The sequence below is a fragment of the Vulpes lagopus genome, chromosome 5, assembly GCF_018345385.1.
Source record: "Vulpes lagopus strain Blue_001 chromosome 5, ASM1834538v1, whole genome shotgun sequence".
NCBI lineage: Eukaryota > Metazoa > Chordata > Mammalia > Carnivora > Canidae > Vulpes > Vulpes lagopus.
Genome location: NC_054828.1, coordinates 127691763 through 127835478, shown reverse-complemented (window position 1 = coordinate 127835478; position 143716 = coordinate 127691763). Strand labels below are relative to the sequence as shown.

Sequence of the window (143716 nt, the reverse complement as noted above, 5' to 3'; positions counted from 1 at the left end):
TCAGGGTTTTTTAAAAAGCCATCAGTTACCGGTTTTCTCGTGATCTCTACGGGATCCAATAACATTCCGTATCCTTCCCCGACGGTCAAAATCCACCCGTAAACGGTTACGCACGTCGGTGCTTAGCTCTGGATGCCGCGTGCTTCTGTGTCAGCTCCACATTCTCCACCTTTCTTTAGACTCGGGATCCTCACTCTGCCAACATCTCCCAATACACGTGGCCCTTCCCATTGACGCTTTCCCTCTGATTTAGGGTCCACTGGAGCCACGGATTTCTTCTTTTAAGAGGAGAGTCCCTGGAGCACCAGGGGGGGGGGCTCAGCGGGTCGAGCCTCCACCTCTGGGTTTCAGCCCAGGTCATGATCTCGGGGTCGTGGGACAGAGCCCCACCGCGGGCGCCGTGCTCAGTGAGGAGTCTGCTCGAGATGCTCCCTCTCCCTCTCCCTCTGCTCCTATCACCCTCCCCTAAAACAAATGAATCTTTAGAAAAATAAAATGAGAATCAGTGAACAGACTCTGATGCGGAGAATTTTCATGACAGCCACCCTTTCGGGTGCATCCTTGTGCACTGGTCCACGACCTCCACATGGTAGGTGGCGGGTACGGGGTGCAGAGGATGAATGATGCCCTGTTCTCCTGGCTCTTGCAGAAGGAGAACATTCCACAGGTATGGGCACAACACAGAGAACCAGAACAAGTTGGCAGGAGAGAGAATGAGTGCGTGAAGGCCATCTTCCCCATCAGCCTCTGTGATGCCGGAACCCCAGCCAGAATCTTCCCCGCCACCCCTCGGGATGAGTCAGGCGCCCCCTCAAAACCCCTGCACCCGCAGGTCCGCCGCTGTCATCCATCCCTGACACCCAGATCCTGCAAACTCCAGCGCACGGTCGAGACACTAAAACAAAACCAAAAAACCTTTTGCAGTTTTCAAGCTCCTCTTTATGACCTAAAAAGCAAAATCTTTCTGGAGCACAACAAGCCACTTCAGCTGGGAAAAAAAAAAAAAAAAAACACCAAACTTTAAAAGGCGAGGAATCCAGTGTATGTTCTGTGTCACGTGAACGCCAAATACCGAGAAACCATCCCGGGACGGGGCCGGCCCAAACCAGCTGCTTCAAAGAGCCTGTTCTTTAACTGAAGGCTTAACACCATGACCCTGGAGACGCTGAGGGGAAACAGGCAGGCAGCTCCCACCCGCCTTCCGGGGAGGAGGCCCCGGCCGGCCCCCTGCACCACAGTCCCATTCGTAGACAGAGGCCCCGGGTCCTCCTGAAACAGCCACACTTTCATGCCACTTACAAAGCAGAAGCGTAGCCGCTAAAGGTTCGCTCAGCTTAAAAATCTGGAATAAACGGTACCTTTCCTCCCGAATAAATAAAGCTGATAGGGTGTGTTGAGCTGTTTCCCTCTTGGCCGGAGGTTTGTTTCCAGCAGAGGAGGACGGGGGGGGGGGGGGGGGGGGGTGCGTGGGCAGGGCCAGGACGGTCAGGCCCGGACCCCATCAGGGGAGGATGCACCGCGTCTCCGACAAAACAGCAAGGGCTGCGTCTCCTAGCCCTTTGCCTGCAGAGCATAGAGGAAAGAAGACCGTAAAGACACCTGAGGATGCAAATGGTGTGAAATAAAGAGAAAACGCAGCATGTCATCACCGTCCAAACACAAAGGTCACTTCAATTTGTTTTGTTTTGTTTTTAAATGTGTCATTTGCTCTCTCGAGGACTGTGGGGTTTACATTCAAAAGTCAACGAACTGATTTCCTGTGATTATAAGGGATCGTGTTTTTTGGTGGGACATGAATGAGCCTGAGTGGTTGCTTCCCGTAGCTTCAATGTCCCCAAACACCAGGACTTTCCTTACACCGTCAGGTGTGGCTACTTCTCCTCACTATATGGTTAGAGCAACCACCGGGGGGGGGGGGGGGGGGTGGATCGTATGTAAAAATGTGGGTCCTGAAGGCACATTTTCCTCCTCTGCTAAGAAGCTGGGGGTCTGGGGAGCTTAAAGCACAACCCCAGGATTGCCCAGGAATCTCAACACACAGAAACCCTGGCCTTATTCCTCATCCCACCCCCAGGTTCTAAGGAAACAGGTAGGGGTGGGCGAGTCTACAAACCCATGTATTCCGGATGCTTCCAGATCATTCTAGCCGGGTCTTCCCTGGCAGTGCTTTCAAGAACAAAATACAGCAAGGCCCAGTTACCTCCTGCGTGACCTGCGATGGCTGAGCAGATATGGAAATGGGGCCCGTGGGCTCTCGCTCTCCTGTACTCGAGAATGATTTTTCCTCGCTATTGGAGCAAAAGCAGCGGCGACAGCATGTCCACGACCCTGATCCCCCCACTTCGTGGCTCTGTGGCCTCTGCCATGTGGCTCAACCTCTCTGAGTAGCGTTGAAACGGAGCTCGTGTACCTGAAGCCGCTCCCTTAGGCCGCAGTTAGAATTTTAGGTACGCGAGGTCCCTAGGAGGGGGCCTGGAGCCCAGCGGGTGCTCGGAGAACACCTAGGGACGGACAGGCGGACGGGCGGGTGGAGGCCCGGCTCTCCTCCGGCCGTGCTCCCCCCGCTGGCGGCCCAGGCCGAGGTCAGGCCTGATTGCTCCCAGGCCCCCTCCTTCTTTCCTTCTTTAAAACCAACTTTGTTTTATTACTGACACGCTTTCATCAGGTCGTTTGCGTGTTCATTAACTCATGTAAACATTAATAAAAGAAGCAAGAAAAACACCTTCCTACGTGTTTGCTCTTGTTCTCTTCCAGGTACAAACAGCAGGAACACACAGTAGGCGACCCCAGCCGCCCTGCAACCCTGCGGAGGACACCCCGACACCAGACCCCTCGTTCCCCTCCTGCCCCCGCAGCCCTGCCTTCTGCAGAATGCCCGGGACCGGCCTTGGGGGAGGCAATGCCCTCTGCCTGCCGACGGCCGCTGCGATGGAGCCGGGCCGGGGGCCTCCAAACCAGCGTGCTTTCTCCCCGCCGCCACCCCGCGCGATGCCCGGTCTCCCTGCGGCGACTGCGGCCACCGGACTGAGCTCCAGCGTGGCCCTTCTCAGCCTGGGCGACTTTGCTCCCCAGGGGACACTTGTCTGCCGACATCGGTTGTCATGGCCCCGGGGGCGGCAGGGCAGGGGACGCCCCGCTCAGCAGGGCCCCACGGCAAGACCCGGCAGCCCGAGGGCCGCAGTAGCAAGCCGGGGGACCCACCGGGGCTGCGGGCCACCTGCAGGCCCGACCCCTAGCAGCCACCCAAGGGCTTGTCCCCGGGCATCTCTGTGCCCTCCCTCCTCTTCAGGCTTGGCATGGATGGGCCCAGGCAGCCTGGAAGCCCACGGCCCGCGGGGCAGAGCCATGAGGATGGGGGCCTGGGTCCCTGGAGTGGCCCCCTTGGAGCGCAGCGGCCTGGCCACCACTGACGCCCACTCTGGCCTGGGAGAGGCCACTCTCAGCATGCCCATGCTGCTGCATGTCACACCACATATGGAGAACAGAACTTCTAGCGTGTGGAGGTGAGGACACGTGTCTGGGCCCATTTGCTGCAGCCATGGCATTGCCTTAGGACCCCTGCTTCGCGACGTCCCCCAGCGGTGCACTAGGACCAGCGGCATCACCCAGGGACATCACCCATGCACCACCTGGGAGGGGGGCCTCGGGGTGCATCTCCCTGGAAATCAGTGTATAACTGGCACACGGAGCTCGCGTGTGCAGGGAGGCGGGCGTGCCTGAGGACCTGTGCAAGCCTGTGAGGGAATTTTGAAATGGTGACTCTGGACTAAGCCCTCTAATGGTCACGTCTGGCCACTCTAGTCCCGAAGGACCTCAAATTAGAGGTATTTATGCTCCGCATTCTGCAAGTCTAGTTAGCAATGTTTTATTTTTTGCAGATTAGATCTGTCATGAGGAGTGGCTGGTGCCATTACAATGATCATTTATAAAAACACAAGGGTGTCTGCTACAAAAGCATTATTTTTTATCTGAAGGTTCCCTTCCAACAGGTGCCGGGCATTTCTCGGGCAGGCCTACCTACCGCGCACCCCGGGTATTCAGTGGGCCCCGCTCTCAGTGTTCAAAATGTCATTTAGAGGGAGGCGCCGTGCAGTGGCGGCTTCGAAGGGGAGAGACGGAATCAGGAGGGCCAGGCGCGTCCCTGGTCCCTCACCACCCGCAGGGCCACCCGGCACACACTCGGGGCGGCCGCACACGGGGTGTGCTCCGGGAGGTCCCGTCTTCAGCCTTCGGTACCTCCCTCCCGCCCCGACGGACAGCAGGACCTCTTCCCCACGACGGCCACCACCAGAGCCGGGAAGCCCACCAGAGGAGGGGCGGGGATGGCATCGTTAAGAATATCTTATTTCAAAATGGCATGTGTCAGACGATAACAAAATATCCATGGTAAATGTTTTCTAAAAAGCAAGCATCTTTCCCCGAAATAATTAAACGGACCTGATACCCCTTCAGAGAGCCTTGGGAAGGAACTCAGCGCCAAGATTAGACGTGGGGGGGAGACGGGCGTGGGGCCAGGCCGGCGCCCCCGCTCCTGGCTGTGGGGACGGGCTCATGGCAGGGAAGCAGGGACAGCCAGAGGGCCTCCGAGGGGCAGCAGGATCAGGCCCGAGGCGCCCTGAGAGAGCTCCAGGATGTGGACTGTGACCATGACACACAGGCCAGGGCCTGGGGGTGGGGGGGCATCTCAGCAGTTTGGAGGCCCTGGCTCTCAGCCGAACTCACCCTCACCCCCACCCTGGGGTCCAGGTCTGTGAACTAAGAGCCCTGCGAACAGCCCCAGTGCCATGCCCAACACCCAGACCTGCTCCCCGCCCCAGGCCCCTCACCTGTCCCTCCTCCAAAAGCCTTCCCCGGGCCCGTGCAGTTTGACAGCGATGGGCAAAGCACCCTGAGCTCCAGTCCCAACTCCCAGGTGACCCCTGGGCCCTGTGGCTATGGGCTCGCCTCTGTACTCAGTTACTTCATCTGCAAAGTGGGAGTCATGCTCCCTGCCTTACTGGTCAATGTGGAGTCACAGGGTAGCATCAGTGGAGTGCGCTGTGTGGTGCAAAGGCAAGGTGCTGCTCAGAAATGATGCCATTTTATTTTATTAATTTTTTTAAAGTTTTTTTTTTTAATTTGAGACAGCATACAGAGCAGGAGAGAGGGGCAGGGGCAGAGGGAGAAGCAGACTCCCTGCTGAGTAAGTAGCCCCATGTGGGACTCGATCCTGGGACCCTGAGGTCATGACCTGAGCCGAAGGCAGACACTTCACAGATCGAGCCTCCCAGGTGCCCAAAATGATGCCATTTTAAAGGTGATTGAGGAGCATTTGTGCTGGCTCACTCTTCATACAGCCGCGGACAGACTTCAGCTCCCGGCCTCGGGCTTTGCAGCAGGAACCCCCCAGGTTCTAAGTCAGTCTGGGCTGCAGCCTGAGACTCTGCATTTCTCAGCATGCCCATGCTGCTGGGTGTCACGCCACGTTTAGAGGAGTACAGATCAGGGTTCAAGTGCTCTGTCCAGCCTGCCAGTGGATTTACGCCTCAGCACACACACAGGTGGGGGAGGGCCAGGCCCCCTGGGCTCCCGGCGACCCACCTGGGGCCACACTGCAACTGAAGGCACATGGACTCACGGGGCATAAAGAAATAAAGGGCTGGGTTGAAACCACCCCCTGGAAGCCAAGGGCCCAGGCTCAGGAGGGGAGAGTGCAGGAGCCCTCAGAGCCCTCCGCTCACCTTCAGCGTCCTCTGGGTGCTCCCCTCACACACACACATACACACACACACACACACACACACACACACCAGCAGCAACAGCAGCAGCAACCAGACCAACTAAAAGAGCTTTGCAGCTAGCGAGCATTTTGCTCTTCTGCATTTCTCCTCCCTGGGAATATGGGCTCATCACTTCAAAGCAGGACTTAATGAATTGTAATTACACCAACCCACTCCTGACTCCTTTCTCAGGATCAGAAATGGCCACACTGGGATAGTGTCATGGGGGGAAGATGGAAGCTTTTGGGCAGCTGCCAATGGCGACTGCCTACGGGGCGCCCAGCCCCCTTCTCGGTCCATGCCAGCGGTGTCTTCTGAAGGGGAAATGGTGTCCCAGGGGGTCCCTAGAAATTAGATCAACAAGACGGTGGGACAAAGAGACTGCCCCAACCTGGGAAGCATAACCCCTCCACACTCAAAGTCTTCATGTTGTATGAAGAAAAAAATGTCAAAATCTCCTTAAAATCTTGGTGATGAGGCGTGATACCTCTGAGATGCTTGTATGATACAGTTTCTGGAATATCTGGAGGCACTGATTCTTACTCCCACCCTAGGGAAGCTGTGTAGCCTACTTCCAGACACCCTCCTCCACCACTCAGCTCTCCCATCCTCCCCAGGGCCCTAGAGGCACTTGGACCATTTATCCTACTTGGTTTGGGTTCAAAACATATAGTTATCTTATATGGCTATGAAGTCTGTACCCTCAAGAAAAGTTAGTAGGGATTCTGATTGGCTAAGAAAAAGACCCACACTGGGGCGCCCGGGTGGCTCAGTTGGGTAAGCATTCGACTCTTGATTTTTGGCTCAGGTCATGATCTAAGGGTCTTAGGGTCAAGGGACCGAGTTCCATGTTGGTCTCTGTGCATAGTAAGGAGTCTGCTTGAGATTTTCTCTCTCTCCCTTTGCCCCTCCTTCCACTCACACACTCTCTCTCTCTCCAACAAATAAATCTTTATTAATTAATTAGTTAATTAATTAATTAATTAAAAAGACCCACACTATAACCTGAGTATATACTGGACATCAAGATGTCAACTGAAACATCATTCATTTCTTTTACAATTAATGCACTCTTGTTGGGGATCCCTGGGTGGCGCAGCGGTTTGGCGCTTGTCTTTGGCCCAGGGCGCGATCCTGGAGACCCGGGATCGAGTCCCACATCAGGCTCCCGGTGCATGGAGCCTGCTTCTCCCTCTGCCTGTGTCTCTGCCTCTCTCTCTCTCTCTGTGACTATCATAAATAAATAAAAATTAAAAAAATAAAATAAAAAAAATAAAAAATAAAAAAAGATTAAAAAAAATGCACTCTTGTTGGATGTGGGATATGCTATTTTGTGCATTATAGATAATTTGTTGAAAAACTTTTGGGGGAAAGAAAACCCCAAATAATGATAAGTGATCACAATTAGATGATATGCATAATATGCAAAATTATACTTAGAAACTAAATATGTAAAATAATGCTTAGAAACTCTGATCCCACTCCCCCACCACCACTGGCCCATTTTCCCTTTTGGTGGCCATTTAGTTATCAATGTAATAAACCACTTCAAACATTAGTGGCTTCCAATGACAACTTCTCTCATAATCTTATTGCTTGGGTTCCTGTGAACAGTCTAGACCCCTTGGAATCTCTTCATGGGGAATCTCTTTTTTTTTTTTTTAATCCATCTAACTCTTTATTTTGTAATAATTATGGATTCACAGGAAGTTGCAGCAAGTCCCATGTACGCTTTGCTCAGTTTCCCCCAGTGGTAAGCTCTTCTGTCACTACATTACTTCAAACCTGACATACTGACAATGGCACAATACAGCTAACTCGACTACAGACCTCACTCACTTTCACTAGATTTCACATGCATTCATCTGTGGGTGTGTGTAGGTTTATGGAGTTTTAGCCCAGGTAATGTGATCAATACCATAATCAAGATTCAGAACTGTTCCATCAGCACAAAGGAACTCCCTGTTATCCCTTTATAGTCACACATAGCCCATACCCCCTCCAGTCCCTATCCCTGGCAATCATTAATCTATTCTTTATTTCTATAATCCTGTCATTTAAGAATGCAACCATATAGTATGGGACCTTTTGAGACTGGCTCTTTCATTCATCATGATACCCTTAGGGTCCACCCAAGTTGTGTGAATCAAAGTCATCTGTTTCTCTTCATTGCAGAGTAGTATTCCACGGTACAGATGTTTGGTTTGATCACTCACTCGATTGCAAGACATCTGGGTTATTTCCAGTGTTTAACTATTACAAATAAATAGTTATTTATTTGTATACAAGAATATTTGTGTACAAATTTTATGTTTGTGTACAAATTTTATGCTAAGAATATTTGTGTACAAATTTTATGTTTGTGTACAAATTTTATGCTAAGAATATTTGTGTACAAATTTTAGCTAAGAATATTTGTGTACAAATTTTATGTTTAGGCAGTTAATGATTGGGGTGGGGTCAGCTCAGTATTTTTCTGAGTCACCAAAAAAGTCTCTCAATGATCAATTACAAACCTGCTCCCAAAATGTGAGGGGGGGGGAGAGAAAAAGAAAATCTCAATCAAGAAATGGAAGATTAAAAAAAAAAAAGAATGAAATTGAAATTTTAGAGCTGAAAAATACAACAAGCAAAGCAAAAGACCTCATTGGATGAGCTCAAAAGTGAAATGGAGTGGACAGAAGAAAGAATCAATACACCTGAAAATAGAACAATAGAAACTACCCAATCTGAACAACAGAAAGTAGACTTCCAAAAAAAAGATAAAAGGCATAGTGTCGTAGACCCTGGAGGGACTATGGGCAAAGATCTGAAGTTCGTGTCGCCAGGATCGCAGGAGAGAAGAAGGTGGTGCTGAAAAGATATGTCAAGAAATAATAGCTGAACTTTTTCCAAATTTGGCAAAAGATTTAAACCTACAGGTTCAAGAAACTGAGAGAACCCCAAACTGGAAAAACCTCCATGCCAAGCTACATCATAAGTACACTTCTGGAAGCTAAGGACAAAAGAAACAAGCAGAGACAAGCACCACCTTTTTTACGGAAGAAAAAGCCATTTGAATGACAGCAGATTTCTCATCAGAAACCATAGCAGCCAGAAAGAAGTGGCACAACATGTCAAAAGCCACAAACAACAACAACAAAAAAACCTGTCAACCCAGAAGTTTAGAGTCAACAAAAATATTCTTCAGGAATCAAAGGACAAGCAAGACCTTCTCGATGCAGGAAATCGAAGAGAACTTGTCATCCACGGACTTACCCTAAAAGAATGTCTAAAGGACACTCTTGAAACACAAAATAACCATAAAAGAAAGAATATTGGAACATTAAGAAGGAAGAAAGAATAAAGCTAATAATACTAATAATAATGTCGGTAAATATAACAGACTTTCTCGTCTTCTTGAGTTTTCTAAAAGCAAACGGAGCAGTCCTCAACAGGTCTGAGATGACTCATTCCTACCTAGTGCGCCAACTGCCCCAACTGCAGGGTTGATTTGAGAGGCCAGTGGCTTGCCAGAAGCTTCTCGGAAAGTGGTTCCTTCCCCACCTGCACCAGCCTCTCCTTAGGATGCTTGCTCAAAAGGCCGCTGTGGTCTCTAGGCTGCTCACCACACCCCCGAATCAGAATTCCGAGAGGTGGGCTCCAGGACTTTGCGTGTAAAAGTGATTCCCACAGACACTAAGGTTTGCAAAGTCGTCAGATCGTCTGTTAACCCAGGGTCAGGCCCAGCCGCTGGGAGTCCCCTTCTGAGGAAGGTGAGAACCAAGTGCTTGGCTGTGGGCACTCCAGGCTGGCAGCACCGGAAAAAAATTTAGGGTAAAAAAGTAATCAGTACCGGCCCTGGGGCTAAGGTCACACACTTGTGCACTGTCACAGGGTCATGTCCTAGGGATTTGGGCCCACGTAGGATCTGTCATTCATCTGTGCCTCAGTTTCTTCCTCTGTAAAACCGGGACAGCATCTGCCTCTCCTGACTCATGGGGTCAAGATGAAGAGCAAAATAGGTGAGCTGTGCAGGCCTTGTAAATTATTAGTTATTCTTACCCAATGTGAATGTTTAACCTCCTCTTAAAGAGGGCCATTGTGTGTCCTTTTTTTCTTTGAAATGGAATGTCGGGGTTCTTCAGGCTCCAGGAAAAGGCAGGCACGGTCACACCAAATGTACCACTTAATTCCCCCGTCTTTCCTTAGGGTCCCGCGCTGATGGCCAACCTCAGCCGCCTGGTGCTGGGATGATGGCAGGACCCCCACGGGCTGAGGACCAGCACCCAGGGGGGCTGCTCCTCCGGGGGCCTGGGGGTCCCCAGCACTCACCTCGCAGTGGACACAGCCCTAGGTCTGTCCCCTCCCGCAGCCGGAGGCACTTGGTGACAGGTGACAGGTGCGTGCTGGGGGGTGGAGAGAAGGCTTGCAAAACCTTCGCTGGATTTCTCTCCAGCCAGAAAGAGGAGGTCCATTGCCCTTTCAGGGGGGAGGGTGTCAGAAGCAGAATCTGGGAGTGAAAGCCTCAAGGAGGGGGGTGGGGACAGGAGGGTGAGCTATTTTATAGACAGAAGTTTCTCCCCCAGGCACCCGGAGAGGGCAGAGATTGGAATCCCCGCAGCTGGCGCCGCCTGGGTGCCACCAGGGCCTCGGGGGGCCGGACGGCACCCGCCCCCCCACCCCCCGGGCGGCGGGGACCCCGGGGCGCACGTGGCCGCGGCCAGCAGGGCGTGGGGAGCGCGCCAGGTGTTTCTGGTTAGGGACGCGCCAGCCGGCCGGGGTGTTGCTTTGGGTGGCTCGTCACAAGGTGAAGATGCCGCTGATTCGGGAGCGGGCGGCCCGGTTCCCACGGACGCCGCTGCGCTCGGGCGCGGAGGGCGCGCGGCGGGCGGGGGGGGGGACCCCGGTGACCCGAGCTCCCCGCGGGGCGCGGACCCCCGAGCGTGCGCAGACTCGCCGACGCCAGCCCCGCGCCCGCCAGCCCCCGGCCGCCCGGGATTGTTCTCGGAGACCTTATCTGCTGCTCCAGTGCATTTTCTCTTTTAATTTGGTGACCGGAACAGAAGTCCCAGGACGGTCCTTCGCGGCATTTGCAACTAAATATTTGCTGTGCTGGTAGCTAAATTAGGCCCCTCCGCCAACTTCCAAACTCTGCTGCTTTTTTTCTTTTTTTTTTTTGAAAGGTGACCCCCCTGTAAGGAGGGCAGACAGACGGTGGAAAGCAATTGGATTCAGCGCGCTGTTGTTCCCCGTGCGCTGGGGGATCCCCGGGCAAACAGGACCGCGCGCCGGGATCCTGGAAGGAGTTGGGGCCGCGATCCCGGGATCCTGGCGCGCTGGGGTGGTCGTGGAAGGCGCAGGGCTTTGCTCAGGCGATGCATTAGCTGTGGGCGACCAGAAGCAGAAGAGGCTGGGCAGGTCTTCGAAAAATACGCAAAGGGTTGAAAAATAAACGTCGCCCTGTGTGCTTTTTGTGGCTTTCCTTACTTTCTTCCTCTCCGGTTGTCCCTCGTCTAAGACTGTTTTTAAACCCAAATTCGGTTATCTGGTTTCAGGGTAAGGGCTCCCTCTTGCCAAGGTATTAAACAAACAAGTAAAGCAAAAACTTGAATCCTTATGTAATCCAGATGCTGTTTTCCTCGAAAACCACAACAAAACTCTGCTAAGCCAGATAACAGGATCCCAACAGTCGTGCCCCCACCCCACCCCACCCCACCCCACCCCGCTTTTAGGGCCAGAGGAGGACATCCCCCGTTCAGCTCCCCTCCAGCACCGGCGATGAATGACGGCTAACACTCTGGCCTGCAGATGAGCACCCTTGAGGGGCCCGGATGCCCTAAACCGTCCCGGAATGTCGGCATCTGGCTCTTAAAATGGAACTTTCCCTAGAGATAGAGCCGGGGCCCAGCCGCCGCCTGCAGGCTCCTGGCCCCTCGGTGCTCGGAGCTCGAGTCCCGGGCGGGCGGCGCGCGGAGGCTGGGGCCGAGGAGCCCGCTGCCCGCCCCCACCCCCACCCCCACCTCCACCCCCGCCCCCACCTCCATCCCCGCCCCCACCCCCACCTCCACCCCCACCTCCACCTCCCGCGGGCCCGGGGCTGGGCGAGCTGTGCTGGGAAGCTCGCCGGGCCGGGCCACCTCCGAGGGCTCTGCGGGGCGAGGCAGGGCCGCAGTGGGGCGCAGTGGGGCGCAGTGGGGCGGGCCCTGCAGGGCGCCCTTAGCGCAGCCTGCGCCCTCCCCGCGAGGACCCCAAGGCAGGCCCAAGGCTCGCCGTCCGCTAAGACCGTCCCCGTCTCCCGGTCCCGGTCCCTCCCTCGCGCCGGCCCCACCCTGAACGCCTCGGCTGCAAAAACAAATAAAATAAAGCAAAAAAAACAAAAAAACAAAAAACAACAACCCTGGCTTCGGCGGCCTCCAAGGCGCGTTATGCCTCTTTCGGCAAAGGGAAGAGTTCTCCTTCCTCCCTCTCCCGGCTTTTTTTTTTTTTTTTTCCTTTCCTTTTTTCTTCTATTTTTTTTTTCTTTCTTTTTTTCTTCTTTTTTTTTTTTTCTCAATTCTTCTTCCCGACTCCCACCCCCCCCCCCCCCCCCCCCCCCCCGCCTTTCCTGTTCCTCCCGGTCCTCTTTCCTTCCCCCAGATCGCTCGAAACTTAAGACGCGCGGCGGCTGCAGGTGCGCGCGGGCCGCGGCCGGGATCCGGGCGGGCCGGGGACGGCCGGGCCTCGCAGGCATTGATCAGCTGGGCGCGCGCGCTGAGTGACGGCGCCGTTGCCATGGCAGCCGCCTGAGCGGCGCCGCGAGGACAAGGCTGCAGGGCGGCGTGAATGGGCGGCGTCACGCGCCTGGCGCCAGAGAGTCTGCTCCGGGGCTCCGGCTCCGGCCCCGCCGCGGCCTGGCCCGCGCGCCGCCGCCGCCGCCGCCGCCGCCGCCAATTCATCACCTGTCAGGGACCGCTCGGGGGGTCACGGGCGGCACGGACACAGCTGTGAGAACAAAACCGGGGGGAAGAAAGGCGAGCGCGCCCAATCGCGCCAGATGTGCGGGGAGGACCCGGAGCGCCCCCGCCCCCCCCCCCGTGCAGGCTCCTCCCGCCCCCCCCCCCCCCCCCCCCGTGCATCACGCGGGGTGGCCGCGGCGGCCCGGAGCTGCTGCTGATTCCAGCCCCGGGGCTGGCGGGCGGAGCTGGGGGGGGGGGGCTGCACGCGCTGCAGCCGCCGGGCCGGGCCGAGCGTGCAAGCCCTGGACCCCGCGGAGGGGAACTTCCAGGGCAGGTGGGTGGCGGGACCTGGGGGCGCCCCGGTGAGTCAGCCCCGGAGCCCCCCCCACCACCACCACCACCTCCACGGAAGCCCTTCACACCTCCCCGCGCCCGCGCATCTTGCAGGTCCGGGGCGCTCTCTGCAGCTGGGACCCTTTGAACTTGGGAGGCCTCGCAGGCGAACCCACAGAGACAGGCTTCCCGGCGCCCGTACCCCCGCCCCGAACACGCCCCGGCTCCGAGTGCTTGCTCTAGGAGAACCTCCCTCGAAAGGTGACTCGCATCCATCGGGCTTGCGGATGGAGGATGGAGACCGACGCACGCACGAGGCCATCGGGCCTCCTTCCCCTCCTCGTGGTCACTAACTTCTGCGTCCTCAACCCCCCCCCCCCCCCAACGTGATCTTTAACTGAAGGCAGAACCGGGTAGCGTGCCCGCCCGTCGAGGTCTGCACGGGCCCACTGGGCTCCGCCAGGGAAGGAAAGCACAAAACTTCCACCCTGCGAAGCGGTTTTACCGCCTCAGGGAGCACACACGACCACGGGGGGCTCAACCTCGCCGGGGGGCCCCCCAAGGAACACGCCGCTCATTACGAACCAGCCCCGAGCCTGGCTGCTGGGATAATGAGGCTGGCACGGATGTTAACATACGGTGTCCTTGGAAAAAGCTAGGAATGCGTCAGTATCGCAGGGCTGCAATGTCCAAGAATCACAAGTAATAATTTGAGAATCCCAAAGATGTTTGTTTACGTTGGCTATTATTGTAAAATAGTCAAAGTATAACATCATGAACCAAAATAGTGTCAAAACAAAATCTGTTCCACTGTGGCACGTATGTGACAGAAACACATGCACAGAGTACATCAAAAAGCTCGAACTGTGGGGGACTCGGTATTAAATCATTTCCAGAGTTAATATCGGAGGAGGGAGGTGGTTAATCGAACACTCAGGCGCAGAGCTGCAGGCAGCTTCTGCAGGGCCAGGCCCTCAGCAGACTCCTCTGCTGGTCAGGAAACCATCCACCTCGTCCTCCGAGGCAGAGGGGTGGCTTTCTCACAGTGACATCCGCCTCCGCACTCCCCGGCGCCTCCCCCAAGGGGAGCCCTGGGTCGCGGCCCGTGTCAGAGACAGGCCCGCCCGCAGGCTCAGAAACTCATCAGGAATCCGAGCACAGAACGCAGGTTCCCCATCATTCAGCTTTGCTTTTTCTCCTCTTCTGCCCCCTTCCTGTTTCTTAAACTGCCGGGAAGGTGACGACTGAGACAACAAGTAAACAAGATGCTGACAAATACCCCCATGGCCCCCGGATTTTCTAGATTGTTGTATTCTGGGGGGGGGGGGGGCGCCTGGAGTGTTCAAAGCACAACTAATTTGCTGTTAAGTCTTCAGCTAAACTAGCATTCTGCGTGCGTTCGCTGAAAAGTGTGTAGGTAAGTGGCTGCAAACTTCAGACTGCCCGAATAATTTCTTAAAACATCTTACAGAGGGAAGACAAGGGGGAAAAAAATCAACAAAACGTGAAACTGCGTCCAGTAATAGGATCGAACACATTTCCAGCCGCATACACGACAGCTTTTCTTTTCTTTTTTCTTTTCTTTTCTTTTTTTTAAGAGTGCTTAGATGTCGGTCAACGGCTAGGGCCGCCTACCTTTCACAAAACTTTAAAATTACTGTGAAGTGCTGGAATGTGACCCCAGAAATCAGGATTTGTGCATAATTAATCACATTACTTCGCCGCCCACCCGGCGAGGCTCAGACCCGCGGCCTCTCAAGGGCAGTGTATGTAAATCCAGCCTCAGGATGCAAATTTCCCTAATGATTTCCGATTAATAGGATCCTTCTGATAGCCAAGGGAACCCTGGAAGCGTCCTGTCCTGCCTTCTCGGAGCTCCTCGGCGCTCAGCACGGTTTCCAAGAAGTACTGGTTCTACCGACTTTGCTGGGGGGGGGGGGGGGGGTGCGCGATCCCACAACAAACCTGTCGCTGAGCGCGCGCGTGGGTGTTGGGGGTTTTGTGCTGTCCTGACGTCGCTTGGCCTGATCTTAAGAGCCCGGACTCTACGCACGTCTCTCCTGTCGATGGCAAACTCGCGTGCGTTTTTACTTTCTCCCGAAATGCTGTCTGGTGACACCCCGCGGGTGGCGGGGGGACCGTGACTTGCCCTGCGCCGTGCAGAACCCGGCCGCGTGGCGGTGGTGCTAGGGCCGCGGAGCCCGCTCCGGGGGCGCCCTAGGGCGAGGGGCTCACCACGGGGAATCAGAATGCAGATGCACATGTGGGCTCCTGGGGTCCCCCCCGCCGCCGGCCGCCGGCCCGCCCCCCCTCTCCCCCTCTCCCCCTCCCCTCCCCTCCCCCTCCCCGGCCCTCCGCTCCCCTCCCGCCCCGCGCTTACTGTACTCTATTTACCACCCCAGCTGGGCTCGCGCCCGCCCCGCCCACTCCGCGGGGATTGGCTGCGAACGCGGAAGGGCTGAGCGCCCGCCCCGCGCCCGCGCCCGCCAATCGGATCGCCCGCGCGGCCTGATGGACGCGCCGCCCTCCGCCAATGGGGACGCGGGGAAGCCGGATCGTGGGCCCCCGGCGAGGCCCTATAAAAGCCGCCCCGCCGGGCTCCCGGCTTCATTCTGAGCCGAGCCCGGTGCCGAGCGCAGGAAGCTCCGCAGGCGGCGGCGGCCTGAGCTCCGAGGCAGCCCGCTCCCTCCCGGTCTCTCCGTGCCCCCGCGCGGTCAGCATGAAAGCCTTCAGTCCAGTGCGGTCCGTGAGGAAAAACAGCCTTTCGGACCACGGCCTGGGCATCTCCCGGAGCAAAACCCCGGTGGACGACCCGATGAGCCTGCTGTACAACATGAACGACTGCTACTCCAAGCTCAAGGAGCTGGTGCCCAGCATCCCCCAGAACAAGAAGGTGAGCAAGATGGAAATCCTGCAGCACGTCATCGACTACATCTTGGACCTGCAGATCGCCCTGGACTCGCACCCCACGATCGTCAGCCTGCACCACCAGCGACCTGGGCAGAGCCAGGCGTCCCGGACGCCGCTGACCACCCTCAACACGGACATCAGCATCCTGTCCTTGCAGGTGAGACCTGGCCCCCCCGCCCCGAGCAGGCCCGTGGTCCAGACCGCCGCAGTCCCAGTCCGGGACTTCCAGATGAGCTAATTAACTTTTAGGGCGGAAAAAAAAAAAGAAAGAAAGAAAAAGATCTGCTATAGATTGAGTCGTGCGTGAAATTGCTGATAAGTTCTGACACGTTAATGCATCTGCCTTTGATTCTGAATTGCAGCACAAACGTGTTGAACGAAAGTTGCTGTTTTAAGTTGCTGCTCAAAAAAAGAAAGAGAAAAAAAAAAAAGAAGGGCGGGGGGGGGCCGTTTCTCCTTAAGATGGTCTCACATCGCCTTTTATCCCCCTTTCTCTCGCAGGCTTCTGAATTCCCTTCTGAGTTAATGTCAAATGACAGCAAAGCGCTCTGTGGCTGAATAAATGGTGAGTGTTTTGCTCGTGCCTCCCCTTGGTAAACTGCCTCTTGGAGTGTGTGTGTGTGTTCGTGTGTGTTTGTGGCTGCGGGGACTTGTGTATCTGCAAAATTTGGGGGTTTAGTCGAGGACTGTGTACTTAGTTGTGTTGCCCGTAGTACATTGTCTGGGTACCCTCCGAAGGAAGGGGCTCCCAGCTCTGGCTCCTCGAGATCACAGAGCATTCCTTCTCCTTTAAAAAAGAAAAAATACCAGCCGCTTACTACGAAGGTGGCAGAGGGAAATGTGCGTCGGCTTGCTGTGCCACACGTTATGCCCTGGCTCTCCCCTGCTGCTGCTCCGGTACTACGAGGTACTAACCTCCGTCTAATTAATCTTATCACGGCAAATTCCGTAGAGCTCCTCCTTCCCCAACGCCGTAGCCCTCCCAGGTTCGCCGGGCCAAGCGCCCCAGCCCCTGTGATGTGGGATCCGACTTCCCTATCTGTTCACTAAAGGGCTGTTTTCAATCAAATAATTGTTACAAGAAGCAGACTGGCGCCTGTGAGCAGTGCTGTTGGAGATCCAAATAGGAGATTGCGTTGGGAAGTTTTTCCCTGGAGTCTCTGCTATTTTAATGTTTAATTTTCGCTGTCGAGGCCGAGTGTGTGTGTTGCATCTGGACGCCAGGGTTTGCCCAATCTTTGAGTGTTTGGTGGTTAAATGTTCAAACTGCGGCTTCCTCCCGGCGCCAGTCTGCCCGCCTCTGCCCTTAGGTTCCATTCTCCTAAAACATGCCTCTCCCCCAATCTTTTGCAGGTGTTCGTGACTTTTCTTTTTCTTTGCACAACAACAACGAATCCACAGGATCTTTTAAGGCGCTGAACTTCTTATTTTTCGACCATTTCACAAGGAGAACAACAAGTTGAATGGACCTTTTTAAAAGAAAAAAAAAATGGAAGGAAAACTAAGAATGATCATCTTCCCCAGGGTGTTCTCTGACCTGGACTGTGATATTAGTTATTTATGAAAAAGACTTTTAAATGCCCTTTCTGCAGTTGGAAGGTTTTCTTTATATACTATTCCCACCATGGGGAGCGAAAAACGTTAAAATCACAAGGAATTTCCCAATTTAAGCAGACTTTGCCTTTTTTCAAAGGTGGAGCGTGAATACCAGAAGGATCCAGTATTCAGTTACTTAAATGAAGTCTTTTGGTCAGAAATTACCTTTTTGACGCAAGCCTACTGAATGCTGTGTATATATTTATATATAAATATATATATATATTGAGTGAAACCTTGTGAACTCTTTAATTAGAGTTTTCTTGTATAGTGGCAGAGATGTGTATTTCTGCATACAAAGTGTAATGATGTACTTATTCATGCTAAACTTTTTATAAAAGTTTAGTTGTAAACTTAACCCTTTTATACAAAATAAATCGTGTGTTTATTGAATGGTGATTGCCTGCTTTATTTCAGAGGACCAGTGCTTTGATTTTTATTCTGCTATGTTATAACTGAACCCAAATAAATACAAGTTCAAATTTATGTAGACTGTATAAGATCATAATAAACATGTCTGAAGTCAATACCTGAATCCTGGATGGTTTTTAAGATCTCTTTCTCTCTCGCCTCCCTTAATTTAACCCTTTCTGCATCCCTTGACCACCTCCTCAGCCTTAGAACTTGTATGCAGGCAAACTGCTTATCAGATGCATGGTCGGTGGCTCGCACTTGGGGGCAAAGGGCTGCTGCTAGCGTTTCGGGAGGGCTGGCCGGGCTGGGAGGGCTGTAAACAGAAGTTTCTCTTAAGTCCTGCAGGGAAATACTAGTTCTGTGCCTTGGGAGGGGGGGCTGAGCTTTAAACCAAGAAACTGCTGTGGCAGTGACTCCTAAGTCATCCAAAATAACTGCAGAGTCTGGAAGGACTACTTGGCCTGAGCAGGTGCTGAGACCCTTTTGGAGTGTATGACACTGCTTGTCAACCAGAAGGAGTATGTCCTCCACGGTTGGGGACAGGATTTCAAAGACGCAGGGCAAGGGCCGAAGAGACCCCTGGGTGTTCCCGAGTGCTCCGCGGGGATTACAGCTGTGCTGTGGGCCTGAGCCGGCCGGTACCTCCTCCACCTGTAGCTCACCGGAGAGGGCTTGGGCGGAGCCCACTTTCCAAGACAGGTGGCTGTGAAGTCGCCCTTCACCCTTGACTGCACCCCGAGGGACTGCCCAGGGAAGGAACGAGGGAGGGAGAGGGGGCAGGCCTTTCAGGTCTCAGCGCGCTCTCCACTGTGGCCCTCACCTGGCCACCTGGCGGCTGTGGGACCCGCTTCCAGACGCGCCCTGAACGTGTGCAGTATCCCCAACCGGGAAGACCCCTTCCTTGGGTGGGTGGGAGGTTCTGGAAGGCTGGTCCGAGGTGGACGGGAACCCGAGAAGGAAGGTGGGGAGGACGGGCGGGTGGGGATGGGCGACTCACCTGGGGCCACTTTCTCAGGCCCAGCCCAGCAGGTGTTTGGGTGGCGCCACCTCGTCTGCCCCGGCGGCGGTGGCGCTTCCGGCCCTGACACGGAATCCGTCGCGGGGAGCGGGGAGCGGGGAGCGGGGAGCGGGGAGCGCGGGGCCAGGTGCGGCCCGGTGAGCACGTGCTGGGTCCGGGCCGTCGTTGTTGTTGATAATCATACCACCGGGGACGCCGCTGTGGCCGCCGCACCTGGGCGGGGCGGGTCATCCCGGGGCAGGCCGCCTTCAAACCTGCCCGCTAGGTCGGGCCACCTGCCGCGTGTCCCCGGCGGCGCGCAGGGATGGGGGAGGGGAAGCGAGGACGGGCCCTGCCCCTCCCCCCGTCCCTTCCGACGCCCGCAGGCTCTGCTCGCCCCGCCGCGGCCCGACCCCGACGGGGGCCTCCTGCAGGGGCTCGCGGGGTCCCGGGGGAGGCCGTGCGCGCGGGGCGGGGCGGGCCCTTGGTGCACCTGCGCGGCCTCGGGAGCGGGCCCCGGCGGCGCGGACGGCGACCCGGGGCAGCGGCGGGGCGAGCAGCGGACTCGGCGGCGGGGCTCGCGGCGCTTGGGCTCGGCCGGTGGAGGCCGGGCGCCACCTGCTGGGCGCCGCGAGGACGGCAGCCCTGGAGCCGGGTCCTGGGGCGCGGGCCCCGAGGGGCGGGCCGCGGAGCCTCGGCCGGGGACAGCCCCTGGAGAGGCACTGTTCGTGCAAGGTTGCCTCTCTGGCTTGTGTAAGTGGTTTCCACGCGTGGATCTTATTCCCTCTCCGCTACTTCAGAGCTCAGACGGGGGCCCCTTTCGCAAACTAGCGTCTACTACCGATGGATTTGTTTTTTATCAAAGTGCCAGACATGATGACCCCCAGGCCCAGAGAGATGATAACTGGGTGGTGGAGGAAAACGAATTGTGAAGTCAAATGAAAGCCAAAGAGTTTTCCCTTCTCTTTTCCTTAAGTTTTTCTTTTTTTTTTTGCAATTTTATTTTTCCTGAAATGGCTTAATAACATTAACCAGGACCTCCAGTGCTGCAGTAAAGGAATAGGGGGTGAGAGAAGGGGCAACCTTGTCTTCTTTTTTTTAATTGTATTTATTTATTCATGACAGATACACACACACACACACACACAGATGCAGAGGGAGAGGCAGGTTCCATTCAGGGAGCCCAGTGTAGGACTCGATCCCAGGACCCTGGGATCACCATCTGAGCCTAAGGCAGATGCTCAACTACTGAGCCTCCCAGGCGTCCCAGCATCTTTGTCTTATCTGAGATCTTTTTTTTTCTTTTTTAAGATTTTATTTATTCATTCATGAGAGAGGGAGGCAGAGACACAGGCAGAGGGAGAAGCAGGCTCCATGCAGGGAGCCCAACGCAGGACTTGATCCTGGGTCCCCAGGCACATCCAGGCCGAAGGCAGGTGCCAAGCCGCTCAGCCACGCAGGGATCCCCTTATTCGAGATCTTAATATGTCAGACTTTCTCCATTATGCATGACCTGCCTCTGGGATTTTGTTGTAATATATAGTCTTAATCAATTTTAGGAAGAACCCTTTGTTAGGTGTTTTTTGCTTTGGGGAGATTTTGAATCGCAATTTGGGAGCAAATTTGGTAAAATATGTTTATTCTATTCATTGATACTGTTTTTCTCTAGTGTATTACACTGACTTCTGGTGTGAACGAGCCTTGCAATTCTGTAATAAGTCCCAAGTAAGTATGAACATGAGGTATGATCACTTTGTATAGATACTGTTGGATTCTTTTTTTTTTTTTTTTTTTTTGATACTGTTGGATTCTATTAGCTAATATTTTACTTGGAATTTTTGAGAATAAAATAGAGCCTGTGGTTTCTTTTCTTGTACTATTCTTATCTGGTTTTGGAATCTAATGTCACGTGAACCTCAAACAATTAATGTGCAGGTCAGTTTACATTTAATTTTAGTTCTCAAAGCCATGGATAAATCCTCGAAGGTAGGCAAACATGTGGTCTCTCCATTCTACAGAACTTGGACTCACAGACATGAAGAGAGTGACCAAGGGCACACCACAGTCAGTAGACAGACTGGGCCCAGTGTTTCACTTGAATGGTGAAGGGGCTTCTGAGGACAAAGATGTAGAAGTTAACAGGAAAGAGCATTCTTGGCCATAAGACCCTGTTTCGTGAGCTTTTGTTGTGGTTCAAGGATAATTACTTATGGGGCTTTCCACATTGTGAGTGGCAGCTCCAGGACCATCCAAATCCCTGTGGCCTGGCTCACCACATACCCTTCCAATTTCCGACACCCTCTGCTGCTGGAAAGGTGCCTCCGGGTCCCGAGCATCTTTCTGGGTGATGGTTCTGCTAAGGTTTTGAATGTCTGTTTCCTCATAAAGATCATCTGAGACAGAGACAGAATTGTCAAGAAGCCTAACAGGTATTTTGTTCAGTGCCCAGTGCTGACGTAGGCACTTAGAGGAGCACCCTCCACAGGTGCCCAGGGCGTTGAGGGCAGGGGGTGCGTCTAGGGAGGACACACGCAGAGCGAGCTGAACATCAGAACCTGATTGGGGGGGGGCACCTCCTGAGGGAAGCTGCCAAAACCAGCATGGCGGCATGGAGCCAACAGGGAACTGGAGAGAAGGCTTCACTCCCATGTGAAGCAGGACGTTGGAAGTGAGACACCTCTCTCTCTCTCTCTCTCTCTCTCTCTCTCAGGCCTGCAATCTAAGTTAAAGTGTAGACCAAAGAGAAAATTATCCCTCATCCAGGACCATCATGGGGAAGCCCATATGTCCACAGGAGCTCCAGAGGGGAAAGAAACATCTCCCTTGAAAATTCACAGCCACAGGTCTGCCCTCCTGGGGAATGGAGACAGAAATATATACTGCCCCATTCATTTGAGAAATTCTAATCATTGAGAAATTCGAATGCTGATAAATTAACATAAAAATCATTCCTGGTGAGTGATACCCCTAGGGTGTTTGGCAGGAGCAAATGCAAAACTTCTCCAGAGTGAGAAGCCCTCAATACCGACCACACGAAATTGTCATATTCAATGGCTTGCTGCAAGTAGGTTTACAATAAAAAATTTTAGAACCTACTGAAAACCAATTTCCAAGTGAAAGAAAGAATCAGCAGATACAATGAAGAAAAAGATTAGAAACCAAAGAGCTGTAGGCTCTAAGGTAAGGGTAACTAAAATGATGTGAGAAAAGAAATCAAAGAACTAATTAAAAACAAGAAAATCACAAGGTACAGTCACTGAAATTGAAAACTCAATGGAAGGTTCAAACCCAGATTAAAAACTACTGGAGCATTTCTAGATGCTAACAATAAACAGTCTGAAAATGAAATTAAGGAAAAAATTTCAGGGGCACCTGGCTGACTTAGTTGGTGGGGTAGAGGATGTGACTTGATCTCAGGGTAGTGAGTTCAATCCCCACATTAGGGGGTGGAGCCGACTTTTACAAAAGTAAAAATAAGAAAATTATTCCATTTAAAACAACATCACAATGCATAAAATGCTTATGAATTGATTTAGCCAAGTAAGTGAAAGACTTGTACACTGAAAACTGCAAAATGTTGCAGAAAGAAATTGAAGAATACATAAATAAACAGAAAAACCTCCCATGTTCATGAACTGGAGATTTTAATACTTTTAAAATTGCAATCCTACCCAGGGTAATGTACAGATTCAGTGCAATCCTTGTGAAAATCCCAATGACGTTTTCTGCAGAAATAGAAAAATTCATCCTAAAATTTATATGGAATCTAAGGGACCCTGAATAGCAAAAATGATCTTGAAAAAGAAGAACAAAGTTGGAGAACTCACAGTTCCTGGCTTCAAAGCTTACTATAAAGCTATGGCAATCAAAGCAGTGTGGTACTAGTATAAGGACAAACATATTGACCAATGGAATAGACTAGAGAACCCAGAAATAAACCCTCACATATGTGGTCTAATGATTTTCAACAAGGATGCCAAGACCATTCAATAGAGAAGGGGCAGTCTTTTCAACAAACTGGAGATCCACATGCAAAAGAACGAAGTCAGACCCTTCTCTAACACCATATACAAAAATTAACTCAAAATGCATCCAAGACCTACACATAATGGCTAAAACTATAAAAGTCTTAGAAGAAAACATATGGCATAAGCTTCACGACATCGGAATTGGCAATGATTTCTTGGATATGACACCAAAGGCACAGGCAACAAAAATAAAAATAGACAAGTTGGACTCCGTGAAAATTTACAACTGTGCCTCACTGGACACCATCAAAAGGGTAGAAAGGCAAGCCACAGAATGCAAGAAAGTCTTTGCAAATCGTAGATCTGATAAGGGATTAATAGCCAGCATATGTGGAGGGCTCCTGAAACTCAGCAACAAAAAACCAAACAACCCAATTTAAAAATAGACAAAGGACTTGAATAAATATTTCTCCAAAGAAGATATGTGAACAGCCAATAAAACATGAAAGACGATCAGCATCACCAATCATTAGAGAAATACAAATCCAAACCATAACGACATTTCTACTATCAAAAAACAAATCAGAAAATAACAAGCGAACAAGCATTAGGAGGATGAGGAGCAGTTGGTACTCTTGTGCACTGTTAGTGAAAATGTAAAATAATATAACCGCGATGGAAAACAGTATGGCATTGCCTCAAAAAGATTAAAAAATAGAATTATCATGTGTCCCAGCAACACCACCTCTGGCTATAGATCCAAAAGAATTGAGGCAGTGTCCCAAAGAGATATTTTATGTCCATATTCATGGTAGCATCGTTCACAATAGCTAAAACATGGAAGCAACCCGTGTGTCCATCAACAGATGAGTGGATAAGCCACATGTGGTATACACATACAATGAAATATTACCCTTAAGAAGGAAGGAAATTCCAACATCTGCTATAAGATGAACCTTGACAACATGATGCTAAGTGAAACAAGTCAGTTATAGAAAAACAAGTGCCATGTGATTCCATGTATATGTGGTCCTTAGAGTGTCAAAATCACAGAATCGGAAAGTACAGACGTGGGTGCCAGGGGAAGGGGTATAAAGTTTCAGTTTTACAAGATGAAAGAGTTCTGGAGAGGGACGGTGGTGATGGTTGCACAACAGCATGAATGTACTTAATACCATTGAATCATACACTTTGAAATGATTAAGGTGGTAAATTTTTATGTTACGTGTATTTTGCCACAGGAAAAAGAAATTTTAAGCTGCTAGAGAGAGAATTAATGAACTGGGAGATGCATCTGGGGAGATAACCCAAAATACAGCACAGAGAGATAAAGATAACACAGAGATCAACTAAAGGTAGGACACAGAAGATGGAACGGGAAAGTCCAACACATAAGGCAGACTTTACTGACAACAAGTAAAGTTGTGACAACAGAGGGGAGGGCGCGACAGCAAACGGGCAACTTGAACATTAGACACGTCTAATTATCAGACAAGCCTCCAGTCAAGCTAACGTGCCACACATACGTATGTCCTAAAAATCGAAAAGAACATGTCCAACCACACGAGAGAAAGGTTTCACAGGTAAAGTAACACGATGGCCTTTACATACACAAGTAGGTGGTCCATTTCATTCATAGCAAGATAAGTATAAATGGAAACTATACCAGATACCAGTTCTCACCGAGCAGATGGACAGAAGACTAAAAGTGACCATACATTCTGTTGACCAGACCTGGGCGGGGACCAGACCTAGGGGGCGGAATCTTGTCCATCATTCATGATAAAATGGAACGACCCCTTGCAGAGGAATTGGACACCAGCTAGCAAAATCATGTATGCATTTACTCTTTCACCCAGCTGTCCCAACCAAGGAATCTATCCCAAATTCACCCTTGCAAAATACGAAATAATCTGTGCTCCCAGTTAATAGATTTGGCATTATTTTTAATAACAAATGATTGGAAACAACTTAAATGTCCATCAGTAGGAGCTGGAAATCTATAGTACCTCCATGATGCTGCACTGTGAAGAGGAAGAGCTCTTCTCTATACACTGATGTGAGCTTTCCAGGGTATGATGTTGAGTGGAGAGAGCATAGTGCAGGGCAGTGTGTGTAACAGGCTAACTTCTGTGTCAGAGGGAAGGTATAGGGACACCTGGGTGGCTCAGTCGGTTAAGCATCCGACTCTTGATTTCGGCTCAGGGAGTGATCTCAGGGTCTTGAGATCAAGCCCCATGTCAGGCTCTGTGCTGAACATGGAGCCTGCTTGGGATTCCCTCTCTCCCTCTCCCTCTGCCCCTCCTTCCCTGTCCATACTCTTTCTCTCTCTCTCTCTCTCTCTCTCTAAAAAGAAGAAGAAGGAGAAGGAGAAGAATATCCACATAAAGATTCATATCTGTTTATATTTATAGAGAAATAAAATGGGAGGATAAACCAAAAACAAATTGAAATGTTATTTTTTAAAAAGATTTTATTTATTTATTCATGAAAGACACACAGAGAAAGAGAGAGAGAGAGCGAGAGAAAGAGAGAGAGGCAGAGACACAGGCAGAGGGAGAAGCAGGCTCCATGCAGGGAGCCCGAGGTGGGACTCCATCCCAGGACTCCAGGATCATGCCCTGGGCCAAAGGCAGGCGCTAAACCACTGAGCCACCCAGGGATTCCCTGAAATGGTTATTGATGGAGGAGGGATAGAACAAGGGAGAAATGTGATGTCTCCTAATATATAGTTTTGACTATAATGTATTTTTTTAATTAAAAAAGCAATATATAAAAAAAATAAAAATAAATAAAAATAAAGCAATATATAAAAATTTTAAAATAATGGAACACATGAATCTAATTGTATCTCAGGTTGGTGATGTACCCATACCAAGCAAAGAATTATACCAGCTGACTGTAGAACACAATAGTTTTACTCGACGTGCCCAGTGGAGCTGTTCTAAGGATGACAAGATCTGCAAAGAAATCAGTCATAAAGTTTATTTAGTTGTCATATTGTCAGTAATAATCTTGATACTGTTATTTCTAAACAGATAAATAGACATTATAAGGTAAGCAAGGAAATAATTATGCTTAATGGTATCAGGGACCAAGATTTTCAGGGTAAGATAAATTAGTTACAAGTAAAAGTTAACAAAGAAAAAGCCCAAAAATCTCTGAACTGTAATTATCTATTGAAACTCACTTTTTCTCTTAAAATTTTTTTTTAATGTTCCACTGCAAATGCCAAGAAGCAATGATGACTTGGCAGTAATAAGCACCCCCTTCCACTAGTTTGTGTTCTCCAGTACCATCAACCCCCAGACACAAGCAGGGTCTTTGGAGAAATGGCTGATTCCCAGTCTAGGACAGGAAGTACAAATAAAAACAAAAAAGAGGAGACAGAAATAAAATAAAACTTTTTGGGTCCCAGGGTAGGCTTCCAGAGCACCGACCATTTAAAAAATTGATAATTAGAGGGAAATAAAAGGTAATTGTCCTGAGGCACCTGGGTAGCTCAGTCAGTTAAGTGTCCAACTCTTGACTTCAACTCAGGTCATAACCTCAGAGTCATAAGATCGAGCCACATGTCAGGCTCATTCTCTGGGCATGGAGCCTGGTTAGGATTCTCTCTCTTTCTCTCTCTCTTTCTCTCTCTCTCTCTCTCTCTCTCTCTCAGTAAAAAAATAAAATAAAGTGTTTGTCCTGCCTTCCCAGTATGAGCTGTATGTCAGATAGCCAGAAGAGAAAGACAAAATTAGCAAACCACCATTCTGTAGTCCCTAACATCACAATGAATGAAAAGACTGCAATGTGTGATAACGAACGTGGCTGCTGAGGCAGGCAGTGGTGATTGATGTTTAGCAAAATCATTATGTGAAAGATTGATGGGGGACTTTATAGTGACATGATCAGGCTGTTGATAAGGAAATGCTTACTTGAACCTCTGAGTCAGTCACTACAAATCCAGACAAAGGACCGTGAGATGCGCCCTGGCGTGCTACCATCAGAAGTACACAGCATCCCTCATGAAATATTTTTAGGAAAACTTTTTTTTTCAATGACCCAGTTTGAAATAACATAAAGCCTCTAGATCTAACTTCTTGCCTGTGGGAAACAGGGGAGAGCAGGTGAAATGGGAAACTGTCAGAAGTCCAGGATGGAGGCTTCCTCAGAACAACTGACCCAGCTTTGTGAACACATGGGTGGCATTAAAGTCGGGCGCCTGGGGAGGAGGGGGGTGGGGGTCGGGGAAAGCTACCCTTGACTACAACTTGAGAAATATAACAGTCAAGTGCCATGAATGGGTCTTGTTCAGCTTCCCAAACTCTAAGCAGGCAATTGTTTTAGACAGTGGGAGACATCTGAACGAACACTAGGCATCAGAATTAGTTGTTGATATGATGTTACCTAGGAGCATGGCCCTGCCTTTTAAGATGCATCCTGAAGTATTTACAGGCGAGGTGACATGACATCTGAGAATTGATCTAAAATACTCCAGAAAAAAGGAAAAGAGAGCAAGTCAGATGAGACAAGCACAGCAGAACGCTGCTAGTGTCACAGCTGAGTGACGGGCACAGGACTGCACTCTGTATTTGGAAACTCTCACGATTGGTATGTTAGAGAGACGTTCTTTTCTCCAAAGGCTCTGGCCTCCTCCCATGTTGCTTGGCATCCTGGTTCCCTCCGTCCAGGTTTACCTTGACCTGTAGCATGGCTGGACTCTCCTTCCTCACCTGGCTCAGCTGCCTTTGCCCCCGCTGAGAGGAGACACCGCTCTGTGTGCCCAGGGATGTCTGTCATGCGTCCCACCAGCAGGCAGCAAAGAAAATCTCTACGAGGAGGCCCAGAAATGTCTTCCTGTTCTGTCTCCTCCCCACTGCCGTGAGCAGAGGAGAGCAGTCTGTATTTCCATATATATGACTGATTATATGGAGTAAGCTTCCACCTAGAGATAATGCCATAAGACGTATTTTACACAGGCTTCTAAATGAGTTCCATTGGTTCTGGAAGAAAGTTCTTAAAAACTCACACATTCCTTCAAACTTTCATGTCTCAAAAAATCCTCCAGAAGCACTGCAAGCAAGGAACAAGGAAAGGCCATACTTAATGTTCTAATTTTATCAGAATTTGCCAAAGCCTACCAGGGGAAAAAAAATATATTCCAAAAATGCTAACTGAAACGTTAATCCCCTAAAGTAAAATATTTAAAGGAGAAAAAAAATCTCAAACTTAAATTTCACCCATGCTGGTTGAGTCAATCCAAATTAAAAATTTCTTGACTGGGAAAGACATTTCTGAACAAGTTTGTCAAGCCCTGGTTTTGCGGCTGACGATGACTCCTGAGAATCATCCCAAAACACATATGTACCCTATGATCCCTGCAAACTCCATTTGATGAAGAAGCAATTGCAAATCACATGGGGACAAGGGATACACAGAAGGACGTGTCCTACTAATTCTCCCCCGTGTTCTACTGTCTATGAGAACAAACACTCCATCCTCGTAAGCTGCTCTTGCTAAAACATGGAGACACTTCTCAGAGATCAATCTCCTATGTGTCGAAGGGGTCACATCTGTTAATCTACTTATTCTACAAACATTTATCAGATGCCATTGACGTACCAGACATTGTTTAGGCACTGCAGACACAGCAAACCAAACAGACAAGGGTCCCTGCCCTTGGGGAGCCCGAGTTCCAGCAGTGAGACAGAGGTCATGTATAGGTAAATTCTATCATACGTGAGGGTGGCAAGTGCTATGAAGAAAAATAAGTAAGGAAAGTCCAGAGGGGCTGCAAGGTGAGCCAGGGATTGAGTTACTGTCTCTGGGCTCCAAGTCCACCCCCCCACCCCCACCACTCTGTGATTTGGACACTCTGCAGAAGGGTGGCCTCTGGGTTAGGATGGCCAGTCTGGGCGAGGGAGGGCAACTGCAGGCCTGAGGCAGCAGGACTGGAGCTGCTGCTGGGACTCCCAGGAGCCACACCCAACACCCCTGCACCCAGCCTCCCTGCAGCAGCACCTGGACCCTCTTGGTGGCTTCTCAACACCCAGAGGGAGAGACAGCTGTCCCAACCCCTCTCCTAGATTCCAGCACCAGCCAGCAGCATCTGCTCCTCCTGGGATCTGGGGCCCAGGGCACCTTCCTGTGCCTCAAAGACCCCCACACCAGTGAGTGGCATCCCCTCTTCAGAGCTTCTGACAGTTGATAATTCCAGCCTCCCACTTTGTGTCCTCAGCCCAAGGGTGGAAATGCGCCCTGCAGTAACCACCTCTGTGAGACCTGAGAGTTCTTTTTTCGCCTTTTCAGTTACCTAGTTAGTACCTGATACCTAGTTAATAGTTTTATTCTCTCTGCTGAAGTTTGGGCCTGGACCTTGACCAGTACACTGGACTCTTCAACCCTGTGTCCTCTCCTGTATGACGTGAAATACGCGGTGCTCAGAGGAGGGACACCACAGGCTCGCCAGTCTTGGATTTAAGTCTTGGACTTAAAATAGAATTTTAGTCATGTATTAGTTCTGTATTGCTGCAAAACAGGGTACCCCCAAAATTCAGTTTCTTAAGATAAATATTTATTACCTTGTACAGCTTCGGAGGGTCAGGAATCAGGTGTGGCTTACTTGGGTGGTTCTGGCTCAAGGCTTCACCATGCTGGGGGATCAGCTTCAGACTCACGTGGTTGAGGTAAGTCTCTGTTCCTCACTGGCTGTTTTGGCCAAAGGTCTTTCAGTTCTTTAACACATGGGCTTCTCCATAGGGCTGCTCCCGACATGGCAGCCAGCTTCCCCCAGAGTGAGACAGAGGGAATGTCAGAAGTGACGTACCACCACAGTGGGTCACACAGACCAACTCTGGCACAATGGGAGGGACGACGAGGGTGTACGATGTAGGGTGGGGGTGCCAGGAGTGGGCGATTCCTGATGCCATCTTGGAAGTTGGCTACACAGGCTCTTTTTACTAGAAGCTTTGGACTTTGGGGTGAGATGGGATCAGAGCCAGCCTAGGTATCCCGAATCCTGTGCTGCTGGTAAAAATCAAGGGACTTTTGGACCTGGGCAGGAGCTATAATCCATGGGTCCTACAAGTGGGAAATGGCTAACTCCATACTGCAGGCACCATTTTAGAAGCTCTTTGGAAACATTTGGTGGAAATGGCAGGGATAATTTTGGCTGTGTGACTCCTCCAGGCGTATCTTGCTTTGTCACTAAAACTCTCAATTTAGGAATTATGCTGGCATTTTCTCCAGCTGCTGAGATGTCTAGATGTCAATGGTTTCTATGTGTCTTCTTTAGTTATAGCCAATATATTTCAAACTTATTAACCAGACGACAATTAAGTTGGCTTTTAAAACCCAAGGAGAAATAGCATATTAAGTAACCACGCATCGTAGAACTTCATAACTGACTAGATCATTTTCCTTTTCCCAAATATTTCTCCCAGTTGATTAAATACCTGGTCATAAATAGAACCTTTAACTGAGGAGAATCACATTTCCACTTCCACAGTGACGAGGATCATCGTGGCAAATCTGAGAGATGAGATACATAGACCTAAACTCATACTGTTAAATGTCTTGGGCTTGAAATGATTCTTCTACACATACATGGAATGGCAAGGTGTAACAGCCCAGGATAAAATCCAAGAGTCCTTCCCTCTGCTTGCCCTGCCCAGCTGGAATATATATGCAGCCTGTCTTGTAGGAAATATTTTAATTACCGGAAATAACACACACAATCGATAGTGTTCTTGGGTCCCACCATAGCAAGTGACACCCTTCAAGTAGTTAAGTAGATAAAAAGATCGAAGTTCTGGAAATGTTGAAAGTGGCTCTTGGGCCATTTCCACACATTTATACATAGGACGGTGGTAGCTCTGGTGTAGCATCTACAGAGATAAAGATAGGAGACTTGAATCCTAAATGTTATGTTGATATGCAATCTGAAAATAGTATATATTGAAGATTTTTTATACGCTTCCACATTTTCTGTGTAAGGCCTTTACATTCTTAGTTATAGGCAAAGGCCCAAGTTCTCTGAGATTCCATAGCCAAATCATCAGTGAAATAGAAGGAAAGGGGGGGAAAAAAAAAGAAACAAACCTTTTGCTGGAAGCCATATGCAAGAGAGAGATGGTGACAGTGTCTGAAAAGAAAGCCATTTCTATTTTTTACATCTTTTTCCACTATAGTAAGGGTGTAAATTTTAACTGACATTTTCCAACTAAGTGAAAATCATCCTGGGGGGACAAGTGGACACCCTTGCACACCAAATGTACGTGGAAGGCTTCAGTGATGAGGGAACGTCTCCTACTTGGTTTCAAATATTTTCAGCCAAACCTGTTCCCTGCCCCAGGCTAACCTGGTGGAAGCCTCGTGGAGCACAGAGCTGATGTCAGGCCCACGGGAGAGCAGTGGGCAGCGAGCGCTTCAGCCTCCTACCGCCAGGCCCTGACCAGCTGTCAGCACCAGCAGAAGCAAGGTGACGGATCCTTTCAGCTCCAGCGTGCTATCTGGAATCCTCCTGCCCTGGAAGTAGATCGGTCCTCTGCGATCAGGCTGGGATGCGGCCAGCATACAGCAGAGCTATTTGTCCACCTGTCTTCTGCCTTGATGGTATCACAGCAGAGTATTCGCCTTCCTGACCTGCACAGCAATCTGTGGTAGTTTTTTGTATTTTCCAGAAAGGCTGCAAAAATATTTCTGATCCCACATGCTCTTCTAGAACCTTGCCACTCCAAAAGCATGGGGTGGAGTCTGTCTCCTGCCCTGGAACCTGGGCTGGCCGTTGTGAATGCAATGGAAGGGATGCTCTGTGAATTCCAAGGCTAGCTCATAAAAGCTCATACAACTTGCCCTGGTCTTCTGTCACCCTCTCTCTCTTTTTCTCTCCCTCAGACTCAGGACATTCACCCTTGGTATGTAGCTGTCATTTTGTGAGGAAGCCCAAGATGCAGAGAGAGACCACGTGTAGGTGTTGCCAGCAACAGCTGCTATCTCGGCTGACACTACACCTGTCACCCACTAGACACATGGAGTGAGAAAACCTTTGAGAGGCCTCCAGACACTCCCACCATCTGACCACAACTGCACGCAAGACCCTGAGTGAGAACACCTGGCGAAGCCCAGTCAACCCCAGAACTGTAAGAAAAATTATATATATATATATATATATATATATATATATATATATACACATATATATACACATATATATATATAACATAGCATAGCATAGAGTCGTTGTTTATGCCATCCAGTTTGGGGTGATTTCCTACACAGCAATTGGTAACCTGCACATGAGCTGAAAAAATAAGACATTATGCTGTTTAAGAAGGGTAAGCTTGGGGCCCCTGGTAGCTCAGTCGGTTAAGGGTCTAACTCTTGGTTTCAGCTCAGGTCATGATACTGAGGTCGTGAGATCAGGCCTTCTGTTGGGCTCTGAGCTCTGTGAAAAGTCTGCTAAAGTTTCTCCCTCCTTCTCCCTTCACCCTCCCTATGCTTGTGCATGCACACTCTCTCTCTCAAATAAGTAAATAAATCTTTTTTTTTAAAAAAAGGATAATCTTAAAATATCTTGTTCATGTAATCTCCTGAAAGGACTTTGAAAAACCATGTATCTGCCCACACCTTTTTAAGTTGCTTTCTACAATTTTTGTTATACCTTTAAATGGCTGCAAAATAAAATTTCACACAAAATCATTACATCATTCTCTTAAGTACATCCACTAGAATATCCACACAATTTGATAGCTATGATCACCCATGTTTAAAATACAAGAACCTGGACAGCCCACGTGGCTCAGTGGTTTAGTGTTGTCTTTGGCCCAGGGTGTGACCCTGTAGACCCGGAATCGAGTCCCACATCAGGCTCCCTGCGTGGAGCCTGCTTCTCCCTCTGCCTGTCTCTCTCTCTCTCTCTCTCTCTCTCTCTGTATCTTCTATGAATAAATTAATAAAATCTTTAAAAATAATAAAATAATAAAATACAAGAACCTCAGGCACCTGGGTAGCTCAGTCGGGTAAGTGTCTGCCCTGGGATCAGGCCATGATCTCAGGGTCCTGGGATCGAGCCCCGCGTTGAGCTCCCTGTTCAGCAGGGAGTCTGCTTCTCCTTCTCCCCCTCCCCCAATTCATGCTCTCTCTCTTTCTCTCTCTCTCAAATAAATAAATAAAATATTTAAAAAATGAAATACAAGAACCATTTCTCCTTTTGGAGTCAGAAATTTCACGTTGTTCCTTTTTTTCCTTGACCTGGTGTTACTAGTCCGAGTCTCTCACAAAGTTTCATTCTGCGTTTGCATTTGAAAATCATTTCTCATCCTACTGTGCCTTTCTGCAAAAAGAATATATGCGTGCATGTACATATCGAAATTATAAGTGTTTTTGTTTCCAGTTATCACAAAACATTCCTCAATGCTTAAAAATTTTTATACACATTAAGATAATATTTTACAGAAAATAACATGAGTAAAAACTGTTTTTCAGTTATTTTAAGTATCCACGGATGAATATTACTATTGTATAGAATGAGCCACAGTTCAACATGAATTTTAATCCCTGTTTGTATTTGTATAGATTTAAGTGCCAAGAAATCTCACTCACATAAAGAAGTAGATGGAGTTGGAAGCAGTTTTGATAGAGCAATGTCATTGATTCTTTCAACCTCGTCCAAGTCACATGCTAAAAATTGCACAGCAATTCAGTCTCAAAGTTTATTTTTAGTGTTCTATACCATGACAACTCGGTCACATCCAGCTTCCATTTTATTGGTGGCAAAGAACTGGAAATCACTTGGCTTGAACTTTTCCTGGGGAAACGTTCTGGAGACTGACAGGAGGAGGAGAGGGCTTTAGAGGGCGATGGGAACGTCAGCCAGCCTTCAGTTCCTCTAGGAGGTGGAACCCTCTAGGGGGTTCCACATTTCACCTCTGCCTCTAGGGGGTGACCCTGGGCTTCCTGGGCCATGCGGGCCTCGCCAACTCTCTTCTCTGCAGGGGCCCCCTGGCAAACATGGGTTACAGTGTGTGTCTCTGCTTTCCAGACTCCTTGTCCTTGTGGGTCGACATGTCTGGATGGAGAGGAAAGAGCTGCATGTGATCCTTCTCCCCCATTCTTAACTGGTACCGAAGTCACTACTTAACAGAAAGTGGAGTTCTTAGACTTACCCACACAAATGTCTTTATACTCTAGAGCCTTGGGTGGAAATCATTTACACAGGAACAGCATGATTTTTTGAACATGCTTAGTGACATATTTTCTATATTGAAATTTCTGGAAGTCATTTGGAGGAAATGCCTCAATTAAGCAAGGCTCATTACAGGATGTTCTATGGAATACTGTCCTACACCAGGCTCAAGGGAAACAGAGTTTGGGGTAGGATTTGATTGGAAGAGATCGCACACCATTCTATCTCCTTGGAGTTTTGAAACATACATTGAAAGTTTTATTAAATTCTTTAATAACAAAGAAACCCATTTGACTGGATTTTCTAAGCCCATCGGACCACAAATCCAAACTGTCCTCACATAACCAGTCTTCCCCAAACGTCCGAGGTAAAGGCTAAAGTCCGTGACAAATTTGGTGACAGATTTTGATTAGAAATTGTTCAGCTGGGTCCTGGTGTGGAGAAGCCAAAAGACCCCACTCAACCCTTCACTTTGCAAGGCATCCTGTGGCTCTTCAGCATGTGTGCATGACGGGATCGATGGGCTTTTGACCTCCAGTTTGAACCATCCCACAGATGGCAGAGAGACAATGCAATGTGCTCTTTATTTGTGATTTTGACATGTGTGCTTTGGGGGATACTGGGAATGTTGTAATTTTCCAGAGCAAACTTTGACATTTTGTTTCTGGGTCACAGAGAAAGCACCACCTCTCATCACCAATTACTGTTTTCCTCAAATCCATGCTATTTTTGTCCAGTTTCCTTTGAAATACCAGAACAAATGCTAAGCCTTTGGTTTTTCCTCTTGTCATTCAAATGAATGGTACAGATTTTTTTTTTTTTGGGGGGGGGAAGTCTTACCTTGGGTTCAAGTTGTCCTTCAGAACACGAGTGGCTCTCAAAAGCCAACTCTTCTCCCAGCACCTGTCTCGTTGCTAGAATCACAGGTCTTACTTCTTTCATGACAGTGTCGCCAACTGTTTACTTGGATGATCATCGATATCATCTGTACCTTGTTTAATTTTCAGGGTCACACTCTCGCTTTTGATATCATTTGTGTCCAATCAAATCTCCTTTTATGTATTTACAGTTTACATGAGAAACTGACTTCACATGGTCATTGATGCTCTTCACTCCAGCTAATGGTCATTTCTTTTTAGGCCAGTGCGACGTAATGCAGTCCTCTGTTAAGGCTGCTAGAACAAGATCAGTTTAAACAATGTTGAGATTAATGCTGTTGCAAGTTGAAACAAGTTGTGACATGCTGGGAAACACTCTGAGTCCGATTTTTTAATTTACAAATGAAGGGTGTTAGACTCAAATCTTTTCAGGTCTCTTTGGAGAACTTTATGCTTCTGTATGTTGCTAAGCTTAGGACTCTTCTATTTCCTTAAGTAATATGATAGCATTCTTAATCACCTATCATTCATTAAATTCATCTAAAATGCTTGAGATCCAATTACTTTTCAATTTACTGCAACTCCTTCAGCAAAAAATTCTGTTTACTCGCTACACACCAAGTTCCAGTTTGACTCTCGTCCCCATACCTTGCATGTGTGGTGGCTGCATGCATAAGGGCACAAATAACACTCCCTGGGCTTGTGAAAAGTTTCTAAGCAAGCTTTAAGGGAAATCCCAGACAACTGCATTTCAATAGGATATCGTGCCAAGAACATACAGCACCGAGCACATGAGGAAGAGAAGAGCCCACACCTGAGCATGGATGAAGTGAGGATAAACCCACAAAATAAGGATCCTCTGTGAATTTAGTTTTCTGAAGATCTTTGTAATACTCAGGAAAATCTAGGTAAGAGGGCAACTTTACCTTAGAAATCAATTTGCACAGGAGTAAATTGGGGCCATAACTTATTTGAAGAGTCTTGAGCATCCCTGGAAGGTCACTATAATTGGATACCTGGCGTGGCCAGAGAGGCATCACCACTGTTCAGCAGGAAATGATGAACGCCGTGATTTGGGGGCTCTGTCAATATTTGTGTGCAGTCAATGAAGAAGGGAAGAAGTGGAAGGCAAGTGACGGTGGGGGCTAGTTTCAAGGTGAAGACACCCTAAAGGGACAATTCTGGAGAAACATTACAGAGGACAGCTAAGAGCTTGGTTATAGATGGGACGAGAGGCTGGGAGAGACAGGAGGCAAAGATAACTCGCTTTCTGAACCTGACTAAGGACATCATTATGGCACCAATGACCAGGAGGAAAACACAGAAGGGAGAGTTGGTTTGGGGGAACAGTTTTGAGGTCAGTGTTAGACCAGGACAGGAGATGACTGCCCACATCCAGGTGGTGTCCCGCCGGTGCTGGAGGAAGGGGAGGTCTGGAGTTCTGGGGATTTCTGCACACATACACGATTTCCTGGCCATACCCATCGCAAGGCCAATGCCTTGGGTCACAGTTATTTTTTTCCTTACATCATTCCAAAATGAAAGGTCCCAATTTTGGTCTGTTTCCAAACAGCAATTTCTTGTGCTGTCACTCACTGTTGACACTTGCTCCCAGCTCCAAATACCTTTGTTATGATGGTCACAGCACTCTAGACACAGATGTACCCAAGGGAGGTTCAGAGATCTAATAAACCTAGGAGAGTCTCTTCTGTTTGCACTATTCTCCTGATTACAAAAATGCATGTTTCTTCTAGAAATAACTCAAACCCAGAAGTTTGTACATAAAAAGCCCAAACTCTTGCACCTGTATACCAGGAGACATGTGAAACACATTTGTACAAACACTGTGATAAAAATGGGAAACAACCCAATATCCAATAAGGTAAATAGGGAAGTTATAAATATTTATGTCATAGAATACTATTCTTTAATGACGATTAACGACTCATAACTATGTACAGCAGTACGGCTAAATCTCAGTGTTCAATGAAAAGGGCACGTCAAGGGTAAATACAAAGTATGATTTTATTTATATGAGATCAAAATAGTCACACATAAGCAAATCACATACATAAATACTATGAGTGATATTATTTGTATGAGATCAAAAGCGGACAAAATTGTTCTAGGAGAGAGACACAAGTGGTAACATCATAAAGCTAAGCAAGGAGAGGATAGTTCAAGCAAGGGAATGGTACTTTTGGGGTACTTCCAGAAGAGACACACACAAGGCGTCTAAGATATTGGCAGTTTCTATTTCTTAACCTTTCTGTGGTTACATTGATATTTGCTTTATTATTGTGGCACAATAAGAAAAAATATATATATATAATAAAATATATGTATATATTTGATCTTTGACCCAGGTTCCTGACAGAGCTCCTGAATCCCCTGGAATTTCCTGGGGTGGAGGCACAACTTGCCTTAGATGACTCTCGGTGGGTTCCTGGATGGCTTCAGGATGCAGCCCATCGCCACAAAGACCCAGCCATGATTAGAAGCGTGAAACTTTCAGCCCCATCCCCCATCCTCCAGGGAGGCACAAGGGGATACTTCTGGAAGATTCAGTGGCTGCTTTGAAGTTTGAATAGTGCCTCCAGGTCCCGGAGGGAAGATCACCTTGTTTCCAGTGATAAGGGACCACCTGCAAGAGGGCTCCTGATGGGTGTGCGGGTCCAGGGTGAGCCGCTAATTCTTGACCTAACGCTAAGGCTGAGTCTGGCTGGAGCCCACACGCTGCGACCTGGCCTTCCCTGTTCTCTGCCAGGCCTATCACTCAAGCCCTGCCACTCAGTTCTGGGTTCCTTCACCAGTGATGGATTGGCCAGCCAACCCCTAATTCAGTGATGGGCTCAATCAAAGCAGCTATCTGGCAAGGTGAAATTTTATTTTTTCAAAAAAGATTTTATTTATTTATTTATTTATTTATTTATTTATTTATTTATTTATTCAAGCAAGCAAGCAAGCAAGCAAGCAAGCAAGCAAGCACACAAGCAAGAAGGGAGGTGTAGAGGGAAAGGGAGAAAGAGACTCCCAGCTGAGCAGGGAGCCCAGCACAGGACTCGATCCCAGGACCCTGGGATCATGACCTGAGCCAAAGGCAGACGTTTAACCTACGGAGCCACCCAGGTACCCAAGGTGAAATTTTAATACACATACATTGCATACACATGCAAGCGCGCACACACACACAACCAGTTTCGACATTTCAACTTGGTCATTTATACCAAATGAATAGAGTTCAGTTCAGGAGATCCTGTCAATGAGGACAACGTAGCCAGACAGGGGACTCATTCTGAGATACTCGAGGATTTGCAGGTGTGGGATGACCTGATGGACTCCTTCACTGCCAGGCATCAAAGCTGCTGAGTTCCGGGGAACAGCACCGAGGCAGCATGTGAGAGCTCCTATGGGAAACCTGAGAATCATTCAGCTGAGTGTGAGGACTCGGATGGGTTTACTGCTCTCCACTAACATTTTCTCTGACAAGGGAATATGGAAAACGGAAGCATTGCAGACCCGTGCAGCGCCCGGGGAGGGGTACTGGGGGAAGAGAGGTAGGCAATGTGGTGTTTCATGGGAAAATCAGGAAATCTGGAGGCAGAAAACCCAGGTTGGTGCTTTTGTTCTGTTTACTTGCTGGATGATCCTGGGGGTGGGGGTTCGGGGATGGGATGGGCCTCCAACCCTAGAATCTTCAGGTTTCTCAAAAACAAAGATAATACTATTAACGCCAGCGTTTTAGGGAACAGTTATAAATATATAATGCATGTAAATTTATGCAAAAGTTACAACTTCCTGCATTGCAGTCTCTGCATCCATAAGGTAGAGATGATAACAGGATCTACTTTATCGGTGGGTTAGAATGTAATGTTAGCCCATGTGAACTGCTTACAACAGTATCTGGCTCAAGTAAGCACTCACATTATTAGGCAGACAATTATATAAAGCTGGGCTGTCCCCTGACCACCATCTCAATGCACTGCCTACTCACTATTATTGATGTATCTATTAGCTTCCTGCCATTGTGACTAGTTGTTCTGAAATACAAAGAGTCCAGCTTTGCCTATTTTCCTTTCTTATCTTCTTAGGAGGCAGTGACCAGAGTCACTTAAAAAAAAAAAACTCTACTGCAGTAATGATTTTTAAATAGACATATATTACTTATCTATTAACATTTATTAAGCATTAATTCTGGTAAATAATAGGATTTAAATTAAAAACACATATAGTGGTATTTAGGATTATAATCTAACATAGTATGTTGATAATAGACATAAAGAAGAACAAGTGTATGAAAGCCATATAACAAGTCTGCAAATAAAATAAATATTTTCAACATAATGCGCAAACTTTAATGTAATGGTCTAATCCATGAATAATAATAATAATAATAATAATAATAATAATAATACTTTTAAAGAAGTCAATAAATTTTTAACCAAAAATCCAACATTGTTCCAAAATAATTGGAACAAAGATGTTTGATGTTAAACAATTTTTTCTCTATAAACGTTATTTACATGGCTATAGATTTTTTCTAGGTCTTTATCCTTCTAAAACAAAACAGCTTTTTGAGAGACCCCGAACTCTATTTTAAAACAAAGAGACAATGATGATACAGCAAATAAAGCTAAAATTAAAATCTATCTCAGAATATGTAAGAATTGACTCAGCCCTAATGAGCTAAAGAACAATAAAGATAAACGTAGCACGAAGAGGGGACATTCTGGAGACACACTGCCTGGGCTTGATTCATGGCTTCAGCACTTAGTAACTGTGTGACCTTGGGAAATCACTTAACCTCTCTGTCACTCAGTTTCTCGTTTGCAAATTGAGAATAATAGTAATTACTTCATGAAGTTATTGTGAAGATTAAATTGGTTAATACATGTAGAGTTCTTAGAATATTGTCAGGTGCATGTGTGTTCAATAAACGTAAGCTATTTTTATTACAATAAATGCCTAACAATATTTTAAATATCCAAAATGAATACAGGATGAGTAATAATGGAGGACACAAATATTCAGCACAAGATGTTGATTTTTGGAGGTCAGTTAGATACACATCATCACTAGCTCATTTGCTCTGGCTAAAGGTGCAATCCAGCGTGACCATGCCGTATAGTGAAGTCATATCGTGCTTTATCAACTCTAACAGGCCTCCATCAACTGTAGGGTATATCCTTACTTTCGGAAACATTAAGGGAAAATGCTGCCATTAATGATGTCGGTCGTCAAGACATTTCGGAAAAGTCAAGATGTGACAAAACGTGCATCTTTGAACCCACAAAATACTGGTAGGAAAAAACTTTCAAGCGGTCAATGGAGCAGATTGCTGAAGAGTTCATTTGAAAACAAAACTGTGGACCTGAAGTCTAATTTCCCACTGACTTCTGAGGGTGGGAGCACTATTTCTGGGACAGGGATGGTCGCTAGCAGGGGGCTTAGCTTCTCTGGGAAGCAGCATTCCCCCCGCAGCAGCACACGGACCCATCTCTCACCATGGGAAAAGCAACTCAGAGAGTCACTGTGGGCCCTGTTCTAGGAGCAAGAGATTGCAGAGAATGGATTCTGGACTGAGAGTCTTTGGAGAGAAGAGCACTCTAGAGGAGTTGTGAAACTTCATTCTTTTCCCATTCGTCACACTGCTTAGATCTCCCTGCAATCGGTCCCTGTCAGAAATCTGTTAGGTTTCTCCAGTGTCCAGAAGGAACTGGCTTATTGAAAACCAACCTGCCCTAAAAGCCTTCTTCTAGGTTAGGTGTTATGATTTTAACGGACTTCCCTACCAGAAGGAAAAACTGCATACAAAGGAAAATTTAATAGAAATGTCCACAAAAAGAAGGAACTATTAAAGTTGAAAACAAAATGAGCCGCAATGTTTCATCTGCCACAGATCATTCACGTCAAGTATCTAAGTAGGAAAGGCTCCTACATGCTCACTAAAACGTTTGCTCTTCCTTCAGGGCAAGCGCTTCTCCTCACATCCCAGCCTCCCCTGCAGGGCATGCGGTTCACCTCACATCCCAGCCTCCCCTGCAAGGCATGCAGTTCACCCAGCATCCCAGCCTCCCCTGCAGGGCATGCAGTTCACCCAGCATCCCAGCCTCCCCTGCAGCCCGGTGCTGCGTCATGACTCAGGGAGGCCCCTGGCAGGGGTGTACACCACCTCCAGTCCTGGACCATGTGCACTGGACTCTGTGCGGTCCTCCACCCTCTCTGCTTCCCTCTGTGTCCACGCACGGCAGGAGATGGCCCAGAGGACTCGGAAGCCTTGGAGACTGGTGAAGCCACATATGGAGGAGCATGGGTCCCTGAGTCTTTATGTCAACTTAGAGGACAGTGAACTGTCACAGGAACAAGAAATAAACTTTAACTGTATTAAGTCAATGAGATCAGGGGGTTGTTAGCCTACCTTATTCAGAAATTCTCAAACAACATGCACTGGCCCACTCATCTGTAATAGTCAGTATAGAATCCCCAAATAACATGCTCAGTCTTGCTCAAACTGAGAGTGAGCAACGTGAGAGACAGAAATGGCAGAGAGCAATGAGGGGTGCTCAGTGAGAATAATAATGCTACTGAAAGAAAGGCTGAAAGACTGAGCTATAGATAGAGTAAACCTACATACCAGGTTCTCTGAGATGGCCCTGGTATTAAATGTTCTCATTATAATGATTTATCCTCCGGGGGCTCTGAGAAATCATGCTCATGCCAGGTTATTTATTTTCAACTCCCTAAAGTAAGATGGATTTATGGTGAAGCATTTTGATTTGACTCCACAATTACATTAACTGCTGAGATGGGCACCTCCACAAAGTACTAACCCAAGGGCTTAAAGGGCATGAGGATTACAAACACACCCACGTGGAACCCACAGCCCTGGCACTCTTTTAAGTGGTGGGGCTCCTCGGGATGGGCTGTGGGTCCTCCTCCCCAAGAGTTCTTGACAAAGCCAGGTGTATGACAGACCCCCACGGCCACAAACAGGACAGTGGACAGGGCCCGAACAGCAAGCAGGGCAGGTACAAGGTGATGGGGAGCCCTGGGGGCCCGTAGGGCACTATACAGCACAAAGCCACCATGTTAAGGCTTTCCAACTCTGCATTTTTAAGACACATTGTAGGATTTGTGGGCAGATCCTCCAGGTTTACCGTAACCTTTATTCACTCACTGGACAAGGACTGACTGGATGTCCACTGGCTATCTGAAATCCCAGATTTAGTCTAAAAGCCGTCTTGAGGTACTGTCCTGTTGTTCTGCTCTAAGGAACGCTTTATAGTAAAATAGGATGAATATATGAGGTAAAAAAAAAAACACTTAAGACAAAAAAAAGAGCAAAAAGAAGTGAGGTTAAAGGCAGAGGAAGAAAAGCACAAAGAGCTCAGAAAGAAAGAGTTTTTTTTTTTTTTTAAATACAAGGAGTTTAATGCGCATTAACTGTAACAATACATAGTGTATGAATTCTCAGAATCAACTAAAGACGTGCAAGTGCCAGGAGCTATAATTTTGAAAATAACAATCTAACTTTGTATTAGCTACTTGACCAAGAAGATGCTAGAAGATATGAAATGTCAGGTTATGTTGAGTTCATTTACATGCTTTTTGCTATACATTTGGGCTTTTATCTAGAATTTCATAAGCGGAAAACTCATTAAAACTAAGTTTTACAGCTATTAGGAACAAAGAAAACTGGTAGAGGTGAACAAATCTCTTCTGCAGCGACTGTGTAGCAGGATTACTGAGTGGTAGGTAGTATCTTCTTTACCCCCTTAGGTTTGGTGAGGAAGCCGACCGTGAGAAGCTAACCGAATTGTCACGAGAAATGGTCTACGGGCAGGGTACTAAGATCTAGAGCCCTTGTAGCCTTGAAAGAAAACAAGGTAAATAAGTATAAAATATATGTTAAAATTAGAAAATGATAGTGGGTAATCAAGACGATCCTAATTATTTCAAACAGCTTGTTAATTTGAATATGGAGCATATAATTCTATATTCTTTTTAAAAGTAAAATGTCATTTATTTAAGTTTTAATAATTCAGTTTATCATTTCACATTTTATTAAATCTTGGAAAACTAAGAAAGGGCTCCTGATGTCTATCACTGGTGTAAATAGCACTACAAAACCCATATTCAGCCTCAGAAAATTCAGGACTGACGTGTGTTCTCTGTAAACAAATGACTGCTGATTACACTACACAGGCACATCAGAATACTGTGTGCTCGAAAACAATCACACCGTCTTTATCACACAGTATTGTGTAACACGTTTCTGCCAACTTTGGTCTTCACTCCAGTGAGATAAATCGTTGACTGTTTATGGACTTTTCAAAGAGTCCTGGACATAATTGCTCTTCCTTCTCCAGGACCCTTTTTATATGCTTATGAATCCTTTATTTTCTTAATGCCGCACTGTACCTGGAAATTCAGGATGGAGCCAACCACATACGCCACCCAAGCCCCATTCAAGCAGTTCTCTGTTCCGAGTTGAGTAAGAGCACGTTAGTGAAGCCTTTCAGCCACCACAGGGACCTGGCACAGCAGACTCAGGATAGTGTAAACCAAGGCTGTGCTTTACTAGTAATTTTACTTACAAAGCTTTGGCCGTGTAGGTGACAGTGGTTCATTTCCAACGATGGTTTTGGATGTTTCTTACTTAATTCTGTTTTTCTTTAAGTAGTAAGCATATAAATTCTCTAGGTGGCGAGAATTGTGTCCAACAGCTGGCTTAAAACCTAGTTGAGTGTGAAAACTCATTTTTTACATACCTTAGTTTAAAATGGATCCTCTGAAGATGTATCTATCTCAAGGGCCGCATTTTCTTCCTAGACATGAAAGGGTTTAAAATTATGTAAGATTTTAACTTCTCTTTCTACTTAATCATTCTCAACCAAGGATTCTCAACCTTTCTGAAGTGCTGAACCATTAAAAGACCATCCAGTGTGGGCTCACTGTTAAATTTCTATTTTTCAATTAATTTTATTATAGTCTATGCTTGAAATTATGGGGTAGGAAGGATAGGGGGCACCACCGCCAGGAAATTAAAAACGCAATCGTTCTAGCCAGCCCTCACCCGTATCCCCAAGCAAGAAAGTTTCCCCACCTGCTTCTTCCCTTCTGCCAAGTGTCAGCATAAATCTAGAAAGGCAGGTGGGCAATAAGGGAGCCTAGATGTTCAGTCTCAAGTGCTCGCCAAAGTTAATTTCATCACACCTTCCCTTTTACCTGCTTTTCCCTCAATGTCACTCATCCACAAAGTGAAGGGACAGTGACCTCTAGTTCCCTTTTCTCAGGGTAGTTGTGTTGATTTACTCAAGAGTGAGCCAGGAATTCAAGGATTTTTAAACTCTGGGATACTTCTAAATAGGCTGAGAATTCCTGGTGCAACCAAAAATTATGTAGTTGTAAAAAACTTTTTAAGTTTAGTATTTTAGCTGGAAGAATAAAGAATTTAATTTCATTCAAACAGCATTTTATAATGGTTAGTATTTGTAAGGGAAAAAATGATTACAAATGTATTTTACTGCAGCACTACAACATGCAAATGATCTAAAGAGTTCTCAAGTTGAGGATTTTAACAAATAAATTTCTAAAATTACTTGGCTAGGCAATTAAAATTATTGACTGCTATCTAAAACTCACATAAATAAAACACAAAACAGATTTTCCCATCAATTTTGGAAATGCTGGTTCAGATACAAATGCTTAATTTTCCCAGAATTTGAGGGCTGACCTCACATGTTCAGCATTGTGAAAACTGTTTATCAATTGAGAGATGTCAATAGCTCCTTCCATTTCCAGGATCCCCTGAAGGAGGGCCATAATCATACGTACCCTCCACATGTCCAAGGTGAGTGACTGGGCTTAATGTTCTGTTCAATGAACAGAACTATCTGTGGCTTATGGTGAAGGTAAAATGGCTTATAAAATATGGTAAAACTCTAAGTGATACAGAATTGAAGTAAGACTAGTAAGATTAAAGCACCAATTTTATTTCCTATCATTTTCTACCCAGCTTAAAGCAGAGTTTGTATATGTAAGGATCAGACTGAGCTATATAGTATAAATAGATACACATACACGCACACATAGACACACAGATTCAAAGGAATGATGGTGTGACTCAATAAGCCATCTGGCTTGTCAATTTCTGTAGCAGTAGGAGAAAGAAAACTTTTCCATAATGCTCATACAATAATTAAATCGATATCTGGACAACCTACTTCTTGTAGCTACAGAAATGCACAGTACAGAGTCATGCTGTTGGGCGCTAATGCTGCGGTACAGCACCATTCAGCCACAAGGACCTAGGAGCCATGCTCTCTCCAAAAGACTAGAGGGGCAGCTCAGCAAACAGCCAGCTGTGTGACTGCTACATGAACCTGAACATTTTTCACAAACTGTACACACGTACGACAAAACAAACACACAAATTACTCTTTTATTTGTAATCAAAATGTGAATCATCATTGCTGTAGTGAATAAAAATTCATGAGTCAGAATAACATGCAATTTTTTTATTGTTTTCTAAATCTATTTGTACACTTAATACTCTAGTATTAACTTCACAAACAGTGTAAAGAATGTACTACAATGATAATAGGCTGCATCTACTCACCGGAAAGAGAACAAAATATTGCCTCTGAAGTAATTACTAATTATACAATATTGCAAATGAAAGCACTATAAATACTAAAATGTTAACAGTTCAATATATGTGAATAACATCCTGCCTTTTTTAAATTGGTTAAAAACATTTGTTAAAGTCATGCGAAATAAACACTTTAAGGAAATGTTAGATTATACTCAAACATCAAAGCAATGAAACCCAAAACAGCAACTATTTAGTGCACTGACTGGTCAACTAAATAATTTATTCATCATATTAATAAAAATCTATTAAGTGAAAACCATCACAAATGTAACACTAAATTTGGGTAATTGCACATTCTATGATCTCATCTTCTATGATCTTATCTGTGACTGAGGATATACTGCCAAAATTAATTCTACATAAATAACCTATACTAAAACAACAAAAAAATTCAATGCATGATTACAGGGTCCACTTCTAGTCCATATGATACTTAAATGTGCTCATTCTCTTAACCCTGCTAACAATAAATGGAAAGTCTCATCAGTTCTATCTGCTTTCCTACTCTTGCTTTGTTACATTTTTAAACTTTTTAAAGAAGTATACCCTTTCTTATAGTCCTCCCCTAGGGTCAGCATGCTAATTTTGGAATAGTTGAAGTAGACAGATATACTCTACCCTGGTATAGAGGGCAATAATTTAATTTTACCTAATTTAATATTTCCTTGTCATTTGTCAAGTGACACTGATCTTTGATATATTTCCTCATTCTTTTGGTCTATGAATATTTATTAGATCCTATTATTACCCATGTCTTTCTAATTCTCCAGAGAAAGAATTCACGTTTTTCCTCATTGGTAGGCTAAGAAACTTGGGCACACCATTTAAAAGAGTCACAGAAGAGACCAGGTTCTCAACCTGGTTCTCAAGCTGGTACTTGTAGCCAGATCTGGGATTTGGAGGAGAGCATCCAGGTCCTAAGGAGGTTCTTGGCCCCTCCCCACAACCATTCTCCTAGCAGCTCATAAAGGTCTCATCACTGGGGCTTCATTTTGAGTACTATTCATTCATCTTCTTATCAATTTTTAAAGCCCTTGTTAAACAATTTGTCTATTATATACAACATTGGTTCTCAATTTATAGAGCATTTAGTCTCTGGACTACTCCATAACCTATAAACTTTTATCTGTTACCCTCTAAGAGCAAAATTTGATTCTAGTTCACCTAACACCATGTCTTCCTTTGAATATTTGACAAGTGAATGCTGTACAAAGAGAGAGTCTCTACCTTTCTATTTTCACACCCTTTCCATCTAAGAAAATATTTCTGACTTATCTTTATACTCAGATCTTGTCTCAAAAAATTTTACGGGGGTCATGTGCCAATTAAAGGTACAATAACAATAGTGAGTTTTTACCTAATTAAAAAGACAGAGGAAGCTGATTAATAAACCACCCTTTCTTATACTCTCCTTTGTTGTATAGTGTGTTTCTTTTACCAAAGACCTTTCCATTCATTATTTGTGAATGAAACATACAAAGATGACGCACATGGATGGATTCATTATAAACTCAGGTCAATTTTGTCATAGGGGTATAGTAATACTATTCTGCTTTTGCTTGTTTCTTTTAAAGAATGCTTTCTCTTTCCTCTCCAAAGCCTGTACTATCAGAAGAGGCCACTGCATGGAGCTCTGAAGAATCCTTGGAAAGCCTTGTATAACTTGAACGTTGGCTTCGCTTATGCGTCATGCTTTTTAGGTTTTCATTCTGAATAGCAGTTGGGTTGGAACTGGAACCAGGCCTCAGAATGACTTGGGAAGTCTCCCTCATTCCTTCCATGTCATCAAAATTCTGATTGGATCTGTTAGCTGGCGCACTGTTGTTGTTCAGGGTCACAGTACTGGGTGTTCGATTCAGGTTGTAGGCTTTTTGACACGCTGGCCAATTTTCTTCAGGACTGCTGGCTATCAAGCTACATTCAGAAGGGCTTTTCTTGTCTTCGGAACAAATGGACATCCGAGCTATAATTGGATCTTGTAGGCCACTCAAGCTATGTGGTATTCCCCTTTTTCCACTGTGGCTATCATCTTCAAGCTCAATGAGATTTGCCTTTTCAAGCTGGGAATCATCAGCCCCCTCATTGTGAAGAGAGTGATTGGGAGAACTTTCGCTGGATCTCACTCCTGAATCAGATGAGTCCTTTTTGTCAAGGAGGGCATCTGACAAATATTCTTTTGCTTTAATGAAGGTTCTAATCGGCTCAGCGCTGTGTTCTGGAGACTTTGATACTCTTTCTACTTTCCCTTCAACTTTTTTATCTTTATCATCTTTGAGCAGTGGAGTATTATCTGATTCTTCTGTCCCAGATTCATCCTCATCACTTGGAAGTTTTTGATAGCGCAATCCACTTCCCTTAAGCTTCAAATCTGTCTGGAAGAGACTTGACCTTTCTGAAGACTTCTTGCCTGGGAGAAGCTTACTGCCTGACTGATCAGATTTCTCATCTTCTTCAGTTATAGGATCCAGGGGTGAGGCATCATTAGTGGAAACCCCTGATGAAGAATAATCTATAACATCTCCCCTCTTCATTAAAAATGACTTCCTTCCATCATCTTGCTTTGGTTCACTATCCTTCCCTTTTTCTGGTTCTAGATTAGAATGAATGGAGCCCCCTGATGAACTCTGACCCATATAATATGTGCTATGTGGAGAAGATCTGCCACTAATTGTTGTGGAACCTGTACCCCCTTCTAACTGAGACATCTGAGCAATATATTCTCTATAGGCATCTCTATACTCGGCCTGCACCTTATCAGTAAGCTTTGAAATTTCAATACTGGAATCCTGGGAATTGAGACTCGAAAGACTTGGGGTTCTGCGAGTTTGTGACTGTGAAGACAGAAAAAAATAAATTTAAGAATTCAAATAAGCAAAAAAAAAAAAGGCATAATAAATATCAGCTTAGGAAATATATATGTACACTCAGAATTTTTAAAGTCCTCAAAATACCAAATTCTTTTAAAAGAATTCTACATAAAGAATTAAACATAACAGTTTAATAAATGCTGAGACCTTATGGATAATTTTACTGTTATTAGAAAGCTTTATATAAGTTTTAATAAAGTTATTTTATTATTAATATTTAAAAGTATAATTAAAGGTATTAACAAATAAGCTTAGCATCTGTTTTTATAAATTCAAACTTTTAGCTTTTATTTAAGGCAAAAGTCACTTTTGCTGATAAAATTTCTCTTAGAAAAGACAAAGATTAGAGTTAAGATATATCTCAAACACAAAATACTCAAGTCTTCAATGTATGTTAAAAAGAACCTTTCCCTAATGAGCACTGGTTATTGTATGGAAGTGCTGTGTCACTATATTGTACACCTGTAACTAATATTACACTGTATGTTAACTAATTGGAATTTTTAAACAATTTTTTAAATAGAAAAAAATAATTATTCACTAAATGTCCTTGAAATTAAAAAAAAAAGCAGCTTTCTCAACCTGTACAACGTAATTTCAATTGAGTAAGAAAATGTACTCTAAATGCCAAAATAATAGTAATAATTTAAAAGGAATAAAGCATAGAGTACAAAAGAAAAGACAAATACAGAATCCAAATGAACAGAAATGGAAGCCATGAGGCCAACAGTCAAGTCCTAGTAAACAGAGAAATGAAGTATTTTTAAAAGTTTGATTTCCGATGTGAAGCTTTGGGATTAGAATTGCTTTAGATCTCAGAAAAGCTAATAGGGGAGTAATAAAGAATACAGATTAGGAAAAAGAGGAGGGAAATGGAAGAAAAAGAACCAAGGAAGTCTAGGAAGGTATACGATAAAGGCTGAAGCAAAGAAGCAGAAATAAGGCCAAGAGTCTTCCTCCCACAGGGAGAAAATGACCCCTCTCCTCGAGAAGGTCCCCTGCTACTGGATTCACACTATATGGAGCCACTGTCCATTCTCTCTCTCTTTTTTTTTTTTTAAGATTTCATTTATTTATTCATGAGGGCCAGAGAGAGAGAGAGAGGAAGAGACACAGGTAGAGGGAGGAGCAGGCTCCACGCAGGGAGCCTGATGTGGGACTCGATCCCAGGTCTCTAGGATCACACCCTGGATGGAAGGCAGACCCAACCGCTGAGCCACCCAGGGATCCCCACTGTCTATTCTCAAATGCACTGTGTACACAGGACTTCGGGTACCCAGGAGGTCCAAACAATTCTCATAGGAGCGGCACAGGACGTTAACAGTGCTTCTCACTCTCCCTCAAAGAGTGTCTGGTGGGGCTTCATAGAGGCTCCCCGATGTGTGAGGTCAGAAGAGATTTAATCAGAAGCAGATTGTTGGGGGCGGGGGAAGGGGACCTCTGGCCGCCTTCTAGTGAACCAGAAATTAAAGAGATTGTGCAAAGCCAACCCATTTTCACTTAAGTTTGTCTTGTTTTGGAAGATATTGTCATTTCTCATAAAAATGTTATTTATGTTAACATAGAAGTGGTTTATTTTTAAATAAATATTTCTAAAGTTTCTCAGTTTTTATTTCTAATGCAGTAAATATGGACAGATACAACTTACATAAATAAAAGCTCTCTGGGGTCTTCAATCATTTTAAAAGTGCAAGGGATACTCTGAGATTACAAGACATTTTGAGCAGCAGTTTGAGAGTTGTTGCATGCATGGAAAGGCCTGCAGTTTCCAGGTCACAGGAGGAAATACCAAGTGTGGAAAAGCACAGAAGGAGGATTTCTTATGAAACACTAAAAGGAATCCCAGGGAAAAGAAAGGAAGCACTGCTGCAGAAGCACAGGGACAAAAGGGTCAGGCGTGAACTTATCTTCTTATAAAAGAATTTTTATCTCAATCAGTACCCAATTATAAAATGGTTTCCCATCAAGAAAAAGTACCTGGTAATATAAAAAGATAATGATAACAAAAAATGTTTTTACTACCAAGCCAAACCAAACTGTCTTAAAAATGGCAGACCTACCAGGTGCTGCTTTTCCTAATAGAGCTCCCTGTCAGCACAGTTTCTCTTTAGCTACTCACTGTATTTCCTCCGGGGCTTGTCTCTTCTTTTCTGCATCATGCTCTCTCTGTTTTTCCCAAGTTTATTTTTCTTATTCTCTCCTTTCTCCCTCTCATGTGTCTCTCACTTTCCTCCTAATTCCTGATCCTCCCCTGCCCCTGTCTGCTAAGAACATCCAAAGAAGAAACACCCATAATCAGATAATAAAAAAATGAATTTCCATAAACACTGGGTACAGCTACTGAAAACCAGGTTATGCTGCTCAAAGGGATAATATGTGGCAATTTTCCACTAGAGATGTATCCTATCCTAGCCACCAATGGATGAATTTAACAAGATAACAACATGTGAAGCCTGAACTCTGCTAACCAGCCTAACTAAAGCAGGCCTGTTCTCATTTACTCTCTGTGCCATTACCCTAGTTGATTGTTTTGACAGTTCTTACCAATTTCCAAAATGATCTTATTGCTTTTCTTTCTTTTACTCACTGCTCTCTTCAGAAAAATACAGTTCTTCAAGAATAGGGAGCCCTCTGTCTTGTTCACTGAAGTACTCATTAAGTATTTTCCAAATGACTACATAAATGCACCAACATATTCTCAGTGAATTGAAATCACCCTATTTCTCTTCAGTAATATGAAAAATGACATTTAATAAATACCTGCCAACTTAGATGACTGTGACGTGGAGCACCTTCATCAAGGCCAAGTGTATTCAGCTCCTCAAAGCTGAAGTTCAGTGTGTAGGGAGTTTGACTGGAAAGCTCGGTATGAGGCAATTCGTTGTGTGAAGAGCGACGAGCAGATTCACCATGAGGAACTGGGCCACTGCTGTTTTCATTAAGTAAACGTGGGTCTTCAGGGACCACTTGGTTTTCTGCATTTCTCATTTCCAGTACCTAAACAGAAGGAAAAAATAACATTAATATCCACACCGACAAATCACATTTTAGAAGCCTTAGAAATTATTTTTAAACATAAAACATTATAAAGTTATTATAATGAAAATGAGAAAGCAGACTTCTTGTGAGTTTCTAATGAATTTGAAATAATATATCTGCTTACCTCTCATTTCAATTATACTAAAAGAAGTAATGGCAAAACCATCATATATATATTATACTCTAAAAATGTCCATTTGTTATTATTACTTTAGTTTAAATAAAATATAACTGGAGAACAAAACAACTCAACTGTAGTGTGTTGAAGAGAACCACCGCTGGACAGTAGCTAATGCAGTGAAAGCAGATTCTAATCAGAAACTACTACAATTGGGGAAAAGCAACCTCTGGATAGCACTGGCCTCCATCCAGAAAGCAAAATGGACAAGCGGGCATTTATAGCAGGCAGTGGGGTCGGGGTCAGTGGGTAGAAAATTGCTAAGAGGAAACATCAAGATTAAGGGGGAGGTTCTTGCTGAACCAACTTGACAGGATTCCCACCAAAGGCAGGCCAGTGTGATCAGATGTCATCTGGGGGTGGGAGGTGGGAATGAGGAGTTTGATCAGGTACCAAGGATGATCAGATGGCGAGGGTAAAGACTGTTTCTAAAATGACTTAACATGATCCTTGCTAAAACTGGGCGATGCAGGCCTGAGAAGAACAGACACCAAGGTCGAGACTTAGGGAGCCTGACTCGAGGCAGGTCACAGAGAAAGCCTTTGTCAGTGAAAGCATGGAAAATCTGCAGGTCACCGCTTCCCCAAATTTCCAAGTGAAATGCCCAAAGACAAAGACTGCCACATGTTGCTGTGTATATTCTGCATGACAGAACAAACAAGGGTTGTATGTAAGTGTAAAACAGTTTTTACATGTTTTTTAAAAATGCAGAAAAAGAGCAGTTTGGACCAATAATGATTACTACTTGCTGTATACAATACTATAAATAATTCTATAAATATAAGATATCTTACTGTGCTTCTAAAAAGATGCCAGTCCCCAAAATTCATACTCATCTCTTTCTTCAGTTCATCAATGTTACACTGAGCTAATACACGGCCATTTATGTTTGCCTGAATAAAAATAAATGCAAGGATAAAGACAAAATATGAGATACCTGAATTATTAGTGATTAAAAAGTACATTTATATTTAGTACTAAGAATGTTATTACAGACTAGAAAATATTGACCTAAAAAAGACTACCATCCTATGTAATAATATAGTAAACCAGCTGACTTTGAACATCAGCCGTATTTTTCCAAGAGTCCTAGGCGCACAAGTAAAACAAATCACTCCTCAGGGACCAACCTAAGAGCTAACCCTCCCAACTATTTCCAAAACTACCTACACCCTGTCATGAGCAATAAAAAAACCCGTTAGTTCTTCTCCTCTAATCTTGTAAAATATGAACACGAAGGAAGCTCCCGGGACGGGACAAAGACATCTGTCCTTGTATGTGCATCAGTCACAGACAAAGTTCTAAATGAAGTAAGCCCTGACAAGCTTGTTTATCAATTATATTAGATAACTTCAGCCATAAAGAATGTCCACCCACTAATTTCCCAATTTATTAAATTTACCAGAAATGACTGTATCACTATAGGGTCTCTGTAATTCTAATTTCCCCCAAAGAAGAACAGATGGAATTTTCTTTATTAATAGGTAGCTTGCTGATTTCACAAACTACAAAACCTGGCTTTATTAACTATGGTAAAATTATGGAATATTCGTGTTTAAAACCGAATATTCGTGTTTCCTGTCTCCAGTCTCCAGGTTAATTCTGAAGATACGAGTGTACAGAGCAGGCCTGTGACAGAGGTCCTGCTGCAGAAATGCAAGGCAGCTGGAAACACTTCAGAGACCAGGTGTCAAGACGCGCCTGGAAAGCCAGGGCCGCCAGTAAAGCTGAGTGGGAAGAATATGCTATCATAATGGAAACAAAATGCCAAGGACTCAAACTGGAGGTCTCACCCATTCCTGAGATGCCCAGGCTACCTAGAGGACTCAGGCTTGCACCTCGGAAAAGCAGTGTTTGATGCATCTGCAAACAGGGATTAGCACTAACCAGATCCATAAGGAAACCGATGTAAATAAAGTAGGTTGAGATTAGTAACATGCTATCTATACCTGCTCGTAATTCTTTACAAAACATTTTAGATGCCATTCTTTAAAGTACATAAACAGTAGAGGTTTGTTATTAATGTTCTACTTTACTGTAGTTCTCTGCTAGAAAAAGCATAAAAAAGCGTATTTCGTGGAAATATTTACTGTAACAGGGATGCAGCCTTGTATAATATGGGAAGCCTTCCCTGAATCCCAGGCATCACTGTCCAACTTTGTGGTAGCTACTAGAATGGCAAGAACAGGATCTACAAAGAAAGAAACTTCCCCAAATGTGTTAGCTTTACAAACCAAACCTATGAGGTTCATCAAATGGGACACACTCCTAAGTCCTATTAAGACATGAAAATGGGATCCCTGGGTGGCGCAGCGGTTTGGCGCCTGCCTTTGGCCCGGGGCGCGATCCTGGAGACCCGGGATCGAATCCCACGTCAGGCTCCCGGTGCATGGAGCCTGCTTCTCCCTCTGCCTGTGTCTCTGCTTCTCTCTCTCTCACTGTGTGCCTATCATAAATAAATAAAATTTAAAAAAAAAAAAAAAAAAAAAAAAAAAAGACATGAAAATGACGGTTTGGGGAAAATGAAGCAAGTGTGGTTTACTCTAATAATTATTAAGTCACAAATAAATAATACAATCAAAGAAAATAATGCATAAAAAGCCTTCAAACAGGGATCCCTGGGTGGCTCAGAGGTTTGGTGCCTGTCTTCGGCCCAGGGCATGATCCTGGAGTCCCGGGATCGAGTCACACATCAGGCTCCCTGTGTGGAGCCTGCTTCTCCCCTCTGCCTGTGTCTCTGCCTCTCTCTCTCTCTCTCTCTCTCTGTGTCTCTCATGATTAAATAAATAAAATCTTAAAAAAAAAAAAAAAGCCTTCAAACATTCTATGCTGCGTACTGGAGACATGAGTTATTGTTTCCCTAACTGTGAAGCTAAAACCAAAGTGTTCATTGTCCAACATAGCCCAATTTCCCATGCCCTCAGCCAGGCTTCGAGTCAGCAGGTAAGTGTATACATCACCTTTTTGATTGTTGCACAATACTGAGGCAGCATACTCTGGTCCAGCCCTTCTATTTGTTTCAGTTTCTCACATACTGCATCCACATTCATTGAATTCAGTGATATCATTGCTCCTGAGGCTGGGCCTGACCCCTAGATGAGCCACGGAAAAATACACGTGTGAATAGCATTTAATGCCAGATGTATGCACCACATGACAGAAACACTCGTGGAGTGGCACTGTGAAGTACTCTGATTAATAACAAATATTCAAACTAGAATTAAAAACAGCAAATGTGTATAATATAGAAAATGCCATTACTGAATAGATTTAGCTACTGTTTTACTTTAATGAGTAGCTTGTATTATTGAAAATACAGTGTGATAACAACCACTGTTCTAAGAAGATAGAACATCCCATGAATCAAGTATAGGCCAACTTGTCAGATGTTTGCAGCCTGACTGTGGAAGAACAGGGTGCAGCCCTTAAGAGCAGGGGTTTAAAAAAAAAGAAAAGGAACAAAGAGGGAAAACTACTGATGCATATATTATAAAAATACAAAATGTAAAAATATAAAAATCTGTGAAATAATTTTTAAGTACCTACAGTAAACAGCTTTAAATGTCTCTACATACTACCTTAATAGTCTATGACAGCTGAAGTTTTCAGATCTTGATATTTTATATCCAAGGAATTTAAAACTTCCCTTTAAGAATCCATATATAAGCATATAAATATAAAACAACAATATTACTCAATATTACTTAACACATGCAAAAGTAAATACAATCCATTAAAATTTGGTCTTATTTAAAAGAAAAATCACAATAATAAATAATCTCATATTTACTTAGAAGAAAAATGTTTTGTGAATGTGGTGACATACGAAAGAAGTACCAGCCCTTGGCCCATTATATACAAATCACCTCAATTACAGCTGTGGACACTGAGGTCTAAAGAGGTTAAGTTTTAGCTTCAAAGTCACAGAATAAATAGCTTGTTAGTAGAAGATTTGGGCCAGAACCCTAACTTATGAGGTTCTTAACAACTTCCTACTTTCCTTATTCCAACTGTCTATTTTTGAAAAGTTTAAAGAAACTATAACCACAATGAAGAGAAGACAAACCAACTCATATAGCAGATAAGGAGAATGTTCCAAATGATCTGCCCTGTTTATTATTCAATCTGACCTTAAAAAAATAAGTACAATTTATCCTATCCTCAAGGATGTGTATTTATATTTTCTACTTCCTCTTTTACCATACTGAGGACAAAAGTACACTGTAACACAGCCAAAACTGCCTAGTAGCCAGTTGTTAAACTCTATTTGTAACGTAAAAGCATAAATAATACTGTCGTACAAACTGGTAAGTAAATATATACAAATAGCATATATACAGCGTACATCTATATTACATATAAATATAGCAAGGGGATAAGACCATATTGAACAGGGAGTTGGAGTATTCATTTTATGACAGGGAGTCTCAGCAAGTGAACAAGTATGAGATGAGCATATAAAAGTCCTGAAATTAATGATTTGGAATATCCTGCACCAAATACGTTTACTCAGTTTATTTTTAATTAAATATAAATTTTAAATATGCCATATAGTATATGGTCTGAGGTACAATGCTTCAAAAATAGTAATAACAAAACACTAGTATTTCCATAATTTAGTTTTCATATCTCTATACATAGTTCTAATTTCTGCCTGAATGAGTATAGCCAGTATTCAAAGTGCTAATTTTCCAGTATTTACAATGGAAATTTAAAATGCTTTCTATGAATTTCTAATAACCATATTTGTTTTATCTTCCTTTCCTTTTAAACAGCTTTATTGAGTTATAATTCACATACCCTACAATTCACCCTTTTAAAGTGTATGATTCAATGGTTTTTAGTATATTTGCATAGTTATAAAACCATCACCACGATTCATTTTAAGACATTTTCACATCCCTAAACCGAAATGCCTGTATCCATTAGCAGTCATGCTCCATCCCTCCAACATCCAGCCTCAGCCCCAGTCAACTAGGAATCTTTGTTGTCTCCAGATATGTCTTTCCTAGACATTTTATATAAATGGAGCCATACAACATGTGACCTTTTGTATCTGGCTTCCTTCACTTAGGATAATGTTGTCAAGCTTCATCCATGTGTAGCATGTACTAGCACTTCATTCTTTTTTATTGCTGAATAATATTTAAAATGAACTTTAATAGTCTTCCAAACACTCTTACTCCTTAACCTGTCTCTTCTCTCTAGATATGTTTCTACTTTATATATTCTTGGTTCAAAAATCACAAAAGAACAGTTTGATCACAAAAATAAATAACTATCATACTGGATTATAGCTTATTCTATACAGAATGAGTCTATACTGATAGAAATAATCGAATAGGTGAAAATAAATCATTGAATAAATGAGGAATAAAAGATAGCTTTTTCTTATAGAGTTGGATTAATAAATGTGAAAGGAAAGAGAAAATTGTCATTAAGAAAACACCACAGTAATAGTAGTTATATATAAGATACATCAAAGTATACTAAAATTAATGGGCAAAAGTACAAGCAGAAACAGGTTATTTGCCGAGGGGTCAAGGTCTCTCTCCCAAGATATTTATTCGTTACAAGGGAAAAATAAAACTTCACAGTGCTGAAATCTGGCAGATGCCACCTTAACCAACTTACTATGGTTAGCACCACCAGCAGTAAGACTGTGGCCCAGCACAGACCCTCTAATAGGACATTCTGAGAAGGGGTCTGTCTCTTCCCAGACATACAGAACCTCCAACTGACAAACCCAAAGTAGAGGAAAAGTCTGCAAAACACCAGACCAGGATTCTTCAAAAATGGCAAATTAAAGTCAAGAAAGACAAGGAAGGACCAAGGAATTGTCACAGACAAGAGAACTCTGAGAACTAACTAGCAACAAACACAACTGGAGTAGATCTTGGATCAGAAAAATGACATCAGTGAAAAAATCTGGAGAAATTAAAGTCCATAGTTAGTCAACAGAATTGTACCAATTTTCATTTCCTGCTCTGAACGGTATACTACAGTTAGGAAAGATGCTAACATGAAGGGAACACTATTTTTGTACCTTCTCTTTAAGTCAAATTATTTTAAAGTAAAAATTTTTTTAATCCCCAAAAAACTCTTATTTCTGACTGTGCTAAAAAGGAAAAGTATAATAGACATGGAACAAATGAACTCTCCCAGCTTAGGGGGAAATGTAAATGTTTAGAGTATCTTATTTCCACAGGGGAATCTGAGAACTCGGCAACAGAGACCTGCTGCTGCTATGCTTGTCCTGTGAAAGACCAGTAATTTTACTCTTATGAGCCTTTTAAACTTGCATTTTATCAGTTATTTTAAAACATAATTTCTCAAAAAACCCCATAATTTATCATTGGGGATTATGTAGAAAATATATATTCCCTGAATGACTTTTAGAAATTTTATAAGATAGACACATACGTGAATGTAAGATCCCAGTAACTCCATCAAAGCTAGTCTTGGCCCTTGATTAGATTTAAGTAGGGCTTTATGAAGATAAAGAGTAAATTATCAGTAAATTAAAGTATGTTATAAGATGCTTCTTTGAGTAGGAGATATGGTAATTACCTGCCAGGTCTTTTCTAAAGTAATCACATGTAATACAATTATTTTGAAACTAAATCAATCTTAGTGACCAAAATAATGATTTTTGGTTGGAAATCTCATAAAAGGAAGGAGAAGAGTATAAAAGTGATACAGAAATAATAATTCAACAGGTAAATTAATAGAAAACTAATTATATTACTTTGACAACACAAAGAATGGTAATACTTTCAAGTTTATCATGCATTGTTACTTAATATATACCTGCTATATATCTAGAACAGATCATTTCAACAAATATCACAATTTATTTTTTAAATTTCTAATGCAGATATTTGAATATAGAAGGTGTTAGTTTATTTAAACTGTTAAATATAAACTTCAAAATGCATACAAATTAGAATTTCTTCAAGGAAAAGCAAAGATAACAAAACAGACTAGAATTACCTTGATGTAACTGTATTATTTTATATTGTAAGTAGATTAAAACTATACTCGGAAACATTATCATTTTGGTAAATTTATTAAATAAGTTCAGAATTGATTAGCCAGAATGAGTGCCATGCAAAGGCTGAAAGCAGCTATTAAAATAAATCCAAGGCACTGAAATAAGCACAGATTTATCAACAGCCCAGCGTGAAGGAGCCAATGATTGCTTCTAATAGTCTAGTAAGAAGTGAATAGATTTCACTGAAAGTTTCTGTACCTGTCTTTGTTTGTTAAACCCAGAGTCACACGGCTTTAAGGAAGGAATAAAACAGAATGAAGGACACAAGCTTAAGTAAAACATCAAACAGGTACATATAATAAACACATGCAGCACACGTGTCATTCCTCAGACTTTCTGTAACTTTGAACATACCTCTGCAAGCAGCACAAAGCAAAGGATGCTCACATGGCACACACGCGCACACACATACTGTAATTTAATGACATTAACATGTGCTTGGTAACTTTAAAATTGTACTCTCAAAATCTATAGTCTTCCCATTAAAAGAATGAATCATGGGCCATACATTCAAGAAAACTGGCTAAATAAAATTTGTTCTGAAAGTCAGTATTCCCACCACATATCAACATAAAATTAGTATCTAAATATTCTGATTAAAACATTACAACTAAAGTTAACCAATTTAATAAGACTTAAGCACTTGGAATTCACATGATGACTTCATTATACAAAATATTTTCTAGCCACACTATACTTAATATTCAGAAACGCACTTTTCAAACGGGTTTTGTTTCAGTGGGCATTCGGCACAGGACAGATGCACTAAAACACCATTTGAAAAAAAAAGGCCAAAAAAAAAAAAAAAAAGAAAAGAAAAAAAAAGGCCTTGGGATGCCTGTGTGGCTCAATCAATTAAGGGTCTGCCTTCGGCTCAAATCATGATTCCAGGATCCTGGGATTGAGCTTCGCATCAGGCTCCCTGCTTTGCAGGAAGTTTGCTTCTCCCTCTCCCTTGAGCATGCTCTCTCCTAAATAAAATTTAAAAAAAGAAAAAAAGGTCTTCACAGCCTTACAGTTCTAGAAACCATAAAGGTAATGGTGAAAATATCTGCATACCATGATTAACTAACTATTCTGGTGATGTGGATTTTTTAAAACTCCCATTCAAAGCAGATGCCACTGCTGTTAATTATTTTTCTATGCCCATTAGGTTGGTAGCAAAAATTGTTAAATAGTCCAAATAATCTACAGATGACTGACAATATTGATTCAAAGTTAATTTCCAATTTTTTTAATAAAGGGCAGGGCTTTGCTAGTCTAATGTTAGATGTTCTCCTTTTGACATTCTCAATATCTGCAATAACTAATGGAAATCTTTCTAATTTACATACCGTTATAAATAGGATTTTGAGAAAGTTACTATGTATCTATATTACTGTGAAGACTTGAAAAAACATCAAAAAGGAGTCCTAATGAAATTATGGCTTAGCCTAAGATACCCAAAAAATAAAAGAAAACTACTGTTAACCTAGTTGGAAAATATAACTTACTCTTCAAATCACATGAGAAATAATAATGTGGTCAAAGTTGATAGATAAGGCTTAACACAACATTTTAAGGGCAATCTTTAAAAAACAAAAATACTAAAAACCACAATATTATTTTGTTATTTTTAACTTCTAATTGTACTCTAGTATCTCCGTGATCTCCCAACTACAGTATATATCTGTGGAAATCTCCATCAATTTTGTGGCAGTTTATTAATCGTTTAGGGGAAAAAGTTTTCTTGAGTTTAAATCTGGCACAAAGATTTTCAAGACCGAAGCAAATACAATTTTCCACTATATTATTAAAGGACAAATAAGTGAATTCTTTTTCACATTGAAATCGAATAATAAAAATGCGCTTCTAGTATACTCTAGAAAGTGTGGATGACCCTGAGAAAAGCCACTGAGAGGTAGCAGTGAGTATCCAGATCCTACACGTTAAACAAAACCTAAAACATGCCCATTCCTTACCCATGGCATCTTTAACTTTCTTGTCCAATTCTGCTCCTGAACAATGAGAGACAGCTTGATTTGGACATACATTTGTTCAAAAACAGGTTAAAAGTTCTAAGCCAGTGGTGGAAATAAAAATTATCTACAGTCGAGCCCATCTTTTTTTACTTTACTTTTTTTTTTTTTTTACTTTTTACTTAGCTACCTAGTTACTGTGCCAATTGGATCCAGTTTAATGAAAACCAAGACCTTCATTTTTAATACTTTTATTAATTCAGCAATTTTCATTGATCTTTAATAGCACATTGGAAATAAGGATACTATCAGTGAAACTGCCTTTGCAATTCTGAAGTTCTTCCCAATGACACTGGGTACTAATTCTTCTTGCCTTTTCAACATGGTATATAAGTGATCTAAATATAGCTGCCTAAAGGTTATCGAGTAAACCCTGTGGCACAGAAGGCTACGAAAGAATGGTATCAGAGCCTTGGATAATTCCCTTGGCAGTCTTCGAACCCACAAGCTCAAGGTGGACAGGAGTTTCATCATTTTTGTTCACTACTGTCCCACTAGGACAGTGCCCAGTAGACACTCAATAAATTTGTTTAGCCAATGAGTGATCACATAGGCATCTAGAGAACTCAGTGCTAAATAATTCAAGGAAGAATAAGAGAAAATAGAAATGCTATATCGTCCCTGCTTTTAAAGAACTGCTTTCCAGTGAAATATAGTTTCCACCATGAACAGCATACCTTAAATTAAAAAAAAAAAAATGACTACAGTAGTCCTAAGAGCAACTCTGAAAAACCATAGCAAAATGCCACTGAGGTGCCCTTGCCTGAGATGAGCCCTCCCTATTGGGTTCCTCCCTGGTCCTTCCCTTTGTGATCACAGAATGCTCAGAAGCTACTACTTCCTACCTAGTGGGACCCAGACTGAAAGAAAGCACAGGCACCAAGTAAATTCCCCAGAAAGCTGTCAACCATTTTTTAAGTATTTGGAGCATTCAAATAACCCAGAAATCCTTCTAAATTCTAAGAAAACAAACTAATTGATAGCTTTTGGGCCAGAGAAGCATCAACAGATAAAAGGCTGAGTTAATCTACACAATTTTGTGTATCTGTACACTCCTCCTACTACTGAGACAGAAGTAATTAACATGAAACAGTTTTAGTTCCTGAGTCTTTCTTTAAAGCTCCATGAAATTTGGCCTTTGGTGTAGTAATAATAATAATAATAATTAAGTCCTTAAAGTGTCCTAAGGCTGAGTAATTCTTACATCAGACCTATGTGGTAGGTCTGCTTTTTCCAGATGATGAAGATGGCTATCCAAGAGTTGAAGTAATTTGTCCAAGGCAAAGAGCTAACCACCAGGGTCTATTTAACTTAAGATCAAATACTTAAGTCATGCTTAGTATTAACAGGAGCAAAGGTGGCAGCATGGTTTGAGGAATGGGCTGTGACACACACCACGTGGATTCCAGTCCCACATCTGGGGCACCCCTTCTGTGGGCTTCAGGCAAGTCTCACTGACCCAGGCCTCAATGTTCTTCTATACCATGGAGCTCAATGAGACCATCGGTCCTAATGTTCCTGACGATCCTCAAGAGGGAAGGCAACTCCAGGGTGTGGGCCATACTTCTGCTTTTACTGGTTTTATGAAGTAGTGTTCTGATTAATATTTCATTTCTGAAAAAAAATTCTCTGCTTAGAAGTTTGAAAATCACTGGTCCTTTCTAGCTCTAATATTCTGGGGAGCATATCTTGAGTCCAATGTTAATTTTCCCCCACCCCAGTTTTATAAGATTTGGCACATATTTTCTTCTATGTAAAATTATTTTTTAAAGTTAGCATAGAGTCTTATATTTTACATCTTCACTTTGGTGAAACACTTGGATGTATCTATAACTTCTCTGGAAAATCCTTGGCTGGCCTTCACAAGTTATAATCATTCTAATGTTCCTTAATGTGAGGAAACTCAATTGTTTCATTAGGATCTACTTTTTAAAGGTTTAGCAGAATTCCTTGTAGTAAAAAAAGATGGGACCACTTACACTGAAAATACCAATTGGTTAACTCTTTATGGTCTTGCTCTATTTGGTGGTGGTGTTTATTTTTACTCATTACTCTGTGTCTGTAATGACAAGACGATTTATCCAAAAGTGTTTGTGTAGCTCCTGACACTTATCTATAAGCAGCTCTTGTCAACTCTTGCATACAGGGGGACAGTTGAATGAGCAGATAGACGTAATCCACACTCCTGCTATCTTGGAAATATAAAACTTTCTACTATAGGACTGGAAAGCAGTATTTGCCACGAGGGGCTAAATAATTTTTATATTAACTTCTATGGTGATTGAGCCATAAAGATTCTAGACAATGTTCCCATGTACAGGTACTTCACATTTCCACCACTGCTTTTGATTTGGCTTTGAACTAAGTGTCTATTTTTACTAGTCTTCTACCAAACAAATTTTACATGCTATTGTCATTGTTAATTTCTTAAAAGCAAAAAAAGCTTGGTAAGCATTAATTATTCACTAAGCCAATCACAAAACTATCTTTTAATATTAAAAGAAGAGCAAATAGTATGGTTATTTTGCTAAACAAAGGCACTAATATATGCAGAGCTCCTTTATTCTTTGTTATTGGGTTTCTAAACACATCACAAGAATTGCATTATTTCCCCTTCCCCAAAAACTCATTTCAAATTTGCTTAATGCTCCTTCACTGGTCCCTAAAAGAAACTACAGATATCTTTTAATTACAAGTGTTTGTCCACATACTCAAGCAAAGGAATAGCTACTAATTTCAGCATGTCTGTGTCATTAGGACCATCAAATTCTTCACAGTATCTGATTTTCATCAAAAGTTTGCTAAGGAATTTCAGCTTAGAGAATTGCATTACATGCATGAATGTATGTATGAAGAGCTCTCTGACTAAACTAAAAGTCATTCTTGCATATAGTGGCAATGATCCACGCATTAAAGATTCCCCAACACCCAAACAAAATTATTATGGTTTACTGTGTCTATTATTCCTGGATAATTGGAGTCACTCAAACACTTCATCTGAAATGTTAATGACTTAAAAAGAATCATCAACTCCTCAATGAAAACACCAAAATGGTTCTCTTTCTCTCTCTTACTACCATTAACTAAAAGAAAATTAAAAAACTACTGCTGACCCAAATGCATGTTTTAACTTAAAAATTATGGATAAGCTCAGGATGTAGTATTTCCCCCACATTAATTCTAATCATCATGCCACATTTCAGCAGAGCTCTAGATTAAATTGATCGTGTCCACATGGGCATAACATTCTGTAAATATATCAAGAGAAGTTAAAATACAAGTTGGGTTCTAAATTCCACATTGAATAAATGAAGATATTAAGGCTCATCATGTTAAAGATATTTCTTATTAAACACAAAGTCTGGAATAATAAATACATGCAGTGATTTCCTATAGAAGTTTTTTTAAAAAACTCACTGTAAGGTGTTGGTCCCAAAAGGTTTAAATAATTCCCTTTACATAATGAACTACCTCTTGTTTATCTAAAAATTTTATTTTAATAAATATACCTATAAAGAAAAATAGTACTATATTCACACTAAGGTTTCATAAACTGTGGACACCCAAATTAAGAATGAGTCACTACAGATCCATTTGATCTGTACCATCTAGCTTATAATGTCCTTTTGTGGTCTCAAGGGTGATTTTGAATCTTTCAAAAGTATTCTATGTGTGCAGTACCAATTGTTTAAGAAAAACAATCAAAGGATGGCCTGGGTGGCTCAGCGGTTTAGCACCGCCTTCAGCCCAGGGCCTGATCTTAGAGACCTGGGATCAAGTCCCAGATCAGGCTCCCTGCATGGAGCCAGCTTCTCCCTCTGCCTGTGTCTCTGCACCCCTCTCTGTGTGTGTCTCTCATTAATAAATAAATAAAATCTTTAAAAAAAAAAAGGTGAAAATATTCCTCAACACTAAGGAACAAATACCAACTAACTTCTCCTGATGGCTGCTAGAAAAACCCATCCTTCTTGGACAATAAAAAAAAAAAAGCGCCCATCCCATGTCATTGAAAAAGGGGAAAAACAGGAGGAAATAAAGGGTAAAGTTAAACATTAGCTTTTAAATTAATCTATGAAATATAATTATTAGTATTCAGCTACTCTACTCTAGTGGCCATCACAGCATGGATGCAGAGTTAGGGGACTGCTGTCACCACAACTAAGACAATTGTTACTGCTGCAGAAGCGATGATAGGCTCTTGTTCCCACCACAAGACTACTCCGTTACCCGCAAGGAGTCTGTGGGTGAAGGAAGCCCCTCAGCAGCATCCTCCTTGATAACCTCCTAACAACACAAAACAACAGTGTGGGTGAAAGGTGAGGGGGGCCAAACTAGGATGATGAATGAACACGATGCTAACATGATCACAGACAACACTGAAACCTGAACGTGATTAGAGTTTCCCTCAGTGACATTTAAATTTGAAGTAACAGTTTAAGTTCTATACCTTTTATCTTCTACTTTATAAAAATATATTAACAGGGAATTTCTATTTTTAAATTGTTAAACTAAGCTGACCATAAGAAACATGTAATATTTTACAATGTATTTTGTTTTGGAGTAGAGTCAATCATACATTTGAATAATTCCCTTAGCTTACTTAACTTCTGCCATTAGATTAAAATGCTCTTCCAATGTATCCTCGAATTTTTATACCATAGGGCTAACACACATATATATATATGTGTGTGTTTTATATATATATGTATATATATATACATACACACACACACACACACACACACACAGATACCATGTATATATGTTTTTTTTAAAGATATTAGAAATTAGCAGATGTAAAGGTTTAATTTTTTAAAGTTTTGGTAACAGACTCTGTGCTATAAGCCAGAAACTCTGGTTGTAAACAACTCAACATTTATTCACTGAGGCTGCTAGTAATTTTCCTTCCATAGACATTTACTAGAAATGAAAACAAAATACACTTTATGTTAGTAATAGCTTATGTGTCTTAAAACTATTTATAAAATAAGTTGCATTCTTTTGCTACAGAAAGGAAATAACCAAACTTCTACTGCTGTCTATGTGTCTTATTAGATTAATACTTTAGTTACCCTTTTTTATACTTACTAGGCCATTGCTCTGATCTCTGGGCAAACTCGTTTTTACTGATGGACGTGAGATGAGGTGTTGGGAGCCGCCAGGGTAATACCTTGGCGTGTAAAGGTAGGGGGCAAAGAATGGCTATGGAAAAAACACGTAACAAAAGAAGGGGATAAACAATTACAGAAATCAAAGTGTGATGAGATTTATCAAATGAAACTAACCAATAAAATACAACTCCAAATTTTTAATAATGCAAATGACAAAACAAAAGAAAAAGAGCCTTACTCATAGTCTGTAAGATATCAAACCCAAATTTAAGACCCAGTGTTTAAATTGTCATATTGTTGATTTAATATAAGATTTTTTAAACAACTAAAAGTTTTATACCTTACAATCTGAAAAGAGTTTCTCCTAAACATTTTTATGGGCTTATCATGTGTCAGTTCTTAAGTGATTTACAAATATTCACTCTTAAAATCTCTTTAAAAAAAAAAGGCAGAATGGACTCTTAATAAAATACTATTCTTTACCAAAAAAAAGAAAAAAAAAAAAAAAGGCTAGCCTTAAGTAAAACCAAAAAAAAACCAACAACAACAACAACAAAAACTCAATACATATGAGAACACCCCAACATGGAGTCCAAGAATATTGTTACTTTAAGTTCCTAGAGCTTACTTTATGTCCTATACCCACTTTTCTAATGGGGAATACACTGTTTAGCAAGATTTATAACTACAGCATTTATTTGTAGCCAACTTCACATAAACAGGAGATATCATTATATGGGCTAAACATAAAGATTAAAACTCATTAAGCTTCATTACACTGAAATAACATCTTACTCTACCTTTTTACTGCTGCCATTTAGGAAAATTATTCCCCTTTTAACTTTCAGACTAAAAACCTCAAATAACTAGAACAAAAAATAACTAGATCTAAAAACACGAGAAAACTTTAAGTGTTTTTAAATGATAAAATGCTATTAAAGTACCACATCAGCCTAGATGGTATGGTAAACTTAAAAAAAAAAATTTCTTGGTTTCAAAACCTCAACTGTCATCTACTGATCAATGAGCCATTTTATGTAAAATTACAGGAGATTTTAAGACTGCTAAATAAAACCCTGCATTTCAACACTGTCTACCACACAGTTAAATTTTACAAGGATGGAATACATTATAAAATGCTATTGTTCCACCTTCTTTCTCCTTGTCTGAATATAAGAGTAGAATAACATCCATAGGACCTCTGTGAATAGTGCCCCTAATTACAGTTGAGCTTGAACAACACAGGGTTCAGGAGTGCTGACTCCTCTCCCGCACTGTGTACTTGAAAATCTGTGTATAACTTTTGACTTCCCAAAAACTTAACCACTAATAGCCTACTGGCAATTGGAAGCCTTATTGACAACATAAATAGTCGAATATACATATTTTGTAAGTTGTATGTACTATATACTGTATTCTTACAATAAAGCAAGCTAGAGAACAGAAAATATTAAGAAAATCATAAGGAAAACGCATTTACAGTACTGTACTGTATATATAAAAAAAAAATGCTGTGTCTAAGTGGACCCACACAGCTCAGACTACTGTTGTTCAAGAGTCAACTGTACTTCTATGGCCAACATTTTTTTAAAACTGAAAATTCAATTTAAATTCTGGAATTCCTTCCTTGCCACATTTATTCTAAACTTCGCTTTCTTCCTAGCTCATGTGACATTTACTTAGGCATGCAGTTGGCTTCTGTGAATCCTAGTCCCTACGTTTTTCTCAAATTAGACTAAAGAGGGAGACAAAAAAAATAAGAAAACTGTAATGGACCTTAGTGTACAGTTCCAGAAAGTATAATACTAGGGCTCAAGCTTCATTATCCCACAGGAAATACTAGTGTTTAAGATCAGTAAGATGGGTATAGCTCAGGCCACTAAACTTGATAGGGTCTGTATACCAGTGATCATTGTACTTTCATCTCTTTCAGTAGAAAATGATATTTATATAAGTAAACAATTACGCAGGACTACAAATAACTTGAAATAGAATTCTAGAAATGGGCTATAGTGCTATTATTTGGCAATAACATCTGAATCCTACAAGCAGCATCTTCCATCTCACATTTAAAAAGTTGTAATACATATTAAATATAGATTTACTGAATACTGAGGAAATTTACGTTTTAAGTTAAATCATTGTTTTAAATGTCAATATAATTACACAAAATATAACAAACATAATAAATGTTTATGAACAAATAGAGAAACAGTTCCCTTTGTTGCATAGGATAGTCACTGATGACTCCGGAGTTCACTTTCTTATAAAAGCAAAAAGCATTTCTAACATTCAAGATTCAGTTGAGATCTAGAACCCATTAAAGTTAGAAATTTTTGATTTTTTAAAAAATCATATATTTTAAATTCAAACTTAACATTTTTCCTATTTTAAAGCTAAAGTGGTTTCAAGACAATAATAGAATCTGTCATAGAAAACTTCTGATATTCCTCCCCCCGCCCATTCTTAAAATTAAAGATTTCTAGCACTTTCTTACTCTGTTGTAGAATGGATGCTGAGGTCCCGTCATCCCACTGTAATAGCTGCTGTGCGGCTGTGGTGACACAACCCCACCTCCAAATGGTCCATTGAATGAAGTGGAAGAAGAACAGACAGATGGAGGCTGACTGTACCCTGACGGTGGTCTAGGAGGAGCTTCGTGTAAAGGCAGTGGAGGATATGCAAGTCCTCCGATGTTAATCTGGTCTCTCGCAGCACGAACATCTACAAGATTAAGTGGCACCCCAGAAGGCAAAAGAAAACAGACTTTAGTAATTAATCCAACTATCACTTTTTCATTTAGTTACCAGATAGAAATATGCTTTTTTCACTCTTACCAAGGATTCCAACTGACTTAAAAGAGACAGGAAATCCTGACTCAAAAAGTCTTGCCCAAAGACATCTAGTGAGAAAAACTCAATAACTTTGCATAAAAGCTTTTGTCACTATTTGAAAAGTCACCAACATCTGGATTCTTCTCTTTATAGTTACCAGAACAATAATTATTTCTGACTTTTTAAGGTATTTGTGCTATTCTAATAATGGTTATGATCCATAAAGAATTACTATTAAAAACACACACTTGTCTAATTTATTAATTTATTAAAATATAATGACCACTAAACTGTGGGTTTGCAAACTGTATGATTTATTCTTCTCTGAACAAACAATTCCACAGCCACAAAATACACCTTGATATTAGTCTTGTAACTGGTACCTAAAAAAGAATGTAGAAGTAGTTTTAAGCTTTCTCATCATAACCCCCAGAAAACTCAAAGGTGGGACAGCAATGCCACACAAAAGATGATGTTCCAATAAAGGTTCTGTGTGTACAGGGGCAGCTGGTGGTGCCTCAAGAACAAATGAAATTATTACAAAACTTTAATGTCACTATCCTCAAGTTCCAATCTACAAGTTTAAGTTTAGAAAGTAATATAAAGATATTTTTGCTCCTTTGGATAGAGACCCCTATTAAGAATAGTCCCAGGAAAATTACAATGGACCAATATCTTAAAGTGGTGACTCTATCTTAAGAGGAATTTGGTTCCAAAGAAGCAGCCAGGTGTGTGAGCTGAGAAACATATTAAAATGGTTTAACAAGTAACATTTTCTTGACATTCTCTAAAGGATGTCAAGATCCCTAATGTTCCATTTCATTAATTCTCCTGTGTAGTGCTTGGTTTAGTATATCTTGGTTTTTCATGGAGCAAGACAAACTTACATAGCTAAGTTAGAAATGGGATTTTGAGGACTTCAGATAAGACAAATTAAATTCACTACGAATACCCACCTGCAATAATTTCCCGTAGCTTGGGGTCTAGGTTTACAGTGCATGGCAAAAAGGTTTTTACATCTCGAGCCACAAGAACTGGGGTCCTTGAAGACAAAAACACTTCAAAGTTTCTTATATCTCCATCTATTTCAAGCAGTGGCTCAACATCTTTAGTTGTTGGAATATTCTTTGATATTCTTCAAGCAAGAAATAAATGAAAAAGGTCATTAATATCACTATTAAAAAGGAAAATTCCACATGTCCCATAAAATTTATTTATAAAAATAAATAACACACCTTGTTCTCATTAAAATTTTTCTTAAGGAAAAAAGGGAACAATAAACTTGGTACATTTATAAAATTACTAAGATAACAAGTATGAGGTCAGAATTATAATGCCTTTGACCAAAGGCAGGACTGGGGCTAGGAAACAGGAAGGAGGGCAGTGTATTCTAGGCACTTCACATGTTGACGAGGCCCTACCAGTGAATATTAAATGAATTATCATTATCATTACACACAAGGAGAGTGAGCTTCAGACAAATGAGGCAGCCTGCCTAAAGCCGCACAACTGCGCAAGAGAAACTGATCGGCTCTAAACTCCATGCTTATTATGGGATACCATGCTTCTTGCCTTCACAAAGGAAAGAAGAAATAAACAATTTTTAAAGAAATTTCATAAACTAGAAAAAAGTTAGTATAGGTTTTTCCTTTTTCAAAAAAGGTTTTATTCTCTGTTTCTTCACTGCTCAGACCCAATCCTGGGCTAGTAGCCAAACATTAAAAGCCATCTGAGGGAAAATCCAGAGAACAAAATTAGCAAACAAGAAAAGAATAGTGTGCTGGTGAGAAGATAAGGACAGCAATTTTGTCTTCATGAATTTCAGGGAGTCCCTCTTACAGACTCATGCACATATGCACAAAACAGAAAAGCCCTCTGAAGCAGGATTACTTAATAAACTAGAATGGCATTCAAACTGATTATTAATGTATTTTAAATGGTAAGAAAAATTTGGAGAACTGTTACCAAGAATCATTTAATGGAAGTGGCCAAAATTTCAGAGCTTAAACAGTTAAAAAGGTAGTTCATCTGTTTCAGGAGTTTAACATAAAATACTAAGAAGAGAAGCTAGAAAGATTTAGATAAAAACACACAGCTGACAAGTCACATGAAACAAATTAACTGAATTTTAATGCCAGCTCTGCTTAAACTTGAATGTGAACAGTGTTCTCAATATGATGAACAATACTGCTGTTCACAAGCCAACAGTCTACTGCTGGTATCCAGATTGAAGTCTCGATTCTAACCTTTTGAGCTCAATACATTAAGCTCTTCTACTGAAAGAGATATTTATGTAAATGATAATCTTTTGGCAGTGGGCCACTAAAATCATATGTGTCTTTATTTTTCAGATATTTTTCCAAAGGTTAGTATTTAAAGAATTTAAGTAACTTCACTTTTCAATTAAGAGTGAATTTAAATTTCCAGTATTATGAATCATGTGAATTAAAGTTGCCAGCAGTTAAATGGCCCACAGAAAGCATTATGAAACCTCAGGCATCCATGAGCTCCTAGTAAGTTTAAATGCAATTTCTTTCTATGCTATCAATCTAGCAGCACTTGTTAATGCCAACATCAATGTAAGTTAAAAGCATTTTGATTATAAACGACAGTGGTTTATAGAAAGTCCACATTAATTCCATGGCAGAAACTACATAAGCCATTCAAATCACTTCCATTCAAAATGAGGTCTTAAATTACAGGGAAAAAATTTCCTATTTTAAATAAAAATATAAACAGATTCTAAAAGCATAATTTATGAAGAAGGCATTATTTATCATATTTTATCTAAAAGTAGCCACCTAATAATGTCATTATTTAATCATTGGAGGTTAAAAATAAGTTTTCTTTAAAAAACAGGGAAAACTCTCACCTGCCTCAGAATTTTTTACCTTGAAACAAATTTAATCCCTAGTTGACTCAAATACTTTCTATCAGTGAAGGCCCATTTATTAAATAATGTTCTATGCATTCTGGTTAAGAGATGGAACGTACAGACGGAAAACAGCTACTCTGCACTGTAGCCAACGGGTGAGAAACAAAAGACGAAATGAAGTACACATCTGTGGAAACACAACCCAAAACCCCTAACACATTCGGAGCTAAGTATGGTCTTGTGTTCTGTCTTCATCCAGTTAATTCCTACTGGTCCTTCATATCAGCCCAACTCACCCATTCAAGGACGTCTTTCCCAAGACCAGACCATCATAGCACAGACGCTTTCTTGCACACCACGTATCACAACTGGAATTTTATGATCATTAGTGGAATTATTTTATTACCGTCTACTCCCCCTCTGGAGTCTAAGTTCCTTTAAAGCTGGCAACAAGTCTGGTTTTGTTCACTATTACATCTCCAGTGCCTCGAGGCAGAATACTGTCCTATCGCTTTTGTTAATACACACACACACACACACACACACACACACACACACGGAAAAATGCATTGTTCCCAAAGAACTCTTCTTTCATAATAATTTTCACTTTAATTACCCTTTCTGATATTGAAAAAAAAAAGTATGCTTGGAAAAGAGTAGGTCGATCCACTTTTAGTTAATCTTTGCACATGTTGTGAGACAGAGGTCCAACTCCATTCTTTTGCATGTGGAAACCTCTTCCCAGCCCCATTTGTGGAAGAGACTATTCTTTCCCCTATGAAACGGAATTAGCACCCTTCTCAAAGCTCAATTGGCCATAGATGTAGGAGTTCATTTCTGAACTCTCAATTCTATCCATTGGCCGATATGCCTATCTGTAGGCCAGTGCCTCATTGTATTGATTACTGTAGTTTTGTAGTAAGTTTTGAAATGAGAAATGTGAGCTCCCTCCAACTTTCTTCTTTTTCAAGATTGTTTTTGGCTACTTGGGATCTCTTGCAATTTCATAGGAATCTGAGGATCAGGTTTCTATTTCTGCAAAAAAGGCTACTGGAATTTTAGTAGGGATTGTGTTGAATCTGTGTATCATTTGAGTAGTACTGACATCTTACTATTTAGTCTTCCTGTCAATGAACAGGAGTCAGATTTGTGTTTACTTAGATTTTTTCTAGATCTTCTTTAATTTAGCAATTTGTAGTTCTCAGTGTACAAGTCTTTAACCTTGTTGGTCAAATTTATTCCTGGGTATTTTATTCTTTTAGCTGCTATAGTACACAGAATTGCTTTCTTAATTTCCTTTCAGATTGTTCATTTCAGGGGTATAGAAACAACTGATTTTTGTGTTGATCTGTAGCCTGCAAGTCCGCTGAATTTATTAGCTCTAGCAGCTTTCCTGTGGATTCCTTGGGATTTTCTATATAAAGGATCACATCATTTGCAATACAAGATAGTTTTATTTCTTCCTTCCCAATTTTGATCCTTTTACTTTGTTTCTTGCCTAACTGCACTCACTAGAACTTCCAGGATAACAGTGAATACTAATGATGAAAGTGGGTGTCTAGTCAACTCGGGCTGCTATAACAAAACACCACAGACTGATTAGTTTAATGAACATTTATTTCTCACAGTTCTTGGAGTCTGGAAGTGTAAGATCAGAGTGCCAGCTCAGTCAGGTTCTGATGAGAACCCTTTCCCTGGTTTGTAGCTAGCTCTCTGGTCCTACTTTATAAGGATGCTAATACCATCATGAGGACTCTACCCTCATGACCTTATCTGAACCTCCTTACCTCCCAAAGGCTCCATCTCTAATATGACCACATAGAGGAACAGGGCTTCAACATGTGAATTTTGGAGGGATACATGCAGTCCAGAGCAAAGATCCTTGTCATGTTCAGTCTTAGTGGGGAAATTTGCAGTGTTTTACCATTGAGAATGAGGTTAGCTGTGGGTCTTTTACAAGTGCCCTTTTTTGTGTTGTGTAAGTTCCCACGTATTCCCAGTTTTCTGAGTGTTTTTATCATGAAAGGATGCTGGATTTTGTCAAACGCCTTTCCTGCACTCACTGAATATTCTCTTGCAATCCTTTTTATTTCTGTATGACTGGTGGTAATGTCTCCATTTTCTGATTTTTAGTTGTCTTTGTCTAGAAAAAGGTTTATCAATCTTGTCAATCTTTTTCAAAGAAACAACTTGTAGTTTTGTCAATTCTCATTATTGTTATTCTATTCTCTATCTCAGCTCAAAGCTTCATTATTTCATTCCTTCTGCTAGCTTTGAAATTTTTTAAATTTGTTTTTTTCCTAGTTCCTTAAAGTCTAAAAAGTTAGGCTATTTAGGACTTTCTTCTTTTTTAATGTAGGCATTTATAGCTATTCATTTCCCTCTGAGCTCTGCCTTTGCTGCATCCCTTAAATTTTAATCACTTCTACAATTCTTATAAAAAAGTACCTTAGTAACAATTCATGGGTCACCTTTCATATTATGTTGGAAAGGCCTTAAGCCTAGGGGGTGAGAAAAATAGACATAGTCCTTAGCTATAGCTAAAGTAAAGTAATAAAGTAATAAGAGTAAAAACTGCCCAAATGCAGAAGGCTGTGTTGAGTGCAAAACAAACTCAATGGAGCAAAGAACTTGTTAGAAAATGAAGAGGCATCTGCATGCAGTGGTCAGTGCTGATTCTCAAGACAACAGTGCACAGTGTCAAGTATTCTCAGTAATACTACTTTTCAAAGCTTACAAAAGTAATATTGTATCGTAAAAGCATCCTATTCAGTAATTGCAATAGGCAACAACAAAGTGCTTGTATGTGTGGCACAGAGAATGCATAATTATCCCAAACCTTCAGGTTCATTTCTGGTTTCAAGTATTTAATGTGTTTATGTGCTTATGTGTCCAATTTAGGGTTATTATATTATACAAACCATAAAAGTACTTGTCTGTTTCCAAATAAACCACTGACAAAACTAAACAATGTTATTCTTTTACCAGAGAGCTTATTCTACATTAAAAAAAAATTATTTCACACCAAAGGTGTATACATCCAAGAAGATGTATATTTCCTATCTGGTAGAAATATTAGGGCCAAAGATCTTTTTTTTTTTTTTTTTTTACACTGGAGGAAACATGTAGTCATATAATAATTTTTTTTTAAATGTTCAATACACAAACTTTGTAGACTATCATTAGGAACACAATATGCATATCTGCAGCTGGGCTTCAGCTAGACCTACAGGGGCAGCACAAGATAAGACCTTGGTGGCAGAGATACCACTATATCCAAGACCTCATGTGACACAGCTCCCCCTTTTCCCAGTTATGTTCCCACTTCTGAATTAGAAGTCAGTATTGTTGGCCATATCTTGTTTTTATGTTTCAGCTGTTCTTATTTCTTGCTTTGAGTATAAGTAACAAATATAGTCAGAAACTAAAAAAAAACCCTGATCAGAGGTAGCCTCTAAGGCTGACGGGGAACACGGCCCCAGCTTCTAGATGATTGTCGTTCCATGTAACTCAGTATGCCACTAGGAGTTTTTCATTCCAGGTCTTTAGAATTCATGACATTGGAATTGTTTTGTTATAATTTCCAACATTCCATAAATATTTGTCAAGGACAAAGGAAAGGAATGTGGATCTTTATTCTTTTCGTATAAATGACTTTGTACACATGACTTCCTGCTTTCATACGAAGGGGAAGAAATTAGCTCAAGGGAGGAGCTCCTCCCTTGTGTGATAACTCCAGAATTAAACGATTGTGCACGTAGAGGGGTTGAGTATATTTTGTAAAACTCTAATGATTTGTATTTCTGTGCTGTTCTAAAGTTTACCTTTTTACTCATATTAATTAAAGATATAGAAACTATATATTTAAATCATGTAAGTGGGACACAATTTAGGGTTTTGTTTTTTGTTTTTTTCCAGTCTTATTTTTCATCAGCATCTCACACATAGTATGCTGCTCAAAATTTTTTTGTGTGCAATATGAACATTTGAACATTTCAGTCAGGTACTGAGCCAGAAAAGGTAATTGAAGTTTTTTTAGGAAGCTTCTGTGCTTAGAAAATATTTTGTTTTCTTGAAATGTTAATTTATAGCTGGGAAAATGGGATCAAGACTTAATGTGTTTCAAGCCGTTTGGTCATTGGTTCCTAAATTTAGGAAGCATTTGATTAACAAGTTAGTGAAGGCATTTAGTGATCACAAAAATAGTTTAAACATTTGAGATTAAAGGCTTCCCATAACCCTCCCCAAGAAAGTTTAGCTAAGAAGTCTTAGAAAGTTTTCTGAGGAGGTTTAGCTGTGGCACACGTTTTGATCAGAAAGATAGTTTCTCTTTGCTCCAGTAGTTTTATAATTTGTACTAGTTCTTTGTTTCTGTTGTCATTTGTTTTTAAAAAAAATGTTAAATGATAAATCACGTCTAATCATAGTGAATTGTAAAACTTCTGTATCTTTATTTTAAGGAAAAATAAGAATAAAATTATCCTGTTTGTCCTGCAAAAAAAAAAAAAAAAAAAAAAAAAAAAAAAAAAGAAACTAAAAAACAAACTAGACCTAAAAATAATAGGAAAATTTTATGACCATAAAAATCTCCTTGGGATTGAGTACACTTATTGTGATGACCACGATAATATACAGAGTTCTTGTATTACTATATTGTACTAATATAACACTGTACATTAATTATACTGAAATTCAAAAAATCTCCTTTATAAATTTTTTTAAAAGCACTGTATTATTTTGACACAGAAGCATTTACACTCGAAAAGAAATGCAGCTTAATAATCTCTAGTGATGATTCAATTCAATCCAGTGATGAACATGTGTGTTCAACTGCCAAGGACACTTAGTATACCAAAGTCTGGGGTAAAAACCTCCCTTTGAAGCTATTATATCAACTTACTACATATTTACATATTAGATGCTTTCCATTAAAGGTAGTCATTTCTAGGAATACAATGCAACTTGGCTGGATTCTGATAGGACAGAACAGAGTATTTACTGCAATGGCTTTCCTTAAATCCAGATTTGACCATCTCAGAGAAGTCAGAATAAGGCTATGATATCCGACAATTAAAAGTAAAAGCAATGAGGGGCACCTGGGTGGCTCAGTCGGCTAAGCATCTGCCTTCAATTCAGGTCATGATCTCAGGGTTCTGGGATAGAGCCCGGCTGGGGCTCCGTGCTCAGTGGGGAGTCTACTCTTCCCTCTCCCTTTGCCCCTCCCCCTGCTCATGCTCTCTCTCTGAAATAAATAAAATCTTTAAAAAAATTAAAAGCAACCAGTTTAATTTTTTTACAAGGCCTAACAAAATTTATTTAAAGTCTAGGTCACTTGTTAATAACTGTGTGATATGGGACAAATCATGTAACCTCTCTTGATTCCAGTTTCCTTGTTCCAGAGGGCTGAAGCAGATCTCTCAGATCCTATCGATAGTCCTGTAGATGCTTCCCACAAACTGCCATGTGGGAGATGGTCTTTCTCTCAAAGTAATGAAGAAAAGCACTGGCCTACACAATCCCTTCCACTTTTGAACTCCCTTGGTTTGTGGTATAAAAATGACACTGGAAGCACAACGTCACTTGGCTTTAAGGTTGCAATTCTGATAACTACAGGGATGAGAAAGGATCAACAGACAAGCAGGGTGAAATATGAAAGCTCAAAGAGGTATCTGCCTAGGCTCACCTACGTTACTGATAAGGCACTGCCTTCATTTATGTGTGTTGTGGGAAAACACTCTGAGGAACACATCCATTTTCATACATACAATCTAACAGGAAGATTATCTTTGCAAGTTCTAAAAGACTTGAGAAGAAAATTTTAAAAAGAACTAGTATATGTAGAATACCTGCAACCTGCCATTCTCTGAGCCAGGTGTTTGGTCTAGTTCATCTAATTTCTATCTACCAGTATTCCATAGGTATTTCAATTTTTAAAATGAGAAAACAGGTTTGGAGATGTGAAGCAACTGGCCTGACATTACCTCAGATGTAAGTGGCACAGCTGGCACCTATCTAGCCTGATTTAAAAGCCTGTGCTCTGTTCCCTGCACTAGTTCAAACTGGATGCCACAGACATGGTTCAAAATTCTTAATGATTTACATATTTGTAACTCCTTAAAATATAATAAAACAGAATGTTGTTACATACTAAATTTTAACACACTGAAGACCAACATAGAAGCCTATAGTTACCAAGTCAGCCTGGTTTTTTAATTTTTTGCAGACTCTGAAATAAAGTTTCTCCTCCATCTTTATTTGCATCAGTTCTTTCATTTTTTTAAATCCAGTTTTTCTGTTCATAAAATTAGGCAAGTAAGTGCAATATTCCACTCTATCTGCCTGAGTGCAGAGTGTAATAACAGAAAGTTACAATGTGGGGCATCTGGGAGGCTCAGTTGGTTAAGCAACTGCCTTCGGCTGAGGTCATAATCCCAGATCCCTGAGATCAAGCCCCACATTGGGCTCCTGCTCAGCAGGGTGTCTGCTTCTCCCTCTCCCTCTGCTTGTGTGCTCTCTGTCTTGCTTACTCTCTCTCTCTCAAGTAAATAAGTAAAATCTTAAGGAAAAAAAGGGGACAAAAAAAAGAAAATCACAATGTTAATTCACACAACCCAGGTGATAGGACCCAGTCAGAAAAGCAGCACCCAACACTTCAACCAATTAGAAATGTGAGCAATTCTAATACTGGTGATTGACCTATGAAGCCAACTTAATTGAAAATATCCTGCTACTGCAAAGCAGGTTTAAAAATTGGTAACACTTGTATCTACTTAGGATTTAGAATTTCCTTGATATCACAAAACTAAGTAGAAAAACAGAGATGTTTAAACCAATGTATGACTGCAAGGATCATCCACGTTTCAATTCTAATCTTCTTTGGCACAACTCGTTTTTTCTTACTAACTGAATTTATTAGGAAATGTTGTAATTTGAATCACTTAATTTATATTCATCCTACTCTACGTACTGGGATTGTGCCTAAGATTTGATTCACAAAAGAGTTTCCACTAGGGGGAAAAAGCCTAAAAAACAATGTACTACAACATGATGCCTACCTAGTTGTTAAGACTGCAAGTGATCAGATAATACCAATTCAAATAGTAAAAGAAGAGTTTCAAGGCAGAACAGTAAGAGAAGACTTCAGTAAAAAGGCTAAGAGAGGCAAAATAATTCACAACTGACTCAATATAAAAACAGTATCATAAAAAAGTAAAAACCACTGTTTTATATCAAGTTTATATTATGATGTATTAAAAAATACTCTGACAAAAGTAAATGAGATCCGATTTTCATAGCTGTTGGAGGAGCATTAATAGTATTGTAAGGTGCTACCAAGCAGTAAGAGATACTTATGTCGTTTCTTTTTAAGAATTTTATAAATTGTTTCATTAACCAGATAGAGGAAGCAAATGTTTTGCAGTAAAACTCTGAAGAGCAGATACAGAGAATGGAGGCTTTGAAATCAAAGCCTGTATGAATATGCCTCAGATTAAAGCAAAAACCTTTATTAGACAAGTTACCTTGAAGATTTAATGTCCAATAAGCATAGAATCCAAGATCTACAATGGTTTGAATACTTTTTCATCCAAATACAAATTTTTAAGCAGATCAATTTTAAACTTTTCTTTTTCATGTCTACCCTTTTCCTAAAAACTAATTTAAAAGCATTTTAGGAGAAATAGGTAGTACCAAACTTAATAAAGACTATGCCATATGATCAGATAAGCTTTCATTTGCCTCTGATCTTGATTCTCAGTGCTTATGAATGTCCTATGAAGCCATTTAAAAAATAGGAATAGAAATTAAACTTTAAAGTTTAAAATATTCATATTTAAACTCAGTCATGTTTTCCTTGTTTTTCTGCTATGGAAAGAAAAAAGCAAAATGCGTTATATCTTATTTCTTGGCTGAACATGCTAATAATGTCTCTAGTGAAATACTCCCATCTTGTGGACTTCTCAGATACTGCTAACAGAAGCTGCTTGAAGCATGGCTTTACAGCAGCATCTCACCTTAGTGTTTCAATTATGTAGCATTTTTGTTGTTTATTCTCATATTTCAAGGAGTTTTAAACCTATTTTGATTTGATATTCTGAAATCATAAACCTCTGTTGAAAAAAATAACTTCAGGTAAAAAAAATCTCATCTTTGAAAACATATATACATATATATATATGCTCTCTCTATATATAGACTATAAATATATGTATATATTTATGGTTTGGCAGCAAATGTGAATTCTTAAATAATCAGAGTTAGGTTTTCTTAATAGAAATGTGCATATGCTCTTACTGTATTACAAAATAAACTGTAAGCCTTTGTAGGAATATTTTTGTTTCACATATTAAAACATATACTTTAGAGAAATTAATTTTTCTATTTCTGTGTTTTCAAATAACCTTAGCTAATACACTTGATCTTCTTGTTGGAGTTAGAAACACATAACTTTGGAATATTTAAAATTCTTTCTTTGTTCTACATTACCATAAAATTACTGAACATGGCCATCAGGAGTTTAAATAAGAAAATATTTTTAAAATCAACTTTATCCTATTTAAGGCAAAAGAAAAGTTATTGAAAAGCTACCTAAAAAATATTACAGCCACTTAGTGCATATAAAAGTGGTATAAAGTTAAACAAACAGATGCACCAGCTGTTTAAGTGCCAAATATTACAACTGATTTTTTTAAGCAATCCCTACAAAACCTACTGCAGTTACTAGACACAATTAGAACTGAATAAAACATTTACTTGGGTTTTACACAATTGGTAAGAAGTTGCATTTTTTTTTAATAGAGAATATATCCAATCCTCTGGAAAAATTTCTATCTGCCCACCGATACATAATAACATTCCCATGGATATATAATAAATGAGTCTAAATATTTATTTGAAAAAATGAGTAAAATATATTTAGAAATAAAAATAAAATTAGCATTTTAAAAGTAAAATTCTGTATTTCTAATCTCAGAACTAGTGCTCCACTGTGTAGTGACAGACCATCTCCTGGCTTCCAGAAATAGGCCGGGGAAAGTCCAACAGTGATAGCTTGTGATCTTAGGTAACCCCCACTTTCTGCCTCCCAGAGTTAGTATTAAATCAAATAACCTATGTAAAATGCTTATTAATCCAATGTGTGACATATACTGAGGACTCAAGTAATACTAACTAGTACTTTTATTAGCATGTACCCAGTACTTAGTAGACTCTATAAATATTTGCTTAATGAATGAACCCAATCAAAATGTTTAGCATGACAATAATGGAGTCCAGCTAATTCATAAGGCCTTTCTAAACAATACTGACAACAGCCTGTAAGTAGGGACTGAAGTGGGAGGGACCTGTCGAAAAGCATGCCAATATGAAGCAATTCCAAACCATGGCATTCATAAAAGGATTATAAATGCAAGAAACCTTAGAAATGCAGCTGAACTCAGAGCTACAGGGAAATGCCTATGAAAACTTGGCTTTCATTTTAGTATCACCCAACAAAAGGGGGAAACCACTAGGTGTTAACTGAAATATGTAGTCACCATTCAATTGCATGTACTCAGAACTTAGCCTGACCCAGGGATATGCTGGCATATAACAAAGGAAACATTTTACCCACATTTAGAACCAAAGAACAAGTGTTGGTATGAATAGATTTCTCAAGATAAAATGTGGCTTCTTGCTTACCACCTTCCTCAATCCATGCTTTCCTCAAGCCAAATGTCATCAACATACTACTTTACTCTTTCAGAAATAGTCACCACTGCTGACTCTATACCAAGTATGTCTAGAAGCAAGGGATTCAGCAAGGTTTAAGGAAATTACAGTCCATGGATTTAATAGTCTAGTTCAAGAAACAAATATTAAAGAAAGTAATGCAAATATTTAAAGAAGCATAAGTATGGTAAGTGCTATGAAGGAAAATACCAGTATAGAATTAACACATCTAGGAAAATCCTGAAAGAACGGGATATGCCTAGTCACAAAGGCTTCCTGAGGTTGTGGTATTTAAGATGTGAAGGAGGTAGGAAAGGGGAGGATGGACCGCAAAGAAGCGCAGGTGGGAAGGCGAAAAGCAAGCAAGAGAAGCATGAGAACAGGCTAGAGACCCAGGCTAAGGCCTGTTTAGAACTCCAGATAAATCTGATTCCTATGTATCAAATTTTGACCAATTCCTTCTCTTTATCCTTAGACCTCAAGTTGACATGCAATGACCATCATTTCCATCTTATAGTATTCATAAATCAAATTCAGGATTACTCTACAAGCACCTCACTAGTTGTTCTCTACACCTAACAGTCAATGCTATGGAAACTACCTTTCATTTAGTCTCAACCAGGGGTTTAAATGTGAAGAGTATAGGACAAGTCATGCAGCTGTCAAGTCCAAAGGAGCAAAGGCAATTTAAAAAATGATTCCAAGGACGCCTGGGTGGCTCAGTGGTTGAACGTCTGCCTTCGGCTCAGAGTGTGATCCTGGAGTCCCGGGATCAAGTCCCACGTGGGCTTCCCTCCACGGCACCTGCTTCTCCATCTGTGTCTCTGCCTCTCTCTCTGTGTCTCTCATGAATAAATAGATAAAATCTTAAAAAAAAAAAAAAGATTCCAAAAGTAGGCTTCTAAATCCAATATTTTACTAGAAAATAAGGAATAAAATGATCCTAAGAAACGATTAGAACAGTAAAGATATATAGGGAAATTATTGGAGATGTTTAGAAAAACTAAACATTTTCTTCAGTACATTGCAACAAGACTACAGAGAATGTTCACTTCTTAGCTTTTTCATGTTCACTTCTTAGCTTTTTCATCGCTCTTTCATCTTTATCGTGGGATCCCCACCTACTTTCTGCACAACTTGCCATTTACCCTAACTTTCCCACCGAGATTCCTTTCTATCCCCTTCCCAGCACAGGATTATCAAAATACGTTCCCTTATGTCAACAGAATTCCCAAACTCAGGCCAAGTTATATTGATGCAACAAAATACTAAGGGCATGGATACAATTTTTTCAAGACTCTGCAACAGATCTCCTTTTCACTCAGGGTAAAAGCTAAAACCTTTACAATGATCCACCATGTCCCATACTCCTCTGACCTCATCTCCCACCTCCTTCTCTTTACTGAATCCTCTCTAGCTGCACCAAATCCCTTTTCTTGCTATTACTGGTACATTCCTGGTACTCTCTGGTCTTAGGACCTTAGGACCTTTGTCTATTGTACTATTCCCTCTCTCTAGAAATACTTTCCATACATAACTGCTTGCTAATTCTCTCACTTCCTTCAAAGTCTTTGCTCAACTTTTTCCTTCTCAACAAGAACTACCCTGAAAACAGTATTTACATCATATATATTAAGGGGAACTGTGCTTTAAAAAAAACAATAACTATATACAAGACAGTAATTTAATAAATGTTGAATGGCAACAACACCAAAACACACAGAGAAGTCACTCATATCAAAAAGAATTTCATTAAGATTCTAAACTACATATAAATAAGCACCAAAACAACATGCATGGAATAATGTTTAGCATAAATATTTCTAGTATCTCAAAATCTAAATCAGAGATATCATCAGTACAAAGGATGTACTTTGTACTACAAAAGAGATGAAACAAGTTCTTCACAAATCTAAACTAACCAGTATCTGGTTTTGCATGCTATTGAAATTCACGACTTAAATCCAACAGAAATAAACCTGTGCCTAATCTGGGTCACATGACGGGCAGAGAGGCAACAAATAATCACCCAGAAATGAAGGAAAGATGAAGGAGGTCAGTGAGGGCTAAGGGAGGCATGAGGTAACTAGAAATGAGCAAATTAAACTCAGAAAAATTTTGGCTGAATATCAAATAAGATCATATGAGGTTTTATTATGAAAATGTCAAGTAGAAAAATACCACTACTTGAATAATTTAAAGATACTGAATTGAGTATAAATGTTATAAATTAAATGTCTATATGCCTATTCAGGAAACAGCTATTTCAGTGAAATGGAATATGGCTACCATTCCAAGTCTCTCTCAAAACTTATTCAATTGTTTTAAATAATCAAAATAAAGTATGGCACTATCCTTATCACAAAACTATTCTGACCATATCATCCTGAGTAAAAGACTGCTTGAGTAGTGTCAAAACAGAAATCTAAAACATTATCTTCACAAAAACTACTTAAATTGATCTTTTAAAAACCTCTATCATTGCTTAAAATGCTTACTGAAAAATACCAGAAATAAAGTCTTATACTAAAATATTTCAATGGTTATCTAAAACGTTGTAATAAAAAGTAGACTGAAAATCTTTATCTATAGTTTTTATTTTACTCCCTTTCTTCTTACTAAATGTATGTTAACAAAAAAAACCCCTCAAATGATCTAGACAAAAGCTTTTAGCTCAACACATAATTGCAAGAAAATTACAATAATTGTACCAATTAAAATAATCTTGAATGAACAGTATGTCATCTTAATGTTCCAATGGTTTATAGAGGGATCTACTTAATTAGCTGAAATTGCTTTCCAGTGTTAGTATCAAATGTCATTTGTTAAAAGTTGAACAATTTAGAAAATAATTTAACAAAGCAATTTTACCAAACACCAAGAACCAACATTTTCTTTTTCAGCTGAATAAAGCAAGCAGATGTGTCATCAAATTGCTATAAAAATAAATGAAGCTTTTTATGGATTAAAAAATAAATTTTACTACTAGCGTTAAAAATACTATTTTCTGATTGTTTTTATCAAATCAGATTTCTTTAATAAAATAAATGAATATCAATTATATACTGCTGCTTTTGTCTGCTGTAAATAAAACTTTTTATTATTCAAATGACAAGCAATGGTATCAAAGAACTCAACTATGGTTAACTAGAAATAGTCATCTAACTTATTCTAACATATCCCAATATATGATCTTTCAATATGTTAATCAAATTGTCTTTCCATAGTTTTTCATTCCAAATCACCTTAAATTCAATTATTAAGTCAATTCCTTAATGAATTCTTAGAGATTCTTACTATATTGTTTTTATCTCTCTTCCTTAAAGTAGCTACAAAATATTCTTTGTAAGTATTTGTACGCATATAAACACAATTTTTTTCTCAAAGGAAAAAAAAAATCTAAAAACCCCTCTGAATCCAACCCATTAATGAATAGCAGGCCCATCAAGTGCTGGAGTCGAAAATAATGGATCAATTTAATGGCAAAACAAAGTTCTGATTACTTCAGAGTATCTCCAATAAAGAATATTCTACATTTACTTGAACAAAATAAAATATTCTCCCTACAGAATTTTACTCCAAATTATTGCTTTATATGATGAAAAAATACCCCATCAAAAAGATTTCTTTGGCAAATATTCTATTTCATAAATAGGATGAAAAAATTACTACTTTAAGCTATAGGTGGGTGATATATTTTCTTTGTAGGATACATTTTATTAAAAATGTAAACTTTTGAACATTTCCTTGAACATTGTAAGCCATACAGCTTGACAGTCCAGCAATTTTCTAACAGCAAAGAACAGTTGTATCTATCATCCAGAAAGTGTTCTATCATCCAGAAAACAACGTTTCAGCCTGATGCTGATGAAACTTAACTGCCTGTTTGAGCTATCATGTATTTACTTTCCTCCCAACTATTTCCAGTGTGTGTTTTACCCTCAATCTAAATTTAAGTTCCTCAACACATGTATTAAGTATTTAGGGATAAAAGATATGTGGTATGTAAGTTACCTTCTAATGGTTTAAAAAAAAAGTGTGTGTGTGGGGGGGGAAGGAGCCAGCAAAGTAGACAGTGTGAAACTAATGACAAAGCAAAGACAGAACCTCAACTGCAAATCAACTGAAGAAAGGGCATAGGAGGTTCTCTGTTATACTGTTATTCTTGTAACTTTCTTGTAAGTTTGAAGGTATTTTCAAATGGAAAAAAAATTAATTAAAAAACATGTAAGTAAAAAAAATAAAAAATAAATAAAAATAAAAAACATGTAAGTTCCTCAAGGGCATAATATACTCATTATATTTATTCCTCTTCTCACCCCACCTCCTGTTCCCCTACAACACTAGAAAGCATAAAGGACAACCACATAAGCCTTTGACCCAGAGTAAAAATTCACACTAAACACATGATGAGTGGAGAAAATTAACTAGAATGGAGAAACAAAAATCAAGAGAACCCATAGGGCCTCTATCCCCTACTCATCTTGGTTTCTTCAAGAAAAAAAAAGAGGCAAGATTTTAAGAAAACATGTTGTCTTCAAATGATAGTATCTAAAATGAAATCAAATTACTGCTCATCCTTTCGTATCTTTCACCTTCCTGCCACCATCCCAGCAAAGATTAATAGGAAACTCCGTAACTAGAACTTCTAATTCAAAGTACTGCACAACAATAAGTTAAAAGCTCTGCTTCATACAAATATGCTCAGCATTTTCTATTTAGTTTAACAGCGTGCTGGACTAAGAAATTCTCTGCAAAGAACTGGACACTGTGGATTTTTTAAAATCTCTAACTTCACCTGAATAACTTACTAACCTGAGAGTTGCAGAGTCTAATCATACTTGACCTCATTGATGGACTGTCCATCTTCCTTCCTTACTGCAGGATCTGAAGTGGCTAACTGGGCTTCTTAACATTTGTAGATTTCAGTTCTTAACACACTAATGAGTGCTGCCTCTTCTGCATCCACTTGCTTCATACCTTTTAAGAGGTACTGGTACTGACATTAGAATCAATCAAACAACCAAGTGTGGTTTGTGATTCACCCTGCCACCATAAAACAAAACATTGTTTTGTTTTGTTTTTTAAGCTTTCAATGAAACTATGCATATATACATAATGATTCTCAACTGTACGCGGCATGTGTGTAAAGGTCACTGAACTCATATGAGTGTATTAAGAAGTACAGCTCTTGAGTGCATTCAATTTAAACTATGTCCTTAGGTAAAAATGTCAGCAAAGCAACAAATATTTATTATTCAATATCTGTATCTCATTTCTCCCACAAGGAAAATACTAGTTGCCCAAATTATCTATTTATTTATTCATTTACTCTATTCTACAATATGTTCAAAAGGACTGTGAAAGTATAATTGCAGTACTACTACCAACAACAAATCTACTAAATTCAAGATTTCTTTGCAGTTAATCTTGTCCTCAGGATATATTCTATTAAGAATAAAGAGAGTACTAAGTTCAAAGGTGACTGATTTATTTTCTCTGTGTGGTTATGTTATCAATTTCATATATTGTTAGGGTTATTTCTTTCTGTTTGTATTTGATACCAGGGTTCACTTTTTTCCATCCTCTTTATTTTGGAATATTACTGAGAGTCTCACCACATGAAAATGTACAGAGATGCACCATCTTCCATCTCTGCATCTGTGATAGGCAAGCATTCTCACCAGGTTCTAGTTTACCCTTTCTAGGAGTTTGTTTTCTATTTTTACAAAAAAAAGAATATCTATTTATAAATGTTCTTATTCCTCCTTCCTTCTTATATAAACCTTATCATGCTGTACATCATTCACACTTTGCTATTTTCACCTAATATATCCTGCAAATTCCTCCATATCAATTACAAAAGTTTTTTTCTCATTCATTTCTACAGTTAGAAAATACTAGGGTAGATGTGCTAAAATTTATTCAACCAATGTTACTATACATGTACGCTTAAGTTGCATGGTTTTGTATTTGTGGAGGTGTATATTCAGAGTAAATTTCTGCAAGTAGGATTACCGGATTGAAGGTAAATACACAAGTACTTGTTCACTACTGTAGCTCCAGCATCCATCAGTAGGACCCACAAATAACAAACACAATAAATTTTTGTTGGATTGAACTGAAATATGAATTTTGGGGGGGACTTTAAAACCCCTGTATTCATTTTCACAACTCTCCTGCTTCTGTCTCCGAGCACCCAGACTTTCATCACTTCCTACCTTCTTCACAGAGCATATAGAAGGCCCAGTGCCTGGGCCCTCGAAATGTAAAAAGTTGATCAGTGTTTCTGTAATCCTGAGATACAATGTACTTCTAAGCAATATACTCAACTAAAGGAAGGTAAAGAGCCTGACCTGAGTCCTCTTCTGTACCCAAACCATAGACTGACATAAACTATATATACTTGTTAAAAGGGGGGAAAAAAACTGAAAAACACAACATAATAACTAATAGTTTATTTTAAATAGAGAAAACTGGTATTTTTCCAAAGGCAAAGAAAAATTGTAGAAAACATAATATAGCAATGCCTGCTTAATAGATTAGTTATCACTGGAGTAAATAAGACAATTTATATTAAACATCTTATATATTAAATAGAGTATTACTATCTTATAATATTCTAGAAAGAAATGGAGAACACAGAAACATAAAAACTTCAGACACTTCATTTTCATCATAAATTTTCAGGGTCTTATGTATTCCAGACAAGGCTACAGCTTAAGAAAATTTAGATGACAATACCTGCCTCTCACACTGCCTATGAGAGGCAGTGCCCTCCACATGTGGACCCTGGAGCCAGGTACCCAGCTCTACCACTGAGGCTGTGAGATATCAGGAAGTGACTCACCTTCTCTGGGCTTCGATTTTCTCATGTGTAAAATAAGAATAATGACACTTACTGCGTCATAGATTATGAGAACAAAAGGTGTGAAAACGAAGTGTTCAGAACCATGATAAGCACTTGGAAACAGCAATACTACTACTTAAGAGCTAAGTAACTTTGGGAAGTGACCTATACTTTCTGAACCACAATCTTCCTTGTTAATAAATAACATGGAACCATTTTAACCACTGTGCTTTGTGAAACTTTAAGAGAACTAAGGCACCTGGCAGAGAACCTGGTGCTTGAGGAAGGTAGGAGATATGCATGCCAAAGGAGAAAATGCTAATGATGATGATTTAAGGAATGCAACCCTTCCTTAAATGAGGACCCCTGTGAGATGAGCAGCTCTCCTGTTACCATGATGTCAAATTTCTTGAAAACAAATGTATTAATCTAGGAACAATACCAATTCAGACAGACTCCAAAAATCCCGTTTATAGTTCCTAAATGAGGCTTATTAGTCTTTTCTCAGACATATTTTCATTTACACAAATAATAATTTCTCAAAGATAAGTTGAAGTGCCAGAGGATTATCTGTTCATGTTAATTAGTGCTTTGTGTAAAAAATATACCATATGAAAATAAGTCCCATTATATTAGTATGAATTATATTTAAGAAGTTAAAACATTTAAAAAGTTACATTTTAACTATTTAATAACTGTGCTCATATAGCAAACATTGTGTTATGATGCAAAATTTATTCATGAAATAAAACAAATTTTTCTATTCAACCAAGATAAAAACCAATTATGTCTCTTATAAGAAAAAGATAATTTCTAAAATATCAAAGAGTAGATGCAATACTACTTCTCTATAGCATGTGGTAATTATGTATCACTGCCATCTACTGGAATACCTACTTGAGACAGCACACAGTTTAAACAATTGATCATTTTAGTATAAATTAAAAGGCGAAACCAACAAGAGCTCATATCTGTACACTATTACCACATTATCCTCTAGAATTCTAAAGCTAATAATTTAACTAAGAAAACATTAAATAAAATACGTACATGAAAAATGGGGAGGAACACCTAAGTGGCTCAACTGGTTAAGTGACAGACTCAATTTCAGCTGAGGTCGTAATCTCTGGGTCATGAGATGGAGCCCCATATTGGGCTCTGTGCCCAGTATGGAGTCTGCTTGAGATTCCTTTCCCTCTCCCTCCCCCTCGATCCCTCCCCCTACACTCTCTCTCTCTAAAATAAATAAAATCTTTAAAAAATATGTGGATTGAAAAATAAGAAAAACCATATGCCGACAGTACTTAAAGAAAATTTTTTTGTAATCTTAAAGGTTGCAATATATGAATTATACACTAAATGCTTTGTTAGACTTAGCATTTCATTTATATATTAAAATAATAATTTTGGTTATACTGAGTTTATAAAATTGTAAAATTTCTTCGTACTTTTTTCCAAGAGATAGTTTAATTAGCACAGCAATTAAACACTTTGAAGGAATTAAGTGTTCTGGAAAACAAAAAAATTTACTATTTCATTTATGAATTTGATAAGAAATTGTCAACTCTTAAAACTTTACATACTTGAAGTTTCACTGAACCTTACTTAACTGCATGTCTTTCAAGAATAAATTTAATTTCTTATCAGAATAAAACAATTTAAAAGTACTTCAAATGACTGACCTTAAAGGAACAATAAATTCTTTCATTGTTTAATGCAAAGAATGTTTTCCACTCTATATTCGATTTCAAAAATCCTCCAGATACAAAACTGAAAATACCTGCACTAATGAATGCTCTGAAAAATGTAACCTCCTTAATATTCAATGAAGACACTTAGAGTAAAATATAAAATGGAAAAAATAACATTTCAAGATCTGCATTTTGTGTATTTATAAACACAAAGGATATAAAAGGATGATTAGTTAAACTTCCTTTTACCATGTAAGTTACAATAACCAGGGAAGAATATATCCAACTAACGCTGTAAATTTTACATGCGATATTACCTGTGCTAATACAACTCTACAATTGTAATGGAATTAATGAGAATGATTGGTTGAATCCAGAAATACATATTTCATGCATATTATTTTGTATTCATTTTGCTTTATATGCATTAACTTTTTTCTAAGAAGTCAACTAAAGCTAAGATAAAATCAAATATAAAGAGGTCAAAGTACCTTTCATAGATGGTTTTTAATGTCATTTGATCTGGAATACCTTCAGTCTCTTCCAAATACAATATGAGCCAAGAAGTTCGGTATGGCCACTGCTCAGTAAGGTTGATCCAGCTAGCAAGCCTGTCCCAGTTGAAACTAATCTGATTGGCTCTCAGTAATCGCCCTTTAAAAAAATGTATAAATATTTAAAAATTAATAGTGTGTAATATACTAATCAAAACATTTAACATATTGACAAGTAATTTAAATTTTTAAAAGTTGCAATTTAATTTACACTACAAATTGAAATCTACTATTTATATAGCTTCTATAATCCAAAGAGCTGTACTGGAAAACTTCTAGGGAAAACACAATTCTGTTTAATTCTAAAGTAATTTTTTTGTATCATTTGCCATTAGTGCTATAAACCGCTTTGACCATGTACATGTAGGCAAAAAGCTTTCGGAACTATGTGTCAGACAGTCTCAACACTCACTGCCCAAGATCAGACAGCAGAACATCAGTGCACCCATGATGGACCTTATCTTTTAAAATGCCATCTAAGTTGGTAAATAAATGATATAGTGCATTAAAGGTGATCAGTTCTTTGGAATAAGTTAATAAAGCAAGGAGTGTTGATGAAGGAAGTGTAATTTTATATAAGATAACAAAGGAAGGTCTTGTTGAAAGCTGACATTTAAGTAAAGACTTAAAAGGAGATGAGAAAGTCCATTACGCATCTCTCCAAAGAAAGATCATTACAGGCAGAAGCTCCTTAGGCAGGAGCATGCATGGCAGTTTCAGGGAACAGCAAAGAGGTCAGTAAGGGATAGAAGAGGGGAATAGAAGATGAGGTCAGAGGTAGGCAGAGGTCAAGAGAGAGACCTCAAAAAGGGCCTTGTAAGAAACAGTAAGGACTTAAGATTTTTATCTTTAGCAAAATGGAAACATAATAGAGTTTTGAGCAGAGAAATAACATGATTGGCTTCTATTTCAGTCACTGTAGCTGCCACATGGAGAATAAACTAGAGGAAAAAGTAGGAGCAGGGAGATGAAGAGATAAGACATAATGATGTAATGGGTAAGGGTAGTATGTTACAAATCATGAAAAGTGGTCAGATTCTGAATATAGTCTGAAAATAGAGTTAAAGAAGGTAGTACAGATTGGAGGTGGTGTAGGAAAAAAAAAGATATCAAGTTTTTCTTTGCCCATGCACTGGAAAAAGAGTTGATTAACTGAGTTGGGAGACTACGGGTGGATTAAGTTTGGGGCAGAGGATGAGACATTCAGTTTTGGACATGGTAAATATCAGACATATATATTAGACCCCACTAGATATTAAATAGGTAGCTGGAGAGCAACAAGGTTGAAGATACACATTTGAGAATCCTATACATGTAGATGGTATGTAAACCTTTGGGACAAAATGAGATTACCAAAGGAGCTGGTTTAGATGGAAAAGGAAAGAAGCAATGCCCGCACCAGGAGCATTCCAACACTCAGTGGTAAGGGAAAATTATGTTTTTATGGCACTTACTGTTACACGACTTTATATCTTCTGTCTTCACCAAAAGGGCAGCTTTATCTTGTTCACTGCTTATCTCCACAATACCCAGACCGTTATCTGGCATATCTAGATACTCACCATATATTTGTGAAATACATATAAAGATACTGATGATACATCTACAATTATGTTACGTGAAATTGTAGAACATAATCAATTTAATAAAGTTTGAGACCTCACTCGAAGGGATTTAATTATCAAAAATATTGTACATTTTTAGATACAACTACCCTTGGAATCTAGTTCATAGCATGCACCTCAACCTTAGTCTAAGAGCAAATTCCAGTGTAACTATCATAACAGTGTCGACATTATTCAATATTACAAAGTATCTTTCAATATCACGCAAAGAAAGAAACATATACTTACATACTAAATTACAAGTATTTATATTTGTATATAAGCATTAACATGGTGAAGAGCAGAATTCTATATAAAGAATTTGGTCACAGGGCAATGATCTTCAATATTATTGTCATATTTTTTAATTTAAAATATCATTTGAAAACTAAAACAGCAACGTAAAAAATCTGAATTTCAACATTTTAAATTATAAGTTATTAAGACATCCCATGTTCATGGATTGGAAGACTTAATATTGTTAGAATGTCAACATTACCAAAGCCATCTACAGATCCAATGCGATCCCTGTCAAAATTTCCAATGACTTTTTTTCAAAAGTAGAAAAACCCATCATAAAATTCATATGGAATTTAAAGTGATAATAACCAAAACAAACTTGAAAAAGAAGAACAAAACTGAAGGACACATACTTCCTTATTTCCAAACTAACTATAAAGCTACATTAATCAAAACAGTGTAGACTGGTATAAACACAAGCATACAAACGAATAGAATAGAATAGAATAGAATAGAATAGAATGCCCAGAAATAAGTCCTTACATATATGGTCAAATGATTTTTGACAAAGGTGTCAAGATCATTAGATGAGGAAAGGACAGTTTTGTCAATAAATTGTGCTAGGGAAACTGGAGATCCACTTGCAAAAGAAGGAATTTGAACACCTACCTGACACCATATATAAAAATTAACTCAAAATGAATCAAGTTACCTAAATGTAACTTAAAACAATAAAACACTCAATAGAACAAAAAACTTCTCAACATGGATTTGGCAGTGATTTCTTGAATAAAATACCAAAGGCACACAAAAAAAATAAGACCAACTTCATAAAAACTTTAAAAATTTTTACATCAAATACCACTGTCCACAAAGTAAAAACACAACCTACAGAATGTCAGAAAATGTTTGCAAATCATGTATCATATACCTGATAAGGGATTAATATCCACAAAAAACAGAGAACTCCTAAAACTCAAAAATAAAAACCTAAACAATCCAATTCAAAAATGGACAAAGGACCTGAATAAACATTTCTCCAAAGAAGAAATAGGAATGGTCAATAAGCATATGAAAAGATGCTCAACATGATTAATAATTAAGGAAATGCAAATCCAATCTACTATGAGATACTACCACTCACCTATTAGGACAGCTACTTTAAAAAAAAAACAAACAAGTGTTGGCAAGGATGTAGAGAAATTAGAACCTTTGTGTATTGGTGGGAATGTAAAATGGTGCATCAATGGAAAACAGAATGAGGATTCCAAAAAAAATTAAAAATAGAAATACCACATTACCCAGCAATTCCATCCTCTTCTGGGTATATATCCAAGAGAAATGAAAATAGGTTCTCAAAAAATATTAAGATACACTCATGTTTATAGCAGCATTAGTCATAATAGCTAAGACATGGAAGCAATCACATGTCCATCAGTAGACAGATAAGCCAAAATGTGGTATATACATACAATGTAATATTATTCAGTCTTTAAAAGGAAGGAAATTCTACATGCTACAACATGGTGAACCTTGAAGACATGAAATACATCAGTCATCACAAAGATAAATACTATATTATTCCATTTATATGAGGTACTTAGAATAGTCCTATTCTGTAGAGACAGAAAGTAGAACTGTGGTTGTGAGGAGCTGAGGGGGGGTAGGGAGAATTATAGAACAGGTATAGAGTTTCAGTTTTTCAAGATGAAAAGAATTATGGGGATGGATGGTGGTGATGACTGCACAACAGTGTGTATGCATATAATACCACCAAACTGTACTCTTAAATATGATTAGGACAGTAAATTTTGTTATGTGTATTTTATTTAACACAATAAAAAAGAAAAAATATCTATCACTTGAAAACTAAAAAAGAATAGCAGCGTACAAAATCTGAATGTCAACATTTTAAATTATAAGTTAATTATACTCAGTTATACAAATTAGCATAAAATTATCTTTATACAAAGAGAAAAATTAAACCTGAGGTGAAATAAAAGATTTTTTAAATCACCGAGTTTTAAAAATAACAATGTACAACCGATGGTTGATCTTCACTGTCAAAACTAATGCATGTTGTATTAGATACACTTACTGCAAATATAAGTGATATAAGCAGTGTAAACATAGGAACACAATACATCCTTTTGCTTCTGAAATTGCTTTGTTAAGGTGTTCAAGTTTATTATCTACCATAAGACAGGAAGAAACAAAAGTTACCTGTCACAGAAACGATATTAAGTAATCTTCTCATGGTCTGAGGACTTATGTCACTGAACCAGTCTTCGGTAACCAGCAGTTTTGTAAGATCAAAGGACATCTGCCGAGTAATGGTCCGCTGCATCTGCCTTCTTCGGTAAGTATCCTGAAAGATTGTATCAACAATGAGAATGAACCAAATTCTCCAAGCCTGAGAACTTAAGACTTTTTGAGAATATATGTTTATGACGACAACAAAAATAATCCAAAATTTTAGAGAAAAATTATAATAATAACAGGCATTATAATTATTATGATTATTCCCCGAGGCAGAATCCTCACAGAGCAGCTATACAGTAATATTAGCAGCAACTGCATCAAATGGTGTAGTTTAGCTTCAGGTGTATTCTGATTTATAGCTGTACAGTTAGAGAAAGCTAAATGCCTTGAAGATTATAAATAGGCAGAATTATGCAAAGAGAACTCAAGTCAAACTCTTACAGGAGTTCCATTTTTTTTTTTTTAAGATTTTATTTATTCATAAGAGACACAGAGAGAGAGAGGCAGAGACTCAGGCAGAGGGAGAAGCAGGCTCCATGCAGGGAGTCGGATGTGGGACTCAATCCCGGGACCCCAGGATTACACCCTGGGCCGAAGGCAGGCACTAAACCGCTGAGCCACTCAGGCTGCCAGGAGTTCCATTTTTATAGGAGCCCTAAATAATAAAGCAAATAACTTCTTGTCTAGTTTTAAGATTTCAGCATTTTGATGTTTAGGTTATTTTTAAATGTGTGACAACTACTCCCACATCTGCATGAGAAATAAAGGCACTCTAGTGGTCAGAGTAGGGTAGAGAATCCCTTGTAATGGCAGGAAGAACCAGGCACAACAAAGGTGACTTGTCATCTGAAGTCATGGTATATGCAACCACAGGGAGCCCAAATGGCCAAACTCCCAGAAGACAAATTCAAAATGTGAAATTATACCCTCTTCTTAATTTAGTACTACCAAATATCATACATTAATTTTGCACTCATACTCGTATAGGATAGAAACATAAAATCACAATGTCATTGAAGACACATTTTTTATATAAAATGTCCCAAATTTAATGGTAGCAAATTAGGAAAAAGAAAACAGTGCTACTGCCAGCCCAATCACTGTAACTTACCTGCAAGTGGACATCTTCCTGTCTTGTAATACTCCCTCAATCTACACAAAAGAGAGTTCTAGGAATAGGGTAAGACAGGGAAAGCACAAGCATTACAAGAGAAACCCAAGGTGACTGGGTAGGACACAACATCACTATGTGGGTGTAAAAGAAAAGGCCACACCTCACAGTCATCAGGGCAGGAGGAAGGCCAGCAGGAAGAGCATGAAGCTCTTCTCTTACAAGCCTTGTTGTCCTATACAGCTCTGGTGGCAACAGGCATCCAGAACGGGTACAACCTGGCCTAGAATGAATACAGCGGTTCTCAACCCTGGATGATATCATCTGGAGAGCTTTAAAATCTCAGTCCCAGAGATTCTCATTCAGCTGGTCTGAGGACGGGCACCTGGGAACAGGTTAGGACAGAATGGGCACTACCACACAATCCACAGCTCCTACAAGCTCTAGGCTCATAAATTTCCTAAAAAGCCACCTGAAACCAAAAGGAAATTCAATAATAAAATTTATTTGATGAACTTAATTCAGTATTTACAGTAGCATCACCTTTACTTTATTCAAACAACAGCAATACAAACACGTGGCTCAAGACAAGGTGGCATCTTACCCGTCTATTAAGGGCTGTCTTGCTACCAAGCTTAGTCATCTCTCCAAGGCTGTTCTGTGAAACTCTTCTGTCAGCATCTTCCTGTATCCCTTAAAGAATTTGTAGAGAGAGCACCATTTGTATTAAAATTCCATTGTACACGATGTTTTTTTCGTTGTACACGATATTTAAGAGAAACACCAATAGTATTTTTCAAGGTAAAAGGTAAGCCACCATAAAATACACGGACTACTTCAAACCTGAAGCAGCTGAGGACTGGATCTTTACCTGTAGTATCTGTGCAGGGAATGTCCCCATTTGTTGTTGAAGTCACAAGAAATTTTCTTGCATTGCTTAGTCCACGACTATTAAGGAAAACAGGTAAATGAACTATATTGCGCATATAGTCATGTCCATTTATATTTGAGTCACGAAGCACGCTGTTGAGGTTCTGGTTAATTGCCTTTATAATAATATGTGGATCACTTGCAAAAATGGCAATGAATGGGCCTTTTGAAAACAGAACTCGGACCTGTGGTAGAAGAAATGTGTATTTATGATATAAATTTAAAAATGTCCAAAGTAACAATAAGTCTCTTCCAAATCTGTATTACCCTTTGGTGACTATATTTTTTCAAATTTTTTTTTCAAAATATTATTTCACATGAAAACAAATTTCATTAAAGCTTCAATCTGGTTTTTCACCATCTGACAATTTTTCACCACCTGACAGTGATAAAACCTCCAAAGAAAACGATTAGGTCTATCCTATTTTAGATATTTATGGTCTACATAAAAGGAAAGATCAATACACAGAAATATTTGTGAACCTACATGAGGTGCTGGACAGACTGGTTTCTACCCACAGCTACACACTATTGCTGTAACATACCTTACAGAGAGCCACTGACTTATCCCTACTTAAACAAAACCTACAGATTTTGCAAGTTCCCTACTGTTGCCTCTGACTCTAACCACAACTACGTGCAAAGGAGAGCTGGAGTCACACTATGGTCTTCAGAGCTACTCTCTCATTTTCTCATAGCCATTGAGCTAAAATTGTTTGAATCTGTCTGTGAGGAGACATTTACTCTTGCTATGCTTCTGCACTAAAAAAAAAAAAAAAAGGTTGGTTTTACAAAAGAAAAAGTACTATTCAAATTGCATTCGAGAAATTCATGAAGTCATTCCTCTCAGCTGCCACATGTGACAATATAAGTTTCAACAGGGCTAAGACCTACAGTGTCCAGCATCTGCAGTACTTTGTCCTGCTCGCAGGCATCTAATCCATCAATGATAACCACCAGCCTTGTCTGATTCTGAGTGAAGCTGTCAATGGTTTTTGCCATCCTGGCCATCAATTCCACTTCACACTTAAGAACCTACACAAAAAAAAAGGACAGAAGCACTGAAGATATATGAAATTTAAGCACATTTCTTTAAAAGCCTGACAGAAACTCATCTAATAGGAAGAAAAATCCTAAGTCTCACTGCCAGTTGTGGTTTCACTTAAAACTGCAGTGAGTGCTTCACAATTTATAAAGTGACTTTATATAAATCAGAGCATTTTACCCTTAAAATAAGGTAGCTACATATCCATTTTAAAAGGACAAACTGGGCTAACTGACTTATTTGCCAAGATCAAATGCTCTGAAAGGCAAAAGACTAGGAATTGAAAGCAAATTCAAATGATCTAAACACCACACTACAGTTGGTTCCTGATAGCATGTGACCTTGATCAAAGAAAGGGGCCCCAGATATTATAATGAAGTTCCTTTTGATTCTAAAGTATGGTCCTATTTTACATGTTTTGGTGGTTTAATCTGCTTCCTCTATCAGTTTCTAGAGGAGCCCGTATCATTAGGCAGGAAACCCATTACTATTAGGTAGGTAGTGACCTGTGGAGCGATCTGCTAACTGCTAGAAGTACCTTATAAAAAAGTCTATTTGATAAAAACCTGTTTTTAATTTTTCCCACTTCATATGTACATTTCCACAGGGCAAATCTGGAATAAAACTAAAAAACACTGCAACATTTTGAGAGTCCACGCCCTAATGTCCCATATCAAGGTCATGGTAGCATACTCATATTACAATTACTTTCTAATGGTCAATGAGTACTTACCTTCATGAATCCTTCACTTTTCAGTTTGTGCAGTTTGGAAGCAGCATTATGGAGGCGTTTCCTTTGAGAATTCAAGAGAGAGTCTAGTACTTGCCACCACGTACGACAGTTCAGCACAAAGGCTAATCCCACTATTGACGCAATTGATATGAGGACAGCATTCACTGTCAGATGTTTTGGGTCAACTCTAAAGATAGCCAGGAGGGTAATTCCCGCAATAATGCAGCCAAAGATAAAAAGGAAGATGACAAAAGATGGCAGGCAGCACGTTTTTTTCCATTTCTTTTTGCCTGTAAGACAACAAATGGTTTTACCAATTACTTACAGCCCAAGTATCTAGAAGATCCTAACCATGACAGTCATAGCATATGAATTTCTGATGTTTGATTTGTGTTTTCACAGAAATGCACTGAACATTCATCCCATCCTCATCCCCTACATGCACAAACAAAGAAGGAGAAGGAAGGAAGTCCTACCTTGAGTATCTTCAGTCTTAAATACACGAAAGAGCCTGGTTGCCAAAAAGCCAAATTCTCTCTCACAAGCATCCGAGAGAGTCGCAATCATTTCAGCCATCGATGTTTCTCCACCAACACTGGACAGCCTGTTGTAATCTGTAAACAAAAACCTAGGGGGAAAGGGGAATGAAACATTACTCAGTTATCTAAAGAAAGAATTTCCACATACTGTCATCTCTGTATCACCTACCCTACATTTTCTTAATGTCTCTTTTAAAACATCATCGTTACAGTTCCAAGGAGGGAAAAGAACTTGTCATTGGGTTCCTTTTACTTCTAACATTGTACATATTTGTCTTAGAAAAAGGCAATAACCAAAAGAAAGGCAGCAGAGCTGCATGAAGTTAACTAATTCTAAGGATAGTGGGGTAACAAGTGGCAGCAGAGCTCAGGCCAGGCCTCAGAACCCCCAGCACAGGGCCTGGGACCCCAGCACAGCCACAGGTGCAGAGCCTGAATGGGGCGCACAGAGAACGTGTGTGAGGCAGCGACAGAGAGACCAGAAGGCTGACAGACTACTCCAGTCATTAAGAATTTAAGGCCACGGGCAGCCTTAAATTAAATTAAATTAGCGCCGCCTGCAGCCCAGGGCATGATCTTGGAGTCCCAGGATCGAGTCCCACGTCAGGCTCTCTGCATGGAGCCTGCTTCTCCCTCTGCCTGTGTCTCTGCCTCTCTCTCTCTGCATCTCTATGAATAAATAAATAAAATCTTAAAAAAAAAAAAAAAAGAATTTAAGGCCACTGCAAAACTCAAGTTTTTAGAATGTTTGATTTATAGCTTACACATTTACCAAGGATTTAAAAATGAGGTGTCAAAGATTTTCACTGTTGTTCTTTGAGCTAACTGAATAATTTGTATGCTGATCTTCTGAGTGGATAGGATTTCTGCATTTGCTCCTTTCTCCCCTTCAATTCCTAAACTAAATGCTCATCTCAATCCAAAAGATAAGAGCTGCTTTCAAAATACAACCTAGGATTACACGATACTCTCTTGTGTGATCTTGGCTTTGGCTTATATTATTTTAATTGTTTTTTAAAATACCATCTTATTAATTTAAAATATATTTTCTGTAAAAATATTTCCAATTATTTTATTCTACTCTCTATGTTTTCTAACCTTTTCATTTGTAAATCCTTCTCCTAATGCTTAATCATATATGCTAATTATACAAGTTTTTATCTTTATCTCTTATATTCATAGTTTTGCTGTTTCATCTGGTTTAGCCTATTTATTTTCATTTTAAGTTACACATCTTATAATTTTATGATTCTTAATCATTTAGTACACATTTGACTATTCTGCTCATTTCTATTGAATTCCTTTTGCTTTCAATTCTCTACTTTTTTTGGTTTTTCACTTGACATTCCTCTGGAGCCCTCTACCTTTCCTTTTTTCTTGACATACATGTTTTTCACCTTTTCTAAACTGTTTTCTCCTACATTTCCTATATGACATTAATACCAATTTTAGAGAGGCAAGTCAATTTATTTCCACAAGCGAGGAAAGAGTGGCTCAGAGAGCAAGCTCATTTGCCAAGGTTACACACTAATGCAAGGGGATGCCAGGACTGCATCCTGGGTCCTGTGCTCTCTTCAAAGTATTCCCATAGGATAGAAAAGATGTCATGAGTGGGGCAGGGGAAGGAGCAAGAAGTTTATGCTCAGATCAAATTTGATAAATCAAAGTTAACCACAGGTGTCTCTGATCTTTTTATGTACAAGAGGAAGAAGAAGATACAATATGAAGTGCTTCTCAAACCTATTTTACCAGGACACATTGTTTTAGTTCTCATATATAAAGTTCCAGAAATCAATGTTTTTTTGGAACGTATACTGAGAAATGATACCTTATAAGTTTATTTTTGCTTCACCTTATTAAAAACTACTTTGTCATAAGGGACCAACTCACCTCACAGGTAAAGCTTTAGTGGTTTGTTCTGGCAGTTCAGGTGGATTCACAAACATCAATTTGAGGAGAAGTTCCAAATATCCAATATGTCTTGCCAATCTAGTGCTGAGGACCCAGGCCCAATTCCAACTCTCTCCTTCCCTTCGTCCACCAAAGTAAATGACAACTGAAATGCACCGTTTAAAAAAATTACTCAAAGCAATCATTACTCAAGTAGCCTCTTTTCTCACATTGTCAAATATCAAGTAAGGAAAGATAGGTTTACATGACTTTCCCTGGTCCCTAACTACTTCTCAAAGAACTCAACTAATTAACCAACACAGAAAAGGTATATGAAAAACAGAAAGTAAACTAAAATATAATGTAAGAAACATAATCAGAAAGATAAAGCCTGGGCAGCCCTGGTGGCACAGCGGTTTGGCGCTGCCTGCAGCCTGGGGTGTGATCCTGGAGACCCGGGATCGAGTCCCACATTGGGCTCCCTGCATGGAGCCTGCTTCTCCCTCTGCCTGTGTCTCTGCCTCTCTCTCTCTCTGTGTCTATGAATAAATAAATAAAATTATAAAAAAAAGAAAGAAAGAAAGATAAAGCCTTAAACAGAAGCATATCACTTAGTTCAGACTCAAATGTAAATGATTTGGGGTTCCATCACTTTTTTGCACCTATGGAAGTTTGACCAGTTCCTCCGATAGTGAATCTATTTCCTTTGCTACGACTAATGCTATCCCCTAAGAACAGGACTGTAATGGATTTTTTTACTTTGCTTTTAGATGAAATAAAGAGGATAGGAATGATCAAAATGCCCAAGAGAATGCCATTGATGGCTCTAAAGACTTATTTTTTAAAAAGACTTAAAAATAATAAATCATTAACATATTAAAAAGTCAGTATAATAAATTAGAGTTCTCCTTCAGTATTAAGGAGCAATACATCAGTGTTTAAAGCTACTACAACCAGATTGTAGACAATGTCTCTTTAGGCCAACTTATAAAATAGCAAAAAGATATGAAAAATCTTTATTAATTATGAAAATCACTAATTACTTAAGAAAATCAACCTCAGGAGAGATACAGATGTTTTATATTTTACAAATATAGATACATAAATATAAAATATTAAGATAATATTTTAAATAAAACAAAGAGTCTTAACATTGTCTCTATTTTTTGAAAAAAATAAAAAGCAAAAACTTACTAAAAAATATATATAAGAGAGCCAAGAAGCTCAATGATACTGCTATTCCAAGATTCAGGTCCACTGTAAAAGCAAACAACAAACCAAGCCCTCCACAAAGTAGCAAGGTCAGAAATACTATAAGCCAGGAAAACTGAAAAAGAGGTTCAATCTGTTGTCCTGCAAAAGTCTTCATTTCATCTGAAAGAGAAACAGGAAAACTTTAATCTTATTTTAAAAAATACAACTTCTTTTCCCTGCCCTCCGAGTGTTTATTTGAATTCCAGTTAGTTAATGTACTGTAATACTAGTTTCAGGTGTAGTTCTGGTTTTTTCTCTCAAGTTTTTAAGAAATACAACTTCTAAACTCAATTAAAAATTTTCAATATAAACATTTATTGGGCACTAAGTCCCTAAATAGAATGTTGCTACTTAACCATGTCAGCCAATGTTCTCTTTAGAGAAACATCCAAACCTCATTCCCTAGGGGTATACCCACTCTTGTTTCACCCACTTTCTTGCTTCATACTGAGGATGCACAAATCCTTTGTCATATATTCCCATTTGTCAAGATTTTTTTTTGTGGTTTATATTATATAAGCAACAAGGTATTTTTCCACATACAAAATGGGAAAACATTACTTTGCTTTATGTCTTCATACTACAGACCACCACCCTTCCTCTGTGGCACCCCTCCTCACCCGTTTTTCCTCCAATCACATTTTAGAATCACTGCTCTTAAAGCTATGTTGTGTGAGGAGCCCAAACGAGCCCTGAACAAGTCATCCTTTCTACAAAACTTGATAAAAATTTTATAGGCAATACCTATCATTGAAGAAACCTATCCTTGAAGGAGTAAGATTTTGCCAATCAAAGGGGTGGTGGGAGGAGCCATCTAGAAAGTTCCTAACAAAGGTAGCAACTTAGGAAAAGTATCTAGTGTGTTCTTGCAAGAACCAACAGCCCTCTGGGAGTGCAGCACAAGGCATACACGTGAGGCAGTGCTGGTAGGTATGCCACGCAAAGTGACAAGTTTAGGAAGGGCTCTGGATATGACGATTATAAACAACATATACAGGAGCACCTGGCTGGCTCAGTTAGTGGAACATGTGTAACTCCTGATCTTGGGTTCAAGTCTATGTTGGGTGTGGAGCCCATCTGCTACCAAGGTGTCTTAGGAATGTTACAATACAACTGAATCTTTGTTTTAGGAAGAGAACTCAAATGATTGTGGAAGGAGTAACACATTCAGTTAGCAAACCGTGCAACACACATACCCATACATGAAAATCAATTTTGCATTACTTCAGAAAAAAAAAACACAGAGGAGCCTCGTTATTCATAGAGACTTTTTACACACATGCCCTTTACCTTCTAGTTTCTTGAGTAAGAAGGATTTCCCACTTCCCCACTGTGCATACAGCCCCACACAAATGGGTGGCTGCATGGTAGGCTCGCTGAGAATGTCTGCCAGGGCACTGCTATACAAATCATAACCAAGCATGTCACCGTCTGTTTCAGTGGGAGACAAGTGTCCTGTAATTATAAACACACCATATCCTTACATTAAAAAGAGACATTACCACTAGAAAGAACATCAATTCTCAATTATCAACTGTTTATTTAATTAGAAAAAAACCCTTATGTTAAATGGTTAGAACTGTATAAAAATAGATTAAAAGATTCTTGAACACCATATTTCACTGAACTTAAGATACCTACTTATTGTAAGAAACACTATTATGTATAACTAAGAAAGAAAAAAATATGTTGCCAAATTGTGACACAATGCTCTTACCCATCAATTAAAAGACACGTTCCAATTTCAGAGATGTTAAAATGTGAAATAATGTACATTGTAGAATCAATAAAATATAATTAATATACAAACTAGTACATAGGAATAAATTTAATGTGTAATACCTATATAAAGAAAGCTATTAAATGTTACTGAAAATTAAATACAGTAATCAAAGAAAAAGAGACATTATATGGCTCCAGGCAGAAAGGTTCAATGACTTCAAGAAAGCAATTCTCAACAAATTAAATTACACTTTAAGACAACTCCAATCAAAATCCACGGGGAAGGGGAATTCTATCAAATGTTTAAAGAAGAAATCATACCTATTCTACTAAAGCTGTTTGGAAAGATAGAAAGAGATGGAGTACTTCCAAATTCGTTCTATGAGGCCAGCATCACCTTAATTCCGAAACCAGACAAAGATCCCATCAAAAAGGAGAATTACAGACCAATATCCCTGATGAACATGGATGCAAAAATTCTCAACAAGATACTAGCCAATAGGATCCAACAACACATTAAGAAAATTATTCACCATGACCAAGTAGGATTTATCCCCGGGACACAAGGCTGGTTCAACACTCGTAAAACCATCAATGTGATTCATCATATCAGCAAGAGAAAAACCAAGAACCATATGATCCTCTCATTAGATGCAGAGAAAGCATTTGACAAAATACAGCATCCATTCCTGATCAAAACCCTTCAGAGTGTTGGGATAGAGGGAACTTTCCTCGACATCTTAAAAGCCATTTACGAAAAGCTCACAGCAAATATCATTCTCAATGGGGAAGCACTGGGAGCCTTTCCCCTAAGATCAGGAACAAGACAGGGATGTCCACTCTCACCACTGCTGTTCAACATCGTTCTGGAAGTCCTCGCCTCAGCAATCAGACAACAAAAAGACATTAAAGGCATTCAAATTGGCAAAGAAGAAGTCAAACTCTCCCTCTTCGCCGATGACATGATACTCTACATAGAAAACCCAAAAGCCTCCACCCCAAGATTGCTAGAACTCATACAGCAATTTGGTAGGGTGGCAGGATACAAAATCAATGCCCAGAAATCAATGGCATTTCTATACACTAACAATGAGACTGAAGAAAGAGAAATTAAGGAGTCAATCCCATTTACAATTGCACCCAAAAGCATAAGATACCTACAAATAAACCTAACCAAAGAGGTAAAAGATCTATACCCTAAAAACTATAGAACACTTCTGAAAGAAACTGAGGAAGACACAAAGAGATGGAAAAATATTCCATGCTCATGGATTGGCAGAATTAATTTTTTTTCCTTTTTTTTTTTAATTTTTATTTATTTATGATAGCCACAGAGAGAGAGAGAGAGAGAGGCAGAGACACAGGCAGAGGGAGAAGCAGGCTCCACGCACCGGGAGCCTGACGTGGGACTCGATCCTGGGTCTCCAGGATCGCGCCCTGGGCCAAAGGCAGGCGCTAAACCACTGCGCCACCCAGGGATCCCTGGCAGAATTAATATTGTAAAAATGTCAATGTTACCCAGGGCAATTTACACGTTTAATGCAATCCCTATCAAAATACCATGGACTTTCTTCAGAGAGTTAGAACAAATTATTTTAAGATTTGTGTGGAATCAGAAAAGACCCCAAATAGCCAGGGGAATTTTAAAAAAGAAAACCATAGCTGGGGGCATCACAATGCCAGATTTCAGGTTGTACTACAAAGCTGTGGTCATCAAGACAGTGTGGTACTGGCACAAAAACAGACACATAGATCAACGGAACAGAATAGAGAACCCAGAAGTGGACCCTGAAATGTATGGTCATCTAATATTTGATAAAGGAGGAAAGACTATCCATTGGAAGAAAGACAGTCTCTTCAATAAATGGTGTTGGGAAAATTGGACATCCACATGCAGAGGAATGAAACTGGACTACTCTCTTTCACCATACACAAAGATAAACTCAAAATGGATGAGAGATCTAAATGTGAGACAAGAGTCCATCAAAATAATAGAAGAGAACACAGGCAACACCCTTTTTGAACTTGGCCACAGTAACTTCTTGCAAGATACATCCACAAAGGCAAAAGAAACAAAAGCAAAAATGAACTATTGGGACTTCATCAAGATAAGCTTTTGCACAGCAAAGGATACAGTCAACAAAACTAAAAGACAACCTACAGAATGGGAGAAGGTATTTGCAAATGACATATCAGATAAAGGGCTAGTTTCCAAGATCTATAAAGAACTTATTAAACTCAACACCCAAGAAACAAACAATCCAATCATGAAATGGGCAAAAGACATGAAGAGAAATCTCACAGAGGAAGACATGGACATGGCCAACATGCACATGAGAAAATGCTCTGCATCACTTGCCATCAGGGAAATACAAATCAAAACCACAATGAGATACCACCTCACACCAGTGAGAATGGGGAAAATTAACAAGGCAGGAAACAACAAATGTTGGAGAGGATGAGGAGAAAGGGGAACCCTCTTACACTGTTGGTGGGCATGTGAACTGGTGCAGCCACTCTGGAAAACTGTGTGGAGGTTCCTCAAAGAGTTAAAAATAGACCTGCCCTACGACCCAGCAATTGCACTGTTGGGGATTTACCCCAAAGATTCAGATGCAATGAAACGTCGGGACACCTGCACCCCGATGTTTCTAGCAGCAATGGCCACAATAGCCAAACTGTGGAAGGAGCCTCGGTGTCCATCGAAAGATGAATGGATAGAGAAGATGTGGTTTATGTATACAATGGAATATTACTCAGCAATTAGAAACGACAAATACCCACCATTTGCTTCAACGTGGATGGAACTGGAGGGTATTATGCTGAGTGAAATAAGTCAATCGGAGAAGGACAAACAGTGTATGTTCTCATTCATTTGGGGAATATAAATAATAGTGAAAGGGAATATAAAGGAAGGGAAAAGAAATGTTGGGAAATATCAGGAAGGGAGACAGAACATAAAGACTCCTAACTCTGGGAAACGAACTAGGGGTGGTGGAAGGGGAGGAGGGCGGGTGTTGGAGGGGAATGGGTGACGGGCACTGAGGCGGACACTTGACGGGATGAGCACTGGGTGTTTTTCTGTATGTTGGTAAATTGAACACCAATAAAAATTAATTTAAAAAAAAACAAAAAACAAAATCCACGGGAATTTTTGAAAAACTGAAAAGCAGAAGAACACATAAAAATAGCTAAGAAAAAATTTTAAAAGATTACCAGAGAAAGACTAGTTGTCTTTGGAGGAAAACCAAAATATACTATAAAATTACAATAATTAAAACATCATGCAACCAGCACAAGATATTAGCATAAGTGGCATTTCAAACCAGTGGGCAAGGGAGGAATTAGTAAGTGATTCTGGGAGGAGCGAACCACTCATCTGAAAAAAAAAGGAAATGAAAACTCTATACATCTTATACCTTAAAAAAAAAAAGTTTCAGAAACATTAAAAAAATAATGTAAAAAATAATAAAAACACTAGAAGAAAATATAAGGGAAAAAATTTTTTAATCTCAGATATAAAAGGCCTTTCTTTCTCAACATAATATTAAAGCCAGAACTGCAGGAAAGGACCAACAAATAAACTGCAAAACTGTCTAACTCTTAGATGGGGAATAAAAAACCCATCACCATAAACAAAGCAGCAGCTGGGAGGGAGGTGCAACATATAGGATGGACCCAGGACCTACATCCATAACATACAGACACTTAAAATCAATTTTTAAAAAAATACCAAAACTCAAGAGAAAATAGGCAAAGGATACAAACAGGAAAATGGCAAAAATAAAAATATCCTGTGAACATATGAAAAGATTACAATCTATTAACTTCATAATGCAAATTATATGAGATTTTTTTTCTCGTATTGATCTGATTAGCAAAGATTAAGGAGGCTAGAGCTCTCTAGTATTCACAAGGTTAGGGGAGCTACACTATAGTACATGGTCCAAGACAGAAGAAATTGTTATAGTTGTATGGAAAGTCTCCCAAAACTGTGAGCATCGCTGACATGCCTATTCTACTTCCGGGCATTTATTCTAAGAAATAATCCTAAAAGCAATAGTTAATGAATACAATTACAAAGATGTTTACTGTACCACTAGCTTTTAAACATAGTTCGCTATTAAAAACTTTTATAATATGGGGGGGAGGGTGCACCTGGGTGGCTCAGTGGGTTGGGTGTCAGCCTTTGGCTTGCGTTGTGATCCTTGGGTCCTGAGGTCAAGCCCCACATTGAGCTCCCTGCCCTGGAGGGAATCTGCTTCTCCCTCTCCCTCTCCCTGCTTGCTCCCCCTGTTTGTTCTCTCTGCCAAATAAACAAATAAAATCTTAAAAAGAAAAAAAATTTTATAATATGGGATTACCCTATTAATTGTTAAATTTTTAACAAATTAATTATTAATTAATTTAAAAACATTTTTAGAAATGTACAGAAAATCCTACAGGGTCATTCAAACAGCTATGAATTAAGAGATAGGAGACAATGGGAAATTTGCACTTTCTACTATATTTGTGTCTTCAGTTTTGAAATGTAAGAGTGTATAGCATAATCATAATCAGAAAAATTATTTTAAACTATAAGAACTCATAATACAATAGAAGCATCCTTAAAAACAATTGGTAAGTAAGAAACTCAACTGAGAGGTCGTGGCATTCTACCTATCTCTTGTAATTTGAGTAAAAAGGTGTTCCGTATTTCAAAACACCACATATGATTACATACTCATATACATTCTTCTCAAACAAAAACTATTTGAGTACAATATTCAAAGAATTATGCTAGATGTTACAGAGGACATAAAGAAGAAATAGTCCCTGTCGTGAAGAACTTGGAATCTGAAGGGAGAAAATTCTAAAAGAAATAAAAGGCCATGTATAACAAGTATTAAAAAAAGAAATATAAACACAAGTGCTTGCTTAAGTATTCAAACAAGGCAAAAATTTTGTCCAGTTTAGGCAGATCAGTTAAAATTCACCGAGAAGGGAACAACTGACAGGAGCCTTGGAGAGAGAAGATTTGGACAAGAAATCTCCATGGACAGAGGGCAGACCTATGGCAGGCATAACAAGCAAATATGGAGAACTGAGTTCTCAGAGGACTCAGGCCACAGAGAAAATGGAGCATGTTTTGATAAAAGCAAAATATACCTGGGAGAATAAGAGGGAAAAGATTTTTAGAAAAGCAGACTAGATTTTTAGAGGTCTTTAAAGTTGATGGATAATTCTGAATGTACTTCACATAATTGCTACAGGACAATGCAGAAGAGCTCTAGACAGGAAGGAGTATTTTTCCACAGCAAAGTAATAACTTTCTCAACTTCCATAATCTCCAGTTAAGTGATAAGTGCAAAACTGCAATTGGTCTCTTAATTTTTCATGTAACGCTTATCTTTTAAAAGCAGTCAGGAATAAAACCCAATACTTACTGGCTCCAAATATTTGAGTTAAAATACTTTTTTGATGGCTACAGTCAATGTTGTAAGGAGTCTCGCCTGCTTTGTTGGGCCTATAAAGTAACCTTCCATCTTTGGGATTTCTTAGAAGAAGTTCTGCCAGTTTCCGACTCCTCCCACGAATAGCAATATGCAAAGGAGTGTCTCCTTTCTGGAAAATAGGAAATTTGAACTTTCATATACTTTACATATGGTATTTACAAAGTAACAATTTTCATCTTCTGTAAAATAATGAAACATCTAAACTTTTCATATTATTCATATAGGGTGAATAAAATCTGAATTTTTATCTCTTTCTTCACTGTAATTTTTTTTAAAGTTCCTTTCCTAGCTTTTCTTGGGTATTATTTCTCCCACAGCCCTCTAGAATGAAGGTCATTCTTCTCCCCTCCCCTCAACTCACTGGAAGGAGAAGCAACCTTACAGCACCTGCCGGGCCATGGACCTACCTCTATCCATCATCCAAATATTTATTGTTCACAATGTCCTCCATTTTTCTCAACTAATTTAAATTCTACTGTACAATTTTCCTCTGCGTTTGTCTAGAAAGCTTCATAATCCACACTAATATCCCATCTAACAGGAGTAATCTCATCTACCCCATGCCCTTTGCCAACCAACCCTTAAACTTCATTCTATACTTCTCTCCCTTAGTGTCCTTCATATCACATCTATCCATATTTTGCCAGTACAACCTCTTCTCCCCCCCTCACCTGTCAATTCTTCCTACATTAAGCTACCTTCTTCCCTTATTAGAATCCCCAATCACATTAGCAATCATACCCAATACTAATGAAAACATGTACAAACAGGCAAAAAAAAAAAAAAAAGACCTTAGGTCTGCACTGTGTTCTCCCACTTTTTACTTTACAAACACTTCTCTTGAAGACAATGACCCAAAAAGTTAACAAATTAAGTTCTCAGTGCTCATCGACCCTGATCTCTCTAGAACACTAAATGAAAATGACCCGCAGTATTCTCCATATAGCTTTGATGGCACAACCTTATCTCGATTTTGACTCTCCTCTTCTGCTTTGGGTATACTTCTTCCTTTTCTAGGTTCTCTTTCCACATTCTAAATACATTACACAATAACTATGTACTGAGCTGACTCTATGTAAGGCACTGTGCTGGGTACCCTAGAGGATATAAAGATGGAAGACAAAACAGTCCCTGACCTTAACAGCTTACAATATAACAGGAAGAAATTAGATAAACAGGCAATTATAAAACAAATGAGAATGTGACATGTGCCATAAGAAAAATAAAGTTCTGGGGGATCCCTGGGTGGCGCAGCGGTTTGGCGCCTGCCTTTGGCCCAGGGCGCGATCCTGGAGACCCGGGATCGAATCCCACGTCGGGCTCCCGGTGCATGGAGCCTGCTTCTCCCTCTGCCTGTGACTCTCTGCCTCTCTCTCTCTCTCTCTGTGTGTGACTATCATAAATAAATAAAAATTAAAAAAAAAAAAAAAAAAAAGAAAAAGAAAAATAAAGTTCTGACCTCAGTTTTCATCTTTCTCGCCAGGAAATACGGAAACTTTTCTATAAAGCTAAATGTATTCAACTGAAAAATCTCTTAACTTTATGCCATTCCTAGTTTTCAATATCAAAGTTTCCATTTTTTTATAAGAAATTATATAAACATGGTAATAATAGGTGGGAAGATTTTGGTTTTGTTTTCTTAAACAACGTTGTTTCTTGCTAAAATAAAAAGCAAATACATATTGATTCTGTGTTTTTTGTGTAATTGCCTCATAAATAATAAAAAGATAAACTTTATTACGGATTAGGAGAGCCCAAATCATACCATACGTTTAAATGGAAACATTTATATTTCTTATTTCATATATAAATCAATTCACTCCTTTTATGGGAGGAAATCAATTGAAGTAAAGAAAGAATTCCATTTAAAATGAAAACAAAATCAAACTAGGAATCAAAAAAAAAAACAAACTAGGAATCAATTCTGTATGAAGTATTAAGCAATTCAGAGTTAAATTTACCACGGAAAATACAAACATTTCTCTAGAAGGATCATGGTGAGGACACAACAGAACACTGTTTCTGCTGTTAGTGGACATTAACACTAGTCTGCTCTGAATCTGTCTTTTCCAGCCCCTTGGGTTCTTTCCCTTTGTTTGCAACAAGCACTACATCTGATGACATCCTCTTTAAATAGTGATCAATGGCAGCTCCCCATAATTGGTATGAGCAACAGAAGGAAAATCTAACACAGCCTCTATAATCAGAACAGAATCAGCTATCAGAACAGCCAAGAAGATATCACAGCACCAAAATGCCACACACACACAGCCCCGCAAGTAAACTCTCCCTCCACAAAATAAAACCAGACCCACTTAAGTCCAGCAAATATATAGGTCAGTCTACCAAGAGCCTTCCAAAGAGTCTTCTCTCTGCATAGATGTTTTACCTTATCTACAGCAGACACTTTAGCTCCTTTATCTAGCAGCAGCTCTACTACTTCAATATTTCTCATCTTGGTAGCCTTTATAAGTGGTGTTTCACCATCCTGTGGGCACAGATAAGAAGGTTTGCCAGATTAATAGCTTTACTCCTAAATGTTTAAAGTCACATAAATGCATATGTAAGAATTCAAATATCTGACTCTAGTACAGTCTATATTGGAAATGTTCTCAAGAAAACATAGCTGCAAAAACTAATGGCAAAAATGCTTTTCCCTTCACAATCATTTGTATCAAAATAATTTTATATCACTCAGCCAAGAATGGGATATGCCCAGCTACTTATTAGCCATATCTGGCAACAGTCTCTTGCCCCTCACTGATATGACCATTCCCCATGTTCTACCACTAACACGAGGGGCAGCCCCTCCAGAAATTACTCCCCATTCACACCAACTCCCCACCAACCAACCCACAGCTTGGCAAGTCAATGTCCAGGCAAGCCAGTGCCAAGATTTTTCAGAGATCTGTACCAGCATCACTTCAGTTCTCTGTATACCTGACAACGAGTGTGAAATAGGGGAAATAATTTGGTACAATAAGCATGCCTCTGGAAAACTTCAAAAAAGTTCATGATTGCTTTCAAAATCAAATTAGGGGATAATGGAAGAGACCATAGTTCAGCACTGAATTAGGAAAAACAGAAACCTGGTCAGAACCCACACATGGTCACAGCGGCTGACACATAAGTTCAAAAACAAAAATTATTATCAAGGTGTCACCCACAAACCAAAAGGCATCCCAGGAAACTTTCTGTCCTAGGATACTGAAGTTACCATAGTATAAAAAGATGCCAGTCTCAATCTCTAGCAGATAAAATAGTAATATCTTCTGGGTAACTCCACAAGTTTGTTTACTCATTAAGAATTCCTGCCACTTCAATCCATATACATTCATTCCAAATATATTTCCCCATGAAAAACGATAACACATTAAGGCCAAATACAATCCTAAAGTCTTATATAGTTTTATAATTTTCACATGATTTGAGAAAAACAGACAAAAGTGACTAGTCTGGGGAGCTAAGAACCATTCACATTGGTCTTTTAAAAGGAAATGTGCTCTGCATTCCAAACAAAAGCATAGAAGAATTATGAAAAAATGACCTGCCCACAACTTACGAATAGCTGATATTATATTTTCTGAAAGTACTTAAAGTAACAAATTGCACACTATATTTTCCTGTGAATAAAGAACTTCAAAAGGGATACAAAATTACTCCCCAATTTGATATAGACTATTACCAGTAAAAATCAGTATAATTCTAGTATCAAACAAAAAACAATTGAAAAAAATAAGCAGTACTGGGTATGACTAAGAGAACAGAAATGTCCTTGATACCTTTGTGCATATCTCAGTGTCAGGATTGCACTGTAAGATATCTCTCACCATTGTTGCATTTCCTTTCTCTACAGCCCAATACAAAGCTGTTTTGTTGTCCTGTATAACAAAAAACAATAATCACTTCATTTAAGATACAATATTGGCAACTGCTATTTGTAAACATAAAACATCATTTTTAACATTTCTGCCAGAAAGCACTGATAGGTCTTACCAACAAAGAAATAATATTAATCCTTACTCTATCTTGGATTTACTCTTGAGAAATTCTTTATGAAATAAGCCTAAGAAAACAATGTACTATGTACAAAGCAGCAACGCCACATATTTGATAAGGTAAAGTATGCTTTTGTTAATGTGGTTGGATTTCTGGGCCATGCAATGGAAGTCATCAATACCTGAGCTCATCCTTAGACAAGTCAAATATTCTACAAATATTCTGACCCCTGGCTTTCCCATTTGCCCCATCTTTTCAAAAGGTAATGCATGAGAATATACTACAGCAACAGAAGGTGAATGGTTTTTACCATGTTTTATTTTCTTAATCCCTACTCACCCTGCACCCATACACCAATTCTGATCTGATCCTTTAAAATCCCATCTAGTTCAAAAACCAAAAACAGATCCAATAGACCCTGAAAGGAGAGCCAGAGAACAGAATAAGTGACTAAAATGTAGGAAAACAGGATTGAGAGACAAAAAGAAACTAGGTAAAATCTAAATAGGTGAGCCAGTAACCATCATTCAGTGAAAATATGATTTTAATGTAAAAGATAGTGAATGACTTTCTGCTCTGCCACATTAAGTTTCCCATATCAGGGACACCTGAGTGGCTCAGTGGTTGAACATCTGTGCCTTCAGCTCAGGGTATGATCCTGGGGTCGAGTCCTGCATCAGGCTCCCTGGAAGGAGCCTGCTTCTCCTTCTGCCTGTGCCTCTACCTCTCTATGTCTCTCATGAATAAATACACAGAATCTTAAAAAAAAAAAAAGTTTCCCACACCCAACTTTCTCTAGTGAAGATCCCCCCTCAAAATTGTGCATCCCAACATTCCTATCCTTGCCATCAGACCTCTCCCTGCCCTGCCCCTTTCTATTTCTGCCTCCACCTCTACAGCTGAAGAGTACAGTCTTTCACTTCCCCCTGCTCTTGAATTTCCTCATCCTATTATTCCACCATCTTTGCCTGAAATACCAGCCTATCTTCTGTCTATCTATCTAAATCCAGCCTATCTTTCAAACTTCGCTCAAATTCTACCTTCTCTCAGAAGCCTTCCTTAATGCCTTCTCTCCCCACCTCAAGACTCTTACACTGGAACCTTTTACTGGGCCACCTTATACCAAAAGGCATCACTTCGTATGTGTAGTAAAAACACAAAAATAAACATAAAACAAAGTAAAACCTCCCTAACTTAAAATAATGTCTCTTACAGGCAAGTGTTCCATGTTAAGTCCCTCATAGCATTTGGCATAATATTTATTGGTTTGATTTAAAATAGATTTGGATACAAGCTAAATTCAAAGGAAAACTAAGCAGAAATGTAGACTCACCAACAACAAAATGGGTTATTAAGTATAGATTTTTTTTTTACCTAAAGCTCTTGAAATATTGGATGAATTCACAAGTTTAGGGGAGCTTTTGCCTAATATTAGTAACCTTTGAAGCTCTGTGAGCTATGACTGCCTTAAGCAAAGTCCATAGGCACTATTTGGGGGTCCTAGGAAAGGCAAGCAGAGTGGGGAAGAAGGAGAAGAAAGATAAAAGAGCAAGAATGGAAAAATAACATATGGACAAAGAAGACAAAACAGAGGGAAAATACTAAAGAAAATAAACAAATTGCATACATTCGAAGTACCAACAACTGTCTCAGTATCATAAACTATTCATTTCAGGATTGAATTTATTTATGTATGAGTAAGAGAGGTATATTTAAAAAATATGAGCTTTGAACATGCTCCAAAGTCATCTAATATGACATTAATAGAAAAATTCTGTAATAAAGGCAGTGAAACTTAATTAAGCATCCATTATATTAGGGTCTATTAGCTCATTTCCAGAGGAAAATCAGAAGAATGACCATGTCATCAGTCATTATGTACAAGTGATTCTGCACAAAGATGACAGTAGGATGGGAATCACACACCTGTCCTCTAATGTCTATATCAGCGTATTTCTGGAGAAGTGCTCGAACAATTTCCACATGACCACCTCTGACAGCGCCAATCAACACAGTATCCCCACTCTAAAAAGACAAAAAAAGAAAAAGGTAAACTGATAATAAGAATATAAACACTTCTGAAGTTAATCATCAGATATTTCTCTGAAAATTTCTTGGAAAAAGGATATCTCAGAGTAAGAAAAAAATTTTAGTTAACTAATATTATTAACGGACATTAATAGCCCTGGAGTAAGAGACAAGTTATACCTCAAAATGAGGACTCTGAAATACCACAACAAAAGTTTAGAAAGTCGAGCTACCCAGAATAATAAGCCATACTCTTTGAAGGTGACCAACTTCCCATTATAAATGTAAATTAAATAAAATTACACGAGAGCTATCAACAAACCAAATTAACATTGAGAAATAATGTAATATAAAACCTTTTAAATAATGTTATGTGACAAAAACCACAGATTGTGAAAAAGAGAGTTGTAGGGCTAGAGCCGTCAGTCGGTCTATAAGCACATTTCATCAAGGGAGAGGGTAGTTCCCAGACCAGTATCCATAGCCTAAGCAATGTGGCATTACAGGCTAACAGGCATAAGACTGACTCATTCCCCATGACAAGGATTAAATGTAGTTCATTACCTCATAGAGATATCACTTTGCCCTAAAATTATATTCACCAAGCAACAAACACTATTAATTATATCTTCCTACTAATTCAAATGTAAAATGGCTATTTTGGCAATGGCAGAACTTTTTAACTCTAAACTACACAACAGTTGCAGAAATTTGAGTTGGGAAAGTCCCCGAGCTATGGCTCATCTCAATCCTTAGTGGGCCTTGATGGGCTATAAATCAAGAGGCAAATCCTTAAGGATTGAATGTGGCACCCTAGAATATCTTAACTACTACATTAAAAGCAGAAATAAACCCAAAGCAAACCAATTTTAGTTGAGAATGTTAGCATTAATATGGTGCCAGAGTAGTAAGTTAATAAAAGGTCATAAATATTTCATTGCTTACTATGTGCCATGTATTGTTCTAGGTACTGGAAAACAAGACAGATGAGTTCCCAGCTCAAGAAGAACTATCTACAGGAGACAGACAACATATAAACACAAACAAAAAATCAGACAAATGCCATGTAAATAAATTAAAATATAGTAGTATGACAGAAAGTGACTGGACAGCAACTTTAGGTCATTGGAGAAGATCTTTCTGAGGAGCTCATATTTAAGATGAGGTCAGACGAGGAGACAGCCACGTAATGATCGTGAAGATTAGTATCCCCAACAGAGAATAGCTGGTACAGAGGTCCCAAAGCAGCAAAAGATTAGTGTGTTCAAGAAAGGAAAAAAGTTAGTATTGTGGCAACCTATTAAAATAGGGGTTAGAGTGGTGCAAAATGAGGACAAAGAGTTAGGTGAGGACAATGTCATGTAGTGTTTATAAACTAAAAAAGTAACATCTATTCTACATGCAAGAGGGTGACTTTAAATAAAGGAGTACACATGAGATTTATTGCTTTAAAGATCACTCTGAAAAAAAAAAATAAAGATCACTCTGAGAACAGAGAACAAATTAGAGACAGAAGGGAACCCAGTTAAGATGTTATTGCTATAACAATGGAAGATGGTGACTGGGACTAGGGAGGTAGTCGTGGAAATGAAAGGAAGCAGACAGATACTGGATGTGTTCTGGAGGTAGAGGCAACCAGACCAGCTGAAGAATTAGATGTGATAAGTGAGGAAGAGAAATCAATGCTAATGCATAGAACTTGAGGCTATAACAACAGAGTATGAATGGTGATGCCACTGACCCAGATGAAGAAGACTGAAGGAAAAACAGGGTTGGGAATGAACCAAACAAGACATCTGCTTTGCTGTAACTTTAAAGCGCATCAGACATTCAAGCAGACAGTTCAGGTGGAAATACAAGTGTAGAGTTCTGAGAAGAGGTACAATTTTGAAAATTCTAAGTAAAGCTGAAAGTCTTGGGAAAGTGAGTAACACCAGCCATGAACACCACAGTCACAGACATCAAGGATGGTTACAGACTAATAGTACATGTGACATCTTCAGTAACAATATTATTTGACAAAGATTAAAAAGAACACCCTCACAAAGATGGAATATATTTTAACTTCTTAGTTCAAGGGTAGAAATAAAACATCTTTTATTAAAACAAATGTATGGCATACATGAAGAATCCCGAAAGGTGTGAGAAGTTAATCTTCCATCATGTTACCACTAGAAGACAAATCTCAAACAAGTAACCTACCCTATCAGGTATATTCACATATGTTCCAGCATCGAGGAGATCCTGTACAATTTCTGTATGTCCCTCCTTTGATGCAATCATCAAAGCTGTATTTCCATCCTTATCTGTTAAATTTACATTTGGGTTCCTTTTCAAAATTTCTTTTACTGACTGTGTGTAGCCTCCTTTTACTGCTACAATCAATGCAGTCATTGAGTTCTAAAAAACAAAAGCCCAAGAAATCAGTTATCTCTAGAAAACATATGATTTATACCATAGTCATAAAACTGATATTTTCAAAAAGGCAGTCTATTATTAACAGTGATTTCTGATAATAAATGTCAACATAAATAACCAGTCACATACCAAATACTGGCTAGAAAGTCTATTTTCTGTTATTGAAGGTACATTAATTTTCTTGAGTCAATAGGACAGTTAAAACATTCAATTCCTCAAATGATAATCTGAAATTGGATTCGCTAACAATGAACAGATCCCCTCACTAATATGAGATGGGATGATTCAAAATTAAACACATTCTATTTTTTTTAAAGATTTTATTTATTTATTCATGGGAGACACAGAGAGAGAGGCAGTGACACCGGCAGAGGGAGAAGCAGACTCCATGCAGGAAGTCCAATGTGGGACTCGATCCCAGGATCATGCCCTGAGCCAAAGGCAAACGGCTCAACCGCTGAACCACCCAGGTGTCCCAATTAAACACACAGATCAGTCAGGCTTCAAAGAATTGTTTATAATAAAATATATAGGAAAAACTGAAGTAAAATAATGAATTAATAGCTATAGGGTACTTCAACACAATAAAGTATAATATATTCTTCTGTCTTTCACAGTGATCTAGAAACCACATTTTCAAATCTGATCTCATTTTTAGTGGTTTTTTAAAAAGCTGCACATCTGGGGCACTTGGGTGGCTAAGATGATTAAGTGGCCAACTCTTGATTTCAGCTCAGGTCATGATCTCAGGGTCCTGGGACAGAGCCCCACATCAGGCTCCACACTCAGTGGGGAGTCTGCTTGAGGATTTCTTTCTCTCTCTTTCCCTCTGCCCCTTCCCCTGCTTGCATGCTTTAAAATAAATCTTTAACAAAAATAAAAGCTGCATATCTTATTTATAAAATAAATCACCTAGCAGAAGAAAGTGACTCATTTACGAAAGTATTTAAGCTGCTTCCTAAGAAACTGATCTATATTAAGACATCATATGATTTCCTTATAGAAATATTAGATCAAGAATGCCTGGGTGGCTCAGAGGTTGAGTGTCTGCCTTAAGCTCAGGGCATGATCCTGGGATCCAGGATCAAGTCCCACATCGGGGTCTTTGCAGGGGGCCTGCTTCTCCCTCTGCCTGTGTATCTTGCCCCTCTCTCTCTGTCTCTCATGAATAAATAAATAAATACAATCTTAAAAAAAAAAAAAGAAATATTAGATCAGCCCCCAAAACTGAGTTATAATTCTCTCACATATTAAAATAACATAACCTTTTAAAATCCTATTAAGAGTCAAAAATCAGGGGCACCTGAGTGGTTCAGTGGTTGAGCATCTGCCTTTGGCTCAGGTTGTGATCCTGGGGTCCGAGGATCAAGTCCCAAACCAGGCTCCCCACAGGGAGCCTGCTTCTCCTTCTGCCTATGTCTCTACCTCTTTCTCTGTGTCTCTCATGAATAAATAAAATCTTTCAAAAAAAATAAAAATTAAATTTTAAAAAAGAGTCAAAATTCATAGAAATAAGCCACTTATCCACTTGATAAATTGTCCAAAGAAAAGGAAAGTAAAAGGTATGAATTTCATGGCTAACAATCCTGTTTTCCCACACAGCACTAAAAATATTATATACTCCTTAAAAAGATCAGCAATTAGCAGTTCTGTCAATGTGGAAAATAGGAAGAACTGGTTGGTATTATGTCAAGAAGCCAAGTATGATTTAGAGTTCACTTTTGTTACAAAGATTATTGCAGCCAGAGATTTGGTACTATCCTTTCTCCAAATACTTTATGATCCATCTCACATAATTTTGCAAAGAATACTCTGTGTTAATCATTTCTTGTGCAGAAATATCATTTTAATGATACTAAAACTGATATTAAAATGATATAATTATATCATTAAAATATTAAACATTATATTTAAAAATGATATTAAAATAATGATATTATTATTTAATTACAATCTCACAAGGTCAAGGGAAGAGCCTCTGTTAGGCTTCTCCAGTACCCCCAGCACATTTGGCACAGGGCTGCATGCATAACAGGTGCTCAATAAGGAATTAATAACTGCTACTCAGTAGGATGTATTGAACCAATTTTTAAGCTTTCTAGGTTTTGATCGCTGCTTTCTGACCTTTTTAAATCTATTGGAGGAAGAAAGTAAGTCACAGCTAAAAATATCCTAAAAATTACAATATTATTTTAGATTTTTTTAAAAAGGTATTTTAACAGAACATAACTATTTTCCCTCAATTAATAGTATTTCAAACTACTTAATTTGAAGAGTATTTCAATACTGATTCAATCAAGAGCAAGATTAGAATATGTTTTTTATATTTTAACCTCCCAAAATTTATGTGTATTAGCAATAGATCCTTAAAAGCATATATTTATAGTACATACAACCTAGAACATAATATATTTGTCAAGATAATAGAAAGAAAATGCTTGTTTTTCTAAGTATCACTTACGAACTATAGGGAAATTTTTCTAGACATATACTAAGAAAGAATATTCTCTCTCTTAAAACTAAAAACATATCTAATAGAAATATGTTAACCATGGGTTAAACAGAAAAGATACTTACAGCTCCTTCTTGATCAACATCAGCTCCCATGGCCAATAAATGTTTTACACACTCCAAATGACCTTTCCGTGCGGCCCAAACCAGAGGGGTAGTTCCATACTATAAAAAAACAGTAAATTTAAAATTATTATCAGAACTGTAGTAAAAGAAACTTTCTCAACATGATTTCTGATAAAAATCATACTGAGTATTCTTAAATTACTGTTTATACAAATTTTAATTTTAATCCTAGATAAGCCATATTTTCCCCCACTTTCTTTCTCCTAAAGAGATGATTAACCATTGTATAAAACCTCTTTTAACTAACTTTGACTTTTATAATTAATGACAATTTTTCTATCACAAAGTCAAAGTCATACAGCCTCTAATTTTCAACAAGCTTTCATTGCTTCCTGTATCTTGTGAAATACAATTTAAAGTCCAACAGTCTTACTACAGGCAAAAACAGTAACAAGCAAATGACAAGTATAATTCCAAGTACTTTATATAGGTTAACTCATGTAATCCCTATCAGAAGAATAAGGAAAATTTGAAGCATCACATTTTCACAGACAGCAAATGAGACCCTGAGAAATTAATTACAGGCTTGAAGTCCCAAAGCTACTAAGAGGTGGAGTAAGACCCATGACCCCAACAAACCTGCTTCAGTCTGAGCTTTTAACCACTACCCTCAAATCTGCCTCTATACTAGATAAAATAAACTTTCCTAGAAATTGCACTCAAAGGCACCTTCAGCTTGAATGTGATTCAAAAGACATCAAAGAATGTATGCTATGCATAAAAGCAATTCCCAACGTCTTTGGGGAGTCTGGCAATTAAAAGACATGAATACCCACAATGATCTTTCACTACATGAGACTACAGATTGAAATAAACATACAATAAACGCCTACTTTCTATAACAGCTCTGTCCAACAAAACTTTCTATGCTGATGGAAATGCTCTATGATTCTACACTGGCCAATACAGTAGCCACTAGTCTCATATGGCTACTGAGCATTTGAAATGTGGCAAGTATGACTGAGGAAATCTGGTTTTGTATACTCTGTGTTTAGTACAGATATAAGGCATTGCACACACTAAGTACTAAACATTTTCTCAAAACGTCAGAGTGACAGAGTAGGTAGCATAATACCTGATTCTGGAAAGGCCTTGAATGCCAGGTCATATGAAGCATTTTTCAATAGGCCAAGAGGAGAAATTAAAGATTTCACCATCATATTAAAGTGTCAAATCAGAAACATCAACAAAGAGAACCATATCCACTTCAGACATAAAATAAAACCTCTCCTATCTGAATTAAAAGACAGCCAATCTTGATGAGCACAGGTATTGTATGTAAGTGATGAATCACTAAATTCTACTCCCGAAACCAACACTGCATGAATGTTAACTAGAATTTAAATAAAAATTTGAAAAAAAATAGAAGGCAGCCAATCTGAATTAATGAACAGTCTCCAATACAATACTTTTAAGTGCCATACTGTTAAGTATTTGCATTGATCTCTTTATAGTCCTTGCTAACCTATTATTTTAGGTAATACTCTTTTTAAAATGATCATAAGCTGCATAAAGTGTATAAAATACATCAGTCTAGGGGCACCTAGGTGTCTTAGTTGGTTAACCATCTGACTTGGCTCAGGTCATCTTAGGGTCCTGGGATTGAGCCCCATGTGTCAGGTTCCGTGCTCAGCAGGGAGTCTGCTTCTCCTTCTTCCTTTGCCCCTTCCCCTACTTTCTCTCCCACTCTCTGTCTCAAATAAACAAATAAAATCTAAAAAATAAATAAAATGCATCAATCTTAAATATACTACTTGCCTTTTTTATACATATGTATACATATACCCATAAAAGCACAATCCAGATTAACAATAAGGATGATTCCTAATATTCCGAACAGATTAAGCAATACTATTTTACTTAAATTCATGCTCAGAATATATTCCAATTATCAAAAATGTCTAATTATTAGATATTTTCCTATATTTCGCTGAAATGTTATTAATTTGAAAAGATTACAGTTACCCACAATATCTCAAATTCTAATTAAATAAACACTTATTCAATGTTTGGGATGAATATTAAGGATTTAAAAAAAAGGAACAGAACAAAATTCTGGTAAACTTTCTGAAGCGGATGGCAAATAAGCTGAGTGTGAAGGATAAACAGAAAGTAAAGCAGACAAGGAGGAGGGAGCTCTCCACACTGAAAGAGCACATGCAAAGGCAAGAAGGAAGGGCTAAGAATAGATGAATCCAGACATCCACATCCTTTGGTGGTCTAGCAGGAAAGGGAGTTTTAGGGTTCAGATGGCAAGAGAAAGGGCATAGGGAGCCAAGGCCTATCTTCACACATCATACCAGGGATTGATGTCTTCAGCATTTTAAGCGTGAGAAACAGAAAACTAAACTTGAATTTTAGTAAAGACCATTCTGGCAACAATACTTTGAAAGCAGCTAGGACTAAAGATAGGAATAAGAGTTACAAGAGAAAACTTCAAATAAGAAAAATAGGGAATCATCCCTATTTTCCAGAGAATGATGAATGTAATATAAAAGACAATGGAGGAACATCTAGTAGGTATTATGTATAAGGGATCCACTTAGGAGATATCTATATAAAATACATTCATATATATAAATAGAAGATTCACCAGCACAGTCATGAGATCACATGAAAAAACTTGTATTTAGACATACTGAGTGGACATAATATGGACTGGACCAGGAAATATCCTGCTGACCTACCTTATCAGAGCAGTTGACTTTAGCACCATTTTGCAGTAAAAGATGCACTATATCTGCATGGCCTCTCCCTGCTGCCCAAATGATTGGGTAAACACTGTACTGCTGGGAGACAGGTAGGTGGGGAAGTAGGCAGACAGAAAAGAAGTTGAGGAAGGATGATGCAAGGAGAGAGGAAAAGAAAAATCTTTTAGGTGGATATTTACAACACACATTTGCTAAGAAAAGTAAATAATAAAGGGAGTAATACAAAGTACTATGTTAAAAAATCAAGTCACAGATCATTCTCCATTTTAAAAAAAATAATACTCATCAGACATAATCAGCCAATAAAATGCATTCAACTTTAAATACATATATATTATTAACACATTTATTTTTACAGATTAATACATTTAATGTGATTACCTAGCTAATGGCAAGACTAATAAGAGAAATGTATAATATACTCCTTCCGTTAACTTATATAATCTTTCCATTAACTTGAATAAGTTTCTCCTTTTTTAGCTTTATTGAGGAATAACTGACAAAATCACAAGATATATAAAGTGTACAACATGATTTTTTGACATATGTGTACAGTAATAAAAGGATATCCCTCATTAGTAAGATAATTTCTCAATCTACAGTCTGAGATCAAGTCTTAAGTAGAGTAGTAATGCATGTATTACCACATAAAGACATGTACAGAAAAATGGTATGGATATTTGGTCAACATCTCCTTTCTTTAAGTAAGTTTAGATTAAGAAGGCATACCCAGAAAAAACAGGCAAGATGAATTAAGTATTTCAAATTCTCCTTTGAAATGGTGAATAGTTATAATTAAAGTTTAAGCTCCAAGAGTTGCCCTTTTGTTGATAAAATCGAGAAGCTTACCTTGACTTCATTGTGATTTGAAATTATATCCTCCATTACTATCTTTAATAAGATCTAGATAATTTCTATACAATATGAAGTCTAAAACATAACCAGCCTTAAGCATTACCTAAGAGAACTTACCGCTTGTATTACAGTGAAATTTTTAACGCTTACCAAACCAGTGACACTTGGATTGGCGCCATGAGAAAGCAGCAACTCTACCACTTCCGTACGGCCTTTATAACATGCCCACATAAGAGCTGTCCAACCTCCCTAAGGAAAAAAAGGGGGTGGGGGGACTTTTGGTCATCTCCAAGCACAAAAATGCCATTCATGAAGTTCCTTCTTTGAATATTTCTATATAAAACCATTGTGTATGAAGGCACTACTATGTAGTTTTAAATTCCCAAACTTCACAAATACACAATAGGATCTGAAACAGGTCAAATCTCTTAATTCCAAAAATGATTACTCCAAATTTTGACTATATCATGGAAACTGAAAGAGAACATTCGTATTAGATTTTTTAAATTTCCAATATTTAAAAATAAATAAATGAATTTCCAATATTTATTTTGGCTGTTTAAAAATTTTTTCTTTGGAACACTTTCTATGTCCCTAGATATTCTTCTTGTATGAGTCTAGACTTTTTCTAGAGAGGAATTCCAGCAGTCATATTCAACTCCTGCATTTAAACATATCCTATAAATCCCAGATCATTACAGCACCTCTTGCTAAAAAAAGAGGATACTGAGGCAGAGATCTGTAGATCACGGATTTCCAGGGTGAAGTCACCACGTATGAATGAACAGCATGATGACGTTCTATTTTCTAAATTACAGGAGCAATTTTCTTTTCTTTTTTTATTTTAAGCAATTTTCTCTTCAGTCATAATGCAGTTCAGTAAGAAAGACCAATGTAATCAAATTATACTAAGAAATGAATGTTTTGGGCTTTTTTAAACCATTTAAATCCACATTTGGTTCTGAGAATATAAATCACTTAATCCTTCTGATTCTCTTTCATCATCATGAAAAAGGAGATTAAAAAAATACTTGCCCTGATCAGAAAAGGGCACAATTGCAGAAAGGGAAAACAGATCAGTGGTGGCCAGCGACTAAGGAGTGGGTGGACTGGATAATTATAAAGGAGCAGTCTAAGGGTACTGTTAAGGTGGTTTAACTGCTCTGTACAGAAGGTGGTGGTAGACATAAGACATTTGCACTTGGCAAAACCCATAGAACTGTATACCCCAAGAGTGAATTTTACTGTATGCAAATTTTTGAAAATCAACCAGAATATGGAGAGAAAAACTGAATACAGACTGGGCCAAAAGAATCTAACTATATTACAAATGAATCACATAATCACATAACTACTTAGGAGCTAACCCCAGGTAACTTTGGAAAGCAATATTTTGCCTAAATACTATAATGTTAAAGACAGAAAGTAAATAGTTCTGTGTCTTCTCATCTACTTCATCAAGTTTGAGAATACATATAAGACTATAGAGATAAACAGACTAGGTAAATTATAATTATAATAGTAAGTACAAGATGGTGGAATGCTACAGTTCCTTAAAGCTCAGACCGCTGGCACTTCATAAAGCATTATCAACAAAGAAGTACACGTTTTATACATCAAGGCAGAGCAATTCCTTCCTCTATTCCACTGTTAAAATTAACTTTGGAAAAGGGCAAACATTTTGCATAATAAATAAGCTAGAAATTATCTTTCTTCATCTTTATGCTTTAAGCAGATGTCTGAAGCAAATTAAGACCTAAGATGATTAAGAATCATATCTTGTTCAACCTGTAATATATATGGATGGCATGTCTGAATACAATTACATTTTAAAAATAAACTTATAAACATTATTCTGAAAATTGTAACTTCAAACAACTGAAAATATTTTTAAAACTATACTGTCCCTCTTAAAGGTCCTCTTAAAGAAAACAATTCTCTAAGTTGAAAACACTAATATATTGGAAATTATTGCGTTGTTTTTAATAATATTTTAGAATTTTAAACTCTGAAATAAACTGAAAATGATAACCAAGAATATTCTAAAAGGTCATTATCTCACCTGGGTTTTTACACATTCTTGAGGGTTGTTTCAATGCCCAGCCCCAAATCTTAAAAGTGATGTTTTAATATCACCTCATGCACAAAAGTACAAGGTTCCAGATGTACCTGCTACTGATTAAGATTCCAGCTAATTAAACAGCACATCATAAGTGACGCACATACCATATCACGGTGCTCCAAGTTGACCCCACACTTAAGCAGTTCTTCTACAATGTGCACGTGCCCTTCCTTGGATGCCGATATAAGTGCTGTCCAGTTATCCTTGAACACACAGTCACCAATGTTACCATTTCAAAACCAAAAGTCACAACCCATAGTGAGGGAAGTAAATTCAAGTTTACGTACCAAATGATCATACCAAATTGACATGATCTGACCCACTCTACTCTAAAATAACACCAAAGCATAAGCTCTGTTAAGAATTTATCAGTGTATCACCGCAGTGGTGCAGAAGTGCTTTTTCACAACTGCTCGTTCAGTCTTTTCACTGAACGTCTAATTACATATTGCATTTTTTAAAAAAAAAGACAAGATGACTATCAAAACCTTAAAGTTAATCCTTGTGGCTGCCAACCATTACTATAAATTAAAATTAAAGAGCCGTCATCAGATTTAAGAGCACATTCACAAGCTATTAAACTAACATGATCCCATGATATATTTAGAAACTACATGATAAAAAAACTACTGTCCTTTATTTTTAATTAAAGGCTACAAGTATCTAAGTATATGTGCTCCCTATTCAGCCAGTACCATCTATATATAAAAAACAAAGAGCTGAGACTTTTCATTGAAAGTAAAAATTTCTCCTGCATCACCCCTTTAAAAACTGACTTTGCATATTAGGCAAAATTAAGATAGACCTGAAAGAACAATTATAATCTACTAATTTTGAATCACTTCTTAAAAACAACAAAGTTAAGGAAAAGACAACAAATAGACTATTTTAATATATACCAGATCTTCCAGATTGCAATTAGCTCCATTCTTAATTAACTCCTTCACTATTTCCAGATTGCCTTGTTCAGCGGCTATCATCAATGGGGTCTGGCCACACTAGAAAATATAAAAGACACAGAGGGCTTTATGAAATGCCACAGTTAAATATACCACACTGGTGTTTCCACAATGTTATGTTAAACATTGTTTACAGAATTTCTCAAATTTAGAAACACCTTTGAAATCTTAAGTTTTCAGTTTGCTAATAATATCGAAGTCAAAGAGAAAATGAAACTTTTTTGACTAAAGCATTAGTAGTCTGGTTTTGGCACTACAATTTCATTCAAAACAAGAAAAGATGAATACTAGGCTCTGAGAAGTAATTACCACAATGTATATAAAAATCTTAGCATATCTATGGTAACCAAATTCTCTAACAATACCAGATAAAAATATGATACAGAATGTGATTTTAACCATATATGTAAGATGTTCGTCAGGGCAAGAGGGAGGAAAGTAAAACAATACATAAAAACCTCCAGTTGCCCCCTATGTGCCTAGAATGAGACACAGTAGTAAGAGACAGTACATCTAAGCCCTGAGAATACGGCAGGCCTGGGCAGCCAGATCCTGGGATGGGTTCCTTCCACAAGCAGGACTCATCTACCACAAGGACAATACACACATGATCATCTTCTGTAAGGGCCATGGTAAGAAACAGATGAGCAGCAGTGGGCTAACAATGATAGTACTAAAAGTGTTAAAACATACTAAGGTATATGAGAAAAAAATTTACACCAAAAATTAAGTTCAATTAGACAAATATTTAAGTATCTACTTACTATGTATATATCAATGTGGGGTCACTGATATATGTGTTAAATGCTAACATGACATCGTTTCTGTGTAAAATCCCCAGTAACCACTATTGCTCTTTTGGATCAGAAACAAAATACTTACAGTGGCCATGGCAGGACTACCTCAAAACTTACTCTGTGCCATTCCCTCCTCACCAACATACTCCTAAGCCCTTTCCCACCTCTGGACCCTCACAACAGTTTTCCCTCTGTCCCACCCAATTAACTACCACCCATCCTTCAGCTCTTGGGTCAAACATCAACCCCTCAAAGAAGTCTGACTAAGCCCTCTAATTCTCCTTTATTATACTAAACTTTGTGATTATATTTGTGTGATTAACAACTGATAACTGTCCATTTCTCCTAAAGGCTCTAAATTCCATGAGGGTAAGATGCATGTCTGTTTTTGTTTTTGTTTTTGTTTTTAATTTAATACTGCATTCTCCCAAAAAGAGAGGCAACCAAGAAACAGACTCTTAAGTATAGAGAACACACTGATGGTTACCAGAGAAGAGGTGGGTGGGGGTGGGGTTAAAGAGGGGATGAGCATCAGGTGTTGTATGGAAGTGCTAAATCACTAAATCGTACACCTGAAACTGGTATTACACTGTATGAAAAGAATAAACATAAGTGTAGATGTAAAAATAATAATGTATCACCAGTGTGAAGGACAGTGATTGTCACACAGACATTCAAGTATCTGTTGAATAAATGAGTGAGCAAAAGCTCAAAGAATTAAAAAAATCTGTCAATGGCAAAATACAATAACTGGTAAAATACAACAGATGCTATTATAAGAATAATACAAGCAAAGACTTAAAACACAAATATTGGTTTAAGCAAAGTAAAAAAGTAAATTGCTTGAAATAGAGACATTCTTATATAACAGTGGATATTAAATTATGCATCATTCAACCAAGGTCATCAGGGAATGAGGTATTATTCACAAATAGATTTTTCCAGGTGAAAAAGCTTATCCTTTAAACATTAAATTTGATTATATATTTTATGATAACTATTAGTTTAAAAAGCAATGCACACATTACTTACTACTTGTTAAACAGATTACCTTAAACATTACGTTTGCAATTGAGTCATAACTACAGACATCAATTACTACACCAAGCTTGCTTCTGTCAGCTGTAACTTCTTCGACAAACTTTCTATAGCAACCTTTTCCTTCCTAATCAACCGTGATAAAAAGTGAGATAACAAAGACATTGATATAATACACAAATTAAAACCAAGTAATCCTGAATCCATGGCCCTAAGGATATATGAATTTTACATCAGAGTTTTCAGATTAGTAATTCCAGAGACTCAGAATTTTCCTGTTTACTTTCTGGGGTCACAGTCATTTCAGAAAGTTCACAGAGATAGGTGCTTCTTGAGTATGAGGGAGAAAATAATGTAGATGTGCATAAATATCTATAAGACAAATAAGAAACATGGTATAAATTTGATTAACTAGAAACAAGCCAAATTTATTTATTTTTAAAGATTTTTTTATTCATTTATTCATGAGAGACACAGAGGCAGAGACATAGGCAAAGGGAGAAGCAGTCTCCATGCAGGGAGCCCGATGTGGGACTCAATCCCGGAACCCCGGGACCACACGGAGCTGAAGGTAGACGCTCATCCACTGAACGACCCAGGCATCCTGAAACAAGCCAAATTTAAAACTTGAATAGTCATTACTTTGTCTTGCAGAAACTATTAGTGGTCTCTCCAGCATTCAAAGTGACAGGATTTTGTTTAGGGGCAGCAATGTGCTCAGCTAAAAAAAACCCACACTGTTCAGCCTCACTTGCAGCTGGAAATCATCCTATGCTACTGCTCGAGCTAAGTCTCCCAGGACAGCTCAGCAATTAGACGAGCTCAGCTGCCTTCTTCCTTTTTCTTGCTCCATATGTAGACACACTGGTGAACATGGCAAGATGGCTGATGTGCAGTTACCAGCACACAGTGCAGAGTAGAGAGAGAGGCAGAAGGAACCTGAGAAGATTTCCGGAAGCCAACATATCAACCTTGGAATGGTTCCTCCAGCTTGTCCTCACATGCGAAAAATAAGACCTTAATTTGATTAAGACATTGTTTTAGGATCTATTACATGCAATCCTATGTAATTCTTAACTAATACACCTTTACAGCTACACTAAAATCAAAAAGATAAAAAATAAAAAATAAAAAAAAATAAAAATAAAATCAAAAAGATAAATAACTGTCAAAAGAGGCTACCATGAAGTTTTATTAGATTCTCAAAGATAGAAGAAAAGTTACATTAAGCAAGGCTTGTAACAAAATATTTATTCTATTAGTTCTTGCTTAACCAATCTTATAACTACGCTTGTAGAGACAGAGTAACTTGGAATCAGCCATGACAACTTTATTCTTCCACTTCAAAATGAATCAGTACAGGCCCCTTCTATACCTAATCCTGCACATCCCAGTAAACCCCAAGCCCACTGCTTTCCAAAATACAGAGAATCACAGAACTCACATGACCCCTACTCCACTTATAAAGATCTCCCAAGCCAAAACACATTATAACAAACATTGCACCAACAGAAGTTCCCTCAACAGGTACCATACTTAGCTTCCCAGAAGACTAGAATGCAAAAACATTTCCTATTCACCATCTCTTTGCTCTGCCCGATTCCTAGAGAAACTACTTCTACTTATTTGGGTGTACTAAAGCCTCAATAACCACTGCCCTTTTTTTTTTTTATGATAGTCACACAGAGAGAGAGAGACAGAGAGAGAGAGAGAGAGAGGCAGAGACACAGGCAGAGGGAGAAGCAGGCTCCATGCACCGGGAGCCCGACGTGGGATTCGATCCCGGATCTCCAGGATCGCGCCCTGGCCAAAGGCAGGCGCTAAACCGCTGTGCCACCCAGGGATCCCACCACTGCCCTTTAAAGTAAACCTTTGGAGAATATATACTTCTTCTGATAATTGTAGTGAAACTAAAATATTTTTATTTTTTATTTTTTTAAACTTATCAGTTTTTTTTCCTTTTAAAAGATTTTATTTATCTATTCATAAGAGACACAGAGAGAGAAGCAGAGACACAGGCAGAGGGAGAAGCAGGCTCCCACTAGGGAGCCTGATGCGGGACTCAATCCCAGGACCCTGGGATCACGACCTGAGCCAAAGGCAGACACTCAACCACTGAGACACCCAGGCATCCCAAAACTAAAATATTTTTAAATTCTCCTTTGAAATTTCCCTCAGACCCTATTTCTAAGCATATAAACAAATCCATCCCTCGAATTTGGAGTCCCACTTTATTTTCTTGGGAAAATGGTGTCCTACCTCAGCACTATAATCTTGTACCAAAAAGAGCTGAGAGTAATTTTCTGTTCTTTCTAAAATAAAAGTCCTCCACTATCCTACCAAGGGCAAAAATCTGCCATCATTGAGAACATTCACAGGCCAAGAGCTACCTAGTTTACAAATAAAGCTCAGAGGAAAGAATGCAGGAAATCAGCATTTACTGAGGGTAGATAACTGTATGCTAAATACAGTACAATTTTCCCCACATTATTTTATTTTATTGATATAATCTTTAAGAGAACTTTTCAAAACTGATAACCAAAACACATTAATATAAAGTAAAATACTTTTAAAGGGATGAAAAAAGAGAAGAAAATCCATACAACTTTACAGAATTCTATAAAATTTAAATTTTATCAGAAGCCATAGAAGCAAAATACCCCAAAAAAGCCTGGAGAAAACTACTTTCTCTCCAACTCTCACACTGAGCCATAATTAACAATCCAGGTTGCTTCAAATCATTATTTTAAAACTCTAATTTCAATTGATGCAACCCTAAACTAGATAAAAATACCATTAATGTCAGGGATGCCTGGGTAGCTCATTCAGCTAAGCAGGTGACTCTTGATTTCACCTCAGATCATGATCTCAGAGTTGTGAGATCAACCCCTGGCCTTGGGCTCCAAGCTCAGTGCAGTCTGCTTGAGAGTCTCCCTCTCCCTCTGCATGCACCTCCCCCTGCTTGTACACTCTTTAAATAAATAAATAAAAATTAAAAATAAAAAAATAATAAATAACATTAATACCAGTTAAATGCTACCACATGCACGATTTAGTGAAGCTCTCTATACCAACTATGCTTCATTCTTTATGGGAAAGATTAATAATTTTGTGCTTACTGATATGTTATATTTCTCCTTCCAAGTGAAACTATTTCCTTGGTATTCTTTTTTTTTTTTTTTTTTTTTTTAATTTTTATTTATTTATGATAGTCACAGAGAGAGAGAGAGAGAGAGAGGCAGAGACACAAGCGGAGGGAGAAGCAGGCTCCATGCACCGGGAGCCTGATGTGGGATTCGATCCCGGGTCTCCAGGATCGCGCCCTGGGCCAAAGGCAGGCGCCAAACCACTGCGCCACCCAGGGATCCCTTCCTTGGTATTCTTATAGAAAATGTCTATGAAGTAATATTTAATCTTTTTAAACTATCATCCTTTTGTTATTTCAAATATGCTAATAAATGCTAATAAAATGACCACTTTTTAAAGTAACTATAACAATGAACAATCTCCAATTACAAATTCTCTCTTACCTATTGAGAACAATTATTGACAACTTGCATAATCACATAAGAGTTACCTAACCAAAATATATTATATTCAATACAGAAACACTGAAAATATGGGCATATCATTAGATTGAACTTACTCTGAAAACTCAAAGAATGGCAATAGAGCATAAACAGGTTATACTTTGAAATAAAACAGAACAGCATTCAAATTTGGGTTCTACCAGGTAGTAACCTGGATAGGAAACTGGCCATTTAACTGTAAATCAAGATAAATAACAGTATTATTCTTTATAGAGTTGCTATGCAATTTATTTATTATTTATTTATTTATGATAGTCACACAGAGAGAGAGAGAGGCAGAGACATAGGCAGAGGGAGAAGCAGGCTCCATGCACCGGGAGCCCGATGTGGGATTTGATCCCGGGTCTCCAGGATCACGCCCTGGGCCAAAGGCAGGCGCTAAACCGCTGCGCCACCCAGGGATCCCCTGCTATGCAATTTAAATGAGCTGATTCGGGGATCCCTGGGTGGCGCAGCGGTTTGGCGCCTGCCTTTGGCCCAGGGCGCGATCCTGGAGACCTGGGATCGAATCCCACATCGGGCTCCTGGTGCATGGAGCCTGCTTCTCCCTCTGCCTGTGTCTCTGCCTCTCTCTCTCTCTCTCTCTGTGACTATCATAAAATAAAATAAAATAAAATAAATCTTTAAAAAAAATAAATAAATAAATAAATGAGCTGATTCAATTAAAAACATTAACTATCATAAGATTATAGCAGCAACAATTTCTGTATGCAATAACAAAATTTTTACGTTAAGATTTGCTTGTGACAGTTACTAACTTAAAGAAATTAGGTACCCTATGTCAAAAATAATTATCATAAAATAACTGCTGATTCCACAACTTTAAACATTTATAATATTTGCATATTCATGTTCATAGCAGCACTATTCACAATAGACAAGAGGAAGAAAAAATACCCAAATGTCCATCAATAGATAAATGCATAAACAAAATACAATGGAGTGGTATTCAACTCTATTAAAAGGAAAGAAATCTTGTCATATGCTACATGATTGAACCCTAAGAATATTATGCTAAGTGAAATCAGCCATTATAAAAAGACAAATACTGTTTGATCCCACTTATATGAGGTATCAAGAGTAGTCAAATTTATAGAAACAGAAAGTAGAAGAGTAGTTACCAGGGGCTGGGGAGAAAAGAAATAGGGAGTTGCTGTTTAACCAACATGGAGTTTTTGACTTGAAAAAGATCTGGAGATATTTCAGAACATTATAAATTAGTTACATGACTGAACACAAATGAATTATACACTTAAAAATGGTTAAGATGATAAATTTTGTTTTTTCCCCCTACAATACTTCTTTACATGTCTACACACACAGATACATATATGTACACACATACATACATATATATGTATGTATCACTCCTCATTCACTGGCAAAAAAAAAAAATTACATTGAAAATACAGCTTTAAGAAGCTTTTTCCTTTTTTTCTTAAGTCTTTTTTAAATTTATTTTTAAGTAGTCTCTACATCCAATGTGGGACTTAAACTCATCATCATGAGATCAATCGTCACATGCTCTTCCAGCTGAGCTGGTTGGTGCCCCGAAAGTTTTATTTTTCTTAAATTCCATAAAATACATACAAACTTTGACACTTAAAAAATTCATACAAAAAGTTTTTTAGTCCCTAAAATGCTGCAGTATGGTGCTTCATGATTAGATAAGATCAACAGTCTATTTACTTATATTGTTGAATAGAAATATCTAATAGAAGTTAATGAAAATGGTAAATATATATTTCCCTATCTTATTAAACAAAACACATAACCTATTTAACTATCCCTTAAAGATGTAGGCTCTTTAAAATCCCTAACTGCATGAAATGAATAACTTAGAGAACCAAGGTACCATTACAGAAAATATTTTTAAAATTTTGTCTAATCTATTTCTAGGAAGAGTGGGTCTAGAAACTCTCTAAAACTTCCTAGAAATACTTCAGACTTTAGTGATCAAACTTCCCAAATACTGGTTATTCCATCTAAAAAAAAAAAAAAAGAATCAATCATAAATCTAAACTCCATATTCAATCAGATATATGAGTTCAAATGTATTCCAAAAGTACAGAATTTGAAGTACTTTGAACAATTTTACCAGAGCTAAGAACTTTGTATTTCATATTCACCTGTATCCTTGTACACAGAAGTCACTAGTTAACAAATATTCATGAAAAGAATTTAATTTTAGAAACTCGGTCTCAGGGGTGCCAGTCTGGTTCAATCAGTAGAGCATCTGACTCTTGATCCCAGGGTCCTGAGTTCAAGCCCCATATTGGGTGTGGAAAAAAAAAAAAAAAGAAAAAGAAAGAAAGAAAGAAAGGAAACTTGGTCTTACCTCATTTCTCTCATCTACATCTTTGCATTTTTCAAGAAGAGCTTTCAGGGCAGGAATGTTTTCTTCTTCTACATAATTTATTACACTCTGTGATATCAGAACTGACATCTTCACAAAAAGCTGTAGTTATCCTTAATCCAATACCTGTTAAAAGTAGATTAGATAAAATACACATAATTTGTGATTAGGAAAAAACTAATTTGCTACTATCTTATCATTTTTAACCTTACACTTGTACAAGGCCCTACAGCTCAGCTGTCATAATGCCCACCCCTCCCTTCCCAAGACTCACACACATCTCAATCTTAACTCATTCAAATGCTAAACTCCAAATGCATCCCTCAATCCATCCTCCTCATCACCACCCCTTAATAGAGGAAAGTGCTCCACGGCTCCTCCATCTCTGTAAATGGCTGTTCCAGCTCCATCCTTCCACGGAACTACCCAACTTATCTCATTCTCTACACTCTACACTCTACACTCAATTTATTAGGAAATCCTAGTAGATTGGCTTTACCTATAAAACATATTTTAAATCTAACTACTGCTCACCATCTCCAACACAATCACTGTGGTCCAATCACTGTGGTCTAGATTCTCATCTAGATCCCAACTGCTCTTCCTACTTCCATTTGCCTTCTCTACAGTCCATCCTCCACAAGGCAACCACAGTGATATTCTGAAAACCTAAGTCTGACCAGAGCTTCTTAAACCACAACATGCATCAGAATCACCTAGAGAGCTTGCAAAACCCAGATGCCTAGGCCTTACCCTCAGGGATTCTGATTTGGTAGGTGTGGGTGCAGCCCAAGTCTGCATCTTTAACAAGCTCCCAGGAAATGGTGCTTCATCTGCTGACTGAAGAACCCCACCTGGAGTGGTCCTGAGTCAGATTCCATCTTTCCCTGCTCAAAGCCCTCCACTGGCTTCTCACAGAACCCAAATCACATGTGTTACCTTGCTCTCAATGACTCTACGTGACCTTATCTCCTACCACTCCCCTTTACCCATTTCATGGCTTGAACACGCCAAAAACTGTGCCACCTCAGGGATTCTGTCTCCCTAAATCTCTTCCACCAGAAATGCACGTCTCCCTCCCTCACTTCCTTTGCTCACCTGATTAGGAAAGTCTAACCTGACCCTGTGATATAAAATAGTTAACAACCTCACACATCCTCCACTGTGGTCCCCACACTCCCACCACCTCCTTGCCCTGCTTTATGTTCTCCATGGTACTTAACTGCCACTGAAAATATATCATATTATGTGTTTACTGTTCATCTACCACTACTAGAATGCAAATTCGAAAAAAGTAGGCATGTTGTTTGACCCAACTGGACATCCAAATGCAAATAAACAAATATCAATGCATACTTTGCACAAAATACATATACTAAAATTGACTTAATATCTAAAAGCACAATACTTCTGGAAGATAACACAGACTATTTTGGATTAAGCAAAGACTCTTTAACACTAAAAGCATAAGCAAAGACTCTTTAACACTAAAAGCATCATCCTCAAAAAAAGAAAAATGATAAATCAGAGTTCACCAATGTTAAAAATTTTTGCTCTAAGAGAATAAAATTACTTGGTACTGGTGACATCTTTTATCCTTCCATTTTCCCCCTTTTTGAGCACTGTCAACTCATATCCCATGTTTGTCCCCTCATTATAATTTATAGCATATGACTTATTTCTCAAGTTTCACAGGTTCACGGTGGATAGGAATTATGCCTCAAGATGGACTCTACCCAGAGCCTCACTCATACCTGATTTAGATGATGAGATTTAGAAGTTGAGAGCTGACAAGATTCAAATGAGACTGAGTTAATGCTATAATGAGCGGAGACTTTGGGGGAGCCTTGGGATAGAGTTTTGCATGGGCGTAGAAGTCTACCTTCTGGGGACCAAAAGACAGACATCCTGAAAAAGGAAAACTATATGGACATAAAACAGATCAGAAATTGTCAGAGTCTAAGGGAAGAGAATGAGAGGACTACATTGGGGTGCAAGAGAATTTACGGGGGTTCTTGAACTCTTCCCTATCCTGCTTGTGGTGGTAGTATGATTATATGCATTTGTCAAAATTTAAAACTGGACAGTAAAAAGGGTAAATAATACTGATGTAGAGTGTAACTCAGTAATACCTCATTTTACAAAAATCCTCCAAAAAAGTTATGTTACTTGTTCCACTAACTTCACTGCTAGATATCAATTCTAAAAACACAGGAAATATGGACAAAGTACAACACAATTTTATTCATGAGAACAAGAAACTTAGAGATGGGAAATTACATAAATTATGATAAATTCACACAATGGAATAAACAATCATCAAAAACTATGTGATATATTAGGTGGTAGAAAAAATTAAAATCAAACTATATACACAGCATCTCAACTATTGTAAATATATACATTTTTAAATATTGAAGTGAAACAGATCAAATGGTAATGGCATTAATATAATTTTTGTTTTCTTTAGAAACATTATTTCCTAATTTTCCAGAATGCGACACTTTTTTTCCTAAAGTATAACTGACATAGAATATCCAATTAGTTTCAAGTACACCTCTTGATCCCCCTAAGTCCAGTTGCCATTTGTCACCAAAGTTATTATAATATTACTGACTGTACTCCCTATGCTATATATCACATCCCAAGAATACTTGGGATACTTCTATTATTGCAAACCAGTAAGAGATTTCTATTAGCAGTTGTCACCAATTTTCAATGCCTTCATTTGTTCTCTTATCTTATAGGATCAAGTCTAATACCTCAGTAAAGCATCCAGGATCCGGCTCTACCTACCATTCTCTTTTTATACCAGTGCCACTTCCTCCCACAGCCCAATCAAACTGAAGCGCTCAAAGATGCCCCTACCTGTAGGCAGCTCCCACACCTACCTTTGTTCAATTTACTCCCTTCATTTTGAACACCATCCTCATGTCCACTGTATCAAAGCATCAACCACTCTTTCCAGAGTACAACCATTACTGCTTTCTGTCTAACGTACTTGTAACTTCTAACATCTGCCAACCCCACCCTCAGTGCTCTAGTTTAGGGCCTTCATCATCTATACCAATCAAGACTCCTCAGGGTACAAGAGACAAATTTAAATTCGCTTAAGCAAAACTGGAAATTCATTTTAAGGATACTGATTTATTTCGCAAAACCACACTGTGGGAAAGGTGGGTGCCACTGGACTTCAAATGCCAGTAAAATCCTCATTCTCTGTTGGCTTAATCTATTTTCATTACAGACCAACTTCTACACAAATAAGAATATGGCAGCCAACAGCTATCTAAGTCCCAAATCAGATAGTTTCTCAAAAAAGAAAAAGAGAAAAGAGGAGTGCCTGGGTGGCTCAGTCAGTTAAATATCTGCCTTCAGCTCAGGTCATGATCCCAGGGTCCTGGGCTTCAGCCCCATGTCCCTGAGCAGGGAGACTGCTTCTTCCTCTCCATCTGCCTGCCATTCCCTCTGCTTGTGTTCCCCCTCTGAAAAAAGTAAAAAGAGAGCGAGCGCACACACTATTCTTATTCCCAGATCCAAAAGTCCCAGGTTGGGTCAAGTGGCAACCAGAGCCAATTAACTATAGTCACAGGGTTAGGAGGGGATTATAAGGTCATATAGTAATGGCACGGTTTCCAGAAAAAAGGAAACTGTTGTAATCTAGGCACCTGTTCTAAGAATTTCTACTGCACCATCTTTCATCTGGATCAATGGGATAGTCCCCCAACTTTTTATCTCCCCTCTCCAGTCTTCTCCCACCCTCAATCAAGCTGACACATTGAAAAGGGATCCAAAACACACTTCTTTTAGAATCCTTCTGTTAAGTTCCCCATAAATTCATTCTGGGAGAACAAAAGATGATAGCTTCATTACTCACTAGTTATTCAAGGAACTGAAGCCCTCAGAGCCTTTGAAAGCCACTGTAAAGATTCAATTCTATAATTCCTATGAAAAGCTTTGCTCTACACAGAGCAATCTGGCCCCATCTCACCAGTCCAGCCTCACCCATTCTTGACCCAAAGCTGCTTCCCTACTCACATCCACTCTTCCAGGTCTAGGCAGACTAATCTGTTTGCAACCGTTGGCTGCCCCACACTTTCTTTTTTCCAGGCCTCTGCACTTATTACCCTCTCAGATTAGAAAGCCCATCCTTCACGGACATGCCTGGATAGTTTCTACTCATCCTTGTGGACATGGCTCTAACATTATCTTCTGGAAGCCTCCACTGACTGGCTTACTTTCTAAGCTGGGTCAGTGCTCCGATTCTTAGACTCCACACCCTGTGGATATACCTAAACTCTGACAGCTCGTATACCATTTTACTCATCGTTGCTGACAACTATAAACTCCAAGTCCTTGAGGCAAGACCCACCTTATATCTGGCACAATGCCTATAAAATTAAGGCTAAGAAAGAGAAAAACAGCTCCTGACGGTCAGGAACTGGCCTGGCATGCACAGTTAGACCTTGGTATTCTCATGTGAAGATAAAAAAGCCTAAAGACTATTTCTTGGTGTATGCCCAAGAAACAATGTATAGCATGGATGGGACGTTTAAGTAAAAAAGTGCTAAAATTGGAAAGAGGGTGGCTGGTTAGATCTGTAACTTCTTCAAGGACGAGGGCTGTCTCTCCTTTGTTCTTTTATCCCCAGAACCTACCACAGGAATAGACCAAGTAGAAACATTATAGGTAACTGTCAAATCGAAATAACTGCATAGGTGTACTAAACGTGCCTAGTCTATAGGCCTTTGCCTGCCCACAGGCTCTGCTACCCTGTTTTCTACATCAGCCATTACCAGGGATGGGCACATGATCTAGGACATGTGAATGTTCAAAAACATAAGCCAGGCCAATGAGATTCCTCTTTTTAGAACTGGGAATTGAAACCCAAGACTCAGTCATTATGAGCCATGTGCCAAATGATACAGTTTTGAGACAGCTAGTCAGCAGAGAGAACCTAACAGATATGAATAGAGTAAAAGATTCCTCATAAGCCAAGGAAACAAATGTGGCCCCTGAGAGAGAGAGAGAGAGAGAGGGAGAGAGGTGAAGTGGCCTTGGATTCTGATTTCTTGCTGATTCTCATTAAGTCCTATAAATTTCCTTTTCCTTGAGGTAAAAGAGTAAGTATCTGTTCTTGCCTTTTAAACAGCACTAATACAGTAACAGATAAACCTGAGAAACTGAGTTTTTGAGCAAAAGCAGGAAGAGGGAGATGGCACACTGGCATGATCCTAGGAAAGTTCATTTCCCAGCAGAGTATGTGGCCCAGACCAGAAAAACACAAAGAATTAGAACTCTGGACACCAGTCAGGAAAACACCAAAACAACCTACAGGAAAGGGATGGGTGGTGGGAATAAAGAAAAATGGCAGATATGAGCTTGAACAATATAAAATCCCTGATATTTGACCTTTTAACCTACCAAAATATCCAGCAGAGAGATTCTGGATGTAAAAATCAAAGAAACTATGTGACTGGAGATTAAAAAGTCAAGGACAACTAGATGTCAAGCACAGGTGACTGGAGGAGGGCATACCCATTAACAAAAAGGGAAAGTCAGGATTTTTCTCTTCAGGGTTATGGCCCCCTCCTTCCCCACCACTCCTGCCACGGATGCTTTGGCCAGGCGGAAGCTGAGGTGCTCCAAAAAAGCTACTGGATTAGCTTTTTGGAAAGCTACGTTAATCCACGCAGTAGCCATAAAAACAGATCTGGAAACCATTTACACAAAGAATGCAGAACAAGGATTCTCAAACTTGTGTGCACCAGAGCTACTTGGGAAGTTTGCCAAACACAAATATCCCTTGGCTTCTCCACCAAAAAATCCCATCCGATAGATCTGCGGTGGGCCCAGAATTGCCATTTTAACAAGCACCCCAAAATGATTCTGACGAGAGTGTCCTTGTGACTAATGCAGAGAACAAAGAACACAACCTGGCCGCCCCATTTCTCCCCCTGGCTCTCCATCAGCTCCCGAAGGGGTATTAACCATTTTTAGACGTTCGGTCCTCAGTGTTGCCAGAGTGTGGGCAATGACAAAACATCAGAATCGCCCCCGTGGACTCAGAAGGGGTGATTCCAGAGCCACACCCCAAGCCAGCCTAATGGGAATTTCTGAGGGTAAGGCTAGGAAACCTACATTTTTAGCCAGCGCCCCTAGCGGCTGGCAGAGACGGTTCCATAAACAGTTGCAAATAAGAAAACGTTCTTCATTGGTTTAAACCTTTCTCCATGTTAAAACAACTTGAAAGAAAAATAATCCATATTCCTGGCTGACAAAGAAATCGTTTCCCTATAAATAAACTGTGGAAGCATCGTCATCAACGGCTTGGGGATGTCTTGCCAGGCACTTCAAGGCCCGCACAGGACAATGGAGCAATGAAGCCCGATGAGAAAGCAAAGGAGGAAAACCGACCACCTCCCCGCTGGACGCCCGGGGAAAGGCACCTGGGACACCTGCCCTAATGGAACCAGCCGAGGAGGGTCCGACACGGAGGTGTGCCGGCGGCTGCCGCACAACCTGAAACAAATGGTTTCCCTGAGGCCCGGCCCCTCCCCCAGCCCAGCCCCTCTCCGCCCGCCGACTCACCGACCGCCGCGGACAGCACGCCCGAGGCCTCCCGGGAACCGCCAGACCTCCAGGGCCCCAGCGCCCAGCGGCAGGCCCCGCGCCCAGCCTTGGCCTCGCCCTCTCCGCGCCCCGACCGGCCCTGCCTCGCCGGGCCCCTCCCGCTCGGGCCGCCGGCGCGCACACCCCGCCTCCCCCTCCTCACCTGGCCGCGGCCCTGCCTCACTCGCCCCAGCCCCTCCCCCTCCCCCCCCCCCGCCGCGCACACCCCGCCTCCCCCTCCTCACCCCTCCTCTCCTCACCCGGCCGCGGGCGCGCACACCCTGCCTCCCCCTCCTCACCCGGCCGCGGGCGCGCACACCCTGCCTCCCCCTCCTCACCCCTCCTCACCCCCCCTCCTCACCCGGCCGCGGGCGCGCACACCCTGCCTCCCCCTCCTCACCCGGCCGCGGGCGCGCACACCCTGCCTCCCCCTCCTCACCCCTCCTCACCCACCCCCTCCTCACCCGGCCGCGGGCGCGCACACCCTGCCTCCCCCTCCTCACCCCTCCTCACCCGGCCGCGGGCGCGCACACCCCGCCTCCCCCTCCTCACCCCTCCTCACCCACCCCCTCCTCACCCGGCCGCGGGCGCGCACACCCTGCCTCCCCCTCCTCACCCCTCCTCACCCGGCCGCGGGCGCGCACACCCCGCCTCCCCCTCCTCACCCCTCCTCTCCTCACCAGGCCGCGAGCCCCCACACCCCCCCTCCGCACCTGGCCGCGGCCCTGCCTCACCTGCCCCAGCCCCGCCCCCCCGGCCGCGGGCGCGCACACCCCGCCTCCCCCTCCTCACCTGGCCGCGGCCCTGCCTCACTCGCCCCAGCCCCTCCCCCTCCCCCCCGGCCGCGCACACCCCGCCTCACCCCTCCTCACCCACCCTCTCCTCACCCGGCCGAGGGCGCGCACACCCCGCCTCCCCTCTCCTCACCTGGCCGCGGCCCTGCCTCACCCGCCCCAGCCCCTCCCCCCCGGCCGCGGGCGCGCACACCCCACCTCCCCCTCCTCACCCGGCCGCCTCACAGGGCCCCAGCCCCTCCTTACCCCCCCCCCACGGCCGCAGGGTCCCCACACCCCGCCTCCCCCCTCCTCACCTGGCCGCAGCCCTGCCTCACCCGCCCCAGCCCCGCCCCCCCGGCCGCGGGCGCGCACACCCCGCCTCCCCCTCCTCCCCCACCCCCTCCTCACCCGGCCGCGGCCCTGCCTCACAGGCCCCAGCCCCGCCCCCTCCGGCCCTGGGCCCCCACACCCCGCCCCCTCTCCACCTGGCCCCGGGCCCTCCACTCTCGAACTCGCCCACCCAGATTCGTGGCCTCGCCCCCTCCCCGCTGGGCTTCGCCCCCACCTCCTCTCCCCGTCACCCGGCGAAGCCGACCGTCGCACTGACCGTCTCACAACCCGGCCTGGGGCCCGCGCCCACGGCGTGAACAGAAAGGGTTTCCTTTGCCGCAGGTGCTGTCAGAAAACGGGAAAGGGAGAGACGGCGGCTTCCAGCGCTTCGCCCTCCCCAAACCCGGCGGCCATCTTCCTCCCTCTCCGCGCACTGACAGGTCACGTGGGCGGGGGCGGGGCGGGCGACAGTGGCCACGCCCCCGAAGAGCGAGGGACGGGGCTGGATGCGATGGCCACGCCCCCTGAGGGCGGGGAGCCGGACGGGGCGGGCGGCAGTGGCCACGCCCCCGGGGCGGGGGCGGGGCTGGCGACGGTGGTCACGCCCCCTGAAGGCGGGGGCGGGGCGGGCGGCAGTGGCCACGCCCCCGAAGAGCGGGAGCAGGAGGGCGCGGGGCGCGGTGGGCGCCGCGTGGGGCCAGCAACTCGCTGGACTCAGCGGACTCTGGCCTCCAAATGGGTGTATTTTTGACAAGGGCAATATTTTCTTCCTTGTCAGTGTCACTCCTTTAATTACAGTTAATTTATGATCCCTAGTCCCCGTTGCAATCAAAATTTGGGGAGAGAGGGGATCCCTGGGTGGCTCAGAGGTTTAGCGCCGCCTTTGGCCCAGGGCGTGATCCTGGAGTCCTGGGATCGAGTCCCGCATCGGGCTCCCTGCACGAGGCCTGCTTCTCCCTCTGCCTGTGTCTCTGCCTCTCTCTCTCTCTCTGTGTCTCTCATGAATTAATAAATAAACAAAATCCTTTAAAGAAAATTTTAAGGAGAGAAATAACCCCAGTGGTAACTGCAGCAGGCATTGCTGAGACGTCGCGAACTAAGGCCCGCTGAAGTCTCTTGCTCCGGAACCCAGAGGCCGGGTGTCCTCCCTGGAAGACCGTCCACCCTGGTCTTCCAGAGAGCCCACCGCCTCCCTGCCCCGCTCCCCAGGCCCCTGCGCAGCCCAGGCGCCTGGCGTCCACCTGCCTCTGCCGAGCCAAAAGCGATTGACAGCTTTCAGCCC

At 40.3% G+C, this 143716-nt stretch overlaps 2 protein-coding genes across 17 annotated transcripts; one reads left to right on the top strand and one right to left on the bottom strand.

Moving 5' to 3' along the window:
• The first annotated feature begins 15606 nt into the window (after window positions 1-15606).
• On the top strand, window positions 15607-18042 carry ID2 (inhibitor of DNA binding 2). Its single transcript, XM_041754022.1, has 3 exons — window positions 15607-16076; window positions 16421-16484; window positions 17273-18042. The coding sequence occupies exons 1-2, from the start codon at window positions 15729-15731 to the stop codon at window positions 16475-16477; spliced, it is 405 nt and encodes a 134-aa protein (XP_041609956.1). The 5' UTR covers window positions 15607-15728; the 3' UTR covers window positions 16478-16484; window positions 17273-18042.
• Window positions 18043-35223: 17181 nt separating this feature from the next.
• KIDINS220 (kinase D interacting substrate 220) lies at window positions 35224-142869 on the bottom strand. Of its 16 annotated transcripts, none has more exons than XM_041754478.1 (34): window positions 142712-142869; window positions 134699-134842; window positions 126876-126974; window positions 126081-126179; window positions 124005-124103; window positions 122976-123077; window positions 120229-120327; window positions 117436-117633; window positions 115132-115230; window positions 112989-113087; window positions 111596-111694; window positions 109138-109315; window positions 103280-103444; window positions 101930-102109; window positions 100736-100901; window positions 98783-98934; window positions 98307-98596; window positions 97423-97563; window positions 96470-96713; window positions 96203-96291; window positions 94449-94593; window positions 90319-90481; window positions 69660-69838; window positions 68367-68593; window positions 65847-65960; window positions 64986-65042; window positions 60702-60737; window positions 58939-58971; window positions 54647-54778; window positions 52481-52579; window positions 51230-51466; window positions 48353-48433; window positions 43717-43773; window positions 37981-38363 (listed from the first exon to the last, which is right to left on the bottom strand). In XM_041754478.1, exons 2-33 carry the CDS (start codon window positions 134804-134806, stop codon window positions 43723-43725), a joined length of 4260 nt encoding a protein of 1419 aa, XP_041610412.1. In that variant the 5' UTR covers window positions 134807-134842; window positions 142712-142869; the 3' UTR covers window positions 37981-38363; window positions 43717-43722. The 16 variants fall into 16 exon arrangements, with proteins under 16 accessions (XP_041610414.1, XP_041610412.1, XP_041610415.1 ...); XM_041754477.1 differs by lacking the exon at window positions 37981-38363 and adding an exon at window positions 42411-42815; XM_041754480.1 differs by lacking the exons at window positions 37981-38363; window positions 48353-48433 and adding an exon at window positions 35224-35242.
• Window positions 142870-143716: the final 847 nt, after the last annotated feature.

What these genes read in the sequence shown, in the direction of transcription:
- KIDINS220 (XM_041754468.1), bottom strand. Translation starts at nt 134,806, where the DNA reads ATGTCAGTTCTGATATCACAGAGTGTAATAAATTATGTAGAAGAAGAA. An exon ending in GAGATCAGAGCAATGGCCTA is followed by an intron (nt 65,043 to 65,846) that starts GTAAGTATAAAA and finishes TTGTGTTGTTAG; the next exon opens with GAGGTTATCAAGGAGGATGC. An exon ending in ACAGTCATCTAAGTTGGCAG is followed by an intron (nt 48,434 to 51,229) that starts GTATTTATTAAA and finishes CTGTCTTCACAG; the next exon opens with TCACAAACTCGCAGAACCCC.
- ID2 (XM_041754022.1), top strand. Translation starts at nt 15,729, where the DNA reads ATGAAAGCCTTCAGTCCAGTGCGGTCCGTGAGGAAAAACAGCCTTTCG. An exon ending in TCAGCATCCTGTCCTTGCAG is followed by an intron (nt 16,077 to 16,420) that starts GTGAGACCTGGC and finishes TTTCTCTCGCAG; the next exon opens with GCTTCTGAATTCCCTTCTGA.